The sequence below is a fragment of the Camelus ferus genome, chromosome 10 (genome assembly GCF_009834535.1).
Source record: "Camelus ferus isolate YT-003-E chromosome 10, BCGSAC_Cfer_1.0, whole genome shotgun sequence".
Classification (NCBI taxonomy): Eukaryota; Metazoa; Chordata; class Mammalia; order Artiodactyla; family Camelidae; genus Camelus; species Camelus ferus.
Window position 1 is genome coordinate 71,367,041 of NC_045705.1, and position 121,896 is coordinate 71,488,936.

A 121,896-nucleotide genomic window follows, 5' to 3' on the forward strand; every position below is an offset into this window, starting at 1 on the left:
CTTCACATTTCCCCCTTTTGATCAAGGGCTTTCTTTAGAAAGCGCTGATGATCAACCACTTGGTTGTTCGACATCGGTGCTGGGAAGACTCATTCCCAGGCAGTCATGTGCCACAGAGGAGCGAAAGAGGTGGCTATGTGAGAAGTGCGCTTTTGGAGAGTTTACGGCCACATCTGAGCAGCCAGGAGCCGTCTAGGGAGAGAGTCTTAGGTGCCGTTCCCCGTAGGAGAAGTTCATGCATCTTCAGGAGGAATCTTACAGAACTGCTCAGTCATCGCCAGGCATCCAGCCCTCGGCATCACAGAACGGCAGTAAGAGACACAAACATAAACACTTAGAAAACAACAAAGACAGAACACAGTAGGACAGTGAGTAGTGTAACGAGCTGTGATCTGGGTCACAGTAAGGCGCCCAGTCCGGAGGGGAGCCAGCTGAAGGCTCCTCAGTGTTGGGGTCGAGGCACCTTTTGCAGTTTGAACCGTCTCTGGTGATGTCATCAGGGGGTTAGGTAAACCCTCTGAGTGCCTCACATTAAGCAACAGGTGCAAGGATTGTCTCTGCACGAGCTCTTGCAGTGCTTTCTCTGAAGTTTGTATCGAGTTGTCCAATTTCAGCTTGCCTGGCTTTGGGAAAGGGACATTTTTATGTCCCTTAATGATTCTAAGTCAAGAGGATGGGGGGGAAACTGAAAAGTACGGAGGGTGGAGGAAACTAGAAGTCAGGATCCAGCCCAGTTTACAGGTAAATACCAAAGCCCCGGAGACAGCCAAGGAGCACCAGAACCTGATGCACAAAGGTAAGCTACTGAAACAGAACTTTTCTCTCTGAGAACACCCTCACTCCTACCACAGATAGCCAAACTAAGGCTAATTTGTTTGCAAAATAAGCCCTGGCTTCAATAAACCCAGCCTGACTATTTACAGAAGTGTAATAAGAATAGCAATTGATTGTATTTTTATGGTCTTTTATATTGGCTTTGCTGGAACTCTTCGTAAAGAATCTCAGATTGAACTTTAAAAGGCCTCTCAAGGCCAGGAAAGTCAAGCAAGGACTTGCTGTAAGATTTTGCCTGCAATTCCTACAGTTTTTGTTAAATTGAGACAGGAGGGAAGGGGGAAGGGCACAACCGTTGAAAGAATGGCACAGCCATTAGCACCAAGATGGTGGAAGACTCACCTCCCAGCGGACGTGGAGCCCAGTGTGCACTCACTGTAATACAACAGGATGCTAAACGGCCCTCCCACAGGGCATGACAGTTCCAAGGCTGACCGTAAAAAGTCAAGAAGTGGGTGATGGCCCAGTTCCTGGGACTCCCAGGCCCGTCCCCGAAGCAGTTGGAGTAACCCTCCCGCTTGTCAGCATGTGACGTCACAGCCCAGGAAAGCCCACAGCCCCGCGCCTCAGGGGCTGGCCTCGTGGTACCCAGCCGGCCCCATGCTCTGAGGCCACGGCGGTCCCTTCTGAACAGGACGGCCCGCGCTCTGTCTACGGAGTATGTCTCTCTCTGAATAAATCTACCTTTGCTCAGCTGCGGCTCATGTTTGAATTCTTTCCTGCGTGAAGCCAAGGACCTTCACTTGGCGGGGCACGTCCCAGGTACTCGGCCAAGACCTGGGACACAATCCTCTCCACACCCCATTTTCCTGTCTTCTCCAGGTGCCCAAGTACCTTGAGGTCCCTGCACCCGCCAGGATGTGAGCTTCCTTACTCACCTGGTACGGCCGCCGGGGACCCTGCAAACAAGGCCTCAGGCTGCTTTCCCGAGGGGTGTGGTTGGCGCCAGGAAGTTAATCTTAGTTCCTTCAAGCTGTTTGCTCATTTCTGCTTCTACGGATTTCCTTCTCAAAAATGGCATTCCAGTCAAAGCCTTGGTAATAGAACCAAAATTTCCAATTGGGTCCCGTTATAAGGAGAACCAATTCTTACTGAACATATGCAAATAGCTATATTGCTGTGAAAATAAGAATACTCAACGAAGAGTCTCCAAATCCTGGGGGGACCAGGTGCAGAGAAAAGGTAAGTGTTTCATCTTTGTTTGCAAAGGTTTACTGGATCAGACTGCTGCAAGTCAGAGCAGCCTGAGGGGAAAGACTTTCTTAACTCTGGGAAAGCAGAACACAAAAGAGCCTGCAGTGATTAAAACAGAAAGCCGCAAAAGTTACAGTCCTCCTCATCGGCTCGTTCAGTGCCGTGGAACTGATTCTTCATCTTTTGTGAGCAGTTTCACGAAGCCGTCCCTTTCTGCGTTACAGTCCTGTGATTCTTCCCGGTTCGAAGGTACGATCTGAAAGCTCATCAGAAGCCTGTGTTCTGGAGGAAATGTCAGAGCCCTTCCCATGACTCTCTCTGAAGATGCAGCGTATTTGTAAAGCAGCTGAGCAAAACTCTGTATATAAATGACTAGACTTAAAACGGCGCGAGCAAAGAGCTGATGACAACGCAGTTGACAAGGGAGTTTACCTTAGTATTGGAATTGGAAGATTCCAATTGGAGACTGGACTCTAGATTGGAAAACTTAAAATTTTTTTAATTTTTAGAAACGTGCACTTTCTCACAGCTAATTCCTCAGCACGGCGCCAAACACATTTACTGACTGTCCCAAATACCCCTAGTTCTGTGAACAGAAACCTGTGCTCAGTGACTGAAGGTTCAATGCCTCTGATCCAGAGACTTAACAAACTTCCACCAAGTAACTTAATGTAACAAAACTTGTGGGTCCACAGACACCTGGCAGGTTCCTGCTCCTCTGTCCCCAGGCGTCAGGCTGCCGCCCGTTAAAGATAACAAAGAACGTTCCTTTCCTAGCAGCACCTGCCTCAGCTGAACGCACCACCTACAGGATGGTCAGCTCTAGGCAGCGGCCGGGAGCCTGCCGGTCACAGCCTCTGCCAGAGTCCGGGAGCCCCACCCTCTCACCCCCCCCCCCCCCCCGCTCCCTTCCCTGTTACCTCCACCCCAGCCAGTCAGAGACGTGAGCACCGGCCGGCCTCACACCCCCGACCCCTCGTGCCTGATGTCACATCAGCACAGCAGTAAAAGGTCCCCCTCCTGAGAAGGACCTCAGCAACAGACCCCCGGGGCGCACGGACCCCGGGGCACACCCCGCTGCTGTCCGGGCAGCGCAGCTAACGAATCCCTTTTCTACCTTCGTCCTTTGTCTTTGGTAAATTCCTTTACCGCCCGCACACCGGTGCGCTGAACCCCGACAACTCTCAGGCGTCACGTGACCAGCGAGGGTTGGGGAAGCTATTTGTAAGTGTCATAAAACACAATTATTGTTGAAGAGCTTGCCTAAAACTCTGATCTCATTTACATTTAATTTACTTGGAAAAAGAAAGGTCATCGCACCGAACTATTTTTCTTGCTGACAAATTTAGTAACAGCAGGTAACTTGAGCTTATTTGACTCCTGGTAAACCCAGGTGCGGTAAAAGTTTTACACGTAACGTTGTCGATGCTAAAGAGATGTCTGTCAATTGAATCAACAAACTCTAGATTTAAAGCCAAATATTAATTTAATACTAAAATTTCCGAGATCCCATAGACCCGAAATTCATTTGGGTTACTTTCTATTATATTTCTAAAAAAACGTATGTAAGTGCTTGATTTTGTTTAAGCCAATTAAATCGAGCTCTTTTACAAGTTAATTTTGGCAACAGCCAAAGAGGCAACACCCAACCAGACATACATATCTGAGTGACTCTGATGTGAGCCAGCAAGTTATTTGTCCCTCAGGAACTGAGCACAGTGGTCCTCGGGTCGGGGTCTGATGAACGGGTAGGCTGTCGTGAGTTATTCTAGGGCAGGGGTCCGATAAGCACCTTGAGCTTCCGGCAGGCGTTCTGGAGGCCTTCGTCAGGGCGGAAGCCAGCTTCCATCAGGCTGAGCCGTGGCTAAGTCACACCTCCTACCCCGCCTCCCGGCTCCCTCAGCAACACTGACTCTATTTTGATTTTCCTTTCACACCACGTGCCCCAGCAATTCCACTCCGAAGTACACACCTGCGACACTGTGATTCATAACCAGGAATATTTATTCCTTCGTCCCCATTTCTCTGGCCTTTGCTCCTGTTCCTGACACAGAGCTGCAAAAGCCCTTGGAATTTCCTCCCTGTTGAGAATGATAAAGGTTCCTTTTGTAATGCTAATGAGGCGACTTTGGGGCCCCACCAAGGACTGGGCTGTCCAGCAGGGGGGCCAGCCCTGTGGTTAGAGGGTGGGAACTCTCACTCTCTTCCCCCAGACCTCCAGGGAGGAGATGGGGCGGGGGATTCAGTTCAATCACCAGTGACCAGTGATTCAATCAATTGTGTCCTGAAGCCTCCAAGACACTCAGAAGGGCAGGGTTGCGGCACGGAGGCTGTGGGAGGCGCGTGAGCTCTCCCGGCCCTTTCCCTGCACTTGCCCCATGCACCTCTTCCATCTGAGTTATACCCTTTTACAATAACCCAGGGATCTGGTAAGTAAAATGTTCCGTGAGCTCTGTGAGCCACTCTAGCAAGTTAATCAAACCTAAAGAGGGGGTCTTAGGAACCTCCAGTCTACGGACAGTCAGTCAGAAGAACAGGTTGGGGAGCAAGGGGGAGAGTCTCATGGGGCTGAGCCCCTTCCCTGGGGGGTCTGACGCTAACTCCAGCGGAGAGCATCAGAGTTGAGTTGCACTCATGGGACACCCAGTTGTTGTCAGAGAATTACTTGGGTGTGTGGAGAAAAAAGCCACGTCGGAACCCCCAAGAGAAATGAAAACTCGGGCACATGAGACCCTAGACTGTTCACAGCAGCAGTTCCATAACAGCAGTGAGTGAAAACAGCCCAAATGCCCGGTGACTGACGGGTAGAGAAACAGAACGCTACATCCGCACAATGGAATGCTATTCGGCCATGAAAAGGAACAAAGCAGCCGTGGAGGCAGGGCCGCAAGGAGGTACGTGCACACCTGTGTTCACGGCAGCCAAGAGACGGAAACAAGCTGTGTCCCTGCAAGATGGATGGATAAGCAGGATGTGGCCCACACGTACAGAGCAGATTACTCATCCTTAAAAAGGAGGAGCTCTGACACAGGCTACCACGTGGGTGAACCCGGGGACACGGGGCCGTGTGGAATAATCTGGAGGCAAGAGGTCACATGCTGTGTGATTTCATGTCTATAGAATGTCCATAACAGGCAGACCTGTAAGACCTAAAGTAGATCGTGGCTGCAGGGGGCTGGGGGCGGGGAGAGTGAGGGGCGACTACTGAGGACGCAGGGCTTCTTGTGGGGGAAGGTGCTGCAGGAAAGCGCGGCGGCTGGAGGATGGTCAGGGCCCAGGTCTCAGGCGGGGCGCCGGGACGCTCCCCCCGCCAAGTGAGGGTCCTCGGCTCTGAGTAAAGTGAAAGCAAGTGTGTCAGAGACAGACGCACATTGTGTAGACAGAATGCAGCCGGTCTCAGAAGGGAGGGCTGCCCGGCGCGTGGGGTCTCCTGGGAAAGAGAGCGGCCCGGGGTGTGGGAGCGGGGGGCTGGTCTTGGTGGGCTGGGGGTGAGTTCATAGGCTAACAGGTGGGGGAGTGTTCCCACCGCCTCGGGGAAGGGGCGGGGGGTTCCTGGAATTGGGCCACTGCCCACTTTTCGGCCTTCAGGTCGGCCTCAGAACCGTCACGGCGCCTGTGGGAGGGCCACTGAGCCGCTGATGTACCACAGTGAGTGTGTGACGAGGCCCAAGGTCTCCTGGGGGCCCAATCTTCCTCCTTCTTGGGCCGAGTTGGTTCTAAACAGTTTTCACGCCATCCTGCTTTTCTCAAAGGCGGTGTCGTGCCTTTAGTGGCTGTGTCCTGCCCCCTCCCTCCTGTCTCAGAGGGGGTGCTCAAAAATCGCTTGTGGTGATGGGTACACAGCTCTGCGAACACACTGAGAGCCACTGAACCGTGCGCCCTAAATGGGCGAGCTATACCTCAGTAAAACCGGGGGAGGGGAGGGGAGGGAAGCCAGCCCGGCTGGGGGGCCTGGGGGGACTAGAACCGTGCCACCAAGTACCGGAAGGACGGCTGACTGACCTGCAGCCCGGACTCTCCCCGTGCTCCTCCTGTGACACCGCAGCCCGCGGTTGCCTGGGTGGGAACGACCTTTCCCAGGGACTCAGCCCTCCGCGTAAAGCACGCGGCCGAGTGGCCCTGAAGGCGGGGTGTTTGGGCCACTCGCCCTGTTCCTGGGATGAGTGGGTCTTCTTCTTCCACGAAGAAGAGTCAAGCCCTGGGACACTGGGCACAAGGAGACACCTCTGGCACACGGGGCGAGCGGAGGACGCCCTGTGCCGCTTGGCCCTGGGGGCAGCAGGGTGTCGCTCCCTCCCTGGGCCCTGCCCCACCCGAGCCGCCTGCGCTGGGGGGAGGGTACAGCTCAGTGGTAGAGCGTGTGCTTAGCGTGCATGAGGTCCCGGGCTCAAGCCCCAGGCCCTCCATTAAAAAAACTAAATGAATAAATAAACCTAGTTACCCACCCTCCAAAAACCCCAGAGTTGCCTGCCGGATGGAGTTTGCATTGGGTTGAAAAGTAAAAAATCCTCAGCTTGCAGCATCACCGTGCTGCTTCCTGGATGGAGACCGGAGGCAGGTGTCCCACGCCGGGATGCAGACTTCCCGGGGGCGCGCAGGGTCTGAGAAGCAGCAGCCAGGACCCCCGTGCACCAGAGCCACGGTGGACCATGTTCTCTAAACTCCAGCTGGCAGAATGAGGCTGGGGAGCATCAGTCCCCTGGGCTGTGTCTGAGCCCAAGTCACCAGGGCACAGACACAACCCCCGACCATGATTAATAGGAGGTGTGCGGGTTTCCTGGGGCCCCTGTAACCACACAGCCCGGGCGGCTTAAACTGCAGACGGGCTCTGTCCCCAGTCCTGGAGGCCAGAATCCGAGGCCCAGGCGTGGGTAGGGCCGGCTCCTCCCGGGGCCTCTCTCCTCGGCGTTGAGGCGTCCGTCTTCTCCCGCGTCCTCACGTGGTCGTCCCTCTGCGTGTGTCTGTGTCCTGATCTCCTCTTCTTGTAAGGACACCAGGCCTATGGGATTAGGACCCACTCCAGTGACCTCATTTGACCTTAATCACCTCTTTAAAGGCCCAGCTCCAAACACAGTCACATTCTGAGGTGCTGGGGGTAAGGACCCCAACATGTAAATTTTCAGGGACAAAATTCAGGCCACGATGTTAAGACATTTGGTGCAAAAGCAGTGAGGCCCCGTAGAACCCCGAGTGCTAAGCTTGAGGGCCCGCATTGGCCGGGGGGGCGGACGGGCGCTGTGCTGGCCCCAGCGGGCACACGTCGTGGTCATCCTGTGAGTGGTGGCTGCGCACTGGGACGCTGCAGGCTGGAAGCAGGGGTGCGGCGCCGCCTGGACACGGCGCTGGGCGGCTGAGCCGGCACTGGAGAAGTCTGCCCAGGGCTCACCGAGCAGAGAGCTGATCGCCGCATTCCCAACTCCTGGAACCCCGTCCGTGATCTTGGTCGGTCCTGAAGTCTCTACTCGGAGGGCTGCCCACCTGCGAGTGGCCGGGACCTCTGCACCGCACCTGCCTCTGCGGCCGCCAGGGTTTCCCTTGGAATCACTCCCGGAGTGCGCCATCTGGGGCCCATCCTGCCCCGGGCGTGGCCCTCTCCTGGCCTGGCCAGCCTTTGCCAGGTCGCTGTCCTCTGCCTCCAGTCCTGCTGTCACAGCAGCACTGCTCCTGAACATCCAGCGAAGAAGGAGCCACTCTTCCCTGGAATGCGTCCCCGTCCCCCAGAAGGACCCGCGGGCGTCTTCGCTTTATATCAGGAAGCCTCTCCAGACTGTCCCACTGCCAGGTGCTGGGGTCTGCCCCGTCTCACCCAGACCCACCAGCATGGAGCACAGGTCACCGGAGGGCCCTCGCCTCGGGAGCAGCGCCCTGGGGAGGGTTACAGCCCTCCGTCCTTGAGGTGGAACCAGAGACAGTGCAGGTGGCTGAGTGAGATCAGACAGTGGGTCTTCCCCGGGGCCGACAGCGCCCACCCGCATCGGCGACGGGCCCCCGCCCGCACCGGTGGGCTGAGGTCAAGGGCCTCTTCCGCGCGAAACCCCCCACAACGTGGGGCGCAGGGTGGGGCTGTGTCTGAGGGAGAGGTCTCCACTGCTGTGTTTCTTGTTTTCTCTTTTTTTCCTCATTGTGGTAAAATGCACATAAAATTGAACATTTTTAAGTGCACAGTTCAGTGTCATGGTCACTCACATTGTTGCATGACCATCGCACCACCCACCTCCAGAACTTTCCATCTTCCAGACGGACACCCCGTCCCCATGACACACTCCCGCCCCCCTCCCCCACCCCCACCCCCACCGCCCTACTGTCTGTCTCCGTGGATCTGACAACTGCAGGACTTCCTGTGAGTGGAATCCCCAGGATTTGCCCTTCTGTGTCTGGATTATTTTCCGAGCATCGCATCCTGAAGGTTCTTCCACGTTGTTGCCTGTGTAAGGACTTCCTTCCTGTTTAAGGATGAGTCATATTCCACTGGAATAATAAACCACCTCTTATTTATCCTTGCTTTGCTCTTTCATTGGTGGGGGTGGTGGTAATTAGGTTTATTTACTTATTTTTTTTTTAAACAGAGGTCCTGGGAACCCGGGACCTTGTGCATCCTAAGCACGCGCTCTACCACCGAGCTGCACCCTCCCGCCTTTAACAAGCCTCTCACCAGCTCTGCGTGGGAACTGAGGGCTGTGGCGTGTGCCTTAGGCGGAGGAAGCACTTGCTCCGAGCGCACGCGCCTTCCCTCAAGGGTTTTATCCCCTGCTGAGCCTGACTCTGCCCCGTGCGAGGCGGCGGGGAGGGCGGCAGACCCACAGACCCCTCGGGTGAATGCTGCACCCGGTCCGGAGCCGCCAGGCAGCTCCCCTTGCAGTGGGTCCACCCGCCCAGGCCCAGAGAGGGCCACCCCAGCGCGCCCGGAGGACAGCGTGGGCCCCAGAGGAGCCTTCTCCAGGCCTGCCACCTGGTGGGACGCGCCCTGCTGGCCTTGGACCGGCTGGGAGCCTCAGCCCTTTCTCCCTCCGCCGCCGCCCTCTCGGCGTGGGCGTGCCTGCACCCCCCGTGCGGAAGCGCATCAGGGTCTGGTCTCAGGGTCACGGCGGGAGAGGAGTTTTGCCCTGGGATGAGTCGTGCCCTCAGTCCCCCCGAACCTGACTCAGCTGAGATTTGGATGCAGTTTACGGACTTGGGGTCAATGCTGGGGCGGGGCAGGACCCTTGGGAGTAGTGGGGTGTGGTGAGTGCCCCCCAGGACACGAGCGCAGGTGTGGCTGGGCCTCCTCGGAGCGGGCCTTCCCGCCCTGCCAGGCCCACGGCGTTGGCCAGCTGCAGGGCCATGCCTGGGGCCGCCCTCCCCGTGGCCCAGGCTCTCCCAGGGCAGTGGTGACCCCAAGACACCCCTTTCGTCACCCGGGCTCCACTCTGTCAGGACAGAGAGGCAGTCTGCCCTGTGCTTCCTAGAAGCCCCACACCCTAAACCCCATATCAGCTTCTCGGGGCCCCAGTCGGCGACCCCGCTTCCGGGGTTTGGCCCAGTCTCTGTCTCCAGACCCTACCAGCACCCCATCCCAGGGATCCCCCGCTCCAATGAACCCAGGGTGTCAAATCACACTTAGAACCCCCTGCCCTCCCAAACCATCTCTCCTGTGTCCCTGCCAAAGTCCCAGGACACGGGGAGGCCAGAAACAGGGCGTGAGTGAGATGAGGGAGCCCCTAAAGGTGAAGCTTAAGGTCAACACAGCAGGGGGCAGCGGTCAGAGCTCAGGGGACCCAAGGGGAGGCGGGGCTCCCCGTCCAGCAAGACTGAACTGGCGTGCACTTGAGGACAGCGTGACGTTTCTGAGGGAGAACACACGTGGAGTGGGGACGGAGCTGGTCAGACCCAGAAGGAGGGCCTTGGAGGCCAATGTGCTGACCGAGGTGTCAGAAACCCTGACCAAGGACTCAGCGTGCTCAGGACCAGGTCTCCCACCCTTGGGTGGTGTTACTGGTGGCCCCCAAATATAATCTGCATCCTAACCCCCAGCTGTGGGTGACCTTTTTAGGGAAAAGGGTCTTCACAGCTGTAATTAAGTTAAAGGTCTCCAGATAAGGTCATCCTGGCTTACCGATATGGCCCTAAGTCCAATGACAGGGGTCCTGACAAGAGACAGAGAGGAGGGGGCAACATGGTGACAGAGGCAGAGGCTGGGGTGATGCGGCCACAAGCCCAGAGATGCCTGGGACCCCCAGAAGCTGGAAGAGGCAGGAAGGACCGTCCCCTGCAGCAGGAGGGAGAGGGCGCAGCCCTGTGACTCTCTGAGTTCAGACTTGGGCCTGCGGGAATAGGGAGAGGATGAATGTCTGATGTTAAGCCCCCTGCGGGGCAGTTTGTTGCAGCTGCCCTGGGACACTCAGACAGAGGTGACGAGCAGGGGCTTGACGCGGCGTCTGTAGGACCCAGTCCCCTGTCCTCCTGCAGGACAGGCCACTTCTGCACAACACTCATTTGGGGCTTCTTTTTTCTGAGATGCCTTAGTCCCCATGGGGGCCAAGGCACACCGTCCCACCAGGATTCAGGGACCTCCCTCTCACTGAAGTGTCTCCAGGGCCCCAAGTGGATCTGGTGCTTGTCCCACGGCCACGTTCCAAGTCAGAAGACCCCAAACATGCCCAGCTGGCCATAATGAAGATGCTCTGACGGACATGTGATGTCCACACCTGGGTCTGCCCACAGAGCAAGGGTGAGCCGCCTGGCAGCCCAGGTCCTCTGACACGTGGTGGGGTCCTAGTTTGGAGTGTGGGGAACACACACTTGCTTGTGCATGCAGCTTTGGTAAATGCACGTTATTTCATGTTTCTTTAAACCGCGTGTGGAGGAGTAGCTCACGGAGCACGCTGGCACTTACTGAAGTGCACCAGCTGACGAGCTGTCACTTCTGCAAATGACCCCGGGGCCGTTGCCACCCGCAAGATGATGGACGCTTCACCCCCAGCATGTCCCTGTGTCTTTGGCACGCCCCCTTCCCTGTGTCCCTCCACCCTCTCTGCCCACGCTCCTCGCCTCTCCACACCCTGTCCTCACTCACCAGTTAGCGGTTCCCAGAACTCTAAATCTATGGACTCACACAGAGCCGTCTGGCTGCCTTCACTCAGCAGAATCCTTTTGAGATTCATCCCTGCTGTCGTGTGTGCCAACGACTCACGCTTCTGGATGACTCAGTGGGATCCCGCTGGGCGCGTCGGCCGCGGTTCTCTGTCCGCGGGTGGGTGCACTTTTGGGTGGCCTTTAGTTTGCGACAATTACAAATAAAGCTGCCGTGAGAATCCTTTGTGTGACGCGAGCTTTCGTGCTCCTAGGGAAAGGCCCCGGAGTGGAACCCCACAGTGGGTGCCTGCTTATCCTCTTAATAAACTTGATGACAGGAAAGTGAAACCTTCTAAGGAGCTGCTGTCTCCCACGGTGGCTGTGACACTTTGCCTCCGGCCAGCTGCGCAGGAGGGCGTAGGTCTCCCCCATTCTCTAAAGCCTGAACACCTTTCGCGTGCTTACCCGCCACCCATACATTGTATCGATTTAGGTCTTCTGCCCACCTTTTAACTGGGTCTTTTGCTCACTGCTTAGCTGAAAAGGTTCTTGATGTGTTCGGCACACGAGCCTTTATCAGACAGGTGCATGATGTGCAAATACTTCCTCTTGGCCTATGGTTTGTCTTATTTCCTTAGCATTGTGTTTAGAAAAGCAGAAGTTATAATTTAATAATTTATAATTTTTCTCCTACGGCTTGGGCTTTTGCTGTTGTATCTAAGAAGTCTTTACCTAACTCAGCATTACAGATATTTTCTCCGATTTTCTCAGGGAAGCTTTGTACTTTTACATTTTACACATAGATGTACAGTGCATTCTTAGTTAAATTTTCTATATTATGGGAGATACCACTCAAAGTTAATTTTTTTTTTTGCACGTGGATACCCAACTGTACACAGACATCCAACACTATTTGTGGAGAGACTACCCCTTCTCTGACAAAATGCCTTGGCATGTTGGCCCAAAATTAATTAACCAACCTCTGGTTTCCAGTCTGACATGCTGAAAACTTGGAGGTCACCATTCTGTCCTAACAAAAGTAAAAAACTGAACAAACAAAACTCAACAGCTCTTCCCTGACCCATAAGGAGGAGTAAGGTCACAGGGCAAACTGCTGCCCCCAAACTGGAGGGACAGACAGGCGGACATGGAGACTTGGGGTTTACTGGAGCCGCTGTCCCTGTGGGAACCAGGGCTCGGGTAGAAGCCTGGACGGGAACTGGCAAATGGCTGGAGGCTTGGGGTGGACCAGTCTAGGGGATGAAAGCTCCAGGGCCCTGGGTCACAGGGGTCCTCCACAATAGCGTGAGGTTTTGAAATGGATGGAGAAAGGTAGACCACGCCGACACGAATCAAGGGAAGCAGGGGTTGCTGTATTAATTTCAGACAGAGGAGACTTGAGAGCAAGGAACCCTATCAGGGAAAAAGAAGGGCACCACCTAATGACAGAGGGTCAATTCTCCAAGAAGACATAATCCTTCTTAACGTACATGCACCAAACAGCAGAGCATCAAAACACCTGAGGCGAAACCTGACAGAACTATAGGGAGAAGCAGATAAATCCGCTGTCACAGTTGGCGACTTCACACCCCTCCGCCAGAAACAGACAGATCCAGCAGGCGTAAGACAGGTGAGGGCACAGCTGAACTCAACAACTCCGTCAATCACCTGGACTTAATTTGGGGGATGACATTGGAAATGGTACTGTTTTTTTATTTCAGTTTACAGTTGTTCATTGCTAGCATGTGGAAATACAATCGTTTTTTGTTTACTTCCCTTCATTCTGCAAACCTGCTAAGCTCACTAACCAGTTCTAGTAGCTGTTTTGTAGATTTTATAGGATTTTTCACATAGACAGTCATTCTATCTGTGAATGACGATGGTTTACCTTGTTATTTTTCAACTGGAATGCCTTTCATTTCTTTTTCTTGCCTGATTTCCCTGGCTACAATCTCCAGTCCATGTTGAATTGACATGGTAAGAGCAGACATCCTAGCCTTGTTCCTGTCTTCGGAGAAAGTACTGTCTTTCACCATTAAGTATCGTGTCAGCCGCATGGTTTTTTGTAGGTTCCTTCTATAAGACTGAGGGAGCTCCCTTCTGTTCCCATTTTGCAGAAAGTTAACAAATGGAATGAAGTTTGGGTTTTGTGAAACACTTTTCCTGCCTCTTACCAGAAAATCAGTTGGGAATTTTCTGTTTATTTCATTTTTTAAAATTTTGTTTTTATTCTATTAATGTGGTAAATTGCATTGTATGATGATTTTTAAGCGTTAAACCACCCTTGCATTCCTGAGATAAAGGTCATATTATGACAATAAATTATCTTTCCTAGATATTAATGAATTCAATTTGCTAAAAATTTTGTTAAGAATTTTGCATCTAAGTTCATGAGGGATATTGGTTTGCAGTTTTCTATTTTGTAGTGTCTTTGTCTGGTTTTGGTACTAGCATAATGCTGGCCTCATAGAAGGAGGTAGAAAGCATTTTCTCCAGTTCTTTTCTCTAGAATTTGTGTAGAATTGATGTTATTTCTTTCTCAACTATTTATAGGAATTCATCATTAAAACCGTTTGAGTCTGGAGTTTTCTTTGTGGAAATGTTTTTAACTTAATAGATAAAGAACTGTTCAGGTCATCTATTTCTTCTTGAGTGACTTTTGATAATTTGTGCCTTTCAATGAATTTGTCTATTTCATTCCAACTCATTTAACTTACGTGAAGAAGTCCGTAACATTCTCTTATTATATCTGTTGAATCTGTAGTGATGTCAACCTTCTCATTCCTGGTGGTGGTAATTTATGTTTCTGTCCTTTTGTGGCTGTTGTTGTTCTTCCCCTGAGCAGTCTGTTTAGTGGTTTACTGATTGTCTAAAAGAAATTAGCTTTTGTTTTTACTGATTGTCCCTATGGTCTTTGTTTTCTGTGTCACTGATTTCTTCAGTGGCTTTTATTTTCTCCTTAGAATTTAATTTGCCCTTCTTCTTCTAGTGTCTAGGTGAATGCTGATGTCAGGGTTGTCTAATGTAGGCATGAATCCCCCTACACACTGCTTTAGCTACATCCCACAAAAAGTCATCTGTTATGTTTTTATCTTCATTCAGTTGAAAATGCTGTCTCAACTTTCCTTTTGGTTTCTCTTGTATACACAGGTTATTCAGTTGTTTGTTATTTCATTAAATGTTTTGTGGATTTTCCTGATATCTTTCAATGATTGATTTCTAATTAATTCCATTTTGGTCAGAGAATAGACTTTGCATGATTTCAATCATTTAAGACTGTTTTCTGGCCCAGAAGATGGTCTATCTTGGTGAACATTCAGTGTACATTCACCAATGTGTACTCTGCTGTTGTTGGATGGGATTTTCCACAAATGCCAGTCGGGTCAAGTTGTTTACAGTGCTGCCCCAGTCTTCCGCACCCTCACAAGGTTCCTGTCTGGTCCGCTGAATGTTGAGAGAAGGGTGTTGAAATCTCCAGCTACAGTTGTGCATTTGTCTTCCCTCAAGCTCTTCCAGGCTTTGCTCCAAGCATTCTGAAGCCCTAGAACTAGATATATAGACTTTAAGGGTTCTTGTGTCCCCTCAATGAGTTTATCCCTTTGATACAGGAAAAATGGGGGCAGGGCACAAGAGGATAGCCATGTCCCAGGTCCCAGGGACTCAACAGGGACATCCCCCATCAAGCGAGGGTCTTTGGCTTCACACAGGAAAGAATTCAAGATCAAACCATAGTGGAGCAAAGGTGGATTTATTCAGAGGGATACACACACTCCATAGACCGAGTGCAGGCCATCTCAAAAGGCAAGAGAAAGGCCTAGGAGGTCACATTCTGTAGACAGAATGTGGATCATCTTACTCAGAAAGGAGATCAGTGGCCTCAGAGCATGGAGTTGTCTAGGAAAAATGAGACCGCCCTGAGGTGTGGGGCTGATGGTTTTTATGGGCTTGGTAATGTCACATGCTAACAAGTGGGAGGATTATTCCAACTACTTTGGGGAGGGGCCTGGGAGTCCCAGGAAGTGAACCATCACCCACTTGTTGACCTTTTGTGATCAGACTTGAAACTTCATGATGCCTGTGGAAGGACCATTTAGCAGGTATTGCATTTCAGTGAGCTTATACTGAAGCTCAAGGTCTACTGGAGAGGAATCTTCCACCATCTTGGGCCTAGTTGGTTCTAACCAGTGTATGTCCTATCCTGTTTTTCTCAATGGCTGTGTCATTCTTTTAATGGTTGTGACCTGCTCCCTTCCCTCCTGTCTCACCTTTACCATCTTAAATTGGCCTTCTTTACGCCTGACAATTTCAAGGCAAAGCCTTTTGCATACTCTCCTCAGTGTCCTGTAGGTTATGTGAATTTTGACTCCAACTGGTGGGAGCAGGAACTACGCCTGGCCCTGTAGCCTAATAGTATTTCTTCTGTAACTCAGGTGGCACTCTCTCCTGCCTCAGCAGTTTCATCCCAAGTGTGCTCTGGTCTGTACTCAGCTGAAGTGTCTGCAGACAGCACTGCCCCTTCTCTGCTCAGGTGTTCCCGCTGTGAATGCCTGCCTGCCCAGTGGGCTCCTCAGCTCGGGGAGACCACTGCCCTCACCCGTTAGCCTCCCTGCTCTCCCCAGGCAGTGAGTAGAGGCAGTCCTAGAGCCCACCTCATTTGTCCCCTGTCCCACAGGGACCACTGAGCTTTGCTGCCTGCTGTCCAGTGTCTTGAAACATGATGAATATATTTTGTGTGGAATTTTAAAATTCATACAAGCTGTTCTGCAAACATCTACTTCATTGTTTCTCCCTGTTGCATTGTATCCATACTGTGTGTGTAACACATTCTACGGACTCAGTCCCCTGAAGATGGGTGATCAGGTTACCAGCTTCTGTACATAAACAACTGTGCAACAGCCTTGAATGCATCCCTTGGGGGTCAGCGTGAGACTGTTTCAGAGCGTACGCTCAGGAGAGAGCTCATGAGACATGACTCGTTTATTAAGCACCTCCAAGTCACTCCTCAGAGCGCCTCCGCCAGTCTGCCCTCCTGCCAGCCACAGGGGAGCTGCCTGAGCCCCCTTCTCACCCAGACTGCGCCGTCCCCCTTCCTGATTGCTACCATTGTGATGGAGATAAGTTGTGTCTCCTTAGGGTTTTATTTCTCTTACTGTTAACGAGTTCCAGAGGCCCTCCTACACTTGGGCATTTGGGCTCCCCCCTTTGAATGGCCAGTTCACAACATCCATCTTTTTACTTACTTACTTATTTATTTATTTAAACATTTTATTTATTTTTTATTTTAGGGGAGATAATTTGGTTCATTTATTTACTTATTTATTTTAATGGAGGTACTGGGGATTGAACTTAGGACCTCGTGCATGCTAAGAACACACTGTACCACGGAGCTATACCCTCCCCCCTGTTTAATTTTTGTTTTTTTTTTATTATTATTATTGAAGTATAGTCAATTTACAATGTGTCCATTTCTGGTGGACAGCACCATGTTTCAGTCATACATAAACAGCTGATACAGGAAAACAGCTGTGGGGCGTGAGAAAGGCTATGTCCCAGGTCTCTGTTGGGCCCCCGGGATGTGCCCTGCCAAGTGTGGGTCCTTGGCTTCACGCAGGAAAGAATTCAAGAGGGAGCCACGGTTGAGTGAAGGTAGATTTATTCACAGAGATACCATGAAAGGCAAGGGACAGGCCAGGAGGTGTGGGGGTTGGGTGCTCAGATTACAAGTAGGTACACACTCCTTAGGCACAGTGCAGGCAAGCTCTGGAGAGACAGGGGCGGCTGCGAGGCGCCTTGTTGCTGCTTTTTATGGGCTTGGTGGCTTCATATGCTAATAATTAGAAGGACCAGTCTAGGGGAAGGGGCTGGGAGTCCCAGGAAGTTGGCCATTTCCCACTCTTGACCTTTTGTGGCTGACCTCGGGACTGCCATGTCGCCTGTGGGCGTGTTATTCCGCATGTTAATATATTATGATGAGCAGTATAATGAAGCTCAAGATCTGCTGGAAGTTAAATCTCCCACCATCCTGAGCCTCAAGGCCTGCTGGGGGTTGAACCTTTCACTGTTTTGATGTTAATTGCTGTGGCATTCCTGGAGTGGCTGTGCCCGCCCCCTTCCTGTCTTACACCCGGATACTCATTAACATCTGTGCACTTACCTTCTGGCCCCCTTGTCCCTTGTGATTTATGGGAGGTGTTCCTATAGTGTGCACGTGAACCGCCTGCTGGTGTCAGACACTGAACATTTTCATCCTCCACCAGCTCATGACCCTTCCTGTCGTGCAGATGACAAAGGCATGCATACACCCTGTGGGCTGTACTGTAACTTAAGTGAGATAGTACATAGAGAGCATTAGATCAATGCCCGGCACATGCGAGACACGCAAAGGTGTCATTTATCATTGCTATTACTCAGAATCCCACCCAGAGGCACACACAGAGCTGTCTGGGGCTCTTGGTACACTGGGAGGCTTCACGAACGCTGGGACCCACACATGCCGTCACGAGTTGAAACCCAGACACAGAAAGGCCAAGAGAGCTCACCTCCCATGGCAACGTGGAAACAGACTGGAAACAATGACGATTCCATGGGTAGATGACATCACTCAGGTGACATGCAGGGTCGGGACCCTGCACGTTGGTGCTGGGTATCTGAGTGAGTATAAGCAGTGAGGTGGAGGAGCCGGTGTTTAAGTTAGAATTCCCTCTTCAGTCTACACTCTCTACAGAAATACACTTGGCTGGACCCCCAGCCTCCAGATTCGTCCCTTCTGCAATTCTCCTGCCAAAGTTGCCTTCTCTGCCCTCCCTCTGTGGCCAACCCACTCAACTTCTTAGGGCCCCATGATGATGATGGCTCACTATTGCCCCTTGCCTTGGCTCCCAATGCCCACTCTTGGGTTGAAACCCCCCTTTCTGGCCCACCTTTCCTTCTTCTGCCCTTCAGCCCCCTCTGCCCTTCTCAGGGATATCAGATCAGTGCCCTGGTGGCCAGATGGCTTGCTCGGCTGAACACCTTGTCCTCACGTCTGGCTTCCCAAGTGTCTTTCCTTTCATCACCATATGTGTTATCTCCCAGCACCCTGACTCCCGCTCACACCTTCCCAGACGGACCAGAGGAGAGGTGGCAGGTTTACTGATTTTATCCTTTACAAACCCAACATAGGTATTGAATTTACCAAATAGTCATCGGACTATTTGGATCAGGAATTATTTTTTCGTTCAGCATAAGGCAGGGGTCCGATTTAAGGGTTTGTTTTGTTTGTTTGTTTTTTCATAAGTTTTAGTACACTTGTTAAAAGATGCTTCTCTTCCCAACTGCTCAGCAGTGCCAGCACTCTCAGAGGTCAAGGTTTCATATTTTGTTTCATTGGTGAATTTGTCTATCCCCATACCAATATCCCAGAGTCAAGGGCTATAGCTTTATAATCCATTTTGATACCTCCTAGGACAGCTTCCTTCTGCCTCCTGCTTCTCTTCCTTCTTCTAGAATGTCTGTGCTATTAACCAGCCTTTGTTCTGCTGTAAAAATTCTAGAATTAGCTTGTTACATTTCTTAAAAAGCTGGGATTTTAATGATAATTTCTTTTGTAGGGCAATTTGGGGGAGACTTGACATATTTCTGCCACTGAGCCTTCCTATCCATGAACATGGTACATAGTTCCCAATTTAGTCAGGTCTTCTTTAATGTCTTTCAGTAAAACTTTAAAATTTCCCTGAACACTTCTTTAAGAGCTACATTTTTATGTTTTCTATTTTGTGACTCTTCAGTTTTACAAAACCGTGTCCTCTGGTTACCGCTGGTGATTAGACACACGTGTAGAAGAGCCTCCCTTTGGCCTCCTGGATCCTCTCCACCTTTCTCTGCCTTGCTGTGTGCCCCGGGAGTGTTCATCTACAGAATGCATCACCTGGTTAGGTTCATAGGAGACACCTGTAGAGATGAGAAGGGGAGGAGAGAGGTCAGAGCATTTATTTCCCGAGGCCCCTCTCTTCAGGCCTGTGTCTTGGCAGTGGGTTCATTCCTCTGCTGAGGAAGTCTCTTTCCCAATCACCACTCCCTCCCTTTGTCCTCTCAAGGCCAGAAGTGGTAGCAGCTTCCTGCAGCTAAAAGTCCATCAGTGCGTCACCATGCCTCAAGTATTCACTCACCTCTGCCCTTCCTTTGTGAACAGTCCATTTACTAACATCCCTCCAACCATCTTTCTGAGTATGCCACCTGTTTCTTGCCAGGACACTGACTGATACACTAATTGCCACTAGAAGTGGCCCCAGAAAACAGACAATCAGAATGGGATTCCAGGATTGGGTTGCTCATATACCAGATGAGCATCTGGATAAAATCCTTGCCCTGGGGCAACGGAACACCAGGAGTCTGCACCACACAGGGGCATCCCAGTTCCTCAAATCACCACCAGCGGCGGCTGGGACGTGGTGCAGGTGGAGAGCATGTGGACGCGTGGTCACGTGGATGAGATACTTAGTTGCTATGACAAATACAGGATTACAGAAACTATGCAGCGGGCCGTTGACTTCTGAAGGCTCTAGAAAGTACACAGAGGAAAAGGGCAATGCTTTGGCTGTGTCAGTGCCCTCCAGCCACACCACCAGGAACACATCTGTATTCAGCAAAGTGGCATCATTACTGGTTGCAGCTGAGGAGACCATGCATATGGGGATGCACAGGGGACTCAGAAGGCATCGGAAAGGACTCCTTATAGGATTGGGGCTTTTGTAGGTGATTCTGGGGACAGTTTAAGGAAGCAGGGTTTTGCTGTGGATTGGATGGCATCCGGGAGCTTCTTAACAACTCGTACCTAAAAGGAGAGAGCACTAGAGGGAGGCTCAGACTGCACATAACTGGGAAGTGACAGTGTCACCCAGGCCAAGCTCGTGTTGCTCGCCCTGCGACAGGACAGTAAGTAGGGAGATGAGGCGTTGGAACAAGGAACAAAGAACAACACCTTTATTTGGAAAGCCAGCAGACTGAGAAGATGGTGGTCTAGCGTCCCATAGAATCATCTTGCCTGAGTTAGAATTCAGCCTTCTTTTATTCTAAAAGGGGAGGGGGTACTGTCAAACATTTCCTAGCTCCAGTCAGCTTCTCCAGGGGAGGTGTCAATTTCGCCCTTCCCACAGTCATTCACAGATGGGCCTGGTAGGCATGTTTCCTGTGTGATAAACAAAGGTATGTCAGTTTATCGCTCATTAGACAGGGTTCCGGGAGATGGACCCTTATGTGTTATTTAAGCTTAGGGGCAACATCCCTTTAGTAATTAACTCGTAGCAAAATGAATAAATTCGAAGTTTAAAGTAAAAGAAACAGATACAGGCTGGAGTCAGATTTGCCCTTTCCTGTTACAGCCCCAGGGCACCAGCTCCAGCGGGAGAGGGCTGCGGGGATGGGCGTGGGGAGGTGTTCATGTTTTGTCCGAGAGCACGCGCGGCTGGTGTGGTCAGTGGCCCTGTGTGATCTGGTTGCCTGTGAAGCTGCTTACGTTCAACACCAGGACGCCGGGACTGGCCGCACACAGGCCTATCCACCTCCTCGGGGGACAACAGCAAAGCCTCCAGGGGACTCAGAGGCAGCCCCTGTCCAGCAGCTTCGGGGCAGGCCCTGCCGAGGGCCGTTGGGGAAAAAAGGAGGCGGCGGGGGCGAGGGGAGTGGTCATCGCTTGGCCTCACAGCAGACCGACGTGGAGGGCGGCTGCTGCCACCCCGGGTCACACCGGTCACTCCCCGGCCAAGCACCGCGGGGCCGCTCCGGCCGCCCGGCCCCCGGCCTGGCCTCGCCGGCAGCGCCTCTCGGGGTCTGCGGGGTCCGCGCGCGGTGCCGGGCGCTGGTGGGGGCGGTGCTCCGGCCAGCCCGGGGACCCGTCGTCCCCGGACCCGCCACCAGGGCCGCCCCGCCCCGGTGACCCGCTCGGGCTGCCCCACGGCCCAGAGCGGCGGCCGGCGGACATGCGCACACAGCCAGCTCGAGAGCCTTGTCGCGGGGCCGCGCCGCGGGGGAAGCGACTGCGCAGGCGCCCGGCGAGAGCGCGCGTGCGTGCGCGACGCCGGAAGGGGCGGTGCGGCGCTGCGCCTGCGCAGTGCTCAGCACAGGGGCGGGGCCGGCCGTCAGCTGACTGTGGCGGCGGCGGCCTCGCGGGACCACCGACGGTTCGTGGCTCCGCGCGGAGGGTCGCCGGCCCGTCAGCTCTCTGCGGGCGAGGCGCCGAGCCGGTCAGACCATGGCGACCACCGTCAGCACGCAGCGCGGGCCGGTAGGCTCCGGCCGTGGGCAGGCTCCACGGCCTCTGGGCACAGGGGAGGGCTCGACGCCGGGCTCTGGGCGAGCAGGAGGGAGTCCCCGGTGGGGGAGGCCCCGGGTCCCTGTGGGTCCCGAGTCGGGGAGGCCCCGGGTCCCGGTGGGTCCCGGGTTGGGGAGGCCCGGCTCCCGGTGGGTTCCCAGTGGGGGAGGCACGGCTCCCGGTGGGTCCCCGGTCGGGGAGGCCCGGCACCCCGGCAAGGAGGCCCCGGACCCGGTGGGTCCCTCTGTAGAGAGGCGCTCTGAACTCTGGATGGGTGGAAGGCCTGTCATCCTTTCTGCCCGCAGGCAGGGTGAGGCTCCCAGGCTCAGCTGTGTCCCCAGTTAGTGACCGTTTCTCAATCGCTCGGTTTCTTCAGTGACAAGTGGGGGTTGGGAGTGGAGAGCTGGGCGTGCCCCTCACCCCTAGCCCTCTCGCCGTGTCCCCAGGGCACCGCTCGCTGTGTCTCTGCAGGAGCACGAGTACAGACGGCTCAGGTCGGCTCCAGCCGCGCGTTCAGGCTGGGTTGGGTGGGTCCTCGTGAGTAGTGAAGCTTTTATCAAACGCAGCTGTAAACGTGCAGTAGGTGGACACCCGGGTCCTGCTGAGTGGGAATGAGGCTCCTCTGACGTGACACTTTGATGTGCCTTCCCTCAGAACGTCCGCTGCTGAGTGTAAGCTGATGAATCTTGTTTGGGCTTCTGCCGACCGGAAAAGAAGCCTTTCCACAGAAGGTGATTCTGAGTTTGAGGAAGACCCAGGTCTTGTCAGAAGCCCTTCAGGCACAGAGGCTCTTCCTGAGCATTTGGATTGGACCTGACAGCACTTCCTGTCAGACCGGGGTGTGGGGACGTCCCAGAGTCAGGAGAGGGATTTTCCGGACCCTGATTTTCAGCGTCTGTGTGTCTCCATCGTCACTGCGTACCATGAGTTACCGCAGGTTGACTGTCAGCAATGTCTCATTTGTACACAAGTGGCTCATCAGAGAAGCAAGGGACCCAATCAGGGCCTCCCCTGGGAGCAGTGGTGTGGCCGTCAGGCAGCACGGCCCCGGTCCTGGCCTGTCGCAAGTCCTCGGCCTGCTGGGATCTCGGTGCGCTCGTCTAGAACTCACACGGTGACGACGGACGCGTTGCAGGCAAACCCCGGGGGCCGGGTTCAGTGCGGGTGATCCCCTCCTTCTGCGAGGGAGTTAGCAGCCCCCGCTGCAGTGGGAACCAGGCATCAGAGGGTGTTTGGACTTGGGGCCTGTGCTGTTGAAGGCCTGGTCTGTCTGACCAGCCTCGTGCTCGTTGCTCTCCGGCATGTTCACTTGCAGCCAGCGTGGCCGTAGATCCCACATGGAGACCAGCAAGTGTCTGCAGCGTGCTCTGCACGGCCTGTACGAGTGCAGTAAGGTTAGGTCTGGGCTCCAGGGTCCCTGCGACTCACCCACCATGCGGTTGACATTAGTGTCTGGGCAACATGGTGCAGCGGTCACCAGTGTGGTGCGTGCCGTCGGGATGTTCCACATGGGGACGGTCGCATTCAGACCCATGGGTCTGAACTCAAGTTGGGGTGAGCAGTGGCCCACCTGGGCTGGGGTCAGGAGGAAGGATCATTTGACCTGGGACTGGAGAGGGAGCTGGAGTTGGGAGACGGGTGTGAGGAGAGAGCAGGGAAAGCAGACCCAGACAGGGTCTGGGGGTTGGAAGGTCCTGGGAGGCGGTGCCTCCTGGCATGGGCCTGCCGGACCCCGAGGCCTGTGGGTGCAGGCGGATCTGGCACTGACTTTGATCTGATTGCCACTGTGCACTTTTCTTTTTTTTTAACGTTTTTGCCTGGCCCACACCATCTGGCTCCCACACCTTCCCGCCAACCTGCTCCTGTCTGGGTTAGCCGTCCTTGTGGGGGCCTTTTTGGCAGTTTCCAGCGCCGTAGAGCCCTTCCCTTTGTGGTCAGCAGAGTCTGGTGGAGGCCTCTTCTCTTTGCCGGGTGCACAGACTTCGTGTTGCCTGAGACCCCGCTGGCTGCCGTGTGCGTGTGGCTGTGGGCCGAAGCCAGGAATCCAGCCGGGCTGGTGGAGGGAGTTGGCAGGCGCTCCCCTGCTGGGTCCGTGTTGGGCAGCTCCCCTGAATGTCAGCCCACTGCCCGCAGGACAGGGTTCAGCCAGGGTGCCCGGAGCCTGGGCTCACGCTCTTTCGGGCCCTCTCTGAAGTCTGACTGTCGCCTCCTGCTTGTTGTGAAGGAGTGACAGGCACAGTCTTTGGGCACGTGAAGGCGGAGGAGGATCTGACCGGTCTGGGAGGTTCCCCCTGTGCTTGAGGGGGAGCCTGCTAGGAGTGTGCCTAAAGTTCCAGGAGACCGGCTGTCTGTACCTTCTGGGCAGAGTGTTTCCTGAACGGCCCTGAGGTTGCTCAGCCCTGTGCTTTTGGCCCAGTTTTTGCAATGTGGATGTTTCTGTTCTGACAAGCCTTCTCCAGCCAGTGCACCTGCCAGTCCACACCCTATTAAAAAGCACCTGATGGGCACCCCCAGGAGTAGTTGTGTGGGCCTGCCTTCCACAACAGGACTCGGTGGGGGTTTGTAGTACCCCTGCTTCTGACCATAGCGCTGCTCCTGTCAGCTCCCGGGCCAAGGTTAATGCTTGCTTGGAGGCCAAGATGTGCGGGCCTGTCCGTTGAGTCCAGGCTGATAGGAGCTGATAAGGACCAGTTGTCCTGCTGTCCTGCTGTGGGGGCCCCTTCGTCCTGTCTTTCCCCTGTGAGACCTGAGGTAAGCTGTCGGGTGGCCCGTGGTGTCCAGGTCCTCGGCAGCCTTGCACATGTTGGTAACTGTTGCTGCGCCTGACTTCATGGGGGACAGCGAAGGCTGACACTGACCTGTGTCACTTGCTCTGTGTTTACTGACTGGGACTGTGAGGATGACGCGTCTCCACCGCCAGCACTGTCTGGCTGCCCTCGAGCACAGCCTGCACGGGAGAGGCAGGGTGCGCGCCGAGCGCTCTGTCTTTGATCTCCAGCATCCAGAGGTCGGAGCTCATTCTCTCTAGGCTGTGCCTGCCTTCCTCTGCCCCAGCACCACTGCGAGCCCAGCTGTCGGCCTGCGGTGTTCATCACTTCTTGCTCCGGGCACGCCCCTTCCCGCTGGCCCGAGTCCTGCCCCTCTGGGTCCCTGTGAGCTCTGCTTTTTCTGAGGCTGAGTTCGGAGAGCACCCGGGTTTAGACTGGCCCCGTCTTCCTGTAAGTCGCACCTTTTCACATGCATCAGCCCTGCTGGCCATGCACCAGCCTCTCTTGTTGGGTCCGATGCTACCTGGAGAGCCCAACTTCCTTTTAGGGAGCGTTTGCCTGGGGAGTTGTACGTTCTTGGACTTCCCTCTGAACGTTGGTGTCGGACTGGTTTGTCGTCAGCAGCACAGAGCTGGATTGTTAAAGGTCAGGTCTGGGCTGTCTGTCTTTGTATTTTAACTGGAACACGTTAAACAGTCTTATGTGCGTAGCTGTACGCATGCCCTTCCCGCCCACCATGTTCTTTTGTGCTTTTGTTTCTTTTTCTCTTCTTGCCTTCTTTTGGGTTGAATAAATATAGTTTTTTTAAGCTCCATTTTTTGGTCTCTGCTGGTTTGGGAAACGTGTATTTTAACTCTGCTCTGTTTGTGGTTATCCTGGAAATTTTATCAAGCAGACTTATCAGGATCTAAGGTTAATCGTTAGAATTACCATCGTGCTGGTCAGCTTGTGCCTCGGTGGCCGTCCCAGCGTGGTGGTTGTGTGCGGAGGCGCTGCTTTGTTTACCCTCCTTCCAGGAGGACGTTGTTGTTCTGAGCTGGGGCCTGTTCAGATGCGCTCGTACACGTGTGCTTTCTCTGATTCCTGAAAGGGGCTCCCGCTTGGGGTCCCGGGTTGACAGTGTCCTGCTCCCAGTCCGCGGAGGCCTTTCTTCTGGCTCTGCGGCTTCTGTAGAGCAGGCAGCAGTTGACTGTGCCCTGGCTCCCCGGCCCCTCCCGCCCCCGCGTCTCTTCCCTGAATTCCGAGCGCCCTCTGGCCCCTCTTCCCGCAGTGGCGACATCCACGCGGGAGTTCGCGTCAGTCACTCGGGTCCCGGTGCTGCTCTCACTTTGATCTCTGCGACTCGGTGTCCTCACGTGGACGCCTTTCTCCCGCGGTGCCTGCTGGCCCAGCCGGCCTGGAGGGAGGACCTGGCTGTCAGCTGCTCGGTCCCTGTGAGTTATTTGTCATGCCTCAGAAAACTGGCCACCCCGCCTTTCGTACGCACGGCTCCCCTTCTGCACGCCTCCTACCGTTTATTTTTGCTTCACCTACAGCTGGACGGTGGGAGCTGGGGCGGGGGTGTCGAGTGTGGGGGCTGTGGGCCCCAGGAGGGAAGCCGCCTGTGCTTTGAGGGACTAGGGGGTGACTGAGCAGGCAGGGGGCACGGCGGTGGCTAGTCTGGGCTGTTTGTCCTGGAGCACAGATGAGAGCGGCCCCTTCCTGCCCAGGTCACTGTCTTCCCTCGGGGATCTCGGCTGGTGCCAGCCCCCCCCCCCCACGTGACGGTGACTGTCTCCCCCCAGCCTTCCTTCCTGAGTTCCACGTCCATGCATTCCATGGCTCCTTGCGTCTCCCTGGAATGTTCCAGACGTCACAGACAGACCAGCCCCCTCCTTCCTCAGACCCCCCCCCCCCCACTTTGTCCTATTCAGTTGGGCAACACTTCCATCCTTCTTATCGCTCAGGCCAAAACCTCAGGTGGCCTGGCCTCTTCTGCGCCCCTCTGGAACTCATGCCCGGCCCACTCTGCCTTCCAAGCACATCCAGAATCTGGTTCTTTCTCAGTCTCTGCACCACCCACACACAGCCACACTTGCTCAGCTGGTCCGCCTGCTGTTATATCCCGCAGCCAGGTGCCAGGCAGAGCCAGACGTGTGGTGCAGCACGCCCCGGCTCCCCGCCCGCCCTGGGTTCCCCACCTGCCCCGGCTCCCCACCCGTCCCCAGGTTCCCCATCTGCCCCAAATGCCCATCTGACCCGGGTTCCCCACCTGCCCTGGGTTTCCCACCTGCCCCAACTGCCCATCTGCCCTGGGTTCCCCACCTACCCTGGCTACCCACTCGCCCTGGGTTCCCCAGGTTCCCCACCTGCTCCCTTCCTCTCCTCTCTGAGAGTCAGAGCCCCTGGCCACCACTCCTGGCTGCCTGTCCCCCTGCCTCTGACCTCCTGCTCTCCCTCCCTGGCTCGCTGTGTTCCAGCCACCTCCCCGTTCCTCCACCTGCCAGGCAGGCTCCTCCCCACGTTCTGCATGATGACCCCTCCCCGCCAATCAGGTCTTCGCTGAGATGACATCTTCTCCACGAAGCCACCTGTGTGTATTTACAGTGCCGCCACTTTCCACACACAGTTAATTGGCTGATACTCGTTTGTGTTCTTTCGTTAAAACACACGCATCGTGAGAGCAGTGATCATTTCCCTCGGCTTCATGTGTGACGGTTCCATGGAGCTCACAGAGCGTCTGCCCATCTGTCCCAGCCCTCGGGCCCCCTCAGTACTTTGGTAGGGCTGGGGATGTTCCATCTCAGCTGACACCCGGGTCCTGGGCCAGCGTGAGGGCTGTGGAGCTCTGGCCGAGACCCCGTGGAAACCACTGGTTGTCCCGCCAGCTTTCCTGGTCTGGTCCTTGCTTGGGGACTGTGGTTGTCCTCTCTCTCTCATCGGTTTTCCAGCATCTTCGTGCTCGTTAACACCACGGCCCCTCAGTCCCCTGGTGCAGAAGCTGTGTGGGCGGCGGGCTCCGGCAGAGTCGGGACATCCAGATGTTTTGGCCTTGAGTAGCCCATCCTGATGTGGGTAGTCTGGAAGGTTGGGGAAGGCGTGGGTGATAGGAATAGGGGAGGGGGCTGGGTTTATAGAGTAATGTAAGACCACCCTGACCCACCCCTGCCCTGGGCCTCAGCCCTGCTGCTGTCTCTGGCGGGAGAGCGGGTGTGGGTGCCCCCACGTTGTGCCTTCAGGCAGAGCCGGCCCCACAGACGCTCCGAGTACCGGCTCATCCTTCCCCGCTCCTGACCTCACTGCCAGCCCTGAGAGCCCAGAGGCTCCATGGGGGGTGTGTTTGGGAGGGGGCCAGGCTCTGTTCTGGGTGCTTGTGTTTCCGGGACACCAGCAGGAACTGGCCGTTGGTGTGTCCTCAGCATCTCAGCCCTCCTGGCGGGGTGGGGGGCAGGGCGCAGGGGGTCACCACGGGCCTTCCTTGCAGGGCACGCCCTGGGACCTGTCTAGCTGTGCCACATGCCTGGGAAACGCTGCAGTGACGCCCTCAGGAGGGAAGGTGTTGTGTCCCTCTCTTGGCAACCCCAGGCCTCTGGGCACCCGCTGGGCCCACTGGGCTGTGAGAAGTGCCCCCCACCCCCGATGGGTCCTTGTGATGCAGAGCGTGTGTGGAACAGCTCCTCTGGTGGCTCCGAGCAGCTCCCAGATGGGGTCAGGCCGAGCCAGGCTGGTGGGTGCAGAGGTGGGGGGAGCCCCAGGCAGGTCCCGAGTGCGTCCACTTCCACCAGCGCCGTGGGGTGTGTGTGGTCTGTGGGCCTGGGATGGGGAAGGAGGCGAGCCCAGGCCTCTGTAGGGATCCTCAAAAGGAATGGTGGTGCAGGCTGTGAGCTCCGTGAGCACAGAGCCTTCTGCAGCCTGCTGGACGCCATGTCGCTGGGCGGCCCAGGGCACCAGGTGCCGTCTGGTCTGCGCAGGAGAGGCCTCAGGGTCCAGGGCGTCTGGACATCCAGGTGGTCTCTGGTGGCTGCTGTCTGTAAACAGTTGCCAAAAGTCCTGCAACACCCTGGGGTCTTCCTTTTGGTGTTTCCTGAAATTGCGCGGTTCTTCAAGGCCCTCGGCTGGGGTCTGTGGCGTCCCTGGGCAGTGACAGCGGGCCAGGGCCACCGCAGGCAGTGCCTGGCCCTTGGGGCTGTGGCTCCGGTCCCCCTAGCAGCCAGGCCTCCTGCCGTGGGTCCTGCGGCTTCTCTCTTCCCTTCATCTGGGCTCTGCTTACACTGTGACTCCTCCAGCCCTCTTCCCACGCCTCCTGGAAAGAGCAGAGTCATTGAACTGGGGGTCACGGCACCCTGGGTCAGGCCAGCCTGGCCGTGCGGCCCACCCTCCAAGCTCATCTCTGCTGGTGGAGCCCTGACCAACTCTTGCTCAGTCTCCTCCCGTTTCCTTGGGAGACGCCACTCCCTTGGAGCCGTCCCATCACTCCTGTCTCTCCAGGGCTGAGTCTTGGGGGCTTCTTGCTGTTAATCCATTGGCTTCTTTTTGTCTTCGGGGCATTCTTGTATGTGAACCGTTTCTCGTGCAGATGTTTGAAGGGCTTCAGCCCAGAGACCTCTCCAGGTCCCGAGATCACCCGTTGGTTTGTTGGACAGGCCTTGCTGGCAGCCGTCCTGGTACCAGGAAAGGGATTGTGGACTCGCGGTCAAGAGCAAATGGAGCCTGAGATCGGCCCCACCGGCCGGCTAGCGCGCAAGACCGGCCTCTGGGCAGAACCGTGATGGAGGGAGGCCCTTGGAGCAAGAGAGGGGCCCTGCTCTGGAGAGTGCAGGCCCCCGGGAGGGGTCCGCAGGCTGTGGAGACCCCGAGCCTACGGCCCCGCCCCCGACGCCCGCCTTGCCCCCGCAGGTGTTCATCGGGGAGCTCCCGCAGGACTTCCTGCGCATCACGCCCACGCAGCAGCAGCAGCAGATCCAGCTGGACGCTCAGGCGGCCCGGCAGCTGCAGTGCGGAGGGGCGCTGGGCAGTGTGGGCCGCCTCAGCATCACCGTGGTGCAGGTGCGTGCTGGCCAGATGCGCTCTCAGGGTGTCAGGGGCGCTGCCGTGTTGCTCCTGCATCTCTGGGAGGCAGAGACGTCTGTCCGTCCGTGTGTCCCCGCTAGGCACCAGAGTTCTGTAGTTTGGGCTTCATGTTTAAGCCCACGTGAGCAGGTACCCCCCTGACAGATAGCCTCCCTCCTCCGTGGGCGTTCGTGTTTCCTCCCACAGACTCTTCCCTCGTCCCAAGCAGCCCTCTGGCTCTACTGGGCCCACGGCCCATGTAAGATGTGGGTGGGCCCCTCGGACTCCAAGGCCTGTGATGCCCGAGTGAGTTGCCTGCACCCTGGCCCCATGTGGTGGTGGCCAGGGATGTCACTCCCGAGAGACGCCCCCTCGTGAAGGGAGGTGGGGCACCAGCCCAGTCACCATCTGGGGCACAGAAAGGGCCCTGGCCAGGCCTCACGTCTCCCGGACGCCCTGTCCCCTGCTGGCTGTGGCTGCCCTCTGCACATTCTTCCTCCTCCTGGGGGTGGGGGGACGACCCCCTGTCCGGCAGCTCTCTGGTGTGTCCTTATTACAGAGACACACCACCGAGCATGGATTTCTCCCCGTTCTTGGTGCCCAGAGGCCAGCTGTCCACGGGCTTGATCCCAGGACCCACAGACACCATGGTCCATGGATGCTCCAGCCCCGTGTGTGAAGTGGGGCAGCTTTGCACGTGCTCCTGGGTGCTGTAGGTCATCCCTGGGTCCCTCTGCATCACCTAACACCACGGATGCTACGTGAATAGCTGCTGTACAGTTTAAAGCCATATAAATACTGCCGGAGTGGCAAATTCAAGTTTTGCTTTGTGAAACTTTCTGGAATTTTTTTCCTTAATGTTTTTGATCTGTGGTTGGTTAGGCCCATGGATGTGGAGGGCCCATTCTGCAGCTAGAACTGTGAACTGTGCTCTGGTGGGTTTGAGTAGCTGGGTGGACACCAGAAGACGCTGGAGTGGAGGGTGAGAGGTTGGGCCCCGCAGCCTAGCCTCAGCTCTCATCTGACGGCCGCCCCCTTCCTGTACCTCGGCTCCTTTTCAGGCCAAGTTGGCAAAGAACTACGGCATGACCCGCATGGACCCCTACTGCCGGCTGCGCCTGGGCTACGCGGTGTACGAGACGCCCACGGCCCACAACGGCGCCAAGAACCCGCGCTGGAATAAAGTCATCCAGTGCACGGTGCCCCCGGGCGTCGACTCCTTCTACCTAGAGATCTTCGATGAGGTGAGGGCGCTGCCCGCCCGGGGCCCCTCGGGGGCAGCTCCGTCTGGCCCTTTGGCTTGTGCACTCGGGGCTTTTTAGGGCTTGGTGGCAGCTGTCCTGATGTCCCCAGCATTGGTGAAAGGCGCGTGTTCACTGCAGATCCTTCGAACTTACATTCGGATGCGGCACCTCTGTGACAGCAGGTGCCCCGGGCTCTGTGCCTGCCAGGCAGATCAGGCAGCTGCTATCTGCGGGTGCGGGTGTGATGTGGGTCGGCACCGTGCTGGGTGGATATAGGCCTCTATGGTTGGGTCGCGTGAACCTCCCAAGTGTCCCTGGTGTGTCCGATGGCTGCGCTGGGCTCTTTCCCAGCCTGTCCTCCAAATGCCTGTCTGGGAGTGTCCCACAGCTTCTGAGGCCGGGCCAGGGTGGCCCCGGTGGCGCTGGTTGGCGGACGAGGGCTCGGAGGGCTCAGAGTGGGCAGCAGGGCTGAGACGGTCCCTGTGGGCTCTGCCCTGCTCGAGTGCCCTCCTCACCCTGCCTCTCCGGCCCGCAGGGTCGGGGTAAGGGAAGGGTGGAGGTGCGGTGAGCTGGGGGAGCGCGTCCCAGCGCTCGCTGGTTGGAAGGGGTGAGTGCAGTGGTCCAGTGGGTCCTCCCTTCTCCCTGGACCCACAGAGGGTGGAGAGAGGGGGCACCCTGCCTGGAGGGCTGGAGGATCCCAGGGGATGGGCTCTGAGGGGTGGGGCTTCAGGAGACCATTGTCGGGATGGTGCGCAGGGACAGGCACCCGTGGGGATCCCACTAAGTGCTGTTTCCCTGTGGTCCCTCCCTCAGCGGGCCTTCTCCATGGACGACCGCATCGCCTGGACGCACGTCACCATCCCCGAGTCGCTGAAGCAGGGAAAGGTGGAGGATGAGTGGTACAGCCTGAGTGGACGGCAGGGTGACGACAAGGAGGGCATGATCAACCTGGTCCTGTCCTACACGGTGAGGGCGGGGTGGGGGGGGGGACACGGCCAGCTTGGTCCTGTCTTACGTGGGGAGGGCTTCCTCTGGGCTGTGCAGCCTCAGGTCCCCAGGCTTTTGCCTGGCTCCACCCTCAGTGCCCCTGCTCCTCTGGGACCCTTGGGGGACAGGGGGACAGGGTTAGGTGTCTAGATCTGGGGTTCCTGCCACCTCCTTTGTGTCCTCCAGGTGGTGTTACTGTTGTTGTTTTAGCTTTTAGTCCAAGGTGTTCCCACGCGCGCTCATCCCCCAGCTTGGAAGGTCACCGTCTGTCCTCTTGTTTCAACCCCCACCTCCTGGTCTGGACCGTTCTAAAGCGGGTCCCAGCACCGGCGTGCTTTCAGTTGTGCACGTCTCATTGCACACCCTTAGCAGGTGTTTCCACGGAGACAGGGTCGTCGTCATGCTTAGTTAAGCGGCTGAAACCAGAGATAGGCCGTCGTGAATCGTCACAGGTGTTGACCCGGAAGCTTGCGCTTGGGTTTACGTCGTTGAATTGTGTTCTCTTTTTGTCACATCTCGGTCGGCTGTGGCTCAGTAGGTCTGAGGAGCACTCAGCCGAGGCATTCTCCTCCTGCTCCCCCAGCAGAGCAGTGCTGGGGTGTTGTCAGCGTGGGCCGGGCGTCCGACGATGATTCACGAGGCTCTGGGCCCTGTGCTGCCCCTCCTCATGTGGTTCTGTTGAGGCGGGAAGTGATGAGGTTGGGATGTGCCGTGTTCCTCTGTGACCCCCTGATCATCTTTGTTGTATTTCAGTCGCTGCCGGCTGCCATGGTGATGCCGCCTCAGCCTGTGGTCCTCATGCCCACCGTGTACCAGCAGGGCGTCGGCTACGTGCCCATCACAGGTGTGTGCTGCTGCTCTCCTGGGCGTGTCCCCAGGGACAGCGTCAGAGGGGGTGGTGGGTGCATGGGGATCCGGAGCCTGGGGCCAGGGTCTGGTGCTGTGTTTGAATTTCTTATGCATATGTCAAGAATAGAATTTGTTTTTTCCCTAACCGTGGACACAAATGAGGTGAGCTGAAATTTACAGAGATGTAGAAGTGCAGTTTCTGAACATTTCAGCGCGTGAGTTACCGCCACTCGAGGTCACGTTCCTAGGAAGTTGGGTGAGCTGTGTGCACCGACGTTAGTGTTTCTGTCCTGCTTATTTACCTCTGCGAGTCAGCAGCCGGGGGCAGCGCAGCAGAGTGGAGCTGGATCCGCGTGGCTTTCATGCCTTTGAATTTTCCACCTGACATTGGCCTGCTGGTCAGCTCCACTCTGGCCTTGGCGGTGACTGGACTCAGCTAGGTTCCCACGTTTGCGGCCATAAAACCAGGCAGGACTTGGGCAGTGGGAGGCCCAGGGGCACAGGGGAGACCAGGTGTGGACGAAGATGCCATGTGCCCGTCCCCAAAGTTCTAGACCCACGGTCCAGCCACTGCCTTCTAGGGTGAGGTGTGGACCTCACGTGAGGGCCCCATGTTCACTGCCCTCGAAGCCACCTGCCTCCCAGCTTGAGACCTGAGACCGTCCCCAGGTTGAAGGGAACTGGGCTGCAGAGAGTCAGGGTTTCGTCTCTGCTGTTCCCAGAAGTGCCGGTGGTGGGAGTGTGACCCCAGCAGCAGGTTTGTGTCCGCCATGCAGACGAGGGGAGGTGGGAGGCGGTGCCAAGCGAAGCTGTCCGCTGTCACTCTGGGTGACTGGGGATTGTTGAAATCCTGACCTCAGGATTCCGCGTCCTGGCTCCACCCTGCACCCAGGTTTGGTTTGACAGTTGGTGTGGGTGTCTTGCCAGTGAGCCCGGTGGCGGGAAGCACGTGGGTGCCAAGCTTGGATTTTTCCTGCTTGCTGGCGGGGCCATGAGTTCACGTGGTTTCTGTCCATTCCCTCTGCCCCACCTCTCGCAGGTACATGGATGGAGCCCCTGTCCCCACCTGCGTCCTTGTCTGCAGCACTGATGGGGGCCATCATTCCTGGGGTGGGCGCTGGGGGCTCTGGGCCATGTTGTGTGCAGCCCGGGGGGCTGTGTGCCCTTGCTGGCTCAGCCTGGAAACCAGTAGGCTCCCAGGAAGATGACGGGGAGGAGCCTCCCTCTTGGAGCTCCGCTGCCTCCACCTGCCCAGCCCCAGGGCACTGTCTTGGGTACCACCGAGGCCCCAGTGCTCTGTCCCGTTCCCTGAGATGCCCCCTGCCAGCCCCAGCACATCGACTCTTGAGGCTTCCAGGGGGGTTTGACACACGTCCAGGGTGTTAAGTTGGTGGTTCAGGAACATGCCCCGTTTCACGGGATGCCCGCACAGCCCTGGGCACTGCCTATAGGACGCCATCCCTGAGGTGAACTGGCCAGGCCTCCGAGGGGCTATGGGTTTGCAGAGACGCCTCCTCCACCGGCTTTCCACTCCCGTTTCAGCGTAAGGATGCTGGGCAGAGCAGGTCTGCGGGGACCGTGGGTTCACCCGGCTGCCAGGAGGAGACCTGGGCACCGCGTCCCCTGCCGCGTGGGCGTCTGCCCTGCACGGTGTGGACCTCCCCGCCACGTGCGGGGCTCTGCCGACTGCCGGGCTTGACAGGGTGCTTGTCTTGGAGACGGGAGAGGCTGTGGCCTGACCCTCGTTCCCCGTGGGGAAGGCAGGAAGGGTCCTGGAGGCCGCCCCCGCTTTCCAGGTTTCACCTCCCTTCTCCCTGCTGCTGAAAGGTGGTGGGCAAGCCCCTTCCTGGCCCCAGACTCCTGCTCCCAGGACGACCTGGGGCCTGGTCTCACCAGGCTCGAGGGCCCCACCTGGGACCTGGGTGACCTCTCACCTTTCAGGACGTCAGGCCCAAAGGCCCGTGTGTGAGGTGTGTGGGCGGGTACTGGGCACAGTGTGGCCCAGGAGGGACCTGGGAGGGGATGTGAGCGCTGCTGCCAGCAGGTCTGCGCCCTTGTCCCAGGAGACGGCCGTGCACCCGCGGCCAGCTCCCACTGTTTGAGTGCCTATCAGCCCTTCCGCCGGTTCTGACTTGGGCAGCATGGGGCTGCCCCTAGGGCCTTCTGACTGCAGATGGGGAGAAGGCATCATGTCCTGAACTTGCTTCTCAGCCCAGCGCCCCCGGGGCCGGGTCGGGAGTGTGGTCTGTGCTATGTAAGAGGTGACGGGGTGGAGCCCCACTTCCTCTCTGGAGAGGTGCCCACTAGCTGCGGGGTTTCTCGCATGCCCCCCCGGGGTTTGTCTGGGCGTCCTTGCCTGGCACTGGCAGGCTGGCAGGGCCCAGCTCTGGCCCCCGCCCTCAGCCTGGATTTTCCAGTAGCTCAGACGTCGCAAGGTTCCTAGTTTATCACCCACGTCTGACAGGAGTGAAGGGAACGTAGTTGGCGTGAGGAGGTGACACCAGGAGCCCCCACTTGTAACTGGTGGGGCCGGCATCCAGGACCCCACGTGGAGACCTGGCACACAGCCGCCTGGTGCCCGTGAGCGCCTTGCAGGCTGTCTGCTGTCGCCCCGAGTGCTGTGCGGGAAGGGGCTGGTTTTGTGGCCCCTGGTCCGTGGTGGGAGTTGACCGTGTGGTGTAAGTGCCCTAGTTCCTTGGGGCCAGAGCCTGCAAGCACCTGTCCCCCACTGCCCCTGCTGTGCGGTGGGCTCGTGTGAGCTGCCGGACACTGGGTCCCCCCGAGCGCCCGGCCGGCTTCTGAGCTCGTGCTGGGAGATGAGATGGGGTCGGGACCGCTCTCCTCGGAAGGCCCATGGGACACGTCACTTCCTCCCTGTGGCCAGAGCTGGCCTGAGCGTCGGTGACGCTCTGCTGTCCCTGAACTTCGTCTTCTGCTTGCAGGGATGCCCGCCGTCTGCAGCCCCGGCATGGTGCCCATGGCCCTGCCCCCAGCCGTGAGCGCCCAGCCCCGCTGTAACGAGGAGGACCTGAGAGCCATCCAGGACATGTTCCCCAACATGGACCGGGAGGTGATCCGCTCCGTGCTGGAGGCCCAGCGAGGCAGCCGGGACGCCGCCATCAACTCCCTGCTTCAGATGGGCGAGGAGTCCTAGATGCGCCCCGGACCCGCGGGCCAGGCGTCCCCGGGAGCCCCGCCCCGAGCCGATTCCTGTGAAAGCGCTGTGCCCCCCCCTCCCCGACGTCCGCGTCCCCGCCCCCTCCCTTGCTGGTGCATGTGGCCTCGTCCCACGGCTGCTCTCGGCGTCGGTTGGGTTGGGTGGGTGGCTTCCCTCTTGCTTCACATCGGAGAAGAGCCGACCGTGGCGTGGCCCGTGTGCCCTCGCTGGCTCCCCGCCCCCGGGCGCATGTGTTCCCCCTCACGCCGCCCGGGGGGCTCTCCTGGGAGCGCCTGCCCCGCCAGGGCCTTGGCACTGAGCCGTCTCCGGTTTGATTGCTGGCCTGCGATGACGCTACCTGAGCCGGGAGACCCGTGAGTTTAAGGCACGTAGAGTCCGCGAGCAGCTGGCCTGGGGTTATTGTTAGAACTTTCAGGCTGAGGGCGCCTGTCCTTCCCTCGGTGTGCTCTGTGGCCTGCTGACCAGGGTCTGGGGTGGCCTCGCCCGTGGGCGTGCAGAGCCGTCGTCCTCAGCTCTGGAGGCCCCTGAAGTCTCTCCTGCTGTTCCACACCAAGTCTGCGCAGCGTGCTTCCGAGAGGCAGGGGTTGCAGCCCCTTGCTGTGACCCCTTCTTGCTGCAGAACCAGAGGCTGCAGGTGTGAGAAGTCGGTCCAGTACTTTGTTTTGTTTATTAAAGGGCATTTAGGAACCGCTGGCTCACTGCTGACGTTAATTTAAGAGCACGTGGGGCCCCCGTGCTGTCGCTTAGTCTGGATGACAGGGAGGACGTCTGGGGACCATGGGCACTTGAAGTCTTCCCTCGAGGCAGGTGGTGCCTGTGCAGTGTGGGCCGCACCCTGGCCCGGCTGCGGCCTCGGACGCAGAGGTTGGGGCAGGCTGGGTGACATTCACGAGAATCAGGTATCTGAGAAGTGTCTCGAAAGCGATGCACTTAGAATAACATGGGTGCTTGGGAGACGCACCTGGCGGCTGCAGTCCCTGCTCCATCCTTGGAGGCGCCCAGCCTTTGGACACGGAGGTGGATTCAGCAGCGTGGACTTCTGTGCAAGGTCAGCAGAGGGAGTCAGGACCTGAACTTGGTCCTTGCACCTACACACACAGGTTAGGTGTGATGTCGGCCAGAAAGGCTGCTTTCTGCCCCCGAGGGGTGCATCAGACCTGCTGTCCAGGCGGTGGCCCTGGGTGGGGACCTGCGTCGGGGGTTGGGTTTGGACCACGTGTGCCTTGCTGCAGACTTGCTCTCTGATGCTCAAGAGCACTGGGTGGGCGGCGGTGGCCCTGGTGTTAGGTGGTGACTGCAGGGCACAGGCGCGCCCCGCCTGCTCGCAGACATGCGGCCCCTGGGGCCTCTGTTTGTGGGGGGGAGGGGGGCGTGGCTTCAGGACAGGCCCCAAACCTGCCACTGCACCTCCCTTCCTGTGGACGCTGCTTCCGTCGCACATCACAGGGCGCACGTGGTGTGAAGCCTTCGTTAGTTAAATCAGACTCCCATCTGCTGTGGTCACAGTCGGGCCCTGTGTCGTGGGCGGTGCAGCCCGTCAGGGAGGCCTGCCCAGGCTCGGGCGCCCGCAGCTGCCGGGTCCGGGGGCCACAGTGCCTTGCAGGTTGTTGCTGCTCTGATGATCGCTCTGGGTCCAGTCCGGCCGTGTTGGTGAGGAGAGAAGCATTTCCAGCAGCCCCTCCCCCGTCCCCGCTCCCGCCCTGTCACAGGCCCTGGGGCGTCTGCTGTGCGATGTCTGCCGAAATGGTCCTGATCATTCTGTTGGGGTCCAATGTCCAGATTCCTCTTGGATCGTAAAATGTATTTTTACTTTCAGTCTTCTACTTTAATAAACGGTCTGTGTGAAAACAGAGACGTCAAGTCCTCCAGGGAGAGTCCGCCGGTTCTGTTCTGAGTGTTCTCAGCCTGAGTCACGACAAGCTGGGGTGCGGCGGTGGGCGTAAGCCCGCCAGCACACTGGACGCCGGCCTTGTGAGTGCGGGCAGGGAGCAAGGCTGGGTTCCAAACGTGAGCCTGAGAGGTTCACGCCGAGCATGGAGCGCGGAGGGCGGCGCTGTGCTGCTTCTCGCGGGCCTGTCTGTGGTTCTCTCCAGGCCATTGGATGTGGGAGCAGGGACAGAGCACGGGCCACAAGGCGTCTCCCGTCTGAGAGGGCCCCACGACCCCACCTCTTGGAGCCGGACCCCAAGCGGGACTTGGCTCAGGCTCGTGCCCCAGGGGTGCATTGGGGGTGGCCGGGCAGGGGGCACGCATGTGGAAGTGGGTGGACGCAGTCAGGTGTGTCCTGTCCCCCGCCCAGCCCTGAATCAGCAGCTGTTTCTCCAGCAGAAACGCTGTCCTCACCGAAGACATTGCACAGCCCAGGTGGAGGGTTGCGTGGAGCCCACCCCGGCCGCCCTCGGTCAGGCTCCCACATTGTGGGAGTGTGAGTGCTGTACACAACACTGAGATACAAGGGGCCCTTCTCCCCAGCAGCCCTGGCCCAGGCCGAGCGAGCTTCCTAGGTGTCCACCGCGTCGGGGACGGGCTCGTCTGCTGACACTGTGTCCCAGGCCAGCCCACGGCAGGCGCTCAGCCTAGAACAAGGGGTGGGGTCACAGCCTTCCCCATTGTGGGCCTCAGTCTACACTGCCCGTAGCCCCGGAAATTAAAGGGGGAAACCTGGTTGGTAGAAGGAAAGGCACCTTGTCCTGGAGGAGCCCAAGGTGGCCTCAGGGTTCCAGCTGAGATACGGAGTGGCCACTCATGGGCTCAGCCAGCACAGGAGGACACGGCCACAGAGCCAGGCCCCCCGGGATCACAGCAGCCAGTTTTCCTTTGAACCACGTGACAACTTAGTGTCATGAAAACGATAAACACAAAAGTGCAAGCAAGGATGGAGACTTCAAAGCACAGAAGCGCAGAACCAGCAGTAGAGCTGTTAGGAGTGAAAATGGAGCCGCCGGAGGCAGTCCCTTGACAGGTACCTTGTTAGCAGGGTGGACGTTGCTGGGGGGAGTGACCCAGCGGGGCCGAAGTCACGCACTGGACGCAGGGCCCAGGGGAGGCCAGGGGACAGCTGGCACCTCTGGTCGGGACTCAGGTGAGCCCCAGGGAACACGAGGTGAGTCTGCATTGAGTGTGGACCCAGCATGAAGCGGTGGTGCTCTGGGGCCCGGACAACGGGACACAAGGACTCTGGGCCCTACGCGGCCGGGGTCGGGCTGGCTGTGCGGGCGCTGGCAGGCGGGTTAACCGGGCCACGGTGGTGGAGACGCTCCCTTCCTTTAGGTGCTCTGGGCCACTCTGCCCCAGGTGGGGTTCTGGGGGTTGAGGGGGCATGGGATCGGGGCTCCCATCGGCCCCTCCTGCCACAGCAGTAGTCACTGACGGCGGGGGAGTCAGTGGGCAGCTTGTGCCAGCAGCTCAGCCTGTCCATCCTGGTCAGGGAAGTGACCAGTGCGTAGCTGGCCCCTTAAGCCCCAATTTTAGAGGGGCCTTGGTAGTGCTTTGGGTCCGTGGTGTCAGTGGTGGCCCCTTTATCCTGGGAATGAATGCCATGGGTCCCCCAGGAGGGGTTGGGGGCTTGCCCCTCCAGACACCTGCCTGGTGTCCTCTGGCCAGTGGTTCTGGTCTGAGGACTGCCTGGGTCTGGGCTCTGGGGGTTGGCCGAGGCCCCCACAAGGAGGGTGACAGCTGTCTGCGTGGTCATTGGATTCTGCTCTGAGTACGACAAGTACATCTTGTCGGCTGCCCGTCCAGCTTGCCCCAGTCACCACAGGGAGCCACGGCTTAGGGCATGTGAGTGCTTCTGGCCTTTTGCTCCTGGGGGAACCTCAGCCCCCACTCCCTTGCCCCTGCTGCTTGGGGACCAGACTTCAACGACCCCTGCCACCTTCAACCACATCTCAGAGCGCAGCCACTCTGCAGCTCTCGGTTTTCGGCGGTGCAGGTCCTCAGCTGTGCGGCGTCCCCTGGGTCCTGCTGAGGGTCCGAATTCCCCAGAGTCGGCCCAGCAGCTGCAAGGGCATTCACTCCCATGTCATAGACTCTCCAGTCACCCGCCCCCCCAGCAGATTCAGAATTTGTCAGACCCTGAGGTGCCTTCCCAGCTCCCGCAGCTGGGAGTCACCCCCTCCTCCACAACAGAGACCGCCCAACCCCGGCCTCCATGCTGACCCTCCTCAGTCATGGGACTCCCCAGCTTGCGGGGGTCAGCGAGGAGTAGGCTGGCTCTGCAGATGGGGGGCTCCGAGGGTCCTCATCACAGATCTAGACTCCCCCCTGGCACCAGCAGAGGGGCTTCTGAGGTGGTGTTGTAGAAAAATGTGTTACAGCTCAGTTGTGACAGCAACCTGGATCCGGGCGAGAGACCAAGCAGCACTCAGAGAGCTGGAGAACTCAGGTTTATTACGCCGGCGGGCCCAGAGGAGTTAACACTCCAAGCTCTGGACCCGGTCTGTAGGTTTACACAGGCGTTTATAGGCTGCTAGTTTTACACTTTGCAACATCATATGCGAATAAAGTATAACAGAAGTTGACCAACCAGGAACAAGCTTTGTAGAAATAGGCCAATCAGGAGTGAGAGAAATAACCAATCAGGAGTGAGCTCCATGCAAATGAAGTACTACAAATGGACCAATCAGAAGTGAGAGTAATAACCAATCAGGAGTGAGCTCAGGAAACCAATAGAATTTTAGGAGTAAGCAAGCCCTTTCAGAAGCAAAAAGTGAGATAGAGCCTCTGGGCCAGGGAACCGGGTGGTGCCGGCAGGAGAGTGGTGGCCCTGCTTGGAGGCCCTGCTGGTTTTTTTATGGGGCTTCCCGCCTCAGTGGCAGGTGCTGCTGTCCGTACATGGAGGTCCTGGCCCAGCACTCAGTGCCTCTGCCCTCCAGTGGCCGGATGGCCGTTCGTCTTCAGCCTGCCCAGGAAGCCCTGACTCCTCACCAAGATGGGCTGGAGGGCCCCTGGCAGCTGGTTCTGGCCCTGCTGCCTTGGCTTCCCCACGCCTGCTAGGTGCTTGGGGGACCACACAGACCCTGGACGCTGGGCCTGCATAATTTAGGAAACTAATGTAAAGCAAATGATTCCATTCAGATAGTAACCAAAAGAGAATGGGGTGGCTCTGCCAATATCAGATAAAACAGACTTTAAGTTTTTGAAGTTTACAAGAGACAAAGAAGGATGTTATTAATAAGTATCAATACAGCAAGAAGATACAAGTATAAACGTTTATGCACCTATTGACAGACTATCAAAATACATGAAGCAAAAATAACAAAATTGAGAGGCGAAACAGACAGTCCTACAAAATGGTTGGAGCCCTCAGTCCCCAACTCCTGACAGTGGTTACAACAACCAGACGGAAGACAAGTAAACAGAGGACTTAAAACACTATAACCCAACTAGGTTTAGCATAGACGACACTACCCAACAACAGTTACACATTCTCAGGTGCACCCAGGGCGTTCTTCTGGATAGGACCTATGTTGGGCCATAAATTGTCTCAATGAATTTAAAAGACAGGTATTGTAGAAAGTATGTTCTCTGACCACAACAGGATGAAGTTAAAAATCAATAGTAACCGAAGGAAAACTGGAAGATTCACAAGATTGGAAATTAAGCGACACACTTTTAAACAGCCAGTGAGTCAAAGACAAAAATCACAAGGGAAATCAGCAAATACGTAGAGATGAAAATGAAAACACAACGTACCAAAATTCACGGGGCGGATTGAAAGCGGTGGGGAGGGGAAGGTGACAGCTACAGATGCTTACACTGAAACGCAGGAAGGTCATACGTCAGCCATCTACCTTTGCGTCTTAAAGGTCTAGAGAAAGAAAAGCAAGCTAAACCCAAAGGCAGTGGAAGGAGGGAAATTCTAACGATTGAAGCAGAGACAAAACAGAATCGGAAAATATAGGAAAACACCCCAATGAAACCAAGAGTTGGTTCTTCAAAAAGATCGGTAAAGTTGACAAACCTTCAGCCAGATGGGCTAAGGGGCAGAGAGGAAGGACCCATGTTACGAAAACCAGAGACGAAAGAGGGACATTACTACTGACTGTGCAGAAACAGAAAAGATGATAAGAGCGCTGTGAACAGTGAACACCGACAGACTGGATAAGCTGGGTGGAGGGGACAAGTTCCAAGACACATCAAGACTAAACCGTGAGGAAACAGGAAGTCTGAACAGATGTGTGACCAGTAAGGAGACTGAATCAGTAATCAAAAATTCCTGACACAGGAAGCCCGTGGACCTGTGGGCGTCACTCGTGAATTCTGCCAGACTTTTACAGAAGAACCAATACCAATCCTTTGTAAATTTTCCCCAAAACTGAATACGAGGGAACACTTCCTAACTCATTGCATGAAGCCAGCAGTACCTGACAGTGAAACCAGACACATACCCCACAGGAGAACTGCAGACCAGTGTCCCTTGTGAACGCTGATGTGGAAATCCTCAGCAAAGTATTAGCAAGCCCAGTTGAGAAGCATGACCAAGTGAGATTTATTCCTGGATTGCAGGCATGGCTCAGCATTATGAAAACACCAGCATAGTACAGCACGTTAACAGAACGGAGGAAAAGCCCCCTGGTCATTGCAATGGATACAGAAAAAGCATTTGACAAAACTCAACACCCTTTCGTGATAAAAAAAAACTCAACAAAATAGAAGGAAACTACTCCACATATTACAACCCATATATGAAGATAAAACCTGCAAGAAACATACTCAGTGGAGAAAGACTGAAAGCTTTTTTTCTTAAAATCAGGAACAAGGCAAAGATGCCCGCTCTCACCACTTCTATTCAACACAGTACTGCAAGTTCTAGCCAGAGGAATTAGGCAAGAAAAGGGAGTGAAAGTGTCCACACTGGGAAGGAAGAAGTAAAATTATCTCTGTTCGCAGATAATATGACCTTATATGTAGAAAACTCAGCTGTTAGAACTAATAAACATACTCAGCTAAGTAGCAGGATACAAAGGCAACACATAAAAATCAGTTGCGTTTCTACAAATGAACAATGAACTATCTGAAAAGGAAATTATAAAAACAACCCCATTTGCAATAGCATCAAAAAGAATAAAATACTTAGGAATTAAGGAGATGAAATACTTGTACAATGAAAACTATGAAACATTGCTGAAAGGAGTTAGACATAAGGAAATGGAAATACATCTTACGTCCATTGATTGAAAGACAATGTTGTTAAAATGCAATATTACCCAAAGTGAACTACAGGTTTAGGGCAATCCCTATCAAAATCCCAATGACTTTTTTTTTTTTTTTGCAGAAATAGAAAAACCCATTATAAAATTCATACGGAGCCTCAAGGCACCCTGAATAGTCAACACAATCTTGAAAAAGAAAAACAAACCTCGAGATTTCAAAACTTACTACAAAAATAAGTAATCAAAACAGTGTGGTCTTGGCGTAGAGACAAATATAGACCAATGCAACAGAATAGAGGGCCCAGAAAGGCACCCTCACATGTGCGGTCAAGTGATGTTTAATAAGGGTGCCACCACCACTTCATGGGGAGGGGACAGTCTTTTCAACAAATGGAGCACCGGGTATCCACAGGTGAAAGAAGGAAGCTGGACCCTGGCCTCACTCCACATACAAAATCAGTGCAAAACGGACCAAGGACCTAAACGTAAGAGCTGAAACAATAAAATTCTTGGAGGAAAACATAGGGCAAGATCTTCACAACATTGGATTTGTCAGTGATTTCTTGGACAGCGTACCAGAGGCACAGGTAACAAAAGAAAAAGTAGACAAATTGGACTTAATGAAAATTTTAAACTTTTGTGCATCAAAAAGTACTACCCATAGAGCGAAAAAGGCAGCCCACAGAAGGGGAAGATACATTTGCAAATCGTGTATCTGATGAAGGATCAATATCTAGATTATGTAAAGAACTCCTACAACTGATTAACGAAGACCAGTGGGCAAAGGTCTTGACTAGACGTTTCTCCAAAGAAAACATGCAAATGACCCATAGCACATGGCAAGTTGCCCAGTATCACTAACCACTAGGGATACGCGAACCGCAGCCGCCATGAGGTGCCACCTCTCACCCACCAGGGTGGCTGCTCTCAAAAACCAGGAGATCGCAAGTGTTTGCAGGGATGTGGAGAAGTTAAACCGCTTGTACAAGTGCACTGTTGGTGGGAATGTGAAGTGATGCAGTCACTGTGGAACTCAGTACGGCAGTTCCTCAAAAAATTAAAAATAGATCTACCGTATGACCCAGCAGTTCCTGGGTGTATATCCAAGAGAAATTAAAGCAGGCTCTCAAAGAGGTGCTTGCACACCCACATTCATAGCAGCGTTATTCACCACAGCCAAAAGAGGCAAGCAACCCGAGTGTCCGTCGAAGGATGAATGGATAAACAAAATGGTGTATAAACACAGTATTATTGGGCCTTTAGAAAGGATACAGGCTGCCACCTGGATGAACCTTGAGATGAACCTTATGGTCAGTGAAATAAACCAGACACAAAAGGAGAACTGCTGTTGATTTAACTTGCATGAGGTCCAAATCACAGAGACAGGAAGTAGTGCTGGGGCTGGGGAGAGGGGAGCCTGGGGAGAGAGTGTTCAGTGGGGCCAGAGCTTCAGCTTGAGGAGATGGGGCGAATTACAGAGATGGTTGCACAACAGCGGGAGGACACACATGTTACTGACTTGTACTGTTAAGACGGCAAATTCTATGTGTGCTTTACCGCAAAAAGAAAAAAAGAACTGGGCAGAAGACAAAACCGTAGAGCTGCGGAGGAAAGAATCCCGAAGACCCTGTCTCTGATCCCAGGGCAGGCAAGGCTCCTGAAAGAAGACCAGGGAGCACTGACCGTGAGGGAAAGCACGGACTCGCACTCATCGACATCTTGAACCTCGGCATCAGATCTGCTGGCGTCTTCTCGACGTGTCCCGGGGTGTCCGGGTGGCTGACCCCGTGCTCACTGCAGCTGTGGTCATCCGGCCGCGCCAGCCAGGGCTCGCCGTCTCTCCTCGGTGGGCCCCGACCCCCTCGGCAGCTCTGTGGCACAGGGTCAGTGGGACCTCAGCTTTCTGAGTCCAGCAGGACCTCCATGTCGGAAGTGCCCCTTTCTCGTCGGCACTCTTAGACGGTCGTTTACCCGGGCGTGGAATTCGCTGTTCAAAGTCGTCTTCCCTCTTACTTTGAAAATGCTGCGCCACAGTCTCCTCGCGGCCAGGGTACCGGCGAGAAGCCCGCCCCAGCCTGACTCTTGGTCCCGTGTGGGTCCCTGCCTGGCCTTCCTGGTCGCTGCGAGGCCTCTCTTTGCCTTGAGACCCTGAAACCTCCCCCGCGAGGGTCCAGGAGCAGGTTCACTCCTACTCTCACTCAGAGATCCCGGAGAACTTTCAGCCGAGAGCTCGTGTCTTTGTTCTGAAGATCACTGCGATCGCTGACCAGACGCCGCCCCAGGGCTACCCCGCCGTCTCCTCTGCGGGATGCCCGTCAGCTTTGCAGGTTGTCCACTGCCTTGTTTTCAGGGGCCATCATGTTACAGTTTCTTTATTTGTCATAGTTTTTGTCTCTGTGGGAGAAGACACGCCCACTTTTCCGCCTGGAAACCAGAAATCCTTTCTAAAAAATATTTGAAGTTTAAGTGACATTGCTTTGTCTTTGTTCATCGTACTGGTTTTTGCTGCGGGCCCCATAAGGCAGCAGTAGAGGCTTGCGGCTGGCCGTGTGGGCTCTGGAGCCAGGCTGCCTGGACTTGAGCCCCGCCCACTCGTTATGGACACGAGTCTTTGCGTCGCTCCGTGCCTCAGCTTCCCCACCGGTACAGTGGGAGAAATAGCGGCACACGTGCCATGGGGTGGCTCTCAGGACTAAATGAGATGATGCCCTGGCACGTGGAAGGCACGTCACATACTTGAGACACAAGCACTCACATTCCAGGTGCCGTGGAAACACGCCTAGTTGGTAAGAGGCATGTGGATCATTAGCGAAACAGCCGTGCCCTGAGAGGGAGTGAGGGTTAGGAAGTGCTGTTGATTAATAAAGACTAAGGCTGGGTGTGACCTGGCCACAGCCCCCCCCCCCCCCGGGACCAGACTGTGACACACAGGGTCAGCTTACGGAAGCTGACCCTCATGGTGACCAAGGCGGGTGGCCAGCCTCACTTGCAGTGTACCTGCAACCTTGTCGGCCCTCCTGGACCATCTTCGGCCCAGGCCAGCCTGCCCTGACCAGACCTCAGTGAGGTGCATAGGAATGACCCTAAAGAGACCCCAGGCCCTCCTCTTGGTGGGGCAGGAGCTCCGTAAACGTAGATACTGTGGCTGCCATTCCCTTGGGTGGGCAGGACCACACAGCAGGCAGAGGCAGGTCGTGTGGTGCCGGTGGCGTGAGGAGGCCCTCCCCTTGCCCCCAGCAGGGGCCAGCGCTGCCTCAGCTTCCCCAGGTGGCCGCCCCGCCCTGATCACAGCTACTTCTGCCCACCTGGAGGTCCCTTCCGGTCCTAACCGCACAGTCAGGCCAGAGGTGGTCCTGGTTGGCATGTTTACCATCTGCCCTCCCCCCACCCCACACCAGGCTCCTCCCTCGGGGTCCGAGCACCAGCGGGGCAGCTGCTTCCTGCACTGACGCCCACTGCGTCGCCTTCCCGTGCCCCACCCCCCATGGCTTGTCCAGCTTCCTTATAAACCTCACTTGTTTGAAATAATAGGGTGTTTTCGAGCCCCTGGAAGACCCCTGACTCCGGTCAGTACTCCCACAGTGCAAGAGTGATCCTGGGGGCCTCCCTGCCCCCTGCCACACCTGCCCTCCCGGCAGGTCCAGCGAGAACCCTGGGCGCGGTACGGCCTGTGGGGCTCTGGACAGCCTGGCCCACAGCAGAGGGAGAGACACCAAGACGAGGACGTGCACGAGATGCTCAGCATTTATTTGGAAGATGAGCGGGGTGAGTGGGGGTGCTGTGGGGTGCCAACCCCTCCCCGGCCCGCCCCTTGGGCAGACACAGGCCAGGCAGCCAGCCAGCCAGGCGCAGCTCCCTGGGGGCGGCCAGCCTTGAGGGGACAGGCCTGTCTGTGGTCAGCTGCAGGAGGCAGCCAGAGGGAGTCTGCTCCACCGGCTCGGAGGGGCAGCGGCGCACACAGGCCCGCGGTGGGAATGGCGGGTGTGCGACGTTCTCCAGGGCAGCCATCTGACACCAGGAAGCGGGGGAGCCTGGGCGGAGTGGGTGCTTGTGTTTCGGATCAGAGGCGGGCCCTCGTGGCCAGGTTGGGGGCCAAAACAGGCAGGGGGAGGCTCTGAGGGCAAGGCCGCCGCCTGGGGCCCTTCTCAAGCACAGCCTCACTGCGCCGTCACCCTCCAGGGCCCAGGTTTCACCTGGGGCAGGTGTAAGGTGGGCAGGGCTCCCGAGGTCTCGGTGGTTGGGAGGTGCACGCTCTGCCTCAAGTTGGGATGGGCGTGTGGGGCGGGGGCAGAATGCGTCAGACAGTGGTGTGGGTGCTGTCCTGTGTCCCACAGGATGGGACGCAGCTGCACTCGTCCACGTGGGTGTAGGTGTGCTGGATGGCCGTCCCGTTGGGACACTGCATGGTCACCACCTCCTGGTGAGTCCTGGTCTCCTGGCAGCAGGTGCACTGGCACTGTGAGGCCGGGGCCCTCATGGAGTACCTGCAGACGTGGCCCTCAGAACCTGGCCCGGCCAGCCCGGGCGCCCGGACCACCCGGCTCCGGGTCTCCCTGGGGTCTGGAGAGGGCGGACTGTGGCTGTCTGAGCACACAAGGCTTCTCTGTGCTGGCCTGGGTGGCACTCTGGGTCACTTTGAGCCCCGGCCCCCCTGAGCCAGGACCCTTCTCTTCCCCAAACAAGGTCCTCAACACTTGCTGCCCTGGCAGACCCCTCCTCTGGGAGCCTGCCCTGGGCCCTCCAGCCTGCCTCTTCTGGCCAAGAGCGCTCAGCTCTCTGGCCTGCCCGTTGACATCTGGCTGCAGCCTGGGCGTGCGGTGGTGGGGCTCTGCCTGCAGCTCTGCACTGGCAGTCTGGTCCCTAGAAGGCCCTGATTCCAGCCGTCCCGTGTGTGGTCACTGACCCTCTGGTCCATAGCCGTGGTGCCCTGGCCCACGTGGCCCAGCCCAGCTCTCCTGGGCCTGGCTCTGGGGGGTCAGGGGAGGCCCAGGCTTTGTGCAGGTGGAGGTGCTCTGGGGAGCTGTGGCCCTTCCTCCTTCCTGCAGCACGCTGGGCCCTCCAGCCCCAGCCCACGGCGTCTGGCCAGGGATAGGGCCCTGTGGGGCACTGGCTGGTGACCCTTTGTTGCCCAGGGTGGGGACCTGGGGCAGCAGGGACGCGGAGAGGGCGCCGGCCACTCACCTGGACCCTCCGGGGCAGAAACCCTCGCAGAAGGAGACCGTGACGGCGGCCGGGGTGATGCAGCCCCCGTGCTGCAGGACCATCACGCCGACTTGGACCTGGCAGGAGTCTGGGCAGAGGAAAGGTGGTGGAGGCGGGTCTCTGAGGACCCCGACCTGCGGCCCCCCCCCACCTTACCCCCCCCCCCCCCCCCCGCTTAGAGCGGGGCTCTGGGGGCTGGGCAGCTCCTGGAGGGGTGGGTGGACGGAGACTGGGTGGCGCTGGGGGCCAGGAGGGCGGGCCTCAACTTACCCACTTCCTCACAGGAGTAGCAGCAACCGGTTTTCTTGAGGACGCCCTGCGGACAGAGGGACGGGGTCAGAGGGCGGGCTGGGTGGGCGGGGCCTCGGATAGTGGGCGGGGCCTTCTGATGGTGGGCGGGGTCTCCAGGGCGGGGTCTCCAGGGCGGGGTCTCCAGGGCGGGGAGCGGGCCAGGCCGACACACCCTGCAGGTGGACATGTCCGGGCAAGCGACAGGTGTCGGGGTCAGCAAAGGGGGCCTGTTCTCGGCCTGGCAGTGGTACTCCGTGCAGTTGTCCACGAGGCTGTTGACCCAGGTCTCGTTGGGCTGAAATCAGGGGGAGAGGAGGGGCCAGGTTGAAGATTATCTGGTGGGCAGAGAGGAGCTGGAGAAGAGGGTCTCTGGAGGGAGAGGGGGAGCCTGAGACTGAGCCCCCCTTACCTGGACCAGCTGGCCATCGGGTGTGAAGCAAGCCGTCTGCACGCACTCCCCGCAGCACTGCCCATCTACCCTCGAGTGCTTGAAGCCCTGGGGGACAGAGGGGTGGTCACATCCCACACCCCCAGCCTAGCTCCTCCGCCCTCCTGCCTCCCGCCTACACCCCAGGGGCCCCGAGCCTCCCTCAAAGCCCCTTTCCTCGGTGAGGCCATGTCCTTGCCAAATGCTACAGGAGCAGAAGCTGCCCCGCCTACTGTCCCCGCCCAGCCTCACCCCTGCCTCGAGCACCTCTGTCCCTGCCCTCCTGGAGCCTGCCTGCAGCAGCCTACAGGTGCTGCCCGGCACCCGGGACCCCTCCACCATCCTCCTGCTTCACTCTCTCCCTTTGGGAAAAAACCAGACCCCGGTGAAGGCTGAGCTGGAGAGCTCTCCTGGAGCCCAGGTGCTGGCGACTGGGGGCTGCCCCGGGGACCCTGGGTCTGCCCCGGGGGGCGGCCTCACCTGCGGGCAGGTGCTGTTGCAGGTGACATCTTCACACTGCACAGTCGGACCCTGGGTGTCCCTGAGCAGGCAGGTGCATTTCTGGCAGGAAGTGGGCGACGGGACAGCTGCTCCGACCTACAGTGGACAGGGTTGGGGGGGGCACTGAGGGCACTGGCGGGGCACCAGAACCGGGACCCGTCCCTGTGCCTGGTGAGGCCCGCAGAGCCGTTCCTTTCTTCTTCACATGGACTTAGGGACGCGCCCCCCTGGTGGAGCACAGGCCAGGGCCGGCAGCGGGCGGTGGGAGGGCGCGGTCCCGCCAGGCGCTCTCATGGGGAGAGCCCGAAGCGCGTGGAGACGAGGCCGGGCCGGCGGCGTGCCCTGGCTGTGCCCGCCCGGCCCGCCCCCTGCCGCGCCCCGGCCGCCTGGCGGCTGAGCCTCACCCCGTAGACGGTGCCGTTGTAGTCACACAGCTGAGGCCCTGGAAGGGAAGGGAGGGCTGAGGTCCTGCCCGGGCAGCGGGAAGAAGAGCTCCGACCCCCCAGCCCCGCCCCAGAGACTCACAGCAGATGAACGTGGGGCAGCAGTCGTCGTCCTCCTGTGTGCGGACCAGCTCCTCTCCCGGCCCGCACTGGGGCGGGCTCTGGGGGCATCTGCTCGCGTTGCAGACTGCGGGAGAGTTGCAGGGCTGCCTGGGGTGCCCCTGCCCGCCCTCCTCTGGCTGTTCTGGTTCCCAAGTTGAATGAAAGAGGCAGTCCCCACAGGGGCTGACAGCTCTCTGTGGCCCTTCTGGGTCCCCACACTTTGTCACCTCCCTGGTCCTCCCCAGGTCCCTGGGTGGTACTGGAGCAGACCAGAAGTTGCCAGCCTCATTTTTAGGTGGAAAAATGAAGGACTAAGAGGCCTCTATACCTAGCAGTCCAGCTGCGGTCTGGCTTGGACCCGTGTCCCTCCTCTGCCCTGCAGACCCTCCTCTACTGTCTCCCTGGCCCCCGAGGTGCAGGGCTCACCGCAGAGAGTCTCTGGGCAGCACGGGTTGTCAGCCTGGGGCCTGGTGATGGCCACGAAGCCAGCTTGGCCGCATTCCAGGGCCTGGCCCCAGGTCTTGCACTGCACCGGGACACACTGCACTGACACGGAGCCCTCGTCACACACGCAGTCCTGGCAGTTGCTGACCCATCGCTCTCCAGGCTGGAACAGATCAGTCAGGTCCCCTGGGGCTCCCGGCTGCAGCCCCGGCCTCTCGGGCCGCATCCAGTAGCAGGTCGGGCCCCAGCGCTCAGTACGTTGGGTCACCTCTCGGCCTCCCCACCTCCGGAGTGGCCGTGTGACAGGGAAGTGGCTCACACTGGGATGCCCCCCACCCCGGGCAGAGCTGGCCTCTCTGAGACGGGACCCTCCCTCCCTCCCTCCTTCTGCTCAAGCCAGGAGTCAGGCAGCTGGGGGCAGAACACTCACGAATTTGGGAGACCTGTCTGGTCCCACGCAGGCTGGGAGAGAATGAGAGAACGGGAGGTCACTGGGAGTGCTGAGGTTGGGGCCCAGCCGGCAGAGGTCACAGGCCACAAGGACATGTCCTCGCAGACCTGGCCACGCCTGCCCCTAACCGAGGCCTTTTCTTGCTGCTGGGGACAGAACCCCCCGGAGGTCTCGAGGGGTGTAACCGACAAGGCGGCTCAGCAGGACTCACGGCCACATGGTGCCACAAGTCGGACTGGGTGGGAGCACGGCCAGGACGTCCCGGCACCCAGGCCAGGATCTGCCCGCCCCGGGGTCCCCCCGCTGTCCCTCTGCGGGGCGGTGCTTACGGCACTCAGGCACACAGATGTCCTTGTGTGGGCTGAACAGGATCTGGCCGTCAGGACAGAAGCAGCCCTCCACCAGCCCTCTGCTGGCTGGGCCCTGGCTCCTACAAGGTCAGGAGGGCAGTCTGAGGAGGAGGGCAGTGAGCAAGGTGGAGTGCTGGGTCGCCCCTGGGGTTAGGGGCCGGAAGTCAGCGTTGGGGAATGGTGCCTCGAGATTCAGGCTGGGGGTCCCAGATCTGTTGTGGGTCCTCTCCTGGCTCCCTGAGACCCTCCAGGCAGGCCTGGGAGGCCCGCTGTCCCCACCATCCCCGCCTTCTGCCAGTGCTCACCTGAAGTCACAGGACTGGGGGTACACTGGGCCACACGGTTTATACACCTTGGTGGGCGGGCAGGCGAGGTCTGGGGGCACACAGATGGGTGTCAGGTGGGCCGAGGAGGCCAGAGCCCCCGGCTGCAAGCAGCGCTCCACTCACCGCACAGCCCGCGGGTGGCATTGCGCCAGTCGGGACACACGCCCCGGGCGCGGCAGAGCGCTGCGTAGGCCTCCAGGCTCTGGCAGGTGTCACCGCCGCAGCTGTCGCTGATGCAGGTGCTGAAGAACAGGCCGGGTGGGATGAGGCGGTGGCACTCGGCGAAGATCCTGCGGGCGGGGCTGGTCAGGGGCCGGAGCAGAGGCCTCAGCGAGGGGGCTGCCCCAGGACCACCAAGCCCATGCAGAGGACTCACTGGCCAAGAATCAGATCGCAGGTGGGGGCCTCGGGGCATGGGATGGAGGTGGGTGTGGTGGGCAGGGGCTGGCTGGTGGGCGCCAGGCAGCCCTCCTCGCCGCTCTCGGGGACCAGCCAGGTCCAGGCCGTGTCCTGGCAGCTGGGGGCCGTGGTGCCGTCCGGCCGGCGGCAGTCATCCTCACGGCTGTTGGTGCAGGTCCCTGGGGGTGCGGGGCAGGCGGCTCACTGCCAGGGCGCAGGAGGGCGGGGCGCAGACGAGCCTGCTGTCCCCTCCTTGTTCCCCCATCCTCCCTGGCGGCCACTCCGTTATGAAAGTTTCTTGTGGCAGCTCTGGCCTGGGGCGGGCGGCGGGGGGGGAGGGAGGGCCTCTTGGGGGCGGGAAGGCCAGGGGTGGCCAGGACGCCCAGGGAGGAGTGGGCGTGTGCCCCGCAGCAGTGGTGCCCACCCCTCGCTTGCCCAGCAGCTGTCTGGCGCGCCCCTGCTCACCGCACTGGCCCTCAGTGTTGTGGCTGAAGCGGCTGTAGGACAGCCGGACCTGGAAGACCCGCCCGTTGAAGGTGACGCTCACGCCAATGGTGGGAATGGCAACGCCCATCTCGGTGGCCCCCGACTTGGTCACGGCCACGCCGTTCTTGCTGAAGCCCTGGTTCACCCGTGTTTGGTCGAACAGGATCTAGGGACATAACCGGGGACCCGTAACTGGGGCTGAAGGGCAGCAGGCCTGCCTTTGGGGCTTTGCCTCTAGGGCACTGGAGCTCCCTCCTTGGCATCCAGGCCCCAAATCACAGATGTCCCCCTTGGGGCCTGGGGTCCTAGTTGGTGTGTTTGGGTCCTGGGTGCTCTTGGCCACAGCACCCCCAGGGCCTTCCCTGCCCCAGAGTCACTGAACTCAGGCCCCAGGTCTCAGAGTGCCCTTTGCCCTCCCAGCGGCCCCTCGGAGCTGCCATCTGGGCAGGGAAAGGCGCTGCACACACCAGGGCCCCCGGGCCTCTGCCTGCCGGCCCGCCTTCCCTAACCCAGTCAGGACCAGCCTGCGCCCGCTCGGCTGCCAGCACCCACCAGGCTTTCCTGCTGCCCGTCAGCGCCTGTGGCGGTGGTGAGGATGACCTCCATGGACGCGTAGTGGACGCTGAGGGCGCGGGGGCAGCTGGCGGCAACCCCACAGTAGCGGTTGTGCAGATGGATGCTGAGGTTCCCGTGGCGTGGGCTGATCTCCCGCACCAGGACGTAGGTGCACTTGTCCCAGAAAGAGTAGGAGGTGCCGTCGAAGGTCTCATAGTGGGTGTTCCCCCAGCCGCTGCAGGAGCCTGCGGGGCACGGAAGGGCCCTCAGCCAGTGCCACCCACAGCTGTCACACTGGGGAGTCCCTCGAGCCTCTGGGCTTCAGTCACGTCCTCTATGAAACAGGGGCAGCAGGTTGGATGGGAGCCCCGAAGACGGCTCCACCCGGAGCCTGCGAACATGACCTTTTTGGGGAAAAAGGTCTTTGCGGCTGTAATTAAGTTAAGGATCTCAAGATGAGGTCACTCTGGATTACGAGGGGGGCCCTAAATCCAATGACAGGGATCCTGATGAGAGACAGAGAGACAGAGAGAAGAAGGGGACGGAGACCCGAGGGACGTGGCCACAAGCCATAGCTTCCTGGGGCCCTGGAAGCCGGAAGGGCAGGCAGGACCCTCCTTTAAGCCTCTGGAGGGAGCTTGGCCCTGCTGACACCTTGACCTCAGACTTCTGGGCTCTGGCACTGGGAGACAATCGCCTTCTGCTGTCTTGAACCACGAAGTTTGTGGCCCTTGGCTTGAGCCACCCCAGGACACTGACACCCAGGGGCCGTACAAACACGGCCCTCCAGGGGCCCCTGTGGCACTGCCCCGCCCAGAGTCCTGATTGCAACTCTGCAGTGGAGGTTGCTGAGGACCTCTCACTATAGGGCTGCCTCCAAGCTCCCTGTCTCCACTCCTTACTCTCCCCAGGTCCTCTTCAAACAGGAAAGCCTGATGGGGGAGAGGGGGGTGGGGTGCGCATCTGGGAATCGGGGCCCTCCCCGCCCCCCAGCAGCACGTGGCTCTCACACTCGCACTCGTAGTGGTAGTCACAGGGCTCCTCCGGGCTCTGCACTTCCACCGGCAGGTGCCCGTTCACGCAGGTGATGGGGGCCACAGGCTTTCGCCCCAGCAGAACGATGCGGTTGTGGCCCAAGCACCAGGCCACCGTGCAGTTCTCGAGGATCCAGGACTCGTTCACCTGGGAGGAAACGGTACAGCGCTCACCAGTGGGCTGGTGAGACCGTCCCTTGCTGTCCCTGCCCCAGCCTCAGGTCCCCCACAGCATCCTGGCCGCCCCGGTGCTGACCCGGCCCAGGCCCTGTGTGACTTCCTCCAGCCAGAGCTACCCGTGGAGTGGTTATTCAGTGGAGTGGCTGGGGGCTGTGCCCTGATGGAGCCACCAGCAGCCCCGGGCAGGGCTGTGCCTCTGATGCGCACCCAGCACCATGCACACAAAAGGTCCAGGCAGCCCAGGGAGGAGGTGAGAGGCAATACCTGTCGGGGAGGGACAGCCAGATCGCAGCCAGGAGGCGAGGAGGATGGGGAAGCAGAGGCTGCGGTCTCTGGGAGTGAGGAGGTGGGGCAAGCGCCCGGGATGCGGTCGACGTCACAGCGCTGGTTGCAAATGGCTGAGAAGTGGCAACCCGCTGCGTCCGTCTTGTTGTAGATGACATCCCCTGCGAAGATGCAGACGCTCCGGTCAGCGGGGGGAGGGGCAGGAGGACGCCCGGCATGGGCACAGGGCCCGGACGTGCTGGCACCACCCGCCTTTGGGAGGCCAGCGAAAGGCTGGAGGTCTGCAGAGAGGGAGCAGGCTCCCCCCTCACCTGGTAGAAACAGCTGTCCATAGGCGCTACAGCGGCAGGGCGTGGTGGAGCCAGGATGGGAAGAGGGCGCTGTAGAGGACGGCAGGCTGCCAGGGGTCCATGGGGACAAGGAGGGTGCACTAGGTGGGGACTGGGGGGTGGTCACATACGGAGAGGACAGTAAGGGGCCTGTGGGAGAGATGATGGGCAAGACTACCCTGGTAGTCATGGGGGAGGACCCCAAAGAGGCAGTGGGACTAGGGGCAGAGACCCTCACAGTGGTGCCCGTGGAGGAGAGACGGGTCTCAGTGGTGGAGGTGGAGACCCCCAGGGTGGTCCCTGTGGAGGAGAGCCTTGTCTCAGTAGTGGGGGTGGAGACCCTCTCGGTGGTCACCATGGAGGAGGGACGGGTCTCAGTGGTGGGAGTGGAGACCCCCTGGGTGGTCCCTGTGGAGGAGGGACTTGTCTCAGCGGTGGCAGTGGAGACCCTCTCGGTGGTGCCCGTGGAGGAAGGTCTTGACTCAGTGGTGGTGGTAGAAACGCTCTCGGTGGTCGCAGGAGAGGAGACGTGCGTCTGGGAGGTGGCCGTGGTCCAGGGTGGAGTCGCCGTCGATGACCCCTTGCTCATGCTGCTGCTGGGGGCGGAGGCTGTGGAGGCCAGCGTGGTGGCCTTGGTGACAGTAGGGCTGGTACAATGGCTGTAGTCACAACACTGCACACGGATCTGGTAGTTGAAGCACACCTTGAACTGGCCGCTCTGGTCCTGGTTCCGGCACACCAGGCCCTCTTGCAGTGTGCACTGCACCACCTGGCCCAGCTGCTCCAGGCTGACGTCCGGCTGCATCTCGGCCCGACACTCGATGGCCACAGGCTGCTCGCAGACGGCCCCGCCGGCCGCCCGGATGTTAGCATAAGTCTCGAAGTCCCCCCCAGAGGCTCCTGGCATCGGGTAGCTGTGGTCCAGCCACTCCGTCCAGGTGCATTCTGGCTGACAGGCTGTGGACCCGGGGGTCGGCGTGGGGCTGGGGGTGAGGAGGGAGGAGGTCTCGGTCACTGTGGCCGTGGAAGTGGCCATGGAGGAGCCCGAGCTGGTGTGAATTTGGGCTGTGGAGGGCGCATGGGATGAAGTCGGCCAGGTGGTCGTGAGTGAGGTCCTGAGGGAGGTGGGTTGGGTCTGTGTGGTGGCCGAGGGTTGGGGAGATGACAGTGTCAGTGTGGAGGGGGTCTTGGTTGTCAGGGGGCCAGAGGTCATGTAAATTTTGGAAGTCACAGTGGTAAGGGTGGAGACCCTCTCGGTGGTCCCCGTGGAGGAGGGACGGGTCTCAGTGGTGGGGGTGGAGACCCTCTCGGTGGTCACCGTGGAGGAGGGACGGGTCTCAGTGGTGGGGGTGGAGACCCTCTCGGTGGTCACCATGGAGGAGGGACGGGTCTCAGTGGTGGGAGTGGAGACCCCCTGGGTGGTCCCTGTGGAGGAAGGACTTGTCTCAGTGATGGGGGTGGAGACCCTCTTGGTGGTCCCTGTGGAGGAGAGTCTTGACTCAGTGGTGGTGGTGGAGACCCTCTCAGTGGTCACCATGGAGGAGGGACGGGTCTCAGTGGTGGGAGTGGAGACCCCCTGGGTGGTCCCTGTGGAGGAAGGACTTGTCTCAGTGATGGGGGTGGAGACCCTCTTGGTGGTCCCTGTGGAGGAGAGTCTTGACTCAGTGGTGGGGGTGGAGACCCTCTCGGTGGTCACCATGGAGGAGGGACGGGTCTCAGTGGTGGGAGTGGAGACCCCCTGGGTGGTCCCTGTGGAGGAAGGACTTGTCTCAGTGATGGGGGTGGAGACCCTCTTGGTGGTCCCTGTGGAGGAGAGTCTTGACTCAATGGTGGGGGTGGAGACCCTCTCGGTGGTCACCGTGGAGGAGGGACGGGTCTCAGTGGTGGGAGTGGAGACCCCCTGGGTGGTCCCTGTGGAGGAGGGACTTGTCTCAGCGGTGGCGGTGGAGACCCTCTTCGTGGTGCCCGTGGAGGAAGGTCTTGACTCAGTGGTGGTGGTAGAGACCATCTCAGTGGTCGCAGGAGAGGAGACGTGCGTCTGGGAGGTGGCCGTGTTCCAGGGTGGAGTCGCCGTCGATGACCCCTTGCTCATGCTGCTGCTGGGGGCGGAGGCTGTGGAGGCCAGCGTGGTGGCCTTGGTGACAGTAGGGCTGGTACAGTGGCTGTAGTCACAACACCGCACACGGATCTGGTAGTTGAAGCACATCTTGAACTGGCCGCTCTGGTCCTGGTTCCGGCACACCAGGCCCTCTTGCAGTGTGCACTGCACCACCTGGCCCAGCTGCTCCAGGCTGACGTCCGGCTGCATCTCGGCCCGACACTTGATGGCCACAGGCTGCTCGCAGACGGCCCCGCCGGCCGCCCGGATGTTAGCATAGGTCTCGAAGTCCCCCCCGGAAGCTCCTGGCATCGGATAGCTGTGGTCCAGCCACTCCGTCCAGGTGCATTCTGGCTGACAGGCTGTGGACCCGGGGGTCGGCGTGGGGCTGGGGGTGAGGAGGGAGGAGGTCTCGGTCACTGTGGCCATGGAAGTGGCGATGGAGGAGCCCGAGCTGGTGTGACTTTGAGCTGTGGAGGGCGCATGGGATGAAGTCGGCCAGGTGGTCGTGAGTGAGGTCCTGAGGGAGGTGGGTTGGGTCTGTGTGGTGGCCGAGGGTTGGGGAGATGACAGTGTCAGTGTGGAGGGGGTCTTGGTTGTCAGGGGGCCAGAGATCATGTAAATTTTGGAAGTCACAGTGGTAAGGGTGGAGACCCTCTCGGTGGTCCCCGTGGAGGAGGGACGGGTCTCAGTGGTGGGAGTGGAGACCCCATGGGTGGTCCCTGTGGAGGAAGGACTTGTCTCAGTGATGGGGGTGGAGACCCTCTTGGTGGTCCCTGTGGAGGAGAGTCTTGTCTCAGTGGTGGGGGTGGAGACCCTCTCGGTGGTCACCGTGGAGGAGGGACGGGTCTCAGTGGTGGGAGTGGAGACCCCCTGGGTGGTCCCTGTGGAGGAGGGACTTGTCTCAGTGATGGGGGTGGAGACCCTCTTGGTGGTCCCTGTGGAGGAGAGTCTTGTCTCAGTGGTGGGGGTGGAGACCCTCTCAGTGGTCACCATGGAGGAGGGACGGGTCTCAGTGGTGGGAGTGGAGACCCCCTGGGTGGTCCCTTTGGAGGAGGGACTTGTCTCAGTGGTGGGGGTGGAGACCCTCTCGGTGGTCACCATGGAGGAGGGACGGGTCTCAGTGGTGGGAGTGGAGACCCCCTGGGTGGTCCCTGTGGAGGAAGGACTTGTCTCAGCGGTGGCGGTGGAGACCCTCTTCGTGGTGCCCGTGGAGGAAGGTCTTGACTCAGTGGTGGTGGTAGAGACCATCTCAGTGGTCGCAGGAGAGGAGACGTGCGTCTGGGAGGTGGCCGTGTTCCAGGGTGGAGTCGCCGTCGATGACCCCTTGCTCATGCTGCTGCTGGGGGCGGAGGCTGTGGAGGCCAGCGTGGTGGCTTTGGTGACAGTAGGGCTGGTACAGTGGCTGTAGTCACAACACCGCACACGGATCTGGTAGTTGAAGCACACCTTGAACTGGCCGCTCTGGTCCTGGTTCCGGCACACCAGGCCCTCTTGCAGTGTGCACTGCACCACCTGGCCCAGCTGCTCCAGGCTGACGTCCGGCTGCATCTCGGCCCGACACTCGATGGCCACAGGCTGCTCGCAGACGGCCCCGCCGGCCGCCCGGATGTTAGCATAGGTCTCGAAGTCCCCCCCGGAGGCTCCTGGCATCGGGTAGCTGTGGTCCAGCCACTCCGTCCAGGTGCAGTCAGGCTGACAGGCTGTGGACCCGGGGGTCGGCGTGGGGCTGGGGGTGAGGAGGGAGGAGGTCTCGGTCACTGTGGCCGTGGAAGTGGCCATGGAGGAGCCCGAGCTGGTGTGAATTTGGGCTGTGGAGGGCGCATGGGATGAAGTCGGCCAGGTGGTCGTGAGTGAGGTCCTGAGGGAGGTGGGTTGGGTCTGTATGGTGGCCGAGGGTTGGGGAGATGACAGTGTCAGTGTGGAGGGGGTCTTGGTTGTCAGGGGGCCAGAGGTCATGTAAATTTTGGAAGTCACAGTGGTAAGGGTGGAGACCCTCTCGGTGGTCCCCGTGGAGGAGGGACGGGTCTCAGTGGTGGGGGTGGAGACCCTCTCAGTGGTCACCGTGGAGGAGGGACGGGTCTCAGTGGTGGGAGTGGAGACCCCCTGGGTGGTCCCCGTGGAGGAGGGACTTGTCTCAGTGATGGGGGTGGAGACCCTCTTGGTGGTCCCTGTGGAGGAGAGTCTTGTCTCAGTGATGGGGGTGGAGATCCTCTCGGTGGTCACCGTGGAGGAGGGACGGGTCTCAGTGGTGGGAGTGGAGACCCCCTGGGTGGTCCCTGTGGAGGAGGGACTTGTCTCAGTGGTGGCGGTGGAGACCCTCTTCATGGTGCCCGTGGAGGAAGGTCTTGACTCAGTGGTGGTGGTGGAGACCCTCTCGGTGGTCACAGGAGAGGAGACGTGCGTCTGGGAGGTGGCCGTGGTCCAGGGTGGAGTCGCCGTCGATGACCCCTTGCTCATGCTGCTGCTGGGGGCGGAGGCTGTGGAGGCCAGCGTGGTGGCCTTGGTGACAGTAGGGCTGGTACAATGGCTGTAGTCACAACACCGCACACGGATCTGGTAGTTGAAGCACATCTTGAACTGGCTGCTCTGGTCCTGGTTCCGGCACACCAGGCCCTCTTGCAGTGTGCACTGCACCACCTGGCCCAGCTGCTCCAGGCTGACGTCCGGCTGCATCTCGGCCCGACACTCGATGGCCACAGGCTGCTCGCAGACGGCCCCGCCGGCCGCCCGGATGTTAGCATAGGTCTCGAAGTCCCCCCCAGAGGCTCCTGGCATCGGGTAGCTGTGGTCCAGCCACTCCGTCCAGGTGCAGTCAGGCTGACAGGCTGTGGACCCGGGGGTCGGCGTGGGGCTGGGGGTGAGGAGGGAGGAGGTCTCGGTCACTGTGGCCGTGGAAGTGGCCATGGAGGAGCCCGAGCTGGTGTGACTCTGGGCTGTGGAGGGCGCATGGGTTGAAGCCGGCCAGGTGGTCGTGAGTGAGGTCCTGAGGGAGGTGGGTTGGGTCTGTGTGGTGGCCGAGGTCGAGGGTGGTGACAGTGTCAGTGTGGAGCCCCAGGTGGCGGTGCTGCTGTGGGTGGGGCTGGGGGTTGAGCTGACGCCAGGGGTGGCTGTGCTGTGGCAGTGCCGGATGTCGTCACAGCAGAGCAGGCGGACATTGTAGTTGAAGCAAGTGGTGAACGGTGCTGTCTGGTCGTCATTCCAGCAGACCAGCCCGGCCTGCAGGCTGCAGGTGACCACCTGCCCGAGCTGGTCCAGGCTCACCTCGGGGAATCTCTCTGCCCGGCACTCGATCTTCTTCGGCTCCCTACACATCTTGCCGCCTGCAGCCCTAATGTTGTCGTAGGTTTCCATGTCTCCACCCGGGATCCCCGAGGTGGGGAAGTCCACATCGAACCATTCTGTCCACTGACACTTGGGTTGACAGCTGGTTGTGCTCTGGCTGTGGCTAGGGGTAGGGGTGGCAGTGATGGTGGTGGTGGTGGTAGTGTTGGGGGTGGGTGTGGAGGTGAAGCTGGTGGGAGTGGAGGTGGGGGTGGGGGTTGGAGTGGTGGTGATGCTGGTGGTGTTTGATGGGGGTGGGGTTGGAGGTGATGCTGGTGGTGGGGGTGGGGGTGGAGGTGATGCTGGTGGAGGTGGAGGGGGTGGAGGCGGGGGTGAATGTGGATGTGATGCTGGAGGTCGTGATGGGGGTGGGGTTGGAGGTGATGCTGGTGGTGGGGGTGGGGGTGGAGGTGATGCTGGTGGAGGTGGAGGGGGTGGAGGCGGGGTGAATGTGGATGTGATGCTGGAGGTCGTGATGGGGGTGGGGTTGGAGGTGATGCTGGTGGTGGGGGTGGGGGTGGAGGTGATGCTGGTGGAGGTGGAGGGGGTGGAGGCGGGGGTGAATGTGGATGTGATGCTGGAGGTCGTGATGGGGGTGGGGGTGAGGTGATGCTGGTGGGGGTGGGGGTAGTGGTGGAGGGGATGGAGGCGGGGGTGAATGTGGAGGTGATGCTGGTGGTGGTGATGGGTGTGGGGTTGGGAGTGGGTGTGGTGTTGATGCTGGTGGTGGGGGTGGGGGGGGAAGTGATGCTGGTGGGTTTGGAGGGGGGTGGAGGCGGGGGTGAATGTGGATGTGATGCTGGAGGGTCGTGATGGGGGTGGGGGTGGAGGTGATGCTGGTGGGGGTGGAGGGGGTGGGGTTGGGAGTGGGTGTGGTGGTGATGCTGGTGGTGGGGGTTGGGTGGGGGAAAGTGATGCTGGTGGGGGTGGAGGGGGTGGAGGGCGGGGGTGAATGTGGATGTGATGCTGGAGGTCGTGATGGGGGTGGGGGGTGGAGGTGATGCTGGTGGTGGGGGTGGGGGTGGAGGTGATGCTGGTGGAGGTGGAGGGGGTGGAGGCGGGGGTGAATGTGGATGTGATGCTGAGGTCGTGATGGGGGTGGGGTTGGAGGTGATGCTGGTGGTGGGGGTGGGGGTGGAGGTGATGCTGGTGGAGGTGGAGGGGGTGGAGGCGGGGGTGAATGTGGATGTGATGCTGGAGGTCGTGATGGGGGTGGGGTTGGAGGTGATGCTGGTGGTGGGGGTGGGGGTGGAGGTGATGCTGGTGGAGGTGGAGGGGGGTGGAGGCGGGGGTGAATGTGGATGTGATGCTGGAGGTCGTGATGGGGGTGGGGGGTGGAGGTGATGCTGGTGGGGGTGGGGGTAGTGGTGGAGGGGATGGAGGCGGGGGTGAATGTGGAGGTGATGCTGGTGGTGGTGATGGGTGTGGGGGTTGGGAGTGGGTGTGGTGTTGATGCTGGTGGTGGGGTGGGGGGGGAAGTGATGCTGGTGGGTTTGGAGGGGGTGGAGGCGGGGGTGAATGTGGATGTGATGCTGGAGGTCGTGATGGGGGTGGGGGTGGAGGTGATGCTGGTGGGGGTGGAGGGGGTGGGGTTGGGAGTGGGTGTTGGTGGTGATGCTGGTTGTGGGAGTGGGGGTGGAGGTGATGCTGGTGGGGGGTGGAGGGGGTGGAGGCGGGGGTGAATGTGGATGTGATGCTGGAGGTCGTGATGGGGGTGGGGGTGGAGGTGATGCTGGTGGGGGTGGGGGTAGTGGTGGAGGGGATGGAGGCGGGGATGAATGTGGAGGTGATGCTGGTGGTGGTGATGGGTGTGGGGTTGGGAGTGGGTGTGGTGGTGATGCTGGTGGTGGGGGTGGGGGGGGAAGTGATGCTGGTGGGGGTGGAGGGGGTGGAGGCGGGGGTGAATGTGGTTGTGATGCTGGAGGTTGTGATGGGGGTGGGGGTGGAGGTGATGCTGGTGGGGGTGGAGGGGGTGGAGGCAGGGGTGAATGTAGAGGTGATGCTGGAGGTGGTGATGGGGGTAGGGGTGGAGGTGATGCTGGTGAAGGTGAAGGGTGTCATGGACGGGGTTCCAGGACACCTCACGGCTTCCCGGGTGATCGTCCCATTGTCTCCACAGACAGCAATCAAGCAGGCGCCCAGCCCGTCAGTCGTGTTGTAGATGACGTCCCCGTAGTTGTAGATTCTGTTCTGGTAGGTGCACTTGCAGTCTGGAGACGGACAGGTTCAGGCTCACTCGGAGCCCCCAGCTCCCAACACCCAAACAAACAGGGCCCTCCTTACCCGTCAGGCTGTGTGCGCACTGGAGGCCTCGGAAAGTGCAGACACTGGGAGGAGAAGAAAAGGCCATTGGGGCCCAGGCCAGTAGCCCTGCCTTCCCGGCCCCGCCCCACCCCGCCCAGACCCCACCCACACACCCAGACCCCGCCCCACACCACCCAGACCCCCACCACCACCCAGACCCCGCCCCAACCCAGACAGACCCCGCCCCACCCGCCCAGGCCCCACCCACACCACCCAGACCCCACCCCACCCAGACCACGCCCCCACCCCGGCTTCCTCACCAGCTCTGGCAGTTCTCCGCAGTGGGGACCCTCATGCCCACATCGTAGTGGTTTCCATCCTCGTCGTAGCAGGCGCACTGGGCCACGCACTTCATCTCGTCCTCGTTGAAGAATGGCTTGCTGGGCGGGCACTTCGGGTAGCAGCCTGGTGCGGGCACAGGGCGAGGAGAAGACGCCCTCTCAGGCCAGGTGGCCAGTGCTGCCCCGAGGGCAGCCCCGCCGGCAGCCCCGCCTCTGCCTCCGGGTCTCCAGGTGGGCATGCGGGAGGCAGGAGCCCCTCTCCCCCTTGCCTGTACTCTCCTGGGGTGGCCAGGTGTGGCTTCCCCGGAACAGCCTGCCCCTCACCTTCCAGGCCCGGCAGGTCCATGGAGCACTGCCCACTGGGGTTCCGGCAGGTCCTCAGGCAGGGGGCCCCACAAGGCTCGTAGTGCCACTCACACTCCCCGTGCGGGTTGTAGTAGTCACAGAACAAGGCTGGGTGGGGAGGAGAGGCTCGTGGGCGCCTGCCCAGGTCTCATCCCTGGGTTCATCCCAGAGTCGAGTGGGCTCCAGAGCCCACCCCCCGAATTCCAGTTTCATTTCTCAGCTCTGCACTCAGAACTGTCCCCAACTTAGCCATCCCATCTGGGGGTGACCTGTCTGGTTTCTACGCACGGGGACACGTGCACACGTGTGTATCACATGTGTGTCTGATGTCCGTGTGTGTGCATACGTGCCCATCAGGCCCCAGAGCAGGTGTGGCTGCACCTCCTTCCGCCACCACAGACAGAGCCTGACTCACGGCAGATGTCCGGGGTCCGCCAGGACACGCACACGCCCGCTTCGTGGCAGGCCCGGGCGTAGGCGGCCACGGCCGTGCAGAAGCACTCGCAGTCGCCCCCAGAGTCACAGGCGCAGGCGTCGCTCACGCAGGCCTCGTAGTACCTGGTGGAGTCGACCTGGGGGTGGCAGGTGTGGGGGCTCAGTGAGAAGGGCCACCCCCCGTGTCAGGGGCAGCCAGCTCCCTGTTTGCACTTCTACCTCACCTGCCACTGGAGACGTGCCCACCTGGGCACCTGCCACTGGTCCCTCACCCGTTTGACACCTCATGCAACTGCAAGCCAGCCCTCCCCGTGACCCTGTTGTGACTCTGTCCTGACAAATGAGGTGCTGTCTCCTCAGGGTGAGGGGACGCCCCGTCCCTCCCAGGCGACAGAGCCCAGGGGACCCATGTCTTGAGTTTGCCACCGTGGATGACACCATCTGGGGAGGGGACCACTATGTCAGGTTCACAAAGGACTTTCTGAGCCAAAGGGCAGGACACCCGGGGCCTCACACGACCCACCAGCGTCAGCTGCAGACTTCCTGCCAAGCCGCCCGCCTCATCCCTATGCGGGTCCCAGGTCACGAGACCCTGCTCACAGGTGGGCACTGCAGCCCTTGTTAGGTAACAGGAAGGGCTTTGGGGAAGAGTGTCCAAGGACATCACCGTCTTCTGCTCCCATGAGGCCCGGCTGGGCTGGAGGGCCCCCTGAGGTTTCCATTAGTGCTGGGGGCTGGTAGATCGGGGAGGTGGGAAGAGGGGAGGCGAGGAGGTGACACTGGTGACACTGTGTGGCTCACAGCCCGTTTCTGGGGGATAAAGCTGAGTGTGGTCAGGGAAAGCAGTGGGGGGGCTCTCTGCAGGACTGGGGATATGGGCGCCCGCCTAGAGGGAGGTGCTGATCATGTGCAATGGTTAGGGTCAAGACAGGGCCAAACCCAGGTCCTGCCAGGAGAGGAGGGGGCAGCCCCCACCATTCCCCAGCCAGGCCCCTCCCCCTCCTGCTTCACCTGAGAACGGCAGGCGCTGAAGGCGTCCCCACTGATGATGCTGCACTGCTTCTGGGCCCAGGACTTGCGGTGCGGGTTGGCCGTGCAGGGGTCCTCGGGGTCCTGGGCGTCCGGGCAGGACGGGGAGAATTTCCAGCTGTTGCCAAACTCCAGCACGTCGCCCACCACGGACTGGCTCCGCGTGGTGAGGTCGTTGAGGGCGTTGTCATCAAAGTTCCCGCACAGCCCGCAGACCCTCCCCTGTGGACGCAGAGATGGGGGCATGGGGGGCTGGGGCTATACAGGTGGCCTGAGGGAGCAGCACAGAGCCTGGCCCAGAAGGGGTGACTGCAGGGTACCTGGTTCCCCCAGTGAACTTTCAGGAAGATGAGGTGCACAGGCAGTCCTGCAATGGGCAGGAAGGCAGGTGGGCAGGTGGACAGGAAGGGAGACAGGTCAGCGGGGGGACAGGCAGGGGGCAGGTGGACAGGAAGGTATGCCGGCAGGTGGGTGGCCGCCAGAGGCACAGGCACCTGCTCCCCTGGAGACCTCAGCCCAGCTGGCGTGGAGCGGCTGAGTGCAGAGACCAGGGAGCCAAGAGTGCTTCGCGCCCACGGGTAGGTCTGGTCTTCACACACCCCTTTGGGGACCTGCCCTGTGCATGGCCTCCCCCAGCCCTCAGCAGACACTCAGCTGCCAGGGGGTCCCCGAAGGCCAGGTCTAGGGGTGAGAGCTCTGTCCGCCCCCCACCTTGTAATCCTGGTTCAGCCTGATGAACACGCTGGTCTTCCGGTCCCAGGACAGGATCATGCCGCTGCGGGTCTCGATGGCCAGGTAGAGGCCCATGTAACGGATCTTGAAGGGCTGGTGCCCACCTGGCGCCCGCTGCAGCACCTTGTAGGTGCCCTCGTGGAGGATCAGCTCATAGTTCTGCAGAGGGGCGCGGGGGAGGCAGCAGCTGCAGGGAGCTGAGTGGCCAGCGCCCCTTCCCCCACCCCATGCCCAGGATGGGGGCCCCAGGGTGCTCAGGGGCCAAAGGCACGGGCTAGCGTTAGGAACGAGCTGGGCTCCTGACAGCGCCCACAGACTTGAGGTGAGGGGCTGGGAGCCGCAGAGGCAGTGCGGGAGGTCGGGGGCCACAGGCAAGCAGAGGGGGACGTCGGCCCCGCGGCCCTGCCGCAGCCCGCCCCCACCCCATGCTGCCTTCGGGGAGGGGGCAACAGCCCCCAGCCAGCAGCTCTGCTCTCTGTGCTGTGAATGCTGAAGTGGGCATCCCCAGGTGTGGTGGGCTGAGCGGTGTTCTCCCCAAAAGACATGTCCACGCTCTAACCCCGGAATCCCTGAATGTGCCCTGATTTGGAAAAAGGGTCTTTGCACATGTGATTAAGTGAAGGATCTCGAGGAGAGAGCACCCTGAATTTAGGGCCCAGATCCCATGACAGGTGTCCCTGTCAGAGAAGAGAGTTCACCGAGGAGGGGGCCGTGTGAAGACGGAGCAGAGACGGGGGTGACGCGGCCACAGCCCTGGAGCTCCCGCCTGGAGCCCCCAGAGGCTGGACGAGGCAGGAAGGACCCCTCCCCCCCCGGAGCCTCTGGAAGGAACCTGGCCCTGTGACATTTTGCCTTCAGTCCAGTGACACTGATTTCAGACCTCTGGTCTCCAGGGCTGGAAGAGAATGAATTTCTCCAGTTTTAAGTCCCAAGCTGTGGTCCTCTGTTACAGTGGCCCCAAGACACGGATGCAGCTGGAGGACCCTGCGCTGGGGGTCCAATAGGGTGGGGCCCTCGGCTGCAGAGGGAGGAAGAGGCTCCCAGGCCCCCTCACCTCCAGGAACAGCTTGATGGCCTTGGAGCAGGTGACACCTGTGGTCCCACAGGGGACGTTCTCAGTGATGATGCGGAAGGTCCCGTTGGCCGTGCCATCGCCCCCACAGTAGTCCTGGGACGGGAGAGGAGGTGGGGGCGTGGGTCGCGGCCCCAAAGAGTATGCGCCCAGCGGCGGGGTGGGCGAGGGGCCGTACCTGGGCCAGCGAGTACTCGCAGCTGCCTTGGAAGCTGTAGCGCTCGCCGTCGAAGGTGATAAAGTGGCCGTCCCCGTAGGCCACGCAGGTACCCAGGCAGGGCTGGCGGGTGCACTCCCACCTGCGGCTTCTGCACGTGCTGTGAGGCGAGGGGAGGCGATGCCCCGCTCAGCGGGCCGGGAAGGGAACCCACCCACCGGGCAGCTACAGCTGAACCCTGTCATGCCCATGACAAGGACGGGAACCCAGCTCCTCTTCTATAAAGTGGGGTCATAGGCGATGCCCCTCCCCCTTCTCAAGGGCGTAAATGAGGCTGCAAGCTCAGCGCTCGGGGTCTGGCACCCCACTCCCTACTTGTGGTCCTGGCTCCAGGCTGCCCCAGCCCTTGGCGCCCGCTGGTCCTGGCGGGCAGAGTCTGGTCCTGGCGGCCACTTTGACCGGCCCTGGCATCTTGAAGCCCCTCTGGGAGCACCTTCCCAAGGACGAACCGACCGCCTGGGGCGGTCAAGGTCCCAGCTCCTGCCCAGCCCCAGCCGCAGGCACGGCGCGCTGCCCAGACCAGCTGGGGCTGCCGCCCAGTGGCCTCTGCCCACGCCCTCCCTTCTGCAGCCCCCACCCACCAGGTGTTGCAGTCGACGCGGATGGTCTCCCCAGGCTTGTAGACGACCTCGTTGTGCAGGCAGGGGCAGTCCTCCTGGGCCACGCAGCCCCCACTCCCGTCCGACACCAGCCCCGGGGGGCAGACGCAGCCAGACACGCAGTGAGAGCTGAACTGTGGACAGGTGGGCGCCCGTCAGTGGCTCGGTCCCTCCCGCTGCTGCTCAGGGACCCCGAGGGGAGGGGCCGCTGCCCACTCTGGGCTGGCGGACGCCTAGGCTTGGGAGCAGCACGGCACCAATGCCCTCCCCTCCGACTCACACAGTCCACGTCCAGTGAGTGACAGCTGTGGAGACACTCGGCCCCAGGCGAGCCGGCAGAGGCGTTGCGGCAGTCCAGGAACACCATGGGGGCTGCACACCCTGCGGAGGGAGGGCTCGGTGGGAGGCGCCGGCCACCCGCGGAAGCCCCGCCCTTCTGTCGCTCTGGGAGGCCAAGGGGGAGGCGTACCTGTGCTCTGCTCCTCATATCCCAGGCAGCTCAGCTTGCCACCGGTGCACAAGCTATGAGGGGAGAGAGATGACAGGGCTGGGCAGCTGCCCACTGCCCCACAGACCCCACTCCAATCTCCGCCATGCTTGGTCCCTGGGCCTTGTCACAGGGGAGGGCGGGGATGGGGAGTGGGAGGAGATGGGGGAGGCCAGGGCAGGGGTGCGCCCAGCCCAGGCCCAGAGTGAGTGCGGCTCACCCCGTGGGCACACACTATGCCCCACCCATGGGCCCCAGACGGAGATGTTTGAGTGTGGAGCCGGCGGGGTGGGGGACATGATGTCGGGGAGGAGGTGGCATGGGGAGGGGCCCTTACCACGCCACACCGTTGTCATGGAGGACCTCCCCGGGAGCCACCACGGAGCCGCGGGAGTAGCAGGGACAGTCCTTGGCAGGCACACAGGCACCAGCGTCGTCCAGGAAGGTGCCCGAGGGGCAGGTGCAGCCGTCCACAGGCACGAAGGCCACATCGCAGGTGACGTCGACCTGGCTCAGGGAGCGGCAGGTGGGCTGGCAGCTCTCCACCACGTAGGAGTAGTTCTGGGACTTGGGGCAGTTGCTCGCGTACCTGGCTAGGGGCAGGCGGGCAACACGCAAGTCAGTGGCCGGGCAGCCCATCGGCCTCGCCTTACCACGTCCGAGCTGGGGCTGGAGTGGCCCAGGACTCGATTCCCCTCTGGAACCCAGGTCATAAGAGCACATGGTTCTTGTTTGGACAAGAAGGGGACGCACAAGTTTCTCACTGAGGACAGACACAGAGGTGAGGTGCTGCCCCGGGGTCTCCAGAACCCCCGCCCCCACCTGGGCACACTCAGGGCACACTCACTGCACACGCCGTCCCGCCAGCCGCTCAGCAGCACGCCCTTGGCGGCGCAGGCCCGCACGTAGGAGGACAGGGCGGCGCACATGCAGTCCTCACTCTTCTCACAGTTGCACGTGTCGAACATGCAGTTCTGGGAGGATGTCAGGGGGTCGGGACGTCAGGGAGCCCAGCCTCCCAGCGGCCTTTCTCTCCCCGTCCATCCTTCTGGGTGCCCTGGCCTGGGCCAGCAAACAGGCGGGCGGGGCCTCCCGTAGGGCAGCCCCGAGCTTGGCATGAGGCCACAGGAGGGACACACTGCTCTGAGGGGTCGGGAGGGGCTGAGGATGGGGCCAAGGAGAGGGGTCTCCGCAGGACCAGGACAGGGTCCAGCTTGAATCCTAGGCCCGTCACGAGCTGTGCTGCATGTGGGGCGTGGCCAGGGTGGGGAGGGGCCGACAGGAGGGTGTGTCACCCTCAAAATGGGCTGAGGTGTGCCTGCGTCTCCACCTGTGGACCCAGCCCCTGGGGGCTGGGGTCGGGTGCACTTTAGGGCTCTGGCTCCAGAAAAGTGACCTGTGAGGCAACTGCAGCGGGTGACGTTCCGTTGCCCCAAAAGATGTGTCCGCATCGTGACCCTGGGGCCTGTGGCGGTGGCCCTGCTGGAAATGGGGCATTTGCAGGGGTGACAAAGTCAAGAGGGGGTCACTAGGGTGGGCCTGGTGTCCCTGTGAGAAAGAATTGGGACCCAGGCAAACCCGGAGGCCACGTGAAGACACGGCAGAGGCTGGCGAGAGGCAGCCTCGCGGCCCCAGAAGCTGGAGAGACAGGAAGGATCCTCTAGGACATCCTGCCAGGACCTTGATTTTAAATCTCGTCTCCAGGACTGGGGTGGGGGGCAGGGTAGATGGCTCCAGCTTTCAGCCCCAGTCTGTGGTCCTTCGTTACAGGTCATCCAGACAAGGAACACAGCAGCAGGGGACCATGTGAAGACCCCAGAGCAGGCCTAGAGTGGGACCCACTGGCCACGGAGGTGTGGGCGGTGCCTGAGAGCAGGAGCCTAAGGGGGGCCTGGGGGCAGCTCCAGGGGCAGGTGCTGCCCCCGGCACCCCACCCCACTCTGGGGGCGGGCCAGGGCTCTCACCGAATGGAAGGGCGCAGGGTTGACGATGGCGTGGCAGGGTGAGAAGGCCCCGGCAGGGCTGGTCAGCAGGGAGCACCAGTGCTGGGCATAGTTCTCTGCGGGGGGTGGGGGGCGACTGTCACCGGGCACAGCTCAGGATCACTGGCTTCCTTCCCACACGTCCACCTCTGCGCCTGCCCACCCACCCAGCCTCTGCTTGGCCCACACAGGTCTGCGGGGGTCCCTCCGCCCGGGAAACTGAACTGGAGCTTGGGGCTGGCCGGCAGCAGGACGCCTTCCTCGAGACGGGCTCACAGCCTTTTGGGCCCCCTGCGCCCTTCCTGCTCAGCCCCGGCCCCAGCTGCGCAGAGCCTGGGTGAGATGTGTGTCTTCCTGCACAGAAGGGCAACCCCCAGGCCTGGCCCCAGGGAGACCCAAGGGCCCCCAGGGCAGGGTACCGTTCTCCACGCTGAGGGAGCAGGGGTCCTCAAAGCTGTTCTTGACGTTCGGGCAGGTGGCCTGGGTCTTCCAGGCATTGGCGAAGGCGGCGGCCGTGCCCTCCACCACACCGCTGATGGTCCAGAAGTCGTCCGCCTGGTTCTGGTTGAAGTTCCCACACAGGCCTGGGGGCAGGAGGTGGGGGGTGGGCATCAGTGGCCCACCCAGCCCAGCCTGAGTGCCCCGGCCCCGCAGGTCCTGCAGGCACCACCGCGAGGTGGACGAGCCCCGTCTCAGGACCGGTTGCTGAAGTGCTGGCAGCTGAGCCTTGGGGCATGGGGAGGGACCGCCCTGCGAAGCCCGCTGAGCGAGGGCAGCCTGCTCTCCATCCTCCCAGCCCACTGCCCCCTCCGTGGCGACTGGTGTGGGGCAGGGGGTCCCCTTCTCCTGCCCGATTGCCCATCCCCCTGCCCCACCCCCACTGCCCCTCCCACACCCTCCACTGAGCCTCACCGCACATCTGGCCATGGTAGGAGGGGTCCAGCCTGAGGAACACCTGCATGAGGGGCACCAGCTGCACCTGCGCCTGCAGCCCGAGGCCCGTCTGCACCAGGATGAAGAAGGACGAGGGTCTGAAGATGGTAACGTTGGCTACGGGTGGGGTGGGGGAGGGCGCAGTCAGAGCCCGGCCATGCTGACCACCTGGCCTGAGCCGCGGGCTCCTGGGATGGCCACTGCTGAAGGGCACCCGGTGGACCCCTGCCACCCCTCCAGGGCCTGGGAGCCATGTGGAAGCTCGCATGTGCACCTGGGGCCACGACCCCTGACGCCCCCGAGAGGCTGGGCACCGAGCATGCTCCATACAGGGTCCCCACAGAGCCCCAGGGGAGGCCCCTGACACCCCCACCTTGCAGGTGAGAAACCCGCCCTGGGAATGGATGTTCTGGCACCTTCTGAGCTAGCAAGGAACTAGCGAGGGACCCGGCTGGCCCCAAGCGGCAGGAGCCACGTACCCGCTGACACAGGCAGCTGGGTGTAGATGGAGTTCATGAACACAGCACCGTTGGCCTGGATCCGGATGGCCTAGTGGGAGGAGGTGGGGCTGCGGTCAGCGTGGGGAAGAGCCTGTCGGCCCACTGAGGGAGCACTGGGCAGGGGCCAGCCTCCCCCACCCCAGGGATGGCTGCTGCCCCTGGGGCCTGTCTCCTCCCCCTCCGCCCTCCCAGCCTGGGACGCTCACCGTGTCCCCTCCGTGCATGCTCAGTGTCACCGTTTTGAGGCAGTTCTCATTGTCGGTCAGGCCACATTTCCGCAGCTCAGCCAGCACCGTGAGGGTGTTGTCCGCACATTTCTGAACAAGGCAGAGCCCTCCTATGTGCTGGGGTCGGCCAGCCCCCAACCCAGGCAGGGAGGGCCGTATGTGGGCAGGCAGGGTGGGCTGGCGCTGGTACCTGCGGTCGCCTCTGGGCAGCCGTCTCGGGGCCTGAGAGTCCCTCGGTCCCCCGTGAATGTGAGCCCTGGGGCCTCCTCCCTCTCGGAATGGACCCCAGGGGCTTCACGGCTCTGATGGCCATGCTGGGGCCCTCCCTGGGCCAAGGACGCAGGGTCCCTGGAGGGGCTCACCTTGGTCAGGACGTAGCTGCAGTCCCCGTGCATGTCGTAGAGTTTCTCGTCGTAGGTGGAGATGTGCGACCCGCCCTGGACGGAGCAGGTGCCCGGGCACGGGAGGGCCTGGCACTTCCATAGTCCCCCGGAGCAGGTGCTGGGTAGGGGAGGCCGGGACAGAGGGTCGTGGTGAGGGGGCAAACCCCACCCCGGGCATCCCCACCCTTCAGGCAGGGCCGGCAGGGGAGCTACCAGGAGCTGCAGCTGGTGGTGTAGGAGTCCCCCGGGGCATAGGTGTGGCCGCTGTGGGTGCAGGGGCACTGCTGCAGGGGCAGGCAGCCTGTGTGGGTGACATCATCCAGCACGGTGCCTGGGGAGCGGTGGAGGGGACGCGAGCCAGTCAGCTGAGGTTGGGGTGGGGAGGTGGAAAGACAGTGACAGAGGCAGCCTCAGGGATGAGGGCAAGAGCCCGGGTTGTGGACAGTCCCCGAGAGCCCGGAGGACCTGCCTGGGGGGCAGAAGCAGCCATCGACGCAGTGGTCCTCGCAATGCTGGGAGTGCCCCGGGTTGGAGCAGGTGTCCACGCAGGGCGAGCCGCATTCGTGGTGCTGCATGTTCCGGGGGCACGTCTGGGCTGCAGGGAGGAGGCAGCGCTTAGCCCCAGGAAGCCACGTGGGTGGCGGGCCCACCTCTGCTGCTGCATTCCACGTGTCGCCGGGGGTCCCCAGAAAGAGCGCCTCTCGTCCCATCTAGCAGTCTTCTGGGTGAGGCGGGCGGTGAGGAGAGCACGGGGCCCAGTGTTTGCAGGGACAGCCCCCCTGCACCCACCTGGGTCCTGGGGTGGGCAAGCTGGCGGTGCCCAGGCCAGATGCCTCTCTGGGCCCTCCAAGGCGGCAGCCTCGCACACTCCCCTCTGCCCCACTGCCCATCCTCTCGCTCCCAGGGTGGCTCCACCTGTCCTGGACCCGCAGCCAGAAGCCAGGTGTCCTGCACAGGGTCACCTCCCTCACGCTCTCCCCAGAGACCCAGTGTGGGTGCAGGGCCCGGGGCTGGCCCCCAGTGCGGGGGGACACTCACGGCAGAGGTCGGGGCCCCGCCAGTTCTGCGGCTGCCCCCCGGCATGGGCGCACTGGCGGGAGTACTCGGCGAAGGTGGCGCAGGGGCAGGCAGGGCAGCGGCACAGGTCCTGGGTGCAGGCGGCCACGTACAGCTCGACATCCAGCAGCCTGTTGCACTGAGCGAAAGCCGGGCCCAGCAGGGTCCTGCGGCAGAGGCCCTCCTGGGGAGACAGAGGCTGGGCACCCTCTGCCCTCCGTGCAGGATGTTGTGGGGACCCCAGCCCTGCAGGCTTTACCCAGGCCAGGAAGCCCCCTCATCTCCTTGAGGTTCCGTCCTTCCATCCATCCACCGACTCATCCATCCATCTATCCACCACCTACCCTTCCATCCCTCTGTCCATCCATATATCCATCCACCCGTCCCTCCAGCCAGCCAGCCAGCCAGCCGTCCACCCATCCTTCTCCTCAACCACCGTGAACTCACCACTGCTGGGTTCAGAGCTCTGCTTGGCTCTGAGGAGTGACCACAGCCCTGGACTCCCCACACCCCGCCAGGGCTCCAGGACACACCTGCCCATTGTGTGAGCACCCAGAAAAGGAGCAGACCTCGCCCTTGGAGGCAGCTCGGAGGAGGGGGAGGCAGAGGTGTCCTCCGGGCTCAGCCAGTGCCCTTCAGCCCCCGCCCCGACCGGCTCCACGTCCTCGTTTAAGCTTGTGGGTTCTGGTGGTTTCGGGGATCCTGGAGTTCAAGTCCACTTCTAAAGGTGGGATTCTCCCCGCTCATCGGGAAGGCTTCTGCCCCAGGCTTGCTGAGTGCCCCACTCTTGGTGGGACTGTGTGGGGGTTGGCCTGAGCTTGCAGGGGCTTCAGGCAGGCAGGGCCCCTGAAGAGGCACTCACTTCATCAGTGCAGTTGTCCGCCGGGGAGGGCAGGGGGTCCTGGCACTGCTCCGTGGGCCCATCCAGCTTCTGCAGGTTCCCAAACTGTAGCGGGGTCAGCCTAGTGTCTGCAGAGAGGAGGCACTCCATGCAGGGGGCACCGAGGGGCTCCCTGCCCGTGCACAGGGCCCCCGAAACATCCCCCAGGGCATCGCTGGATTGAGTATTGCCACCCCCCTACTTGTCCCCTGTCCACTGCCCAGCACGAGGCCCCCAGCCTGCACCCCCCGGCCTCCTGGGCCACTCTGGCCCAGGGCAGACTGCTGTGTGCGGCGCACTCACTGTGGGTGTGGAACTCGCCGACGGTTGGGAGCCCGTTGAAGTCCCCGCACAGGCCACATGTCTTGTTGGCATACTTGGGGTCCAGCTCCAGCTGGGGGCAGGGGAGGGGCAGCTCCAGCCTCTGCCGGCCTGGCAGGGCCCCCAGCCCCCTCCGACCCCGCCCCTGCGGAGCTCCCCCAACCGGGAGGGGAAGGCATGGGCGGCACCCTCACCAGGGCGCTGTCTTCTCCGTTCCACAGGAAGGTCAGCCCCAGCCGGACGCTGATCTTCACGTCTGCGTGACTCCCCTCCACCAGGAGGCCGGGGCGGCTGTAGGGCAGCTCCTCCCTGGGGCAGAGAGTTCCGGTCCTCCCTCAGGTCTAGCGCCCGCCCCGCCCCGCCCCGAGCCACCTGGAGCCCAGGCCCCTCTGCGCCCCGGGGCTGGGCTCACCGCCGCCCGTCGATGAGGACAGAGCCGTTGGCGATCTCCAGCACCAGCCCCTGCATCCTGAGGACGATGTGAGTGATGATGGGCCTGGAGTCCACGAGGCCGCGGCGGAGCTGGATGTTGAAGTCCTCGTAGGCGGCCCCGCAGTGCGCGGAGAAGACGTAGTTGCACAGGCCGGGGAAGCGGAAGAGGTGGCCGTCGAAGGTCTTGTAGTGGGAGTCGCCCCAGGTGCTGCACACCCGCCCGCCGTGCGCCGCATTCAGGGCTGCGGGGAGCGCAGGGTCAGGAGAGGGCAGCCTTCCCTGGGACGAGGCCCCCCGGGGTGGGAGCGGGGAGCCCCTGCGCCCCTCCTCACTCCCCCTGTTCCTAATTCTTCCCGAGACCCCAACGGCCCTGCCCCCTGCCACAGCACCTGGGGTCGGCCACCAGGAGAGCTACCCACCGAGAAGGCTCCCAGCCATGCTCAGAGCTGTCCAGCTGCTGGCTGCCCCACCCCATTGCCAGCTTTACCCCCCCCGGGCTGTGAGCACCCCTGCCCTGGCGTCCACTTACAGCTCATGGTGGGGAAGACGGAGACGGGTACGAGGAAGGTCACGCGCTGGGCTGCGGAGTGAGGGCCCGGTCACACCAGGGACGTGGCCAGGCAGGGACCAGCCGGGACACCCCTTCCCGGGACCCCTGTCCTCACTGGCCACCCTGGTGCCGCAGGGAGCTGCAGGCCAGCCCTGGCCCTGCCCAGGGAGCCCCAGGGCTAACACTGTCCCCTCCGGGGCCCTTCCTGTCCCCCCTTGACACAGCCCTTCCCAGGTCCGTGTTACCCTGATTGTGTGTGTGTGTGTGCATACGTGTGACTGGGGCCCTGTATGAGTGTGTTCCTGAATGTGTGAGTGCGCACATGCGAGAGAGAGTGATGGGCGAACACAAGCACAAGTGTGTGTGTGTTCACGTGCGTGAGCGCATGTGAGCATTTGAGCCTCTTCGCTCTGTGCCTTTGTGTTCTTTGGCCCCGTCCACTGTCCCCTCCCGTGGGATCCAGGGGGGGTCCCTGTGTAGCTGACATGCGAAGGGGTCTGCCCCCCGCCCCTGCTCGGCTCCCAGGGCCCTTCCTCCCCCAGCCTGGGCCATACCCCCGTGCACCCGAGGGCTGTACGCGGCAGGCTCGGCTCTGTCTGCGCTCTGCTCTGGGCTGCGCTGGGTCTCTGCGGGAAAAGGGAGTGGGAGGCCGTGAGCAGCCAGACGTTGGCCACCCCTCCCTCAGTGGCTGAGGGGTGTCCGTGGCCCGCAGGATGGCAGCCACGTGGACCCTGCTGTCGGGATGTCAGGTCCCGCGGGGAGCTGACCCCACCCTCCCCATCTACACCCCATCTCACTGTGGCTCAGAGCAGGGGACTGAAATTGGGAAACGCTGTTGGTCTCATTGACCCAGGCCACCCCAGGGAGAATGTTCGGCCCCTTCCCACACAGCCCTCGGAAAAGGACAAAGGCTCACTTTGTTGGGGACAAAGACACACACAGTTGGGGAGGATCCCCAGAGTGACTTAGCAGAAACCCAAGACAAAGCAGCTCCGCCTAGAACCACCCTCCAAGGCACGCGGGAGGCCTGGAGGCCCTCATGCTGGCACGGTCCCCAGAGGCCACCTGTGTGCCCCCCCACCTCCTGGCAGGGCCTCATCCACCAGGCGCACCTCTCCAGTGTCCTGCTGCCTCAGTGGACAGGCCTGAGCCCCTCTCCAGGCCCCTCTCCACCAGGCTAAGCCTGGGGTGCCTCCGTTCACATGGTCTCAGAATTCTTTCCTCACGTCTGCAGTGGGGGCTTATCTCCGCGCTCGGCCCAAGCCCGTGCTTCGTAGGGAGCGGGAGGTGAAGCCCCAGAGGTGCCCGTGTCCCTGGTGGGGCCGGCGATGGGCGCTGCGCCCATCTCTGTAGCGGTCACACCGGGCTCTGCTCTCTTCGACTTTTCCAGCCGGGACGCCGACACTTGGAAACCACGGGGCCAGCCGCTTTTGTCTCCCCTCCCCAGGGCCCTGCTCGCCTGCAGCTCCCAGAAGCACAGCTGCCCCGCAGCTGCTGGCCCCACCCCACGGTCGAGAAACCACGGGGTTTCAGGCGGGCAGGGTCTCCTCTCCCGAAGGGCCCTGCTTCCACGGGGACTGCCTCAGTGCAGGGGCCCCCCAGCCAGGAGCTGCTGGGGAAAGCCCCCACCAGCCCTGCTCACTCCCCCGGGAAAGGGGGCCTGGGGCAGGGGTTTTGGGAGACAGCCCTCCCCCTTCACCCCCTCACTTTCACAGGTAAAGGGAGCCTCAGGCTGGCGCCCACCTGCCCAGAACTCAGCTCGGGTGAGGCGCCTGGAGGGCCTGCAGGAGCGGACTGTGGGGCCAGGATGGGAGGGTGGCCTCTGAAGGCCCGGGCTCCAGGCCAGCTCCCCGGGTGTGGGCGGCAGCCCAGGGACAGCACCTTGCGTGTTGACAGTAAGCGTTAGGGCTCAAGGTGCTTCCCCGGGCCGCGGGGTGCCGCGGGCCAGTGGGACGGCAGGCGAGGTAGGCGGGTGAGAAAGGCCGCGGGGCAGGTGTGGCCCCAGGAACAGAGTGTTTTCAGATGGTCCCTGCTCCTGGGCGGGGCCCGTCGCTGTCTGCCCCATTCCAGCCTTACTCCAAGGAGGCATTTCAGAGCCGCCCTGATGGCTGTTACCCCAGGCCGGCCTCAGAGGGCCGAGAGCAGAAGGTGCAGCCCCCGGCTGGTCAGGCGACTGTGCTGTCCCTGCCCACTCTGCTGTGGCTTCCTCTCGGGGACCAGAGAGACCCCCAGCCCAGGCTCCTCACCCAGTGCCTGCCCCGTCCCAACCGAGGCCAAGACCCTTGGTTGCCCCAGGGGACCTCAGCACAGGCTGAGCACCCAGGGGCTGGGTGTCCGGGATGTCCCCAAGGGGGGCCCACGTCCATCATGGGCAGGAGAAACCCAGGTGGGTGGTCTGTGGAGGCCACCCCCACTGCAGAGGTGGAGTGAGGGGCTTGCACCTTACCTGCCTTCTGCACCAAGAGCAGGGCCACGAGGGCCCACACTGGTGCTTGGCACCCACTCAGGGCGCCCATCCTAGGGGCTGGCACGGCGGTGGGCGGGCGGCGAGGCGGGAGTGGGGCCCGGCGCTCGCTCCCCTGAGGGTGCTGGGGCTTATGTAGCAGGAAGCCTTGGCCCTGCGCCCGGCTCCTGGGCCACGCAGGGTGCAGTCCTCTCCCCACGTCAGCCACGTGTGTTTGCTCTTGGGGAGGGGCCGTGGCATGAAAGCGCCCAGAGGAGGAAGGGTTTGTGGCTCTGAGCTCCAGAAACCCGGACCCCCGCCCCCAGCAGCCTCTGAGAAGCAGAGGGAGAGGGTGGGTAGGCTGGTGTCCCGGGGCCGGGAGGGTGGCGCAGGCAAAGCCACCGCCAAGCGGGGCCGCCTCGGGCCGCCGGGGTGCCCCTCGCCGTGGCCCCGTGGCTCACACTCAGCCCCCGCGTCAGCCCCTGCAGGGAGCCTGGCTGAGGCTGTGAGGAGGGATTGGAGGGGAGGCAGCCTCGGTCCCTGAGGGGTTGGGAGGGGCTGCAGGTCCCTGCTGTGTCTGGCTAGTGGGGGCGCCGGCTCAGCTAGGGGTGTGGCTGCCTTCTGTGGAGGGCAGGTGCCAGTCCACAGGCTTGCGGGGGTCCCGGAGCTCTGGCCATGCCAGCAGTGCCCTTGCAGGTCTCTGGGCGCCTGTGTCACCAACTTCAAGCTCAAGGGGAAACCAAGGCTCTGGGGACGGACACCCTGGCCACACAGATTGTGTGGGGACTGTGTGTGCACAGCGATGTCCCCCCGGGCTCCCAGGTGTGCTGACGGGGGGGCGCCTGCGGGGCCGGGGTCTCTGAACCCCAGGGCCTGCCCCAGGTCGGGTCATGGAGGCCCAGCCCCACAGCTGGGGTGGTAGGGTTTCGGGGTCACATGGTGACCGTTCCCCTCGTCGGTGGCTCGTCCCCCAGCGCCCTTCCTGCAGCACCGCAGCTGCACGCCCCTCTCCCCGTGCGAGCACGCTCCTTCTCCGGCTCTGCCAGCTCCTGGGCGTCCTCCCCCCACACCTGGTGTGCCTGAGCGCTGTCGGCGGCGTGACCCGCGCGGGGACGCGCGGGCTGCCGGGCTCTGACCGGCCCGCAGAGGAGAGTGGGTTCCAGGGCTGTGTGATTAACAGCTGAGAGCCCCGCCCCCACCAGCCTTGGTCTCCCTGAAGAAAAGTCCACAAAAGTGAAATTTCTGGGGCAAAGGGAAACCTGTGGTGAAAGCTTTAGCTGTGTTTTGCCGGCGTCGCGCCCAGCCCGGCTGAGGGCCCGCGGCTCTGCTCTCCCCTCTGGCTCCTGGTGTCCTCACAGCAGGTGTGCCTGCACCGTGCTGGCCCGCGCCTCCCGGCCCGGGTCCCTGCAGGCCTGGGCCCTGCGTCACAGCTCAGGCCCAGACCCCACTACCTGCCCGCTTCTGGGACCCCAGGGCCGGCGCACAGGCTGCCCTCGGCTCCTCCTCCCCCAGCCTCCCTGTCACTTCCAAGGCTGATGGCTCCTGAAGCTGGGGTGTTGGGCGTCTCCAGAGTTCCCTTTCGTAGCCAGCCCAGTTGTCCCCGATGCAGAGGGCGCCGCTGGAGGGGACGCTGGGTGAGGGCTGGGGGGCCTCTCAGGACAGGCCCGGGGGGTGCACTAGGGGCCTGGGGCCCCCGCCCTCCTGTGTACTCGGGCTACAGCTGGACCTGGCCTCCCTGCCCTCGCTCCAAGCAAACAGCAGGTGCTCTGTAATGTGATGGCACCTAGTCCCTCCCGGGGGTGGGGAGTACACACGGCTCGGACCCCAGGCTGCCCCCGAAGGAAGAAAGGAGGCAGGGAATCTCGGCCTCTCAGCCTGAGCCCTCGTGGCCTGGCTTCCTCTCGCCTCCTCCGAAGGCCTGACTCTCAGCCTGTGTCCCGTCGCCCTCCCGGCTGGCACATCCTCACCCCGCAGCCATCGGAGGGGCCCCGCCAGCCCCAGTGCCCACCCAGCGCAGCCCCGAGCCCCCTGCCACGAGAGCAGCCTGGGCGCCCCGGCCTGGACTCTGTTATCTCTCCACACTTTGGGGGTATTGTCCATCCTGCCCGCCCACCTAGAGGGGCTCTCCAGGTGGGGGGGGAGGCGGGGCCATCTGTTCACTGCTGGCACACAGTAGGCACTCAACAAATGCACGGAACAGTGAGGGAGAGGGCAGCCGCCGCTGTGGTCCAACGCCGCCCCTCCTTCCTGGAGTGCCGTCCCCCGGGCAGAGCTGGCGGTGAGGGCCTGACAGGGTCGCGGGATTGGGACATCCCGGATGTGGCCCGGGGAGCCCAGCCTGTTTGCTCAGAGAGTTTACCCCTTCACAGTTGAGAGAGCTGAGAACAGAAGGAGGAGGAAGCGCGGGCTGCAGGGCTGCCGGGAAGGAGGGCCGCGGCCAGGCCTCCCGGGGCTCGGGGGGGCCCACGGACGTGCCAGGAAGCGGCCTGGCCTGGAGCACGCCCTGTCCCTCACTCAGCCCACAGGTGGACGTGATCCCACCGGCGGATAGAGATGCCCACTGCACAGAGCCCGGAGCTGGGGCACTGCAGGCCCATTCATCAGGCCTGACGGGAGTCCGTGGGGGGTTGGCGCTGCACGGGGTCGTCCGCTGAGGCCAAGGCGCCCCTTCTAGTGCACCCCTCCCCACCACCCCCCTTCCACCGTAACAGGGCCCCGAGCACCAGGATGCATCACGCCTCAGGCATTTATCGAGTGCTGGCTGTATGCCCAGCTCCGCACCACACGCCAGGGAGGGTCCAGGATGATCAGGGCGCGGCCCTGGGGATCCAAGGCATGGCTGACTCTAGGCCGGCTCAGAGCCCACCTCCAGGCTGTCCAGGGACACGGGCCTCCTGTTCCCCAGGGCACCAGCATCTGCGGGGAGGGGGACCCTCCACTTCTGGGGTCGGGGTCTGGGCAGCCCTGGCTGATGCCCGGGAGACGTGGAGGGGGGGGTGGGCGGATCACACTCCACCTGGCCGTCCTGGCCCCAGAGCTGTCCTCACTGTGAGAAGGGCTGTGCCCACTCCCCTAACCCTGCCCCAGGGCTGCAAGGATGCAGAGACCCTCCACCAGAAAGCCCCCTGCCCTGTGTGAAGACTGAGACCGCCCCAACTGATCTTCATGCAAACCCCTCCCCTTGCCTGTTTCCTCCCTCCCTCTCACCCTCCTTCCCTCCTTCCTTTCTTCCTTCTAGCAAATTCTGCTGAGCCCCAAGGGGTGCTGCCCTGGGCCTTGGGGACTTGACACGGACAAGGGAACATAGGTCCCCTTTGGACTTTCCAGCACACCTGGTCATCTAGGGAAGCAATAAGAACTCTGAAGGAATGGAGAGAAGGGCAGCTCGGTGAGGGGCAGGGTGAGCGTCCAGCTGGAGGAAGGAGGGAGGCAGCCTTCTGCAAGTTAGGGAACGACCCCCCCCCCCCACAGAGGGGGTAGCAGATGCCAGGGCCCTGGGGCAAGGGTGAACGTGGCCCCTTGGAGGGTCTGAGGACACCTGGTGTGCTGGTACCAGGGCAGGGCAAGGCGGGGCGCTGGACGTGAGGTGCGCAAGGCCGGATGAGGGAGGGGTCTGGGTGCACTCTGGGTTTGGCAGGTGGGGGTTCCCGGAGCATTTAACGCAGGGGAACCATCGGGGATTTGTGTGTGTGTGTGTGTAGTAAAATGCGCATGATGTAATATTTACCGTTTTAAGTGGCATTAAGCACATTCGCAGTGTTGTGCAACCCGTACCACAACAGAAATTTATTTCTCACAGTCTGGAGGCTGAAATTCAGCCAGCACAGTCAGTCCTGGTGCAATCCCGCTTCCAGGTTTCAGACGACCAACTCGTTGCCAAGTCAGCAGGGGCCAAGGATCTCTCTGGAACCGCTTTTACAAGGCGCTAATCCCATTCTCGAGGGCTCCAATCTCACGCCTTAAGCACCTCCAGAAGGTCCCACCTCCTAGTACCACCACCCCTGGGGGTTTGGGCACCAGCGCGAGGACTTTGGAGGGAAGCGGTCACACCGCAGCAAGCCGGGATCGTGTTTGGTGGCGCGTTTGGCGACTTCTGCACATCAGCTCGTGTCGTTTGTGACCATGGATAGTTTCTTTATTTTCCAATCTAGGTGCCTTTTTATTTCTTTTTCTTGCCTAATTGCCCTGCTTGGACCTAGCCCTGTGGTGAATAGGAGTGGTGAACTCGTGTGAGCATCGTCGTCTCATTCCTGGTCTCACAGGAGATGCTGTCACCTCTCGCCCTTGAGCGCGCTGTCGGCTGTGGGCCCTTCACATACGGCCTCGACTGTATTGAGAGAGTTTCCTTCCATTCCTAGTCTGTTGAGTTTTTTTTTCTTCTTTATCATGGAAGGGTATCGGCAAATTCTGTATGTGTATCAATTGAGATGTGTTTTTCTTTTTCTTTCTTCAGTCTATTAGTGTGGTGATTGGTTGATTTTTGCAGGTGAAACATCCTTGCGTCCCAGGAATAAAACCCGCCTGGTCATGGTGTAGAGTCCTTTTAACGCGCTTCTGGATGTTTTTGCTAGTATTTTGTTGAGAATTTCTGCATCCCTATTCGTAAGGTCTCTAGCTTTCTTTTCTTGTAGTGTCTTTGTCTGGCTTTGACGTCAGGGCAGTTACGGCCTCATAGAATGAGTTAGTAAGTATTCCTTCCTCTATAGTTCTTTTTGGAGGAGTTTGAGAAGGATTGGGTTAATTCTTCTTTAAATGTTTTAAAAGAATTCTCCTCTGGTCCTGGGCTTTTCTCTGTTGAGGAGTTTTGGTTCCCAATTTGATCTCCGTACGAGCTGTAGGCCTATTTAGTTGGTCTATTTCTTCATGAGTAAGTTTTGTTAGATTGTGTGTTCCTAAGATTGTGTCCATTTCTTCTGACTTATCAGATTTCTTGGCATGCGACTGTTCATACTATTGCCTTTCATCATAATTTTTTAAAGTATTATTTGTATTTATTTATTTTTCTGTGAGTCTAAGCATTCGTGACTTCAGCTTTGAATGTTCTCTGTTGCCCTTGCTAGACATTCATAGTCATAAAACGACATGACTAATGCCAGTAATGATGATGACAATTTGATACCATACACAGCACTGTATTTTACATTGTTTTAAATTGAAGTACCGTTGATGAGCAATGTCGTACAAGTTACAAGCATACCACATAGCGATTCACAATTTTTTTAATTTATACTTCATTTTTAGGTGTTATAACATTGGCTGTATTCCCTGTGCGGGACAGTGTATCCTTGTAGCTTATTTTATGCCCAATAGTTTGTGCCTCTGGACCCCCTACCCCGTCTTGCTCCCCCAGTTCCCTCTCCCCACTGGCAACCACGAGTCTCTGTCCTGTATCTGTGAGCCTGGTTTTTGTTGTTGTTATATTCACTAGATTGTCGTATTTTGGGTTCCGTGTACATCACACAGTACGTGTCTTTCTTTGTCTGGCTTATTTCACTTAGCATAAGACCCTCCAAGCCCACCCATGTTATAGCAAACCTTTAATCACTTATTTCTATAAAATCAATAGTAATGTCCCTTTCATTTTGATTTTAAAACTTGATTCTTCTTTCTTTTTTTCTTAATCCGTCTAGCTAACGGTTTGTCAATATTGTTGACCTCTTCAGAGAGTCAACCTTAGGTTTTGTTGGTTCTCTTTGTTGCTCTTCTGTGCTCCATTTTATTTGTCTCTGATCTAACCACTGTTGTTTCCTCCCTTCTGCTAGCTTTGAGCTTAGTTTGCTCTTCTTTTCCTAGTTCTTTAAGATGTAAAGCAAGATTACTGATTCGAGATCTTTTACTTTCTTAATGCAGGTCTTACAGCTGTGCTGTCTTGGTGCTGCCTTTGCTGGATCTCGTAAGTATTGGTGTGGCGTGCTTTTGCGTTCACTCATTTCTAAGGATTTCCCCATTTCTCCTTTGACTTACTGATTGTTTGAGTGTGTTGTTTACTTTTCACGTATTTGTGAATTTTACCATTTTCCTTCTATTATCGACTTGTAGGTTTATTTCTTTGTGGATGGAAAAAGATAGTTTGCATGATATTAATCTTTGAAAATGTACTAAAACCTGTTTTAGAGCACAGCAATTAGTTTGTTCTGGAGCGTATCCCATGTGCACTTGAGAAATGTGTGTTCTGCTGTCGGTGGTGGGGTATTCTGTGTGTGTCTATTAGGTCCGATTGGCTTATAGTATTGTTCAAGGTCTCTATTCTATTATTGACCTTTGACCTTGTTTTTCTGTACACTCTTGGAAACGTGGTTCTGAGGCCTCCAGCTCTCACCAGTAGACGTTTTACTACCCGTCCCCTCCTTCAGGTCTGCAGCGTTTGCCTCGTGTATTTTGAGACTATATTGCTTGGTGCACGTATCTTTACAATTGCTATATTTTTGTTGATTTTTTTAAAGCAAGAAATAAGATCCTTCTTTGTCTCTTATAACCTTTTTAAAACTTAAGGTCTATTTTATCTAATATTAGTGGAGCCACCCCTAGCTGTCTTTTGGTTACCATTTGTGTGGAATATCTTTTTCCGTCCTTTCAGTTTCAACCTATTTGTGTCTTTAGTTCTAAAGTGAATCTCTTAAGGGCAGCATATAGTTGGATTCCTGTTTTGTTTTGTTTTGTTTTTTTAATCAGTTCTGCCCATCTCTGCCTCTTGAATGGAGAGTTTAAATCCATTTACATTTAAAGTAACTATTGATAAAGGTGGTCTCAGACCTGCCATCTTGCTATTTGTTTTCTGTATATCTTCTACCTTTTTTGTCCCTCATTTCCTCCATTACTGCTTTCTTTTGTGTTGCATTGATTTTTTTGTAGCAATAAATTTTGATTCTTTTGTCCTTTTGCATATATTATGTAGATCTTTTCTTTGTGGTTATCATGGGATTACATATATCACCCTAAAGTTATAACAGTCTGATTTGAATTGATACGCACTTAGCTTCAATTGCATACAAAACTCTACTCCTATATAGCTCCACACCCTCCTTAAGTTATTGTTGTAGCAAATTAGATCTCTATGTCTTATGTGCTAATAACATAGACTCATAGTTATTTTTATGCTTTTATCTTTTAAATCACAGCAAATAAAAAGTAGTTACAAACAAAGACTACAATAATACTGGCTTTTATATTTGCCCACATATTCAGCTTTATCAGAGATCTGTCTTTTCCTGTAGAGCTTTGACTTACTGCCTAGTGTCTTTTCATTTCAACCTGAAGGGCTTCTTCTAGTGTTGCTTATAGAGCAGGTTTAGTGGTGATGAACTCCCTCAGCTTTTCTTTATCTGGAAATGTCTGGGCCTTTCTCTCAGTTTTGAAGGACAGCTTTGCCAGACAGAATTCTTGGTCGGCTGTTTTTCCTTTCACCATTTCAAACCTGTTGCCCGCTACCTTGACGGCTTCCAAGGTTTGTGATGATAAAGCAGCTGATGGCTTTACTGAGGGTGCCTTGGCTGTGGCAAGTCTCTTTTCTCTTGGTGCTTTTGATATTTTTCTTTGTCTTTCCACATTATTGAAATAATGTTTGTATGTGTGTAATAAGGGCTATAATGTAGGTCGAGGTGGAGCTCTGAGTTTATCCTACCTGGAGCTGGTTGAGCCTCCTGGAGGTGTTCAGCCATTATCTCTTCACACAATACTTTTGCCCCTTTCTTTTGTCTGCTTAGACTCTTATCATGCATGTGTTGACCTGCTTGATGATGTCCCGCAAGTCCCTTAGGCTCTATTCACTTTTCTTCATTTTTTTATTTCCCTGCTCTTCAAACTAGATAAATTCAATTGTCCTGTCTTCGAGTTCACTCAATCTTTCTTCTGCCTGATCAAGTCTGCTATTGATCCCTTCTAGTGAATTTTCCACTTCAGTCACTGTACTTTTCAGCTCTGGAATTCCTAGTGTTTTTTAAAATAATTTATATCTTTTTGTTAATATTCTCATTTTGTATGTGCAGCATTTCCCTGGTTTCCTTTGGCTTTTGTCCATGTTTCACCCTAGGTCTTTGAGCACACTTAAGACAGTAGTTTTAAGGTCTTTGTCTAACAAGGTTGATGCCTGGATTTCCTCATCGATGATTTCTGTAAATTTATTTTGCTCCTTTGAATGGGCCATATTTTCTTGTTTCTTTGTAAGCCTTGTGATTTGTTGTTGTTGTTGTTGTTGAAAACTGGGGAGTTGACTATTATAATATGGCAGCCCTGGAAATTAGATTCCCCTTTCCTAGTGTTTGCTATTCTTTTTATTCTCTCTCTGTCTCTCTCTTTTATTGTTGTTGTTGTTGTTGAAGGCTGTCGTGGTCCATTTGTTTTGAGACTTTACCAAACAACTTTTCCAAAGAGTGTTCCTTGCTGTTTGTGATCACTGACTCTCTGCTCCTTTAGCTTGTGTTCAGCTAGTGTTTGGGCTGAGTTTCCTTGAATAGCAGGGGGTTTTCCAGTCTTCACAGCCTGTCTCTGTCCCTCCCTCAGCACTGAGGTAGACTTGCTCTGAGCCTGAGGACCAACCCAAGATGAAATCTTGCTGGACCTGAGTGTGGCTGTCTAAATTCTTGCATAGGCACCACTGCTTTTGGATAGCCTAATTTCCCAAAGAGTTCTTCAGCTTCCACAAACCTTAAATGTTCCATTATATGGCTCCAGCTGTCATCTCTTGCCCCAGGAGTCTGTGGGTCTGTAGTTAGTTATCTTGCAGCTTTTATGAGCTGTGACTTCCCCTTTTACCATTCAAGTTCCAGATTGAACAAAACAGAGACGTGCGCCTTGCACCAGCCCTTTGTGTATATGCAGGAGTACACAGCAATTGGAAAATGTGATATTCTCTGCTCCTTCTGGTTTGCAGTAGGAGAGGAGAATGGAACTGGGCTGGCAGTTCAAGACCAAAACTGCCACTGCACTGAGGATGGGCAAGAAGAGTGAGTACAAATGCCATGAAACTTTGCTACCCTTCTGAAGGTGGCTTTTTCTGGATTGGACCTTAGCCTGGTTGCTGCAAACTTTTTTTTTTTAACATTTTTTATTGATTTATAATCATTTTACAATGTTGTGTCAAATTCTAGTGTTCAGCACAATTTTTCAGTCATTCATGGACATATACACACTCATTGTCACATTTTTTTCTATGTGAGTTATCATAACATTTTGTGTACATTTCCCTGTGCTATACAGTGTAATCTGGTTTATCTATTCTACAATTTTGAAATCCCAGTCTATCCCTTCCCACCCTCCATCCCCCTGGTAACCACAAGTCTGTATTCTCTGTCTGTGAGTCTATTTCTGTCCTGTATTTACGCTTTGTTTTTGTTTGTTTGTTTTTGTTTCTGTTTTTTAGACTCCACATATGAGCGATCTCACATGGTATTTTTCTTTCTCTTTCTGGCTTACTTCACTTAGAATGACATTCTCCAGGAGCATCCATGTTGCTGCAAATGGCATTATGTTGTCGGTTTTTATGGCTTCCATTGTATAAATATACCACATCTTCTTTATCCAGTCACCTGTTGATGGACATTTAGGCTGTTTCCATGTTTTGGCTATTGTAAATAGTGCTGCTATGAACATTGGGGTGCAGGTGTCATCCTGAAGTAGATTTCCTTCTGGATACAAGCCCAGGAGTGGGATTCCTGAGTCATATGGTAAGTCTATTCCTAGTCTTTTGAGGAATCTCCACACTGTTTTCCATAGTGGCTGCACCAAACTGCATTCCCACCAGCAGTGTAGGAGGGTTCCCCTTTCTCCACAGCCTCTCCAGCATTTGTCATTTGTGGATTTTTGAATGACGGCCATTCTGACTGGTGTGAGGTGATACCTCACTGTAGTTTTGATTTGCATTTCTCTGATAATTAGTGATACTGAGCATTTTTTCATGTGCCTTTTGATCATTTGTATGTCTTCCTTGGAGAATTGCCTGTTTAGGTCTTCTGCCCATTTTTTGGATTGGGTTGTTTATTTTTTTCTTATTGAGTCGTATGAGCTGCTTATATGTTCTGGAGATCAAGCCTTTGTCAGTTTCACTTGCAAAAATTTTCTCCCATTCCGTAGGTTTTCTTCTTGTTTTACCTCTGGTTTCCTTTGCTGTGCAGAAGAAGCTTGTAAGTTTCATTAGGTCCCATTTGTTTATTCTTGCTTTTATTTCTTCTAGGAGAAAATTTTTGAAATGTATGTCAGATAATGTTTTGCCTATGTTTTCCTCTAGGAGGTTTATTGTATCTTGTCTTATGTTTAAGTCTTTAATCCATTTGAGTTGATTTTTGTATGTGGTGTAAGGGAGTGTTCTGGCTTCATTGTTTTACGTGCTGCTGTCCAGTTTTCCCAGCACCATTTGCTGAAGAGACTGTCTTTATTCCATTGTATATTCTTGCCTCCTTGGTTGAAGATGAGTTGACCAAAAGTTTGTGGGTTCATTTCTGGGCTCTCTATTCTGTTCCATTGGTCTATATGTCTGTTTTGGTACCAATACCATGCTGTCTTGATGACTGTAGCTCTGTAGTATTGTCTGAAGTCTGGGAGAGTTATTCCTCCAGCCTCTTTCTTTCTCTTCAGTAATGCTTTGGCAATTCTAGGTGTTCGATGCTGCAAACTTTTAACTGTCTTGTAGGGCTCTGGTAAAGTTAGTCCAGACACTTTCTCCTTGTCTTTTTCAGTGTTTCTGTGGAAAACAAAATCTTAGAGCTTCCCGGCCCACCACAGAGTCATTCTGACAGTGTAAGTCTGTGAGGCCAAACTGACATAAATGAATACATGAAAAGCACATACACGGGAGAGAAGAGAAGGCTCTTTGCACAGCAGAATGCACATTGGAAGAGTGGAAATGACTAGAAATGGGTCAGTGGATGCTGACACTAGTGTGGCAGGCTGGGGGTGGGGGACCCTACGTGGTCCCTGAGCGTCCCCCACGAGGCCCTTGTTAGTGTGAATTCTGCCCCCGTTGCCGTGCTGCTTGCTCTCGTGTTCCGGCACCTGCCCTCTCCTCTCCCTGTATCGGCGCTATTTTTTTCTGTGCCACTTGTGTTTAAGAAGCTTGTGCCTTTACCCTAAATGGTGATTTCTCAGTGGAAGAACCTGACAGACACACCCTGAGCCCACATGAACATCTTGGTTGTGGGTCCTCTCGACATCCTGTGCCCCCGGGTGTGAGGCATCGAGAAGGACAAAGCGTCACTCTGCTCACTCCTGATAACGTGTGTGCCCCAACCGCAGGACAAGGAAGCTGCAGACAGACCCAGGTTGGGGGGTGCCATGCACCACAGCTGGCCCCTACTCCTCAGAAAGTCCATGGTCGAGAGGTGCAGAGAAAGGCTGGGCACAGGCTCCAAGTTGCAGGTGACCAAGAGGACTGCAGTCCACTGATGAGCAGTCCTGGGTCAAGTCCGGGCTGGGGGAGATGGACACCAGCAGGACAGCGCAGGGTCAGAGGCCAGGTCTGCGCCATCGTCAGTCCCCACACTGTTTCTAGAACACCCGTGTACTCAGGGTAAATGGGCAAGCTTCCTAGGCTCCAGTAGTGTAAAAAAAAAAACACATCGATACAGAGAGAAGAGAGGGCTCGAGCACACAAGAGCAAACAGCACAGCAAAGGGGGCAAAACTCAAACATGCGTGAATGTGGCTACAGGTGGATGGGAGCTCCTCATACGATTTCTGCAAATTATCCATAGACTAGAAACCATATCCAAGTAGAGCTCTCCAGAATGCTCCATGCTGGCTGTGATCTGGGGAACAGAGGGCAGGGAGACCAATAGGGGCCAGTGCAGCTGGCATGGCAGGGCCACAGTGGTGGGTGGCGGGGGAGGGCAACGGGGAACGGGGACAGAGGGGGGAGGAGGGAAGCAGTGGGGGGAGTGGGGAGGGATAGCCACCCTATGGTCTGGCAGAGCCGCCCGAGCAGGGGCCCACAATGACTTGGCAGGTCCCAAGGCAGGTGCAGGAGATGCCTCCCCTCCCTTCTCCCTGCTACCTTCTCCACTCCCTCCCCCTCCTCCATCTCCCCAGCCCACCAGTACAGGGCCAGGGTCTTGGGGGGTCATGGGGGTCCCCCTTGAGGGGAGCAGAGCCTGGGTGAGGGGCAGGCGTGGCCCCGAGCGGCCCCAGCGTGGGCAGAAAAGGTGTGGACAGAAGCGAAGGTCAGAGGCAGGCCCCGGGGCCAGCGTTTGCTCAGGATTAGAAGAGCGTGAGGGAGAATAAACAGTAGCAGGCAGCGTGTGTCCTGGTCGCCAGCAGAGATTTCCAGGTGTCCACGGGCAAACGGGCCCTCCCTCTCCTCCAGGAACCCCGGTGTTGACCCAGCACCACAGGGTTGGCAGAGGGGCCCCAACGCAGCCCCGCACGGCCCGGGGCCACCTTCCCACCTTGGCCAGTGCTGAGACAGGCGTCCGCTACTGAGGCCGAGGTGGCCGGGCATCCAAACCCAGGTGCCCCTGCTGTCCTCCCCCACCGGCCTCAGGGCCCGGCAGTGACCAGTGACCCAGCACCGTCCTGGGCCACGCCGCCCCCGTCTGAGCACAGGCCCCAGGGCGGGGGAGGCAGAGCGTCAGGGCACGGTGCGCCCCCAGGGCCCGTCCCTCTTGGGGGTCACGGGCTCCAGCGGGCTCTGTCGTCTCCGAGGTCCCTGACTTCACCCTGCGGCATTTTCTTGGGGAGGCTCAAGGGTGCCCTCACACCTGGCTATCTTGTTTCTGTCCTACCAGGGCCCCCGCCTCGCCCCAACGTCTGTGGTGTGGACGATGAGGTGAGCTGGCAGAGGGGGGGCACCCCAGCGATTGGTGAACTTGAAATCTGAACTGTAACGGGAGAGGGTTGTGCATGGCGGGGGTCCTGGTGGCCAAGCAAGGCCTGGAGAGGCGTGCCTAGTGAGTCGGACTCATGTGGGGGTCAGCCCACGGGAGGAAACACGGGGGCCGCCTTGCCCACGCCCGCCCCACGCCCACATCTGCCCTGCAGAGCAGCCGAGCTGGGCAGGGACCCCTCAGAACTTGGGGCCACTCAGGATCCACCTTACTGGCCAGCAGGATGGTGGGACCGGCCAGGGAGCAGCAGTGACCACATTCTCTCTCCTGCTGCCCACTGCCCCAGACCCCTGCCGAGGAAGCTGCCTGGCCTCTGGAGGAGGGACTTCTGCTGAGCAGAGCAGCCCCCGCCCTCCGCTCCCAGGTCCCCGGTGCCCTGGCCCCACCGTGTCCGTGTCTGCACATCAGGCCGGGGACTGTGTGAGGAACGCCCCCAGGTGCAGTGTGGGCGGGTACGCTCGCTTCTCCGGAGAGGCAGGTGCCAAGGTAGCCTGGCCGCCCCGGGAGGAGAGGCGGGGCGGTGGGAGCCCCGGGTGGGAGGCCCAGGCCCACTGAGAGCTCGGCGTGGCCTGGAGCAGCAGGCCTGCTCCCACTGCTCTCGCAGGACCTGGGTTCTTGGTCCCACAAGACACTGAACGGTCCCCTTGTGGGACTGTGGACACTCAGGGGCCATCAGCCAAGGGCGAGAGGAAACTTGTCCAGGATGCGGCCAGCAGGAAGCAGAGACCCCACCCCAGAGGTGGAGCCCCAGCCCCACTCTCTGCTGAGGCCCCGTCGGGGCTGGAGGCTGAGGGCTGGGTGGAGGGCGTGCAGGAAGGGGCTGGGTCTGAGACGGGGCTGACGCCCCTCCACCCCGGGGGCTCAGCCTGGGGCAGGCGAGCCTGAGTCTAGGGGCCGTGAGGCCTAGGCCACCGCTCTCACCTGTGGGATAGTGTCCAGACACCCAGTCTGCTGTGTGCACACGGGGTGCTCCTGGGACTGGCTTCTCTGCGGGGAGCAGGAAGGGCAGGGGCGGGACACCCATGCCCCTGGGGATTTCCGGCCCTTCATGGCCTCCAGTGCGCTGGGTCCCCTCAAACGGACGGCACTTGCTGACAGGCTGTGCCCCGAGGGCGTCCCACCTGCTCCTTCGCTGCATGGGGGTGGGGGTGGTGGCAGTCACAGGACAGGGTGGCCCTGACCTTGGTGTGGGTGCAAGAGGACCCCTCAGGGCCTGTCCACTGGGCAGTGGGGGCACCAAGTCCCTGACCCCATGGGGGGGCCACCCAGGCCACTTGTCTTGGAGGAGGGGTGGTTCGCGTCCAGCAGAGTCAGCTCGGACCTGCCCGGGGGCCCCTCCTGCCCGCCCTGCCCAGACAGCTCCCTGCTTGGCCCCAGTTCCCCTAGGGCGGGCGCTGGGCCAGGCGGGGGTCTTGAGTCACAGGCTGATCACCGGTCGCACAGAGCCCGTGCTCCCCGTTGGAAGCACGTGTCATCCTGCACATCCGAGCTCTGGGCTGATTTTCGGTCTTTGGTTTTGGTTTGCAGCTTCCGGCACCACCCACGTCCCACTGCCAGTCCCAGCCTGGCTCTGGGAACCTGAGTCATAAACACGTTTGCTCTTTGGAACCTCAGTCATAAACACATTTTCCTCCTGAACCCTGGACACACACAGGCTTTACACTCTAACAGCCTGACATTTTATTTTTGTTCTGTTCTGGAAGGAGATGGAAACCTGGGTGTGCCCTTCGAGGTGGGTTTTATGAGCGGGAGAGAGCCCAGGTCGGCCGTCCTGCCCTCAGGCCGGCGAACAGCAGCCCAGAGTCGGTGTCATCAGAGCCCGGCCGTTGCCAGCGCCCCAAGGAAGGGCTGCCTCCCCGCCTCCCGCCACAGAGCCAGCCTCCCACGTCTTCCCCACGGCGGCGAGGTCCTCCCTCCCGAGGGCCTGAGTCTCCTGGAGCCCAGGGCGGAGGAGACCCACCTTCCCCCCTTTCTTTTCAATCTGCACCCACTGCCTTGACAGTCCCCTCACCTGAGGAGCCGAAGCTCCGCCTCCTCGCATTCTCACCCCTGCCCGCCTCCCAGCCTCCTGCCCAGCCCCTGAACCACACGTCCACCGTCCACCGGCCCCCCAACATCCCCGCCAGGCGTCGAGCGGTCAAACGCAGTGTGGCCCAGCCCCTCCCCCCCACCCCTCCCCTCCCTCAGCTACCTTCCCCCTGAGGGAGGGGTCCTGTCTCTCCACCCATCACCGCCTCCCACCCCTGGTCCATCGACCGGCCTGTCCCCTGTACCTTGGAGCCCCCCCCCCCCCCGCCGAGCCCCAGTGGTCTCCTGCTCTTCCCTCACCCCCTCTACCCGCCCTCACCCAGCAGTGGGCACCTGACAGACAAGGTGGACCTCGGCCACTGCTGCCCGGTCCCCTGGCGCCCCTCACCCACGGCCAAGGCTTGGTTCTGACTGACCCGAGGTCCCAGTGGGCCCGGCCCAGCCACCTTCCAGCCCCTCTTCCACCCACCTCGGGCACTCTCGCGTCCCCCACCTCTGACCCTGGTCCTGCCAGGCGCCTGCCAGGCTCCATCCTGCCCTCCCTCCCAAGCTGGCCTCTGAGTGGCTGTCCAACCCCAATCTCTGCTTTGTTGCCCCGGGGTGGCCACGCATGTTCTTATTCCCAGTGGTCTGTCCCCTCCCCTCCCCAGCACCAGGCTTGCATGCGGCTCCCCACAGGGCAGGCCCCTAAGCAGGGCTCTCCTCGGGGCCATCGGCTCCTCTGATCCAAGAGCTGCCATGTGGCACAACGTCCAGTGCAGCCCTGGCCCCTCCTGCACTGGCCAGGCAGCCCCCTCTGATCTTCTTTGTCCGGACGTCGGAGGACCTCTCCCGTCCATGCAGATTTGGCCATGACCGTGCCGGCATCCTCTGAGGACGGAGGTGCCTGTGTACCACACCCTCCCCGCTGCGCCCTGCCCCTTTCCGTGTCCCACGTGTCCCCGCTGGGTCAGTTGTGAAAAGCCAACCCCCTGCCAAGGGCCAGGTCTGTGGCGGAAGAGGTCAGAGCTGTGGCCTATGTGTGCCCGGGACCCGGCCAGCCGCTGACACCTGGCTCTGGCCTCAGACCAAGCAGCCTTCTCCAGTGGATCTGGGCCAGGGTTCCAAGTGTCCCTGGGCGGGCTGGGCGTGCTGGGGGCCAAGGTCAGGAGGTGGGTGTGTCCCGACCCACCCCCACGTCACAGGCTCCCCGGTGTCCTGTGTCTGTGTCCCTGTCCCTCTTATCCCCCATCTCCAGGAACCCCCAGCATGAGGGTGGGACATGCCTTCGCCATCTGACCGGAGCAGGACCCAGAACCGTGAACACCTCATGCAACCCCTGAACGGATGGCCCTGCCAAGGCCAGACTCCGCGGGGAGCTGAGGAGGGGGTCGCGACCTGTCCAGGCCAGCCCTGGCTCACAGGCCCCAGGGGGACGAGCCACTCCACCTCCCCTCCCAGCATCCAGGAGGGGCGGGGGCCCGAGCGCAGCCTGGAGGAGCCACCCCGCGGGCTGGGCCACGGTGGCCTCGGTGGGCCACGTCCAGCTTCGCCGCTCTTTCGGGGAAACGATGACATTGCGTAACCCAGCCAGGGCTGCGGGCCTGGGGTGGCAGCAAGGGCCCGCTATCCGGTTACTCCTGCTGGCCGGCCTTGGCTCCGGGCGGGGCGGGGCGCGCGCTCCCCGGGGGGTGAGGGATCAGTCATGGAGCATGGGGGAGGCGTCCGTCCGTCCCCCTGGAGAGGAAGTGGTGGCTGCTGCGACACCCGCTCCCCTGGGGGTGTGGACAGTGGTGCTGGTCAGGTGCGGGCTGTGGCTGTGGGGTCAGCTGGTCACTGGGGCAGGGGATTCCAGAGCCGAAGGGCTAAGAAGTTCCTGCTCCCAAGAAGGACGTCTCCCCTCTCACTCGGGGTCCCCTGGGCCCAAGGGGTCGTGGTGTCACGGCCGGGGGCCCCTGGGCACCCACTTGGTCTCTGACCGGCCGCGCTGTCAGTGCCACTCCCCAGGCGGCCAGAGCAGACAGCGGGGTCAGGCGGGCGGCCGGGCAACTGGACGTCGTGCTCAGGCCTCGCCCGGCAGGACGGGGCAGACAGTGGGCGGGGGGCAGTGCTGGCCAGGCGGGCGCGCTGCACGGACTGTAAGGGGTGGCCCTCACCCCAGTGCGGGGTCCTCGCGGCCCCGCTGGCCTTGGGGGACCGCCCAGCCTCGGAGGACATCAGCTGCCTCCCGGGGCCCCTGTGCCCCCGACTCCTCTTCCTGAGCCCCTGGTCCCAGCTGGAGGCGCCGGGACCACTGTGCTGCCACCTTGTGACGGCCACAGGGACTGCAGCCAGGGCCTGGAGGGAAATTTGGTGCCACCGTCCCCAACCCCACCGGCCCCCAGTCGCAGCTCAGCCTGGGTCTGAGTAACCAAGGCAGCGTGAGGTGGACTCAGAGGGCACCTAGTTCCAGGAGCTGGGGCAGGAGACAAAGGACGCAAGTCCAGCTTCCGCTGTCCCCACCACTGAGCGCCCGCAAGCTGCCCGCACAGGCCCCGGCCTCCCTCTGCGAGATGAGGGGTCAGCAAGAGGACGGCCGGCAGCCCGTCTCCCTCTCGTTGTCAAGGAGGACAGGAGGTGAGGTATCCGCCCCGGCCCTGCATCTGCCCCTGCCCGGCCACTCCAGCCCCTGCCCTGTGTCCACAGGTCCTCGAAGCCCCCTCTGGCCCAGGAGAAGGGCACTGGGATGTGTGGGGTGATGGGAGGACTGGCAGGACCCTGAGCCCCAGGACGACCCCGGTGGCCAGCACTCTCCAGCCTGTGGGCCCCCTGCCCCGCAGGGTCCAGGTCAGGCCGGCCCCCCAGCAATGGCTGGGCCCAGACCCTGCTGGCTCGTCTACGGGTCCCCCTCCCCACACTTGGGCTGTGGGGCTCGGGACAGCCACTAGCTTTCCTGTGCTGGACGCTGTCCTGAACCCTCTGCCACCCTGCCACACCCGGCGGGAATCCCCTGGCCAGGCCCTCAGAGCATGGGGCAGCCTGGCCGACCCTCCCAGCGCTGCTGTGGGGCTGGGCCCAGCCTGAGGCCAGGGTGTCCAGGGCTCCCCCAAGGCCTCCAAGGCAGAGGGGGCCGGGCTCTAGGAACACAGTTCTCAGGGTGGGTTAGGGGAGGATGGCGCGCGACAGGACCTCTGAGGGCATGGTCTCCCGTGGGCCTGCGGGCGTACGCACACACACACACACACACATGTGCATCGCACACTGAGCTCGGCTTCAGTGTGATGAGAGATCCGGAGTTTGCGGAGCGAAGACAGAGCCCTCCCATCTGACAGGCCAGGGATGCCCGTCTTGAGTCCCTGGGTGCGCCCCATGGGGCCCCCTCCCTCACCCCCTCATGCACACCCTCCGTCTGTCTGAGCGCATGGAACACGGGGCAGCAGGCCTCCCCAGGCAGCCCCGGCCCACATCTGCCCCGCTCCCTGCTCCTGCGTTTTATGGACAAGCTTAAAAATCACACCGAGTCCACAAGCTGCAAAATGCTCCTGGTGTATTTAGAAAACCCGTGGCCCTTTCCTGAGGCCCAGGGCTGAGGCAGGGGTGAGGCTCGGCCTCCCAGTGGCCGGCAGCACAGACAGCTGCCAGGTCCAAGTGCCCATCGAGGGTCAGGCCCTTATGTGAGGCTGAAGCCTGGGGAGAGCAGGCTGGAACCCCAGCCAGAGGAGCCCCGCCCGCCCCGGCTGGTCCTGAGCAGGGGCTGCAGGTCCTTCAGGGCCACTGCACATCTGGGGCGGGCCAGACCCTGGAGAGGGCAGAGACTGGTGGACAGTGCATCGTAGACTTGGATCACTGGAGGACGTTCTTGTTGAGTGTCCAGGAGGGAGGCCGCCGGGGCCTGAGGGCAGGGCTCTGGTTGTCTACTGGAGAGGCCTGGGACCCAGGGCCCCTGTTCCCTGGTGCTTCTGCCCCGTCTCCTTGCTCTGTTCCTCACTCCTCTGCTCCTTGCTGTGCTCCTCGCTGTGCTCCTCGCTCTGCTTCTTGCTGTGCTCCTTGCTGTGCTCCTTGCTGTGCTCAGGCTCCCACTCCTCCGAGTGGCCGAGGTCTCCAGGCGAGTCGCACCTCTGGCCCACGCAGCCACACTCCTCCACTTCAGTGTAGCTGATGGCCCTGCGGGAGCCGTCGGCGCAGTGCAGCGTCACGTTCCTTGGAGACACCCGCAGCTCCTGACAGCACCGGCAGCTGTTCGGCGCCCCGCTGGCTTCCAGCGAGTACCTGTGGACGGGGCCGGCTCAGCACTGGCGCTGCCTATGGGCCGCCCGGCCCACGCGGCACCCGCACAACCACTGCTCTGGAGGCAGGTGGACAGCCTTTCACTGCGGCTCCATGTGCCAGTCACCGTGGCTCAATCCCAGCCCCCTGAGGCTCCCAACAACCACTTGTCCCACAAGCCATGAACAGGGACCCCTAGTCTGGGGTCTCAGTCAACAGAAGGGCAGGATTCCCCAGCCCAGCCCAGCCCCCCACCCAGCCGCAGGACCCTGCTGTCTGGGGTGGCAGTTACAGCCCCCCCCATTCCTGCCCCTTCACCACCACCTCATCCGCCTGCCCCGAGCCCTGGGGGGGACAGGCTGTGTCTTCCCCAACACTGCCTGCAGGAGCTCCTGGGCCTGACCAAGGTAGGGGCCCACGTACATGGAGGCGGTGTCCCCACATTTGCCCTGGCAGTAGGAGAGGCGCACAGGCTCGGGGGAGCTGCAGCCCTGCTGCTGGAGGACCTGGTGCTTGTGGTGCACGGAACAGCTGGACCCTGGGGAGGGACAGGATGCAGGAGGTGGGGCAGAGGGTCAGCCCCGGCGGGCGCTCCCGGCCTTCCTCCGGGCAGGCTGGAATCAGCACCCCGCCTTCCACCCCCACAGACACGCCCACTCACCGCTGGTTTTGCATAAGAGACAGCATCCGTCCTCACTCAAGCTAGCCTTGTCCTGTGCAGGCAAAGTGTGTCAGTGCTGGGGCAGCCCCCGTGGAAACGGGGAGCGGGACACAGGACAGGCTCAGACAGGCGTGGGCAGCGCCCCACGCAGGAGGCGGCGCCCCTGCCCCACCGCGCCAGGCTGCCCATGGCCGTCCCGTCCCGTCCAGGGTCTGGCCCTCCCGTGGCCCCTGTCAGCTCCGCTGGGCAGGGCAGGCTGCCGGGACTCACCACTGAGCAGCTGAGGGGGGGGCACTCCTTCCTTACGGTCGTCACCACGAGCACATCCCGCTGTTTCTCACACTTGTGTGTCACGCAGGGGCTGTCGGGGTCTGACCAGGACTCACCGGCCTGCAAGGAGGCCCGACCGGCAGGTGAGGGGCCATCCCCAGGGCCCTTGCTCCAGCAGGGGAGGGCGCAGCGTCTGTCTGCTAGCACCCAGACCCAGGGCCTCCGGAGGTCCCCCTGGCCTCTGCCCTGTGCAGGGCCTTGCACTGACGGCTCTCCAGGGCCCCGGTGCGCCAGGACACTGCCCACCCAGCACCGCACCGTCCTGTGGGCTCATGGCCCTCTGGAGGGTGGGGCTGGCCCCGAGTCCTGGCCTCCCTGGAGCCCGTGGCCTGCCCTGCCCCAGAGTCACCCCAAGACCCCGAAGCCCTCGGGCTGGGCCCTGTGGCTACTACTCACAGGAACGAGGACGGCAGAGCTGTCGCTGACGTTCACGACACAGGCCACCGGCACACACGAGCCGCAGCACTGGCTGCCCTGCACCTGGTACTCGAAGCCCTGCAGGGAGGCACAGACGTGCGGCCTGAGCCCGGGCTGGGCGCTGCCAGGGGCGGGGGTGTGGGCACGGGCACTCACCACCTGGCAGTGGGTGTTGCAGATCTGGGTCTCACAGCTGATCACAAACGTGTCCGCCTGGGGGCCCCCGGGCACCTCACAGCGACAGGTTTCGCACAGGTTGGAAGAGACCACGGCGCCAGGCTGGGGGAGCCAGGGTGACCAGTGTGAGTGAGCCGCGGGGGGCTGGTGCCCCTGCCTCCAGGCCCGGCCCCGCCGGGCTGACTCGCCCCCCTGGGGCAACCCTCGGCAGTGCCCCCTCCCTGTCTCAGGGACAGACCCCCAAGGCTGCACCTCAGGGAGGTCACGAGCTCTCAAGGATCCGGCCAGGGAAACGGAGGTGGGGACCCCGTCACGGTCAGGGTATGGGCTGTGGGCTCTCCTGAAGTCCACCCAAGCCCCAGAGGCCTGGCACTGCCGGGGACCCCGCCTCGGGGAGAAGCTGGCCGCCCAGGGCACCCCGCGCCCTGGAGGCCGCGGGGGTCTTGACCTCCGGCTGGTCCTTACCTGGTACGCAGTGCCGTTGACGCTGCAGACGGTCCAGCCTGCCCAGGGGAGACAAGCAGACCTGCAGGGCCACCCTCATCACCCAGCACCCCGCCCTCGCCTCCTGCTGCGCAACCGCTGCCCCCACCCGTCAGGACTGCGTCCCGGCCCCTGGACAACTGCTCGGTGACGGCCACCCCAGGGGCCCTGAGCCAGGACACTCACTGCAGTTTTGGCTAGGACAGCAAGCCCCCTCCTTGTGCGTCAGGATGGAGCGGGCGCCCTCGGGGCAGCCCACGGGCCGGGGGCAGTAACTGGTGTTGCAGGCTGCAGAGAGTGGACAGGAGGGGGCGTCAGGAGGCCTGCCTTCCGCTCTGCCTGTGTTCGCCCACCTCAGCCTGAGTGCTGAGCGCTGACCACCCAGTGGGCAGGTAGTGGGCTCTCAGCTGGGGCGGAGGAGACCCTGACCTCGTGGTATGCCCACACCCCCGAGCCTTCCCTCGGGAGGTCAGCAGATGGGGCCACACTGGGAGCGAGGAGGGGCAGCACCAGGACCTCGGGACCCTCAGGGCAAAGCCGGCCAGCCCTGAGCCAGTGCGTGCGTGACCCCCACACGCCCCAGACTTACCACAGTGGTACTGAGGACAACACTGCCCGGGCTGCGGGTCTGCAGGCTCAGGCGTGAAGCCGGGCTCGGGGCAGGCGGGGGGTGGCGGGCAGGCCTGATTCCGGCAGCGCATAGTCTGGGGGCTGCCCTCGCAGGTGCACTCCTGGCAGTCGATGTGAACAGTGTGGCCGGGCTGTAAGGGGAGGGACGTGTGAGCCCCAGCTGTCGGTCACCCATCTGCCCCGGAGCAGCAGCAGCCAGCAGGAAGAGCAGGGAGCAGGCGGCTGAGGGCTGCTGGGGCGCCGTGGGGCCCACAGGGGCCGGGAGACAGGGACCGGGGAGCTGTGTGGGCGACCGGCCTCCCTCCTCGCCGCTCCCACCTTCACAGGGCAGGAGGGGCTCTCCATGGAGGACGGGGCACGGCCAGGCTGGGGCCGGCACCCACACTCTCCTACAGGGGCCTATGGGCACCCGCACATGGAAGCCTCCTGTGTCTTGCTGGGAAGGCTCTGCCCACCTCCCTGCCTCTCCTCTGAGCCTCTGGTGCAGAGAAGAAGCCCCCAGCCCCCAAGGGTGCTGTGCTCACCTCCACAGGCTCCCCGTGGGGCCCCAGACAACCTGCAAGGAGAGAGATGGAGGTCACGCTGGGCAGCCACAGCCCCCAACCCGTCAGGGGCAGACCTCATGCTGGGGGCCAGGGACCAGGGGCTGGGGTGGACCAGGCCATGGTGGAAAGCTCTGGAGTCTGGCTGAGCAGAGCAGACCCCGAGGGGGTCGTGGGATCCCAGCCCCGGGGACGTACTGGCGCAGTCGTCGGGCACGCAGACCTCCGAGCTCCTGCTGAACAGCGACCTGCCCTCTGGGCAGAAGCAGCCTTCAGTGAATGGAGCCTCTTCCCGAAGGACCCTGCGGGAGCAGGAGGTGAGCACGGCTGGCCCCCCAGGGCAGGGAGAGGCGGCTTGGGGGCTCCCGGGGGAAACGTGGGGTCCTGGAGGAAGAGGGCGGGCGCTTACGCAGCGTTGGTGCTGTGGTTGGTGTAGCAGTAGGAGGGGTTGGACGGGCCACAGGGCTGGTACACCTTGTCAGCAGGACAGGTGAAGGCTGCGAGGAGAGGGAAGCCACGCCTGAGGCTGGAGTGCACCAACAGAGCCCCGAGGCTCTGACCCTGGGCCCCCTCTGGCTGGGCTGTCTGGGCACCCTGTGCTGTGTGCTCTGCACCGCCCTCTCTATCAGAACCCACGACCGCCACCCCCTGCGCCAGGCGCTGTGATCTGGGTGCCCCCTCTTTTCTCTCCAGGAAACAAATGCACTCTGTTCTGGGCTCAGCCCTGCTCCTCCAGGAAGCCCACCCGGACCACCCAGTCCCACCAGTGGCCCAGCACATCTGGTCCCAGGCCACATGCTGATTGCCACTGCCCAGTGGGACGGGGGCTGTCTGAGGCCAGGGAAGGCACTCACGGCATGTGTGGTTGGTTTGGCCCCTCCAGTCGACGCAGACGCCATGAGACGCACAGAGCGAAGCGTACAGCTCCAGGCTAGAGCACATCACATCCGAGTGGGGCATGTGGCACTGGTCGAAGAGGCAGCCTTGGTAGTACGGCCATGGAGGGAGCACCGCGTGGCACAGCTCAAAGACCCTGCGGCACAGGGACACATGGGTCGTGGGGCAGGTCTGCAGTGGGGCTGCCAGGCTGCAGGCATTCGCTGGCGAAGGGGCCCACGGGAGGGAGCCGCCGGGTCGACCGTGTGCAGCGTGTCCCCGGCCCCTGGGGCGATCCGTGTGTGGTGGGGAGGGTGTCCAGCTGTACACAGCCTTTGCTTTCTGCAAATTCTCTGCTGGGCGCCCCCCTGCCCCGCTCACATGGGTGCTACCCGAGTGAGGACTTGTGCCCTGACCCACAGCGTGCTGCCGGCCAGCCTTGCTGGGCTCTGCGCGTGGCGCTCCAGCTGCACGACTCTGCTTGGAGCCCAGGATGGTCCCTCTCCCTCAGGAGTCCCTGCAGGCCCCCGTCTTCCTGTCACCCCAGAAACATGAGATCAGCAGGACTACTGCCCACCCAACCCCTGCCTCAGCCCCCGCCCCAGCCCGGGAGTCTCACTCGCTCAGAATGAGCTGGCAGATTGGTGATGGTGGGCACGGGACGGCCGTGGTCCTGGGTATAATGGGCGTCGGGGGAGGCCCGTCACAGGATGGCTGGTCAGGAACGGTCACCTTCCAGTGGCTGGACATGTCAGAGCAGGAGGCCACCACTGCCCCCCCGGGCAGTCGACACTCGTCTTCCTGGTTGTTGGTGCAGGTGCCTGGGGCGTGGAGGCAGCAGTCAGGTGGCTGGGGACAGCAGTGACACCCAAGCCCTCCCTTGGGGCACAGTGTCCCCGAGCTGGGGGTCGGGACCCGATGTCCCCAGGCAGCTGCTCCGGGGGCTACCATGGGACCGGCTCCCTGGCCTCTGTGTGCTTCCTTCTCCCTCCGGGAAGCCGGCCCCCAGGGCAGTTCCCAGGCAGGACGGACAGGTGTGGGCCTCAGGTGTGAGTCCTGTAGCAGGACCCCTGTGCAGCCAGAAAGCAGAATTGCCTGCGGGCCCCAGGCCACATGGGCAGCCTCACCCCCCGCCAAGAATGCAGCTCCTGGAGGGACGCACCAAGGCTGACCCTTGTCCCCTACTGGACACTCTCAGCTGCATTTAACGACCAGAGGGAGGACCCGAGCCCAGAGAGCCAGGGCGGGGCCTGGCCCGGCACTCACCACACTGCCCCTCTGTGTTGTTGGCGAACTTGCTGAAAGGCACCTCCACCGAGAAGATGAGGCCGCTGAACATGACCTGGACGCCGAGCTCAGGGATGGTCGCGTACATCTTGATGCCAGTCTGGGAGACGACGATGCCGTCCTTTTGGAAGCCGGGACTGACCACCTTCTCGTTGAAGATGATCTAGACGGGTGAGGCGGGAGGTAAGCCGCTGCCCAGCACCTGCTGCCCACCCGGCACGCGCGAGCTGCCCGGGGTCCCCACCTCATTGGTCATCACCCCGTGGACTGGCTTGCGGGTCAGCACGACGCGGTCCTGCCGGTACTCGATGATGATGGACTGCGGGCAGGACAGCCTGTCCTCAGCGTCGCAGAAGTAGTTTTGGATGAGCACCCGGAAGTGCCCGAACACCGGCACGATCTGCTGCACCAGCACGTACGTGCAGTTGTCCAGGAATGTGTAGTAGGTGCCGTCGAAGGTGATGTAGTGGGGGTCGCCCCAGCCGCTGCACACACCTGCAGGCGTGAGGAGCCGCCTGACCGGAGCCCACACCCCGGGGCCCCAGAGGGCACGTGTGTCCCTGCGCCCAGGGGAGTGGCGGGCCCGCCCTGCGGTCAGCACCCGCGCCAGCGCCCTGTGCAGCAGCTGCAAGCGCCACCTGAGGGGCGGGACCAGACTCCCTCCCTCTTCACCCACCCCGCGCGGCCCCGGGGGCTCTGGGCTCGGGCAGGGTTCCGCTGGGCACCCCGGGAGGAGGCCGGGCACCATGACCTCTGCCCTGTTGCTGGGGGGTCCTTCCCAGGCCCGAGATCCTGTCCCGCCTTAGTGGAGCCCCCTTCTCTGCCCGCCCGCCCGCCGGGCTCACATTGACACTCGTAGTGGCTTAAGCAGCAGCCCTCGTCGTCAGCCACGCTCACGGGGGGGTAGCCGTTGGCGCAGGTCAGCTCCTTCACCGCTGGGCACTGGCGCGGCCTCACAGTGATGACCCCGTTGCCCTTGCAGGTGGCCTGAGAGCAGTTGGGCATGGCCCAGGTCTCGCCTTCCTGCGGAGGAAGGACAGCTGCAGGGCCTCGCCCCCGACACGGCGCCGACCCTCAGGGCTCAGAGCTGGCCTGGGCCTCCCCGGAGAGAGAAGCCAGCAGGGGCACCGGGGTTGGGACCGGCACCCCCACCCGACTGTTCCCTCCGCATCCCCACTGGAGGGAGGGTCTCTGAGTGGGTGCAGGTTGCCCCCTCCCCACTCTGCCCAGTTGCAACTGCTCCCCACGTGCGGACTACCCGGACCCCGCTCCTTGGCTGTCGACCCTGCCCAGAGCACCCCCGCCTGCTCTGGCCCCCTTATCAGAAAGCAGAGTCTGAACCCTGGACCCCACGCCCTGGCATCCCAGTCCAGAAGTTCTGGGCGACCAGAAACGGCCTCTCCCCATGGGCAGCCTGAATCGGTCCGGGAGGCACCGACCCCCACGCACACGTGACGCCACGGCCTAATGGGGAAGGCGCGGGGGGGGGCCCCGCATGCGCCCCTGAGCCCAGGGGCGGCAGGAAAGGTGGGATTACCGTCCTCGGGGGCACTGCATTTGGGCATCCCTTCGGAGGCACCGACGTAGACGGGGAGGACCGTGGTGGGGAGGTGGTCGGGGGAAGAGACGGTGTGCTGGTGGGACAGGTGTGGTCAGTCCGCCTGACCACATGGCAGTCCAGGCTGCACACGGCGTAATAGCAGTGGTCGGAGAGGTCGGTCTGCTGGTAAATGATGGACCCTGCAAGACAAAGGGACAGGCGGTCCAGGCAGAGCAGGGGTCCCAGCAGGAGGGGCTCAGGCTGGTGGTCAGCTAGGCGGCTGGCCCGGCAGGTGGCCTTCACTCAGATATGAAGGGCATATCCTCAGTGACAGCTACTTCTGACCCCGTCCACAGCCCCAAGCCCGGTCACAGAACAGGGGACCCCTCCCCTCCCCTCACACAGTAGCTCTGAGAACAGGACAGCAGCCAGCAGGGTCAGCACACACCAGACACCGTGGACAGGAGCCACGTACCCGCAGGGTAGAAACTGCCGGACACGCTGCAGTAGCACGTTGTGGTGGAGGGCTCCGTGGGGCTGGGCGGTGTCACCGAGGACACCGTGGAGGTGGACTCTGGGGACAGAGGAGTCTTGGATAAAGTCACAGAGGAGGTCACAGGAGGGACAGGGCAGCCTTCTGGGGGCTCACAGCACAGCACTCGGATCTGGTAGTTGAAGCACGTCGTGAACGGGTCGCTCTGGTCCCGGTTCCGGCACACCAGGCCCACTTTGGGGTTGCACTGCACCACCTGGCCCAGCTCGGCGATGCTGACCTCCGGGTGGCTCTCCGCTCGGCACTCCAGGCGGGCGATGTGCTCGGGTAGGTGGCAGATCTTCTCTCCTCTTCCGGTGATGTTGCTGTAGGTTTCAGAGTCTCCTCCATCGGGCCCAGGGGAGGGGACGTCCACATCGAACCACCTGGTCCACGCGCACTGTGGCCAGCAGGTGGTGGCCCCGGATGTGGAGTAGGGAGTCCCAGGTGTAGGGACAGAGGTCGTGCTGGTCGTCGGAGAGGAGGGGGTGCCGGTTGTCCGTGCGGAGGTCGTGCTGGTCGTCGGAGAGGAGGGGGTGCCGGTTGTCCGCGCGGAGGTCGTGCTGGTCGTCGGAGAGGAGGGGGGGCCGGTTGTCCGCGCGGAGGTCGTGCTGGTCGTCGGAGAGGAGGGGGGGCCGGTTGTCCGCGCGGAGGTCGTGCTGGTCGTCGGAGAGGAGGGGGGGCCGGTTGTCCGCGCGGAGGTCGTGCTGGTCGTCGGAGAGGAGGGGGGGCCGGTTGTGTGCGCGGAGGTCGTGCTGGTCGTCGGAGAGGAGGGGGGGGCCGGTTGTCCGCGCGGAGGTCGTGCTGGTCGTCGGAGAGGAGGGGGGGCCGGTTGTGCGCGCGGAGGTCGTGATGGTCGTCGGAGAGGAGGGGGGGCCGGTTGTGCGCGCGGAGGTCGTGCTGGTCGTCGGAGAGGAGGGGGGGCCGGTTGTGCGCGCGGAGGTCGTGCTGGTCGTCGGAGAGGAGGGGGGGCCGGTTGTCCGAGCGGAGGTCGTGCTGGTCGTCGGAGAGGAGGGGGGGCCGGTTGTGCGCGCGGAGGTCGTGCTGGTCGTCGGAGAGGAGGGGGGGCCGGTTGTCCGCGCGGAGGTCGTGCTGGTCGTCGGAGAGGAGGGGGGGCCGGTTGTGTGCGCAGAGGTCGTGCTGGTCGTCGGAGAGGAGGGGGGGCCGGTTGTGCGCGCGGAGGTCGTGCTGGTCGTCGGAGAGGAGGGGGGGCCGGTTGTGCGCGCGGAGGTCGTGCTGGTCGTCGGAGAGGAGGGGGTGCCGGTTGTGTGCGCAGAGGTCGTGCTGGTCGTCGGAGAGGAGGGGGGGGCCGGTTGTCCGCGCGGAGGTCGTGCTGGTCCTCGGAGAGGAGGCGGGGCTGGTCCCAGGTGGGGAGGGCTCATGTGTGCTGGGGGTGACCCTGCTTGCTGGGGACACGGGTGGGGAGCCGGTGCTGCTGTGGAGGGTGGAAGGTGAGGGCAGGACAGTGGTCCAGGCAGTGCTGGTTTCGCGTGTGGTCCAGTGCGTGGCCCCGGGCGTGGTGAAGGGGGAGGTGTTTGTCGTGCACACATTCACCACCTCACAGCACAGGATCCGGATTTCATAGTTGTAGCAAATTGGGGGCAGCTGGTCCTCGTTGCGGCATATCAGCCCCACCGTCTTGTCACAGATCAGGTCCTGCCCCAGTTCCTGCAGCGGGGTGTTCGGGAAACGCTCTGCCCTGCACTGCACGTTCCTGGGATTTGCGCAGAATTTATATCCTTTGGATCTCAGATTCTGAAAAGTGTCAAAATCTCCACTCTTTCTCCCTGATCCAGGATAGCTGCCATCAATCCACTCAGTCCAAGTGCATGATTCTCGCAGACAGGGGTTGTCGCTGGGCGTCAATGTGCCAGGGGGAATGGAGGTCCCCGGGGCTGTGGTCGGCACAGAGGTTGTGGTTGAAACTGTTGAAACTGACATTGGGCTGGAAGTCGAGAGGGTTCTTTTTACAGGTGTAGTGGGACCTGGGGCATGTGTAGTGGGACCTGGGATAGGTGTAGTGGAACCTGGGATAGGTGTAGTGGAACCTGGGATAGGTGTAGTGGAACCTGGGGCAGGTGTGGTGGAACCTGGGGCATGTGTGGTGGTACCTGGGACAGGTGTGGTGGTACCTGGGGCAGGTGTAGGTGTACCTGGAGCAGGTGTCGTGGAACCTGGGGCAGGTGTAGTGGAACCTGGGGCAGGTGTGGTGGAACCTGGGGCAGGTGTGGTGGAACCTGGGACAGGTGTGGTGGTACCTGGGGCAGGTGTGGTGGAACCTGGGGCAGGTGTGGTGGTACCTGGGGCAGGTGTAGGTGTACCTGGAGCAGGTGTAGTGGAACCTGGAGAAGGTGTAGTGGTACCTGGAGCAGGTGTAGTGGAACCTGGGGCATGTGTGGTGGTACCTGGGACAGGTGTGGTGGAACCTGGGGCAGGTGTGGTGGAACCTGGGGGAGGTGTGGTGGAACCTGGGGCAGGTGTGGTGGTACCTGGGGCAGGTGTGGTGGAACCTGGGGCAGGTGTGGTGGTACCTGGGACAGATGTGGTACCTGGGGCAGGTGTGGTGGAACCTGGGGCAGGTGTGGTGGTACCTGGGACAGGTGTGGTGGAACCTGGGACAGGTGTGGTGGTACCTGGGGCAGGTGTGGTGGAACCTGGGACAGGTGTGGTGGTAACTGGGGCAGGTGTGGTGGAACCTGGGGGAGGTGTGGTGGAACCTGGGGCAGGTGTGGTGGTACCTGGGACAGGTGTGGTACCTGGGGCAGGTGTGGTGGAACCTGGGACAGGTGTGGTGGTACCTGGGACAGGTGTGGTGGTACCTGGGGCAGGTGTAGGTGTACCTGGAGCAGGTGTGGTGGAACCTGGAGCAGGTGTAGTGGTACCTGGGACAGGTGTGGTGGAACCTGGGGCAGGTGTGGTGGAACCTGGGACAGGTGTGGTGGTACCTGGGACAGGTGTGGTAGGTGTGGTGGTACCTGGGACAGGTGTGGTGGAACCTGGGGCAGGTGTGGTGGTACCTGGGACAGGTGTGGTGGAACCTGGGGCAGGTGTGGTGGTACCTGGGGCAGGTGTGGTGGAACCTGGGGCAGGTGTGGTGGTACCTGGGGCAGGTGTGGTGGAACCTGGGGCAGGTGTAGGTGTACCTGGGACAGGTGTGGTGGAACCTGGGGCAGGTGTGGTGGTACCTGGGACAGGTGTGGTGGAACCTGGACAGGTGTGGTGGTACCTGGGACAGGTGTGGTGGAACCTGGGGCAGGTGTGGTGGTACCTGGGACAGGTGTGGTGGAACCTGGGGCAGGTGTGGTGGTACCTGGGGCAGGTGTGGTGGTACCTGGGGCAGGTGTGGTGGAACCTGGGGCAGGTGTAGGTGTACCTGGGACAGGTGTGGTGGAACCTGGGGCAGGTGTGGTGGAACCTGGGGCAGGTGTGGTACCTGGGGCAGGTGTGGTGGTACCTGGGGCAGGTGTGGTGGAACCTGGGGGAGGTGTGGTGGAACCTGGGGCAGGTGTGGTGGAACCTGGGGCAGGTGTGGTGGTACCTGGGGCAGGTGTGGTGGAACCTGGGGCAGGTGTGGTGGAACCTGGGGGAGGTGTGGTGGAACCTGGGGCAGGTGTGTTGCTAGTCGTGGAGACAGTGGTTAGGCCAGTTGTGGTGATGGGGGCTGAGGAAGAAGTGTTCCCTGAGGGCACTGAGGTGGTCCTGCTGGTCCCGGTGTCAGCTGTCCTGGAGGTGACAGGAGAGGTGGTGCTGCTGAGGGTGCAGTCCTCGGGGGAGCAGCACAGGATCCTGATCTGGTAGTTTTCACAGAGCCCGGAAGCCTGGTCCCTGTTGTAGCAAGTCAGCCCCACCTGCGGGCTGCACTCCACGTGCTGCCCCAGGACTTGGAGTGGCACCCCAGCGGCGCCCTCGGCCCGGCACTCCACCTGCCTCGGTGCTCGGCAAACCTGGTACCCGTGGGCACGGAGGTTCTCCAGTGTGTCGAAGTCCCCGCTGTCTGTGCCGCGTCCCGGACGGCTGACGTCCAACCACTGTGACCACTGGCACTGCTGCTCACAGCCCGGGGTGGGTGAGGGGGTGGCTACTGAAGACAGCATTCTCGGGGACGTGCCCGGGGCGGTGGATGGGGTGCTGCTCGGGGTGTGTGCCGTGCTCTCGGTAGGGCTGGGGCGCGTGCCAGGTGGAGGCGTCAGGCCCAGGACTGAGGGCAAGAGACAGCGGAAAGGCTGGGCGTCAGGACACGGCTCCCCGAGTCCTTGAGGCCACCCCGCCCTGCCTCTTCCGTCAGCTGCCTGGAGGCCTCACCACGTCTGTCTGCCTGTGTGTCTCCGCCCACGACAGGAGCCGGGGGAGGCCCCAGGGCCCTGGGCCGTGTGGCTGTGGCGCTCATCGCAGCTGAGCCAGGAGGCGAGCTGGGCTCACTTAAGGGAAGCCTGTTCCCCAGAATCTGCACGTGTGGCCCCAAAAGCCAAAGGGACAGGGGCTCTTCGACGTTTGGGGAAGCTCTGGTATGGCCCCTAGATGCCCCGGAAGAGGGTAAAGCCTCGAGGCGCCTGGCACGTGCACGACGGAAGAAGACTGGATGGCAGCGCACCTGGGCAGGGGCTCCCAGGTGGTCCTCGCCCTGGGGGCCGGCCTGGGGAGCCTCTGCTCGCAGCCCCTGCCCCGTGCTGGGAGCCTCAGCCCTGAGAGCACAACTGAGGGCGTGGGTCCTGCCAGGGAGCCTGGAGGAGGCTGGCCCTTCCCGGCTGCGGGGAGGCTGGCCGTCCTGGCCCCTTCCTCACTCCCAGGCGAGGGGCAGCCCTGCCTGGTACCCAGTGCGTCCGCCTTACCGAGCGTCGTAGAGAAGGAGAAGGTGGTTTGCGGGGTGGGGGAGGTAGAGCTGCAGGCGTAGACCCTCCTCTCGATGGTGCCGTTGGCCCCGCAGCGGGCGGAGATGCAGCCCCCCGTGCCGTCTGCCGTGTGGTAGATGATGTCCCCGGGACGGAAGTGCTGGCCGCCGTAGGTGCAGACACAGGCTGAGGAGAGCAGGGAGCTGGCGGTCAGGGGCTGGGGGGCAGGCGGGGACCCGGGACCCCAGACGAGGAGGGCCACCCCTGCTCACCGTCCGAGTCATAGGTGCAGCGCACGCCGCTCTCAGTGCAAATGCTGGCAACAGAAGAAAGCAGGTGAGTCTGGGGGCGTAGGGCAAGCCCCGTGCCGGGGCGGGCAGGCCAGTGGGGTCACACCCCGTCAGGGGGCCCCTCCAGTCAGTGACCAGAGGAGGCCGGTTCCAGCATGGCCAGAGAGTCCCTCGGGCCTTCTGACGGCCGCTTCCTCTCAAGGGTGTCTGTCTTGGGGATCCTCGGTGGGTGTCACGTTTCAGCTTCCCCTCTGCCCCCTTCCTTCACCCCCCAGCCTCATCCTGCAGCAAGGAAGCTCCTCGGTGGACCCCACAGCAAACCCAGGCTGGAGGGCTCCTCCCGGCCCTCAAGGGAGGAGGCCCTCCTGGGAGGTGGCTGGTGGGGCCTTTCCCCAACGGCAGGGGGCCGGGAGAACCCCCCACGTGCTCCAGGCTCCTCTCAGCTCCAGCCAAGGACTCACCAGGAGTGGCAGTTCTCATCCGAGGGCACGGCTGAGCCAGGCCGGTAGGACTTGCCCTGGACGCGGCAGGGCGGCGGTGGGGGTGGGGTAGGGCAGGACGCCACACACTGCATCTGGTCCTCGTCAAAGATGGGGGCCTCTGGTGGGCACTTGGGGTAGCAGCCTGTGGGCCAGAGAGGCCTGAGTCCCAGCCAGACGAACTGCGCGTCACCTGACCCCCCACCTCCCGCCTCCACTCAGTGCCCAGCCCTGGACGTCGCCCACAACGCTGCGGGGGGCTCAAGGCTACAGCTGCACAGGCACCACGGGGGGTCAGAGGACCCCCAGGACAGACCCCGCACCCCCGGGCCCCTGGGCCGCCCCTCCCAGCCAGCAGGGCAGCAGCCCACCTTCCAGGCCGTGCACGCCGTGCAGGCACTGGCCGCTGGGGTTCCGGCAGGTCTTCAGGCAGGGGGCGCCGCAGGGAAGGTAGTGCCACTCGCACTGGCCCTGGGGGTTGTAGTAGTCGCAGAAGAGGGCTGCGGGGAGGGGGCAGGGGGCTCAGGGCCAGGCGCGAGTGCCGCCCTTGGAGGACAGCCTGGGGGCTCCCCGTGCCCCAATCCTTGACCACGAGCCGTTCTAAAGACGCATCCCTCCCCTGTGCCTGTGGACGTGGCCTCGGGGGCGTGGGGTCTGCGGGCCACAGGGGGCGGCAAGGAGCGTGGTCAGCGGGCTTCTCACGGACGCGGCACCTTGAGGCGGGGGACTTCAGCTGGAGCTGCCCCCCAGCTCCGCCCCCTCCGCCCGGCTCCGCAGGTTTGGGGGAGCTCAGCAGATCCCCTTCAAGCCCTCCCACCCCTCCTGCATTCAGCACAGCTCTCGTCACTGCCTGTGTCCCCGTCCTGCCCTAATGGACGCGTCCGTGGGCACTCACGGCAGATGTCCGGGGTCCGCCAGGACACGCACACGCCCGCTTCGTGGCAGGCCCGGGCGTAGGCGGCCACGGCCGTGCAGAAGCACTCACAGTCACCCCCAGAGTCACAGGCGCAGGCGTCGCTCACGCAGGCCTCGTAGTACCTGGCCGGCTCCACCTGCAGAGAAGAGGCTTCAGGCGCCGGGCCCACCCTCCCATGGCTCTCGGGGACTGGCATGGCTTGGTGTCGGCCTGGGCCAAATTCCCTGGAGCTCAGGTCCCACGTGGCCGGCCAGACAGGTGGCCCCAGAGGGTGGCAAGGAGCCACTGGGCCCCCACCCTGTCCCTTCCTCCCCAGGGGCCCGGAGGAGTGCCCCACGTACGTGGGCATGGCAGGCGCTGAAGGCGTCCCCGCTGATGATGCTGCACTGCTTCTGGGCCCAGGACTTGCGGTACGGATTGGCCGTACAGGGGTCCTTGGGGTCCTGGGCGTCCGGGCAGGACGGGGAGAATTTCCAGCTGTTGCCAAACTCCAGCACGTCGCCCACCACGGACTGGCTCCGCGTGGTGAGGTCGTTGAGGGCGTTGTCATCAAAGTTCCCGCACAGCCCGCAGACCCTCCCCTGTGGACGCAGAGACGGGGGCTCAGGCTCAGGGCCCTGCGACCCCATTCACCCCCACCCATGGGGCCCACAGCTTCCCCAGAGCAGCCCCACCGGGCGCCCAAGTCTCTCTGGAGGCGAGGGCACGGGGGAGACAGCACAGTGGGCTACGAGCTGTAACCCCGAGCCGGGCTCGGGTCCTGACCCGACACCGGGGAGCGTGGCCCTGCGAGGGAAGAACGTCTCCGCGGGCGAGAGCAAGCTGAGAGCGAGCTGGGGCGGCTGGGCCAGTGCCTGTACCCCTAAAGGACAGGGGGCATGTGGACGCAGACAGAGTGAAGACAGTAACGGGAGGCAGAGGTTGGGGTGACGGGATGACCGGGGCCGCGGGAGCTGGAGGAGGCGGGAGGAACCCTCCCCCAGAGCCTTGGGAGGGAATCCGGCCCCAGGACACCTCGACTGGACTTCCGGTGTCCAGAGCTGTGAGAGCAGGGGGCCAGCAGTGTGTGGCGGCTCCTGCTGCCGCTCTGTCCCTCCCTGTCTGTCTGTCTCCCTCTCTGCCTCTGTCTTTCTCTCCGTCTCTGTCTCTCCCCGACTGCACCCCTGCTCCCAGCCGACCCTGGGCCTGGGGTGAGGGCGGCGGCCTCCCAGGGGGCCCACCTTGAACTCGGGGCTGAGTATTAGGAAGATGCTGGTCTTCTTGTCCCACAACAGCACCAGGCCGACCTCCGTGTCCACCACCAGGTAGATGCCCATCTGGCGGATGGAGAAGGGCGGCTGCTGCCCCAGGTCCTTCTCGATCACCTCCGCTTTGCCGTCACTCAGCTTCAGCTCGTAGCTCTGTGTGGGGCAGGGCCAGTGAGGCTCTGGATGGGGACCCTGCCACCTCCCGAGTCGGCCCGCGGCCCCACGGCCCCTGTCCTGGGAGTACAGCCTTCCCAGGGGCTCCCCCCGGGCCCCACTCACCCCCAGGAAGACTTTGATGGCCTTGGAGCAGGTGGTCCCCGTGGTGCCACAGGGGATGTTCTCAGTGACGACACGGAAGCCGTCCTGAGCACTGCTGTTCCCGCCGCAGTGGTCCTGTGGGGGGGGGAGGAGGGCTGTCCCAGGGGCGAGGCCAGGGGCAGGGTGGGGGGTGTCTAGGAGGGGCTGACCGCGCACCGTACCTGGGCCAGCGTGTACGCGCAGTCCCCGCTGAAGCTGTAGCGCTGCCCATCGAAGGTGAGATAGTGGCCGTCCCCATACACTGCGCAGGTGGCCAGGCAGGGCTCGTCCGTGCACTGCCACATCCTGCTTTTACAGGTGCTGGGGAGGGACGGGGCACTCAGCAGGCCAAAGCCTCCCTCCCTGAGGCTCCAGGGGCCTGCCCGGGTGTGGGCGGCCTCGCTGGCGGGGTGCCGCCTCCTGCTCCCGGGGCCCGCCCCCCAGGCTGGGGCTCTGAGCCCTGAGGCGTACCAGGTGTTGCAGCCCACCCGGATGGTCTGGCCAGCCCGGTAGCTGGCTTCGTTGTGCACGCAGGGGCAGTCGGACGCAGGGATGCAGCCGCCTTCGCCGTCGGCCACCAGCCCGTTGGGACACACGCAGCCGGGCACGCACTGGGGGCTGTACTGTGAGGCGGGGCAGACTCCACTCAGTGGGCCTGGGTGGGCTGGGGGCGGGGGGGGGGCCACAGGGACAGCAGGCCCGGCAGCCCTCAGGCAGGGTCCTCTTAGGGCCCACCTGGTGGGCCTCTTCACAGGAGCCCACGAGGCCCGAGCAGGTGTGGGGTCATCGGGGCACTTACACAGTCCATGTCCAGCGTGTGGCAGCTCTTCTGACAGCCGGCCCCTGCGGCCCCTGCGGCCCCGGGCGTGGCGTTGCGGCAGTCCAAGTAGATCATGGGGGAGGCACAGGCTGGGGAGGGAGGGGGCATCAGGGGACCACCGGGCTGGCTCTGAGGGGCGTGTCTCCTGACGGTGGAGGCTGCCGCCCTGGGGCGGGCGTGTGCGTGTGCGTGTGCCGCCGTGCGGTGCGCCCTCTTGTGGAGCCCAGAGGGCGCAGACCAGGCGCGGCAGAGAAGCGGGGCAGCAGCCACCAGCCTCGCCGACTGGGGGGCGTCTAAGCCCCCACACCCCCACGGCCCATAGCTTCACGTGCAGGTCACCGAGAGCCCCTCCCCCCATCCCTGGGCTCACCTGGAGCCGAGGAGTGGCCTCCGATGCAGGCCAGCGTGCCCTGGGTGCAGGAGCTGCAAGGGGAGGGCGGTCAGAGGGCCTCCCCAGCTGGCCCGCCCCACCCGCTCGGCGGCGGCTCTTACCAGATGACCCCGCTCTCATGCAGCGACTCCCCGTTGGGAACCATCGAGCCCCCGTGGTAGCAGGGACAGCTGGTGGCCAGCACACACTTGCCCGTGTCGTCCAGGAAGGTGTCATGGGGGCAGGTACAGCCGTCCACAGGGACGAAGCTGACGCTGCAGGGGACGTCCTCGTCGCTCCGGGCCCGGCAGGTGGGCTGGCAGGTGCTGATGTGGTAGTGGTAGGTCATCGACTCGGGACAGGTGGCCGTGGGCTTTGCTGCAGAATGCCAGGAAGGGGCAGCACTCAGGACAGAGCCAGCGGCCATCGCCCGGGACCCTGGCTCCCCTGTCCCCGCCAGGCCCCATGGTCCTAGCTGGGGTCCTGGGGGCCCTGGCCTGGGCGCTCCGTGGACTGTGAGCTTGACTGTGAGGACAGGGGCCCCTGGAGCATCCACCGCAGGGCCCGCCCTGCTCCCCGCGCACTCACTGCACGCGCCGTCCCGCCAGCCGCTCAGCAGCACGCCCCTGGCGGCGCAGGCCCACACGTAGGAGGACAGGGCGGCGCACATGCAGTCCTCACTCTTCTCACAGTTGCACGTGTCGAACATGCAGTTCTAGGAGGATGTCAGGGGTTTGGGACGTCAGGGAGCCCAGCCCCCCCAGCGGTGAGCAGCCCCTGATCTGCCGGAGCTCCTGCCTCTCCAGGACCTCTCCCTAAACGTCCCTCAGCAGAAATTGCACAGCGCGTCTTGGAGCCAAACCCCCTGCTGGGCAGAGGCACTGGGAGGACCAGGGCCCCTCATCTCTGTGACCCAACGGTCCAGCCCTCTGTGGTCAGCCTCGGACACCAGAATATCGCAGCTGCCACTGGTTTCTCACTTATGCCCCGGGCCGGTGGGCTATGCGCTCTCTGGGGGACCCTCAGGCCGGCTGCAGGAACCTCGCCGTGAGCCAGCGAGTGAGTGAGTGAATGGGGGCGAGGGGAACAGAGCCAGAGAGACCAAATAGCCCAGACCCTGCTGCCACAGCCCTGGGGACCCTGAGGGTGGCCGCACGGCCCAGGGAGGGGGCAGGTGGGTGGCATTACCGAGTAGTAGGTGCTGGGGCTCACAGAGGCGTGGCACCGGGCGAAGGGGCCGTGGGGGTCGGTCAGCTGCGAGCACCAGTGCTGAGCGTACTTCTCTGTGGACAGAGGAGGAGGGACGGTCAGCGGGGCTGGACAGGCATGTCAGACGGGCGCTCCCTCCAGGTGAGCAGACTTCCTTTCACCCCGCGCTCCTGACGGCCCGTCTAAAGCACTACGCCAGGCATGAGCAGCTCTGAGGCTCCTTCCCGAGCGCCCCCAGCCTGGTGGCGGGCACGGGGAGGGTGGGCCTCACTCCCCGACCCCCCCAGCACCCTGCTCCTCCGGGACCCACCCAGCCAGGGCGCTGCGTGTTGGCGGGTCTGCTGGTTTACCACCTGACCTTCCCCTTCGGGCCGGGGTGGACAGCCAGAGCCCACACCCAGACCTCTGGCCCACGGGGCCCTGGCACCAGGCGGGCCAGCGGGGCTCGCGGACACACGTACCGTTCTCCACGCTGAAGGCGCAGGGGTCCTCGAAGCTGTTCTTGACATTGGGGCAGGCGGCCTGGGTCTTCCAGGTGTTGGCGAAGGCGGCGGCCGTGCCCTCCACCACGCCGCTGATGGTCCGGAAGTCGTCCGCCTGGTTCTGGTTGAAGTTCCCACACAGGCCTGGGGGCGGGAGGGCAGTATGAGGCCCCTGTGTCCCCCAGCCACGGAGGGCGGGCTCTGGTGGCCAGGGCAATGACTCTCTTACCGCAGGTCTGCCCCCGGAGCTCGGGCGCCAGCCTCACGTACACCTGCATGAGGGGCACCAGCTGGATGTCCAGCTGCAGGCCCAGCTGGGTCTGGGCGACGATGAAGAAAGTGGAGGGTCTGAAGAGCGTGACGTTGGCTGTGGACACAAGGACCAGGTGTCAGTAGGGTGCGAGGGGCCGGACCCTCGAGGGGTGACCAGGGCAGGCGGGCTCACCTGCGGAGACGGGCAGCTGGCTGTAGATCTGGTTCACAAACACCTCCCCGCTGGCCTTGACCACGATGACCTGGAGAAGCACACAGTGGGGGTCAGGACGGGCCCCCCAGGGCTGTGCCCAGGTCTGGGCTCTACAGAGGAGGGCTGATGGCCCGGCCGCCGGCTCAGCCTGCTTGTCTGCGCTTTCTGCAGGCACTGGACACCCACTGATCATGTGAACAAAACAAAGATTTACTAAAATAAAGACGTCGACTGCAGCGGAGAGGCGTCCTGGGCCTCCCGGGTGGGTGGAGGCCCAGTGCCCGTCCCTGCGCTGCTCCCTGTTGGGGACGGTCGCGCAGAGGACCCGCAAGAGGTGGAGGCGGGAGTTGGTGGGAGGGTCCTTGGGCCGTGCCCGGGCCACCTGCTGCCCATGGCGGACCGGGGGCTTGGGCGAAGTTCACCCCAGCCCCGGGGTCTGCACTCACCGTGTGCCCCGAGCCCAGGCTCAGTGTCAGGCTTTTCAGGCAGTTCTCATTGTCGGTCAGTCCGCATCTGCGCAGCTCGGCCAGCACGGTGAAGGCGCTGCTGTCACAGGGCTGGGAACACAGGTCCTCCCTCAACGCTCAGCCCCACTCCGGCCTTCCTCCCCCTACTAAACCCACCTGTAAACCCCACAGGCCACGCCCAGAGCGGGGGTGGTTTCTTGGGGGACTCAGCATAGGGACCCCCAGGCGCGGCACCAACACGCAGCCCAGGTCCAGGGAGGACGCATGGACCCACGGCTGGAGGCCGCCTGAAGGCCACCCTGTCCGGGGTGAGGCCAGGGCGCATACCTTGGTCAGCACGTAGCTGCAGTCCCCGTGAACCGTGTACTGCCTCTCGTCAAAGGTGGAGAAGTGTGCGCCCCCCAGCACCAAGCAAGTGCCGGGGCATGGCACCTCCCGGCAGCTCCACCGGCCTCCAGAGCAGGTGCTGAGAGCAAGGAGGGGCCGCGTGTGGGCCAGCCCCCGGAGCAACCCACCCCCACTCCGAGACGGCAGGCAGACGGGCGTCTCACCAGTGCCCCGCCCCACATCACCACATAGGACTGGAGCCCATCAGCGCCTGCCTGGGGAGCTGCTGGCCCCTGCCCGGCGCCCTCAGTGGGAGAGGGTGGGCAGCACCTGGGCCACAGTCCCTTAGGGCTGTCCCAGGGCACGTCCACGAGGACCAGAGGGCAGGGGCCATCCCAGGGCATGTCCACGAGGACCAGAGGGCAGGGGCCATCCCAGGGCACGTCCACGAGGACCAGAGGGCAGGGGCCCAGGGTCCTACCAGTTGGCACAGTCTGTGGAGTAGCCGGTCCCTGGGGCATAGGTGGCCCCATTGTACACACAGGAGCACTGGGACACCGGGATGCAGCCAGTGTGGCCGATGTCATCCAGCACCATCCCTGCAGAGGCAGGCAAGCATGTGGCAGGTGCCGGGCTGTGTCCACTGCGTGAGTGTGGAGGGGACCGGCCCTCTGCCCATGGTGGCCCTGCCCTACAGGGGTTCCTCAGACCCAGGGGCCCAGGACATCTCCAGCCGGCACAGAGGGGCCGTCCTTCTCGAACACTCAGAACACATCTGTGTGATTCACGGGGTGGGGGGATGCTCACCCTTGGGGCAGAAGCAGCCGGCGATGCAGTGGTCCTCGCAGAGCTGGGAGTGCCCGGGGTTGGAGCAGGTGTCCACGCAGGGCGAGCCACACTCGTGGAACTGCATGTTCCGGGGGCACGTCTGGGCTGCAGGGAGGAGGTCGGGGTCCACGTCACACCCAGCCCTTGCTTCCAGCCCCAGGCAGGACAGCACGATGGGGCCAGGACCCCCAGGGCACTCACGGCAGAGGAGGGGGCCCCGCCAGTCCAGGGGCAGCCCCCCGGCGTGGGCGCACTGGCGGGAGTACTCGGCGAGGGTGTGGCAGGCGCAGCTGGTCAGGTTGGCCTGCTGACAGTGGCAGAGGTCGTGCCGGCAGGCGTCCAGGTAGCCGCTGGCGTTGACCAGGGCGCTGCAGCCCGAGAGCAGCCCGCCGCTCAGCATCTCCTCGCAGACATCCTGGAGCAAAGCCGGGGCGCAGGCTCAGCCAAGGCTCGGGGACGTCCCCCGGTTCACGGCCACCTCCCTGCTCGGTCTGGGCTGTGGGAGCAGGACCCCCCACCACGACCCCTGTTCGCTCTGGGACTTACAGAGCCGGTCAAGCAGTTCGTCAGGGGCTCTGGGACAGGGTCCTGACACTGCTCCACTGGGCCATCCACCTTCTGGAGGTTTCCAAACTCCATGGGCGTCAGCTTGACATCTGCCAGAAGCACAACGCCAGGCTGTTTGCAGATCCCAGTGCCCCTCGCCACGTCCACCACCCCCGTCCACACCGCCGGGGGGAGCAGCGGCTATGCAGGACAGTAGGGGAGCCTGGAGATGATAGGAGGAACCCCCAGGTGTTCGGGGCCACGTAGCAGCGCACTGAGACCTGTTAACTGACGCTCGGGGCCGGCACGCAGCCTAGTGGGCTGGAGAGTGACCCCGAGCCCTGGCCACTGGGTGCTTGGCAGGCTTCCCATAAGGCAGCTCCTATGGGTGGGCTTTGTGTGGGGCTCATGGGCCTGGCAGAGGGGACCCCGGGATCGGGGCTGTGGCAGGTGTGGGTCCCATGAAAGGCCACTGCTTGGTGGCAAAGTTTCGAGAACCAAGAAGCAGTGACAGGGTCTTGTTGGAGCAGGTCAGTTTCAGGAGAGGGTGTGGACAGGCACTGAGAACAGGAGGACCCAGAGGAGGCCGCTGCCCTGCTGAGAGCAGACAGTGACAGGATGGGGTGTGGGTGTGTGCACGCTGTGTGTGCTGGGGCGTGCAGGAGTCTGTGCACCTGTGTGTGCGTGGGTGGGTGTGCATGCTAGACCGCGAGTGTGTGGGTGCGTGCACATGTGTTAGGATTTGGCCATCTGGCTTGGGGTTCTGAAAGGCAGCCCTCCAGGAGCACTGCAGAGGGAGCCCGGGGCAGGTGGGGTGCCTCGCCTCAGGGCTTACTGTGGGAGAAGAGCTCGTTGACGACTGGGACGCCATTGAAGTCTCCGCAGAGCCCACAGGTCTGGTTGGCGTATTTGGCGTCCAGCTCCAGCTGCAATAAGAGAATGAGTCAGACTCCAGCGGGGCAAGGATGCGCAGGGACAGAAGAGGGTCCCAAGGAGAGAGGGGCTGGGGCGCCCCAGGGAGGACCCTCCCCACTAGCTCCACAAAGCTATGAACCCAAGCAGGGTCATCTTGGAGGAAAAGCCCCACAGATGCAGGGTCTCCATCTGGGGATGTGGACCCTGGGGCTCCGTTAGCATCTGGGGCCCCATCCTCACTGCCACCGTGGGGGCGGGTCCTGGCCTTCCCTCCCAGGGGAAGCTGCCGCGCTGGAGGTGCGCTCCCGTCCCCCGCCCCCTGCCCCCCGTCCCCGGCCTCACCAGGAGGCTGTCGTCCCGGTTCCACATGAAGACCAGGCCCAGCCTGGCTGCCACCTTCACGTAGCTGCTGCTCTGGTCAATGAGGACACCCGACTGGCCGAAGGGCAGCTGGACCCTGTGGAGAGAGGGCCCCGCTGAGGCTCCGAGGGCACCAGAGGATGGATGACAAAGTCTGGACCCCAGGCAGGGAGGGACCCTCAGTCACACTCGTGATGCGGTCACCATGCCCGCAGACGACGCCAGCGGGCACGCGGTGGGTGAGAGCCTGGCCCCCGGGGGGGCAGGTGGCTGAGCACGGGGGCCGGGGGCACCACGCCCCGCGCCCCTCCCCCGCCCGCCCGGAAGCGCCCCCCCCCCCCCCCCGCCCCAGGCGCAGACTCACGGGCGGCCGTTGACCCAGGCGGAGCTCTTGCTCAGCTCGACCACCAGGCCGTCCAGCTTCATGGTGACCCTGCTGGGCGCGGTGTCATTGGGCCCTGGGCCGCGGCGGAGCTGGATGTTGAAGTCCTCGTAGGCGGCCCCGCAGTGCGCGGAGAAGACGTAGTTGCACAGGCCGGGGAAGCGGAAGAGGTCGCCGTCGAAGGTCTTGTAGTGGAAGTCGCCCCAGGTGCTGCACACTCGCCCGCCGTGCGCCGCATTCAGGGCTGCGGGTCAAACAAAGCAGGGCCTTTCTAGGGGCGCCCGAGTCTGGGACACCCTGCTGTCCGTGGCCCAGGACACCCCGGAGCCCCGGCCGTCCTGGAACTCGGGCCCTTGTCCACCCAGAAAGCTGCCCCCTGCCGGCCCCGAGGCCTGACGGAGAGAGAGCTCGGCCAGCGCAGGCCCCCCCCCCCCGCCCAGCCTCACGCGATCTCACCTCGCACCACGGGGGGGGTCCTCAGAGGCGGGTGGACAGTCACCATGCCGAGGGGGTCTCCTGTGGAAACAGGGGTGCAGTGATGCACAGCCCCACCCCTACCGCCCACACACAGCTCAGCCCCACAGCCGACGCCTTGGATTGGCCGTTCCAAGACCGCTGGGTCCCCAGGCAGCTCCGGATTCTGCCGCGTGAGCCGCCTCCCTGCCAGTGTGAACGCAGAGCCGTGGAGCCCTCTGCAGCCCGTGCAGCGGGGGACGCTGGAGGCTGGCGGCTCCCAGAGCCCTGTGGCCCGGAGCACTCCTTGCGCTGGGGGCTCCTCACTCCCGAAAGCTCAGAAATGCCTGGATCAGCGTCAGCAGCCCCAGACAAGCCCTTGGCGCCAAGGCCAGGCACAGGGGAGCCCCTCCGGGGAAACGCGAACTGAGGCTGGCTGGGTCTGTCCCCGAGGCCTCCCCTTGCCATGCGGGGCTGCCGTCGCCCAGCCGGCCTCTCCGGAAGCATCAGGAGTTAACCGGGGAGCGAGGAGGACTTGCTGTGAGCCCTGCTGGCAGCCTCGATGGGGAGACAGCAAGCAGCCTGCAGGGGGCCGCCAGGTTCTGACCCCCCAGGTGATAGCTATTGGGAGGCACCCAAAGCTGTGACCCCTCAAGGGCTCTCTGTGGGCCGGGGCGGGGGCTCTGGCACGTGGGGAGGAGACTCACCGCCAGGCCCGTGGCGGGCACGAGGGAGGTCCTGGTTCTCAGAGCCGTCGTGGGCATGGCCTGTGGGAAGAGGAGAGGGCGCTGGGCCGGAGCCGGCCAAAGGGCAGTCACGTCCCCTCAGAGGGAGTGCACGGAGGAACAGTGGGTCTCTCTGCGCCGACTGGGGTGCTGGGGCATCTCATCCCCGCACACGCACATCTGAGGTTGCCCCGGCTCTCCGCTGAGCCAAACTCCCTTGACCACCCCCGCAGGTGGACCCCGTGAGCACTCGGGGCGTCCTGGGCCCTGAGCCGGTTTCTCTGGGGCCCTTCCTTCATTCACTGCTCGTTCATGCTCACTGAGCGTCCACCCGGGCTGGGCCCTGGGCCCTTGCCAGGCACGTGGAGGGACAGAAGGCAGCACTGCCCTGGGCAGCAGCCGGCCCCCTGAGGGAGCAGAGAGTCGAGGACGCCACTTGTCCAAAGAGAGCCAGGGCTCCGGAGGGAAACTCCGAGCAGGATAGGGACCTGGGACCAAGAGTGGGGACAAAGCTGCTCCCGAAATGGGGTGCTCTGGGCCACGGGGAGGGGCTCAGCGCGCTGGAGGCCACCAAAGGAAGCTGAATTCTGGGGTCCTCAGAGGCCTTTCCAAAGGGGCAGAACGTCACCAGAGCTGGCCAGACGGTGCCCAGCCCAGCCCCGGGCCCTGCAGGGGAGGACCAGACCCTCCTCTGGAGGAGGGGGAGGAGGGGGAGCCGATCGTCACTCACAGGTGTTTCATCCCCCTCACCCCCCCAGGGACAACCTAGCTTCATCCCTGAAGCCAAGGGGACACCCAGAGGGCCAGAGGGAGAGCCTCCTGGTTCTGGGACTGTCCAGCAGCAGGGGGAGGCTGGGGATCGGCGTGTGGGAGCCACATGGGGCCATGGGGACCTTGGCAGACCACGTCGTGGTCCCCAAGCTGCCGAGCGCTCAGGGCCTGCCCTGATGTTCAAGCCTGGGAGCCACCCAACCCCAGTCCGGGGCCAGCCCTCCCCTGGGGAGCAGAGGCTGGGAGGCGCAGGCCCAAGTAGGAGGGGACCTCAGAGGGCCACGGGGACCATAGGCCGCCCCCATTGCCCCCATCGCCCCCATCGCCCTGTGAGCCTCACCATCACACCCTCCACACAAGACTGAGCCCCCAGGAGCCCCTCACGGAGGCCCCCACAGGGAAAGTGAGCTGGTAAACAGGGGGTGTTGGAGGGGTGGTCCCAGGGGCTGGTCGGACGCTCAGAGGGCCGAGGGTCTGCTCAGGGTGGCAGGCTGCAGAGGGCAGTGAGCAGCAGAGAAGCACACGGGGACCAGACCCAGCTCGGGGGAGCAGCCCGGCCTCAGAAGCCCCTAACCCCCACGGGGACCCCTGCAGCCCCCGAAGGCCCCTCCCCGACCCCATGAGCTGGAACCTGCTGGGGCGGGGGCCGAGCTGGAAGAGCCAATCACGGCTTGACCAGAGCCCAGGACAAGGCCTCTGAGCCGCCCGCTCCCCCCGAGACCGGGGCCACCCTAGGACTTCAGGGAGCCCCAGGGTCTCCAGGCCGCGGTCCGGGCCGGCCCGGGAGAGCCGGCGTGAGCCTCACCTGTGTGCTGGGTGCAGGCCAGGGCCAGAGCCAGTGCCCAGAGCACGGCCAGCCTCCTCCGGCCGACACCCATGGTGTGTGAGGCGGGAAGCCCAGGGCAGCCTCTGAGGATGGCTTGGAGCCACCAGCAGCCTTTTGTAGTCCCAGAGCTGGCTCCAGCCCCTGCGGCTTCACGTGGGAGGGCGGGGCTGGGGCTGTGGTTCCCCTCGCCCAGGTAAACAGTGGACACTCACTTCGGGCTGGCCAGCAGCTGATGACAGGCAGAGATGGGCGTGTCTTCCCAGTGGGACGGGGCGGCCTGAGGATCCCCAAGTCCCGGCCTTCAGGCATTCTCCTGACGTGCTCTTGCCCTGGGACCTTCCCC

The 121,896-nt window shown here is 61.2% G+C and overlaps 3 protein-coding genes and 1 long non-coding RNA gene across 5 annotated transcripts; 1 reads left to right on the plus strand and 3 right to left on the minus strand.

Moving 5' to 3' along the window:
- Positions 1 to 18,390: 18,390 nt before the first annotated feature.
- LOC116666563 lies at positions 18,391 to 21,061 on the minus strand. Its single transcript, XR_004323505.1, has 3 exons — positions 20,573 to 21,061; positions 20,039 to 20,245; positions 18,391 to 19,008 (listed from the first exon to the last, which is right to left on the minus strand). It is a non-coding gene; the product is annotated as an uncharacterized LOC116666563 (long non-coding RNA).
- Positions 21,062 to 21,155: 94 nt separating this feature from the next.
- TOLLIP (toll interacting protein) lies at positions 21,156 to 37,285 on the plus strand. 2 transcript variants are annotated; one of them, XM_032490259.1, is made up of 6 exons: positions 21,164 to 21,340; positions 29,011 to 29,160; positions 30,225 to 30,407; positions 31,221 to 31,373; positions 32,148 to 32,238; positions 35,186 to 37,285. In XM_032490259.1, the coding sequence occupies exons 1-6, from the start codon at positions 21,308 to 21,310 to the stop codon at positions 35,395 to 35,397; spliced, it is 822 nt and encodes a 273-aa protein (XP_032346150.1). In that variant the 5' UTR covers positions 21,164 to 21,307; the 3' UTR covers positions 35,398 to 37,285. The 2 variants fall into 2 exon arrangements, with proteins under 2 accessions (XP_032346151.1, XP_032346150.1); XM_032490260.1 differs by lacking the exons at positions 30,225 to 30,407; positions 31,221 to 31,373; positions 32,148 to 32,238 and having other exon boundaries at positions 21,156 to 21,340; positions 35,186 to 35,393.
- A 9,016-nt stretch (positions 37,286 to 46,301) lies between these two features.
- On the minus strand, positions 46,302 to 77,167 carry MUC5B (mucin 5B, oligomeric mucus/gel-forming). The gene is made up of 48 exons (XM_032490261.1): positions 77,014 to 77,167; positions 75,122 to 75,193; positions 74,547 to 74,597; positions 73,998 to 74,259; positions 73,780 to 73,894; positions 73,568 to 73,658; positions 73,247 to 73,353; positions 72,367 to 72,568; positions 71,798 to 71,923; positions 71,542 to 71,659; positions 71,308 to 71,446; positions 70,925 to 71,035; positions 70,698 to 70,767; positions 70,198 to 70,335; positions 69,705 to 69,869; positions 69,268 to 69,362; positions 68,151 to 68,277; positions 67,641 to 67,896; positions 67,286 to 67,338; positions 67,097 to 67,197; positions 66,799 to 66,950; positions 66,179 to 66,317; positions 65,983 to 66,096; positions 64,908 to 65,087; positions 64,179 to 64,418; positions 63,148 to 63,304; positions 62,712 to 62,840; positions 62,367 to 62,511; positions 62,086 to 62,129; positions 54,363 to 62,012; positions 54,031 to 54,212; positions 53,563 to 53,734; positions 52,550 to 52,797; positions 51,977 to 52,163; positions 51,489 to 51,690; positions 51,236 to 51,402; positions 51,092 to 51,161; positions 50,766 to 50,866; positions 50,416 to 50,447; positions 49,968 to 50,148; positions 49,522 to 49,626; positions 49,401 to 49,438; positions 48,976 to 49,092; positions 48,478 to 48,564; positions 48,241 to 48,363; positions 48,048 to 48,093; positions 47,757 to 47,865; positions 46,302 to 47,059 (listed from the first exon to the last, which is right to left on the minus strand). The coding sequence occupies exons 1-48, from the start codon at positions 77,081 to 77,083 to the stop codon at positions 46,873 to 46,875; spliced, it is 13,773 nt and encodes a 4,590-aa protein (XP_032346152.1). The 5' UTR covers positions 77,084 to 77,167; the 3' UTR covers positions 46,302 to 46,872.
- Positions 77,168 to 95,351: 18,184 nt separating this feature from the next.
- MUC5AC (mucin 5AC, oligomeric mucus/gel-forming) lies at positions 95,352 to 121,605 on the minus strand. Its single transcript, XM_032490525.1, is given in 53 exon segments — positions 95,352 to 96,076; positions 96,497 to 96,611; positions 96,735 to 96,786; positions 97,005 to 97,124; positions 97,461 to 97,559; positions 97,638 to 97,760; positions 98,124 to 98,161; positions 98,328 to 98,429; positions 98,731 to 98,902; positions 99,296 to 99,327; positions 99,512 to 99,615; positions 99,723 to 99,810; positions 100,168 to 100,346; positions 100,809 to 101,010; positions 101,456 to 101,639; positions 101,721 to 101,971; positions 102,322 to 102,499; positions 103,014 to 103,216; positions 103,492 to 104,653; positions 104,656 to 106,134; positions 106,225 to 106,313; positions 106,533 to 106,670; positions 106,796 to 107,746; positions 108,378 to 108,563; positions 108,650 to 108,693; positions 109,129 to 109,291; positions 109,518 to 109,646; positions 110,042 to 110,198; positions 110,404 to 110,643; positions 111,283 to 111,462; positions 111,589 to 111,702; positions 111,789 to 111,927; positions 112,078 to 112,229; positions 112,406 to 112,515; positions 112,797 to 112,849; positions 112,919 to 113,174; positions 113,385 to 113,511; positions 113,985 to 114,079; positions 114,467 to 114,631; positions 114,717 to 114,854; positions 114,933 to 115,002; positions 115,400 to 115,510; positions 115,748 to 115,886; positions 116,229 to 116,346; positions 116,555 to 116,680; positions 116,777 to 116,990; positions 117,122 to 117,231; positions 117,957 to 118,047; positions 118,379 to 118,493; positions 118,761 to 119,022; positions 119,235 to 119,294; positions 119,939 to 119,998; positions 121,533 to 121,605. Coding segments are annotated over 53 exon segments (10,413 nt in total). The 3' UTR covers positions 95,352 to 95,721.
- Between the last annotated feature and the right edge of the window lie 291 nt (positions 121,606 to 121,896).

Coding starts and splice junctions, on each gene's coding strand:
- TOLLIP (XM_032490259.1), top strand. CDS start 21,308: ATGGCGACCACCGTCAGCACGCAGCGCGGGCCG. Junction 29,161..30,224: donor TCAGCATCACCGTGGTGCAG/GTGCGTGCTGGC, acceptor GCTCCTTTTCAG/GCCAAGTTGGCAAAGAACTA. Junction 31,374..32,147: donor ACCTGGTCCTGTCCTACACG/GTGAGGGCGGGG, acceptor GTTGTATTTCAG/TCGCTGCCGGCTGCCATGGT.
- MUC5B (XM_032490261.1), bottom strand. CDS start 77,083: ATGGGCGCCCTGAGTGGGTGCCAAGCACCAGTGTGGGCCCTCGTGGCC. Junction 65,088..65,982: donor CCATCAAGCTGTTCCTGGAG/GTGAGGGGGCCT, acceptor GCCCCTCTGCAG/AACTATGAGCTGATCCTCCA. Junction 62,130..62,366: donor GCGGAGAACTGCCAGAGCTG/GTGAGGAAGCCG, acceptor TTCTCCTCCCAG/TGTCTGCACTTTCCGAGGCC.